The following is a 144,179-nucleotide window of genomic DNA, read 5'->3' as shown; positions in this document are numbered from 1 at the left end:
ATCTTGGTCCTTTCAAAATCTTGTGCCAAATTAATCCTGTCTCTTACAAACTTCTTCTTCCTCCTTCTCTTCGTATTCCTAATGCCTTTCATGTCTCTCTTCTTAAACCACTCATCATCAACCGTTTCTCTCCCAAACTTATTTCTCCTACTCCTGTCTCCGGTTCTTCAGACATCTTCACCGTAAAGGAGATACTGGCCTCCAAAAAGGTCAGAGGAAAAACTTTTTTTTTAGTGGACTGGGAGGGCTGTGGTCCTGAAGAGAGATCCTGGGAACCTGAGGACAATATCCTAGATAAAAGTCTGGTCCTCAGGTTCTCAGGCTCTAAGAAGAGGGGGAGACCCAAGGGGGGGGGGGTACTGTTACGCCGAGCGCTCCGGGTCCCCGCTCCTCCCCGGAGGGCTCGCAACATCCTCGCTACGGCAGCGCCCCGGTCAGATCCACTGACCGGGTGCGCTGCGATACCGCCTCCAGCCGGGATGCGATTCGCGATGCGGGTGGCGCCCGCTCGCGATGCGCACCCCGGCTTCCGTACCTGACTCGCTCTCCCTCGGTCCTGTCCCGGCGCGCGCGGCCCCGCTCCCTAGGGCGCGCGCGCGCCGGGTCTCTGCGATTTAAAGGGCCACTGCGCCACTGATTGGCGCAGTGGTTCCAATTAGTGTCTTCACCTGTGCACTCCCTATGTATACCTCACTTCCCCTGCACTCCCTCGCCGGATCTTGTTGCCCTTGTGCCTAGTGAAAGCGTTCCCTTGTGTGTTCCTAGCCTGTGTTCCAGACCTCCTGCCGTTGCCCCTGACTACGATCCTTGCTGCCTGCCCAGACCTTCTGCTACGTCCGACCTTGCTTTTGTCTACTCCCTTGTACCGCGCCTATCTTCAGCAGTCAGAGAGGTTGAGCCGTTGCTAGTGGATACGACCTGGTTACTACCGCCGCAGCAAGACCATCCCGCTTTGCGGCGGGCTCTGGTGAACACCAGTAGTAACTTAGAACCGGTCCACTAGCACGGTCCACGCCAATCCCTCTCTGGCACAGAGGATCCACCTCCTGCCAGCCGGCATCGTGACAACAGTGTCCATTTAAAAAAAATAAAAAATAAAAAACAGGCCCTCATTTGAGTCTGGATGTGTGGATAGAAACATAACAGAGTTTTGTCTCTTAGTAGGGGAGGAGGAAAGAATGAAACAACAATAATATAAAATTGCTGTGTCCTCAAGGCCAAAATGAGATGTGTCCTTAAAGGGGTTATCCAGGAAAAAACTTTTTTATATATATCAACTGACTCCAGAAAGTTAAACAGATTTGTAAATTACTTCTATTAAAAAATCTTAATCTTTCAGTACTTATGAGCTTCTGAAGTTAAGGTTGTTCTTTTCTGTCTAAGTGCTCTCTGATGACACGTGTCTTGGGAAACGCCCAGTTTAGATGCAAATCCCCATAGCAAATCTCTTCTAAACTGGGCGATTCCCGAGACACGTGTCATCAGAGAGCACTTAGACAGAAAAGAACAACCTTAACTTCAGAAGCTCATAAGTACTGAAAGGATTAAGATTTTTTAATAGAAGTAATTTACAAATCTGTTTAACTTTCTGGACACAGTTGATATATATAAAAAAGGTTTTTCCTGGATAACCCCTTTAAGGGTTTAAGACTCTATTGTGTTTAGGTCCAAACTTCTGCTTATTAATATCATAACGGATCTTTATCGCATTCAGTTTTTTGTTTCTAGAAATACAAAGTCCAAATCCAATAGATTAGATTAGGAGCGTAACACGTACTGTTTTATTTTGGACATAAAGGTTTTCGCACAGTGCAGTAAGCTTCCTCTAGTAGCAGCTGTAGCAAGGCAGTATATATATATACAGTGATCCCTCAACTTACAATGGCCTCAACATACAATAGTTTCAACATACAATATTTTTTTCTGGACCATCGTAACTTGAAACCAGACTCAACATACAATGCTTCAAACCGTCCAGATCTGTGATACCTGTCACAACTAGAGGAACTGACCAATCAGAATGGGCATTTTACTGGTAAATCACCTGTATTACTGAAGTACAAGCACTGACTGGTGTCTGGTAGCGCCCCCTACAGTACAGGGAGGAACTACATGTTCTGTACTACTCCTTACCTGTGCCAGGGTTAGCTGCTCCTTTGGACACCAAGTAAGGACGGCTCCATTTAGGACACTGTGTGTACTGTATAGGACCCTGAAGAAGTTCCTGTCCGCTACATAAGCCATTGTTTCCCAACCAGGGTGCCTCCAGCTGTTGCAAAACGACAACTTCCAGCATGCCCGGACAGCCGTTGGCTGTCCGGGCATGCTGGAAGTTGTTGTTTTGCAACAGCTGGAGGCACCCTGGTTGGGAAACACTGACATAGACAGTGATTTACAGCTCCCAGCAGATCTTTCTTACTTTTATATGTAAGGATTTGCTTTATCTATATTAGTTATCTACTTATTTTTCTTTAATCCTCACTTTTTCCTATTTTCGGATGACATTTTGGTGGCTTCAGAACCAATTACCAGGTTTCCATAGAGTTCTGGTCTCAACATACAATGGTTTCAACATACAATGGTCGTCCTGGAACCAATTAATATTGTAACTTGAGGGACCACTGTATATATATATATATATATATATATATATATATATATATATATGTGTGTGTATACAGCTATATATTTAAACTATATCTATGCAGAGGATATGGAACTTTGTATTAGAAAAACAAAACAACACTTGATATAAAGACAAATAAAAAAACATTTATCAGCTCAGAATTTAGACAAATTCTATTTAAGCACTGCTTAGGATCACTCCTGTAAGATTAAATGATATAGATGGTCAATATATGAACTATTGTCCTTGTAATTTTTATTATATAAGCAAAATGATACGATCCTTAAAGGGGTACTCTGCTGCTCAGCGTTTGGAACATCATAGCCCCGTCCCATCATGACGTCACGCTCCGCCCCCCTCAACGCAAGTCTATGGAAGGGGGCGTGACATCCATCACGCCCCCTCCCATAGACTTGCATTGAGGGGGTGGGGCATGACCTCATAAGGGGGCGGGGTTATGATGTCAAAAGCTCCAGGCGCCGGCTCCAGCATTCGGAACAGTTTGTTCCCAACGCTGAGCAGCGGAGTACCCCTTTAAAAAGAAGATTCTATGAGCACATGTCCTCCATTACTTTAGGTTGTGCAAGATTAATAAATAATATAGATAAACAGATTTGTAAATTACTTCTATTAAAAAATCTTAATCCTTCCAGTACTTATTAGCTGCTGAATACTGTAGAAGAAATTCTTTTCTTTTTGGAGCACAGAGCTCTCTGCTGACATCACGAGCACAGTGCTCTCTGCTGACATCTCTGTCCATTTTACGAACTGTCCAGAGTAGGAGAAAATCCCCATAGAAAACATAGGCTGCTCAGGACAGTTCCTAAAACGGACAGAGATGCCAGCAGAGAGCACTGTGGACATGATGTCAGCAGAGAGCACTGTGTTCCAAAAAGAAAATAATTTCCTTTGTAGTATTCAGCAGCTAATAAGTACTGGAAGGGTTAGGATTTTTTAATAGAAGTAATTTACAAATCTGTTTAACTTTCTGGCATCAGTTGATTAAAAAAAAATAATAAAATAAGTTTTCCACCGGAGTACCCCTATAAAGGGGTATTCCAGGAAAACACTTTTTTATATATATCAACTGGCTCCAGAAAGTTAAACAGATTTGTAAACGACTTCTATTAAAAAATCTTAATCCTTTCAGTACTTATGAGCCTCTGAAGTTAAGGTTGTTCTTTTTTGTCTAAATCTTCTCTGATGACACCTGTCTTGGGAACCGCCCAGTTTAGAAGAGGTTTGCTATGGGGATTTGCTTCTAAACTGGGCATTTCCCGAGACAGGTGTCATCAGAGAGGATTTAGACAGAAAAGAACAACCTTAACTTCAGAAGCTCATAAGTACTGAAAGGATTAAGATTTTTTAATAGAAGTCATTTACAAATCTGTTTAACTTTCTGGAGCCAGTTGATATATAAAAAAAAAAGTTTTTTCCTGGAATAACCCCTTTAATGTTATTATTAGTTAATGGGGCCTGTGTTTCCATAAATTCTACAGCTAAATAACCTAAACCTCCGTGATGACGCGTTGTCCTTTGTAGCCGTCATTTCTGATAGTAGACATGTCAGCATTACTCTTACCAGTCTCTTCCTTGGTCACACGTTTCCTATATAACCAGACACCAATAATTATTACTACAGCTCCACAGATTATGGCAAAGACAAGTCCAAGTATAAGTCCTATGGGGTTGTCATTTTTATCAATTATTGGATCTAGGAACAAAAAGAAAGAAAACTAGATAACATATTAGTAATAATGATGATAATAATAATAAAACTTAAGTCATCATAAATATCTATGTTTGTAGTATTGTTTTTAAAGAGGAACTTAATTTAAGCATTATCGTATTTTTCGCCCTATAGGACGCACCGGCATATAAGACGCACCCAATTTTAAAGGTGCAAAATCTAGAAAAAAAAGATTCTGAACACAACAGTGATCTTCAACCTGCGGACCTCCAGATGTTGCAAAACTACAACTCCCAGCATGCCCGGACAGCCAACGGCTGTCCGGGCATGCTGGGAGTTGTAGTTTTGCAACATCTGGAGGTCCGCAGGTTTAAGACCACTGGTATAGGAGGTAATACTCATGTGTCTCCGCCGCTCCGGACCCGTCACCGCTCGTCACCGCTGCCCTGGATGTCGCTCCATCGCTGTCGCCGCGTCCCCGACGCTCCGGACGTCTTCTTACCCGGGATCCACGCTCTCCGTCGCCGTCATCACGGCACTACGCGCGCCGCTCCTATTGGATGACGGGAAGGCGTGCGCGATGCCGCCCGATGCTTTAAACGAACGTTGGGTGCAGCAGGGAGATCGTCGGGGTCCCCTGCGGCGGGGTCCCCCACGATCAGACATCTTATCCCCTGTTCTTTATATAGGGGATAAGATGTCTAGTGGAGGAGTACCCCTTTAACAACTGTAATGCAGCCCTGTTGCAGCCATCTCCATCTGCAACTGATTCACCAAATCCTTTATAATCTTACCTGCAGTCACAGCCACATATATAGAGGAAGTAGTAGTGTGGAAAGTCACTGGGTTCCTCAGGAAGGGGTGAACAGAGCTGGGCGAACCTGGTTTCTTTAGGCTAACTTGGCTTGTGCAATGCCAGATGTGGCAAATCAGGCACAGTGCAAAAAGAAAGAAAGGCATAGCCAGGGTCCGAGTATAGGAACAAGGCCTAGTATCACTAGTTCATTAATGCCTGCTGTCCACCGGATACAACTACTACTAGTCCACCAATGCCTGCTGTCTACTGGTTTCAGCTACTACTAGTCCACTTATGTCTGCTATCCACTGGTACCAGCTACTACTAGTCCACAATGCCTGCTGCCCGCTGGCTACAGCAACTACTAGTTCACCAATGCCTGCTGTCTGCTGGTGCCAGCTACTACTAGTTCACCAATGCCTGCTGTCTGCTGGTGCCAGCTACTACTAGTTCACCGATGCCTGCTGTCCGCTGGTGCCAGCTACTACTAGTTCACCAATGCCTGCTGTCTGCTGGTGCCAGCTACTACTAGTTCACCAATGCCTGCTGTCTGCTGGTGCCAGCTACTACTAGTTTACCAATGCCTGCTGTCTGCTGGTGCCAGCTACTACTAGTTCACCAATGCCTGCTGTCTGCTGGTGCCAGCTACTACTAGTTCACCAATGCCTGCTGTCTGCTGATGCCAGCTACTACTAGTTCACCAATGCCTGCTGTCCGCTGGTGCCAGCTACTACTAGTTCACCGATACCTGCTGTCCGCTGGCTACAATTAACCATAAATCCCCAGAGGATCTCAGGGACAATAACAATTTTTCAATACTCCTTTAAGGATTGACCCCTCATGGTAAACCCTAAACCAAAGGGTTTACCTGAGGGGTCAATCCCTGTAGGAGTGTTGAAAAAAAAGTCAGCTGGCTACAGCTACTACTAGTCCACCAAAGTCTTCTGTCCGCTGGCTACAGCTACTACTAGTCCCCCAATGCCTGCTGACAGCTGGCTACATCTACTGCTCCACCAATGCCTGCTGACAGCTGGCTACATCTACTGCTCCACCAATGCCTGCTGACAGCTGGCTACATCTACTGCTCCACCAATGCCTGCTGTCAGCTGGCTACATCTACTGCTCCACCAATGCCTGCTGTCAGCTGGCTACATCTACTGCTCCACCAATGCCTGCTGACAGCTGGCTACATCTACTGCTCCACCAATGCCTGCTGTCAGCTGGCTACATCTACTGCTCCACCAATGCCTGCTGTCAGCTGGCTACATCTACTGCTCCACCAATGCCTGCTGACAGCTGGCTACATCTACTGCTCCACCAATGCCTGCTGACACTGAATGGCATATTGGGCGTATGAGGAAAAGAGATGAGTACCGGATAGCCACACTCTAAGACCCTCGGTATAAAGCCCAAATGGCTACATTTTCTTTTCACCTTCCGAGAAGGAGGCTAAATCAGATTTTAATAGGGACAAGCTACGCAGCCAGCTTACCCCGGCATTCCTACGGCAAACACCTGCAGAACAGGGGTCCTGTCTTCCCCACCCAGCTGAGTCAATGTCGGAGTGCATGATGATTATATCGTTTTAACTTAATTTAAAAAAGCAATGTCTTTACTGTATAAAGGTTCTTCAATATCCTGTTGCAATTCTGCATTATTTTTTACAATTTTCAAAATATACAAAAGCATTTTTTTTCCACTGTTGACAGTTTCTTCACTATTTTGAGACACCGTCACCAATCTTGCTGCAACTCCGAAAAGGGATCATTTTTGGAACGTCTTCTGATTTGACAGTACTACCACCTCCGCTGTCTACTGCAACTCCCACCACCCTTGCTGATACCGCTACTTCCACCTAGGCCTACACATACATAACTCATGATCCTCCAAAAAAGGAATATTTTTGGGGGGCTTTTCATGCAGAAGCAATTTTTTCTTCTATATTTTGGGACACCAATCCTGTTGCAAATCCCAAGTTGCGTCTTTTGATACCTCTGTTTTCATTTTAACCCCTTAACGACGCAGGACGTAAATGTACGTCCTGTGAGGTGGTACTTAACGCACCAGGACGTACATTTACGACCTATACATAACCACAGGCATTGGAGCGATGCCCGGATCATGTGCGGCAGGTCCCGGCTGCTTATCAAAGCCAGGGACCCGCCGGTAATAACGGACACCTGCGATCGCGTGGATGTCCGCCATTAATCCCTCAGATGCCGTGATCAATACAGATTACGGCATCTGCAGCATTGCGGACACAATCGGATCGGATGGCCCGCATCGTTGCCGCGGCGATCTGATCATCCAGCACGACAGACAGAGATCCCCCTCACCTGCCTCCGCTGCCTTCCGGGCGTCTTCTGCTCTGATCTGCCTTCCCGCAGACCAGAGCAGAAGATGACCGTTAATACTGATCAGTGCTATGTCCTATACATAGCACTGAACAGTATTAGCAATCGAGTGATTGCTATAAATAGTCTCCTATGGGGACTATAAAAGTGTAAAAATAAAAGTAAAAAAAGTAAAAAAATTTGAAACCCCCCCAATAAAAACGTAAATTGTCCCATTTTCCCTATTTCACCCCCAAAAAGTGTAAAAAAATCATTTTATATACATTTATTTGGTATTTCCGCGTGCGTAGATGTCCAAACTATTAAAATAAATTGTTAATGATACCGTACGGTGAACGGCGTGAACGTAAAAAAAAAAAGTCCAAAATAGCTGTTTTTTATAACATTTTATTTAAAAAAAATTCATTAAAAATGTAATAAAAGTTTTATATAAGCAAATATGGTATTAATAAAAAGTATAGATCACCGTGCAAAAAAATTAGCCCTCATACCGCCACTTATACGGAAAAATGCTAAAGTTATAGGTCTTCAAAATAGGGGGATTTTAAACATACTAATTTGGTTAAAAAGTTAGCGATTTTTTTTAAGCGCAACAGTATTAGAAAAGTGTATAATCATGGTCTCCGGCCTCCGGCTCCCAGCCTTCTGAACTAAATGTTCAGAACACTGGAGCACCAGATTACCCCTTTAATGCAATTTTTTCTTGCTGTTAGTTACCATGGGTTACCACATGTTGTCATAACTTTGACATTAACCAATTTAACCAACCAGAATAAACGACCTATCAGGGTTGTAGAGCTTCTAGGCCGTATTATACACATGTTTGGCGGTTCACAGAGAACTTGTTTGCCGCAAACTAAAAATTTTCTGAAAATTCAACGAGCCCGGCGAACGCAACTTTTCAATAGTCGCTCATCTCTAGTTATTATGCAATAAATATGTATGTGGTTGTGATAAGGACAACATTTCTATGCGATTGCACATACATAAGGCTCAATGTGAGCTTGTAACATATGGGAAGGTGGAAAGGTTCACTCACCGGTATTGGTCACCATTTCCTCCGTTGTATCAGTATTATCCCAGTAGTCAGATCCAGTAGTTACATCAAACAGAGTGGTCACCTGATCAGTAGTATCACTCATTGTGAGGCAGAAAAAGAACTACAGGAAAAGAAGAAAAAAAAACACAAATCAGTCTCTTTTTATTTATTTTTTATTTTTATTTTTTACAAATTAAAATCTTTGAGATAATCTATACAATCATTAAAGGGGTACTCACCAGGAAAACATTTTGTTGTTTTATTTTATTTTTATATCAACTGATGCTAGAAAATTTAAACAGATTTGTAAAAATCTTCATCCTTGCAGTACTTATCAGCTGCTGTATGTTCCACAGTTCTTTTCTTTTTGAATTTCCTTTCTGTCTGACCACAGTGCTCTGTGCTGACACCTCTGTCCATTTTAGGAACTGTCCAGAGCAGGAGAGCTTTGCTATGGGGATTTGCTCCTACTCTGGACAGTTCCTAAAATGGACAGAGGTGTCAGCAGAGAGCAATGGTCAGAAAGAAAGAAAATTCAAAAAGAAAAGAACTTCCTGTGGAACATACAGCAGATGATAAGTACTGGAAGAAATAAGATTATTTAATAGAAGTCATTTACAAATCTGTTTAACTTTCGGGCACCAGTTGATTTAAAAAAAAAAAAAAAAGGTTTTCCAGTGGAGTACCCCTTTAACAATAGTCATTTGCAGAGGTATGGTATAAGATATATTTCTAAAGAAACCACCAGTAATTGCTACTTTATGAAAAACAGTTGAGTACATTGAAATGTATACCATGAAATTGTATTACGGGGGTCATTTGTGTTGCGCAAAGTAGTTGACTACTCCATACACAAGGCTGGTGCAAGGATTTTTGCCATCCTAGGCAAAAGCTAATTTTGCATTGACTCCTCCCATTAACACGCCCCACCTTACTACTGGGATGACACAATGTAACAAAATTTTCTCATGTAATCTCCTTACTTCTGGGGTAATACACTGTGACAAACCCCCTCTGGATGTGATCACCTTACTACTGGGGTGACACACTGTAACAAACCTCCTCCTCATGTAATCTCCTTACTACTGGGGTGACACACAGTAACAAACCCCCTCCTCATGTAATCTCCTTACTACTGGGGTGACACACTGTAACAAACCTCCTCCTGATGTAATCACCTTACTACTGGGGTGGCACACTGTAACAAACCTCCTCCTCATTTAATCTCCTTACTACTGGGGTGAAACACTGTAACAAACCTCATCCTGATGTAATCTCCTTACTACTGGGGTGACACACTGTTCAAACCTCCTCCTCATGTAATCTCCTTACTACTGGGGTGAAACACTGTAACAAACCCCCTCCTCATGTAATCTCCTTACTACTGGGGTGACACACTGTAACAAACCTCCTCCTCATGTAATCTCCTTACTACTGGGGTGACACACTGTAACAAACCTCATCCTGATGTAATCTCCTTACTACTGGGCTGACACACTGTAACAAATCTCCTCCTCATGTAACCTCCTTACTACCGGGGTGAAACACTGTAACAAACCTCCTCCTCATGTAATCTCCTTACTACTGGGGTGACACACTGTAACAAACCTCCTCCTCATGTAATCTCCTTACTACTGGGGTGACACACTGTAACAATCCTCCTCCTCATGTAATCTCCTTACTACTGGGGTGACAGTTTTGCATCTGTCAGGACCTACGATGGCCCCGACATACGATCATTTCCCCATATGATGGCCTCTCAGAGTCCATCGCATGTTGGAGGCAGCATCAACATACGAGGCTTTTGTATGTCGGGGCCATCGCATAAACGGCTATCCGGCAGCGCAGACTGCTTCAGCTGCCACCAGATAGCCGTTTCCGGTGCCCCGTGTGGTCCACTGACGATCACTTACCTGTCCTCGGGGCTCCGGCGCGTCCTCTTCAGGATCCCCTGCATCGTCGGCGCTCTCCATCGTCGTCATCACGTCGCTGCGCACGCCGTCCTGTCATCCAATAGGAGCGGCGTGCGTAGCGACGTGATGGCAGCGATGGAGAGCGAAGATGCCGGGGAAGCAGAGGCCTTGCCTGAGCGACGGGGACACCCGGGGGACGCGGCGACAGCGATGGAAGGCGACATCCAGGGCAGCGGTGACGAGCGGTGACGGTCCGGAGCGGCGAGGACAGGTGAGTACAACTTCCTATACCTGTGGTCTTCAACCTGCGGACCTCCAGATGTTGCAAAACTACAACTCCCAGCATGCCCGGACAGCCAACGGCTGTCCGGGCATGCTGGGTGTTGTAGTTTTGCAACATCTGGAGGTCCGCAGGTTGTAGACCACTGTCCTATACTTTACATTGCACGGATCCCTCAACATACGATGGTTTCAACAAACGATGGTCCATTTGGAACGGATTACCATCGTATGTTGAGGGACCACTTGTATTCATTTTTTCCCGCATATTTGCATATTCCTTCTTTTCACTTTTGGGCCAATTAGAATGATGCAAATACACTTGTCAGAGGTTATCAACAACATCCCTAGCAACCAATAGTAAAGTTGCCCTCCCCCTCACTGTTTTCTTCCGTGAATATGCGAATATGCAAATATAACAAATACACGAAATTCGCGAAAATAGGACGAATATTCGTCTATATATTCGCGAAATATCACAAATTTGAATATGGCCAATGCCGCTCATCACTATTTTTTAAGTTAATAGGTGCATCTCATAGCCTCAAAAATACAAGAACTGCGCAAAGAAGGTTGCGCATTTTCCACGTCACATGTCCTGTATGATATCATCCTGCTCTCATGTTATGGGGGACCATTCTATGCAACATATATGTACAGTGAAACCTCTTTAAGATGACCACCAAAAAGTGCACAAAAAAGTCCTTTACGGTGGTGGTCTTATTAAATAAAGCACAATAATTGGTGGAACTGAAAATCCCCCACAGGAAATCTCGTCTGGATACGGGGATGGTCTTCTCAAAATGGTGATTTTACTGAATCTGATGTACTATATACTATATATTGTACCATGGGCTACTCAATAGCATTCACCATATTGCTGTTCTTACCCCAATATTGTATAAATGACCATATTTTTCGCCGTATAAGACGCACTTTTTCTTCCCCAAAACTGGGGGGGGGAAAAGTTGGTGCGTCTTATACGGCCAATACCTGCGGCCATCAATGGCTGGGACCCGCCGCTAATAGAGGACATCACCGATCGCGGTGATGCCCTGTATTAACCCTTCAGACGCGGCGATCAAAGCTGACCGCCGTGTCTGAAGCGAAAATAGCACTAACCCGGCTGCTCAGTCGGGCTGTTCGGGACCGCGGCGGTGAAATCCCGAACAGCTTACAGGACACTGGGAGGGACCTTACCTGCCTCCTCGGTGTCTGCTCCGTGCCGGGATCCCCTGCGCTCTCCTTCGACGTCATCACGTCGTCGCACACGCTGTCATCCAATAGGAGCGGCGTGCGTAGCGGCGTGATGACGGCGACGTGATGACGGCGACGGAGAGCGTGGATCCTGGGGAAGAAGAAGTCCGGAGCGTCGGGGACACCACTGGGACGCGGCGACACCGATGGAGCGACATCCAGGGCAGCGGTGACGGGTCTGGAGCGGCGCGGACAGGTGAGTATTACATCCTATCCAGTGGTCTTCAACCTGCGGACCTCCAGATGTTGCAAAACTACAACTCCCAGCATGCCCGGAAAGCCAATGGCTGTCCGGGCATGCTGGGAGTTGTAGTTTTGCAATATCTGGAGGTCCGCAGGTTGAAGATCACTGTTGGGTGCAGAATCTTTTATTTCTAGATTTTGCACCTTTAAAATAGGGTGCGTCTTATATGCCGGTGCGTCCTATAGGGCGAAAAATACGGTATTGTGTATCTGCACAGACCATCACTGTGTTAGGGGATGTAAGTGTGATGTCCCAGTACAGGTACACGGTCCTGTACTACCTGTAGGCCCTGTCAGGTTGAGTCCCTTAGTGACCTAGGGGCTCCCCTGCAGGGTCTTCCCCTGTTGTCTCTGTGGTGTCCCGGTACCGTATTGAATACCGTACCTTGTATGGTGGTCCCCAAAGTCAGATTTACTATGTTCAGGTAGGGTCCCCCAGGTGGGACAGCCCCTAGTCGCCTCCTTCTATTCTAGTTTTGTAATGTTTAAATGTATATATTTAATACAATGTATATTAGTATACTTACCTTGGTAGCGTCGCCTTCAGTCATGTGACTATGTTAATTCCTCTGTGTTATGTTGGAGGACCTTTGGAGGTCCTTGGGTCACATGATTACCCATAACTCTTTGTACAGATAATTAACAGAAGTATTGGACCAATCAGCTTAAGGCCAGCCCCTGCCCATATAAGGGAGCTGCAGCCAATGATCGGTCTCTTGGGTTCCGGACTATCAGAGAGGACAGATCCGTGCAACTTGCAAAGACAACCCTAGGCCTGAAGCCTGAACTCAAAACGTGAGTCTTAAACTGAATCCCCGCTAAAGCTAGCGTGACTGCTGGACCCCAACTAAATCCCCTAAATCCAGCGGAACAGCGCATATCAGTCTACGGACTCTAAAACGCTTAAGGTCCCAACCACTGTCAATATCTAAGAGACTTTGCTTGTACAGAGACTGTTGCGTTAATAAAGCTTGCATAAAATCTTCAGTAAAAAAGTTCTGACTGTTTTCAGCAAACTCTCTGGTTGTGGACATTCAATTATTTCATACCTCCCTATCGCTTTTGGGAAGGGTGGCGGAAGGACAAGCATTACAGAGGAGCCCACACCCTGGCCTCACAAGTAGAAAGGGTTAAACAGACCCCATTACATTACCGCACAGACCCCATTACAGTACCGCACAGCTACACCCCTTATACCCTACATCCCCAAGCTACCACATCTCCACCTGTTGTCTCCCTGTGGTTTCATATGGTGTGTGTATCACTTTAATGCTTAGACAGGATCCCTATGTATAGTTAGTATAAAGGACCTGTGGGAGGTCTCAAGGACCTGTGTGTAAGTTGTCACATGTTATATTATGCAGTTACATGATTTATTGTCACATGTTCTCCCAGAGAGCACCAGCTTAACCTATGACCCGCAGCTTGACCAATGTGGTGGCCATTACTCTTCTGTTTCTTAGCACTTACCACCAGATACCTTACTGAGCTCAGCTGCCAGAGATCTCAGGACAAGTGATCAGCATCTGGAAGGCCCAAAAGCTTTAGTCTCTCCAGTAAGTCTACAAGTCTATGTCGGCTGTCACTGAAACTAGTCAAGTCCTGCACATAGTCAAGTCTAACTACAAGTCAAGATTATTACAAGTATTGGTCCAGCAAGCTGCGAGATCCGCTGGGTCCTGGTCACCTCTCTGGGATTCTGGCCTTAGCTGTGAAGATAATTCCATCTGTCATCTACTCAGTAAAGCCTCCGTTTACCCATAACTGGTTGTGGGCTCTCACTACTAGCAACTGGGATAGCGGAGAATCTGGGCGTGTGGTGTTCCGGAACCCTAAAACCCCACTGGCGTCACGAACACATAGGGGTTAATACCATCCGACCCAAGGGGTTAATAACATCAGATCCCACCAACCTACACCACCACACCCGTGGTCCCGCCATTCACCCAGTGGGTCACCACATATAAAATATGGTACATGTTGTGAATGCAAAAGTACTAATTATAGTGGGAGGGGGGGGGGGGGGTATACTGTATTCTGGGTAGTAGCATTCATAAAGTAGGCAGCAGGTACATGTGTTGTGTAAACTCGGCCAAGATAAATTTTGGCCACAGACTGTGTGGCCCAAAAAGAGAAGTACTAGAAAGGAGAACAACTACAGTGAGAGACGATGTCCAGCATGAGTCAATAGATATGTTTGTTCTCCCTTTGATGGTGTCTGCTGCATACTATGTTGTATTTGTCAGGTCTGCTGCAAGGAAGAACTCTGCAAAGTGACTGCACAGAGATAGGAAGCCCGGTAATGGTGAGAATCAGAGTGTAGGGGCACATGACCGGGGGGAGATGAGCAGGCAGGTTAGGATGGTCAAGGGGAGCTCAGGGGTGAGTAAGGGGAGGAGCAAGAAAGGAGAGGGGTATAAAAAGTGGGGGGGGGTGGAGAAAGAAGGGGCAGTTGGCACGTGGCCATAGGAGAAGTCCTGACCGCTCTTTATTTGGTTGTTTTCTTCGTTGTCACAGCAGAGGTAACAGGGGAGGTATTAGGAGGCACGAGGGGACATTGTGACTGCAGAGAAGGGGCTTTCGAGGTGGGCTGGGTATGGCACCCAGCCTGGTGGTGAATTCCCTGCAGGCCCGGAGGGGCCCGGGGGGGGGGGGGATGTCATTCTGAAGCTGGTGCTCCTGGACCTGGTGACATACGTCTAGGGGTCAAATAGGAGGCCCCTGGTTATAGCTGTGCCTTCAAGTCCTTCTCCTGGCAGGTGTAAAATATTATGACTAGTTTGGATAATTGGTTATTTGGGTGTATGATGTTCATACAGGGGGTTTTATTGTGACAATGTTTTAAATTGTTAATGTTCAATAAAATTGGTCTGCTGTGGCCTTGTACGATCAATAAGTGTGAGTTGTTTTTCTGGGGAAAGGTGGTGGATCATGTATGTATGTAACCTCAGAACTTGTATGTAACCTCAATGTGATGTCCCAGTACAGGTACAGGTCCTGTACTACCTGTAGGCCCTGTCAGGTTGAGTCCCTCGGTGACCTGGGGTCTCCCCTGCAGGGTCTCCCTTTATTCTCCTGTTTGTTTAATAAATGTGGTGTATGTTCCTTTATTCCTTAGACAGGATCCCTATGTCTAGATGATATAGAGGACCTGTGGGAGGTCTCAAGGACCTGTGTGTAAGTTGTCACATGTTATGTTATGCAGTCACATGATTTGTTGTCACATGTTCTCCCAGAGAGCACCAGCTTAACCTATGACCCGCAGCTTGACCAATGGGCTTTAGTCCAGACCCCCACTATAAAAAGGGGTGGCCATTTGCAATTCACTCTCTCTTAGATCCTACCATCTGCTCTAAGAACACGTCTTTGCTGAGGCAGCAGCTACCAGAGATCTCAGGACAAGTGATCAGCATCTGGAAGGCCCAAAAGCTACAGTCTCTCCAGTAAGTCTCAAGTCTATGTCTGCTGTCACTGAAACTAGTCAAGTCCTGCACATAGTCAAGTCAAGTCTAATTTCAAGTCAAGTTAACTACAAGTATATTGGTCCAGCAAGCTGTGAGGTCCTCTGGGTACTGGCCACCTCTCTGGGAATTCTGACCTTAGCTGTGAAGATAATTCCATCTGTCTTCTATTCAGTAAAGCCTCCGTTTACCCATAACTGGTTGTGGACTCTCATTCACTACTAGCAATTGGGATAGCGGAAAGTCCGGGCGTGTGGTGTTTTGGAACCCTAAAACCACACTGGCATCACAAACACATAGAGGTTAATACCATCCAGCCCCCTGGGTTAATTAATACCACCAGATCCCACCAACCTACACCGCCACACCCGTGGTCCCACCATTCACCCGGTGGTGCACCACATCAACATGTCTCAGCCCTTGACAAAGCCGGTGTTGTCCGGTGAAACTTCGGGGAGGTTCACAGTTTTGTTGTTTTTAGCAGCAGAATGTATGGCTAAATAATAAATTAGAGGGAATTTTTTAATTCTACCCAGGTCTATTTTGGGATTCCAATAATTCAGATTAATACTAGACTGTACATTCAGTGTTTTTAAAAACATTTATAGGAGCACCTTTTGATTTTTTAAATGAATATAATAAAGTATATACTTTTTGATAGAGGGTTCCTAAGTTGAATAGAGAATTAATTCCTTCAGGGCCGGCTTGCCTCCTTGGGTTTTTTACTTCAATGGGCACTGTCTGATAAAAAAAAAAAAAATTTTATATGTTGTACATCTCAGCATGTATCGGGGAGCGGAGTCTAAGGTGCCGCTGGTCTTCACCAGAGCCCACCGCAAGGCAGGATGGGCTTACTGCGGCAGGCGACACCAAGGTCACTACCCCCCGATACAACTCGACCACACAGGTAGCTGGGCAAAATGAGGTACAGGTGGATGAGGCAAAGGCATAGTCGGACTTAGAAGAAGGTCAAGGCAGTCGGCAAAGGTGCATAGTCAAATAAAGTAGCAGAAGGGTCAAATATACGGGTAAGGCAAACAGACAATTGGGAACGCTTAATCTCAGGCTAGGGGCACTGAAGATCCAGCAGGGAAGAGGGGGAGGAGCCGGCTTAAATAACATATGGGAAGGAACAGGCACCAATTAGTGGTGCACTGGCCCTTTAAATCTGGAAAAGCCAGCGCGCCCTAGGAGGCGGGAGCATGCACGCAGGGAACCAGTACGTCGGGCCGCAGCAGGTAACAAACAGGCCGCGATTCGCAATGGGGCACATCTCGTGACGCAAATCGCAGTCCCTCCAGGGGAAGGAGGCGGCGAACGCTCACGGTCAGTGTGCCGGACCGGAGCGCTCGCGGTGACAAGCTGTAGCACAGTTTGGGACTAGCACTCCTCTGTGCTTACTCCTGTCCTATCAGACTGCAGAATGAAAACAGAAAGAGGTGGGAAGGTTTACAGAGCAGCCTGCAGTTGTTGGATGAGGAGACCCAGCACAGCACAGCAAACTCAGGGAATAAGTGAATGCATAGTGAGTGAGGGCGGGCTCAGTGCTTACCTCAGACACACCCCTTCCTGAGAAGTGGACTGTGTTGGATTTGTTGCAAGTTTTCCATTTTGCATTGAAAAGGGGGAAATATACATTCATAGCGAATACATATCCAGTCTGGGCCATAAAATTACAGCAAATGTGAATCTACCACATCTACCTTTTTGGCATATTTTTGGCTTATAAAAGGGGGGTTTATTTTGTACTTTTTCCCTATGGTTCAATCCACATAATGTTTCAGGGCTCCGCCACCGATATATATTTGGAAAACCATCAAAAAGCTATTCAAATGTAAACCGCCGCATAGCCAAAAGTAATAACAGACCAGCATAGTCTGATTTGGTCATTTGGTCTGTTTTATGGTTAACTCCTTAAGGACGCAGCTCATTTTCACCATAAGGACGCAGCCCTTTTTTGCAATTCTGACCACCGTCACTTTAAGCATCAATAACTCGAAGATGCTTTTACCGATTATTCTGATTCTGAGACTGTTTTTTCATGACATATTCTACTTTATTTTGGTGGTAAATTTTCGTCGTTACTTGCATCTTTTCTTGGTGAAAAATCCCATAATTTCATGAAAATTTTGAAAATTGTTCAATTTTCTAACTTTGAAGCTCTCTGCTTGTAAGGAAAATGGATATTCCAAATACATTTTATATTGATTCACAAATACAATATGTCTACTATATGTTGGCATCATAAAATGGACATATTTTTACTTTTTGAAATAATTAGAGGGCTTCAAAGTAGAGCAGCAATTTTAAAAATTTTCATGAAAATTGCAAAATCTGAAGTGACAGATGTTACAGAACTACAACTCCCAGCATTGCCTGGGCAGTCTTGACATGCTGAGAGTTGTAGTTTGGCAACATCTGGAGGGCTACCATTTGGGCACCACTGTAATAGTGGTCTCCAAACTGTGACCCTCCAGATGTTGCAAAAACTACAACTCCCAGCATGCCCAGACAGCCTTTGGCTGTCTGGGCATGCTGGGAGTTGCAGTTTGGCAACTACTAGAAGGGCAGCAGTAAATATCGCTTTACTGCAACCTTTTCTTACCCCCCCCCCCCCCCCTACCCCCCACCATCGCCTCCCTACCTGCACCGCTGATCTCCGCTGTCTCCACCAATGATCGGCGGTCCCCACGGCATCTTGTCCTCAGGTATCGGCCTCCATTTTCTTCCCCCATTCTGCCCGACATCCAGGGGTGGGCAGAGCGGAGGGTTTCCATGGCAACCCCCTGTCCTGCGCTGCCATTGGTCAGAATTCATTTCTGACTAATGGCAGGGGATAGGAGGAGATCGCAGCACTGCAACCTCGCTCCTATCCCTCAGGATGATCGGGGCTGTCACTGACAGCTCCTATCATCCCTATTTTCCGGGCGATCCGTTCACCAGAGACCCGATCAGCCCGGAATAGCAGAAAATCGCATGTCTGAATTGATATGTGATTTCTTGCGATCGCCGACATGGGGGGGGGGGGGGGGGTCTCAGGACCCACCTCGGCGATGTGCTGGGATGCCTGCTGAATGATTTCAGCAGGCATCCCGGTCCGGTCCCCAACCGGCTAGCGGCGGGGACCGAAATTCTCACGGGCGTATCCATACGCCCTACATCCTTAAGGACTCAGGATGCAGGGCGTATGCATACGCCCTGCGTCCTGAACAGGTTAAGATACATTTTACAAATAAAAAACTGTGTCATATAAAACATCATTTGTACACACACTAGAGCAAGTGGACTCAGCTATAATAAAACCACAAAGCTTTCTAGGGATGCTACTATTGTGTATCAATGGACTGACACTACACCACAAAAAGAAGGAAAGGGATACACAATACAGCGCACACCGAAGGATAAATGTATCAAAGTTCACTACAAAATATCAAAAATTACACAGCAGACAAAAACATTTAAAAACATCTAAAAGGCCCAAAAGGCCACTGCACAAACACTTAATTACTTAATCCTTAATCCTTTCAATACTTATGAGCTGCTGAAATTGAGTTGTTCTTTTCTGTCTAAGTGCTCTCTGATGACGCCTGTCTCGGGAACTGTCCAGAGTAGAAACAAATCCCCATAGCAAACCTCTTCTACTTTGTGCAGTTCCCGAGACAAGCAGAGATGTCAGCAGAGAGCACTGTTGCCAGACAGAAAAGAACAACTCAACTTCAGCAGCTGATAATTATTGGAAGGATTAAGATTTTTTTTATAGAAGTAATTTAAAAATCTGTTTAACTTTCTGGAGCCAGTTGATATGGAAAAAAAAAATTTTTTTTTCCTGGAATACCCCTTTAAGCCATGTGTGTTTCATGTAAAATAAAACATATACATATATGAGCTATGTTTGTAATATAATATAGTGAGGAGTAATATTCAGAATACCTCGTTTTATTTTTAATAATCAATAAAACTCAATTCTGCCTATTTTATTGATTCATTAAAGGGGGTTGTGCTGTATTTCCTCAATACATTGTATAAATTACTGTTCTGTCAAACAGGTATGCAGACATATACTGTGGCGACTGCCTGCAGGCCCATTCATGGGCCTGAACATACTCAACTTGAGACCCAATATACACCAGTGGTCTCAAACTGTGGCCCTCCAGATGTTGCAAAGCTTCAACTGCCAGCATGCCCGGACAGCCAACGGCTGTCCGGGCATGCTGGAAGTTGAAGTTTTGCAACATCTGGAGGGCCACAGTTTGAGACCACGGATATAGACCATTTGCTCACTTTACTTTACAGGAAATTTTGAAATTTTTCAAGAAAATTAAGTATTTCTACCAGAAAAGTATTGCAGTAACACATGTTTTGCTATATACATGTTTATTCCCTTTGTGTGTATTGGAACTAAACCAAAAAAGGGAGAAAAAAAAACAAACAAATTGGACATAATGTCACCAAACTCCAAAAATGGGCAGGGCAAAATTATTGACACCCTTTCAAAATTGTGGAAAAATAAGATTGTGTCAAGCATGTGATGCTCCTTTAAACTCACCTGGGGCAAGTAACAGGTGTGGGCAATATAAAAATCACACCTGAAAGCAGATAAAAAGGAGAGAAGTTCACTTAGTCTTGGCATTGTGTGTTAGTGTTTGCCACACTAAGCATGGGCAACAGAAAGAGGAGAAGAGAACTGTCTGAGGACTTGAGAACCAGAATTGTGGAAAAATATCAACAATCTCAGGGTTACAAGTCCATCTCCAGAGATCTAGATTTGCCCTTGTTCACAGTGCGCAACTTTATCAAGAAGTTTGCAACCCATGGCACTGCAGCTAATCTCCCTGGGCGTGGATGGAAGAGAAACATTGATGAAAGGTGTCAACACAGGATAGTCCAGATGGTGGATAAGCAGCCCCAAACAAGTTCCAAAGATATTCAAGTTGTCCTGCAGGCTCAGGGAGCATCAGTGTCAGCGCGAACTATCCGTCGACATTTAAATGAAATGAAACGCTATGGAGGAGACCCAGGAGGACCCCACTGCTGACACAGAGACATAAAAAAGCAAGACTACATTTTGCCAAAATGAACTTGAGTAACCAAAATCCTTCTGGGAAAACGTCTTGTGGGCAGATGAGACCAAGATAGAGCTTTTTGGTAAAGCGCATCATTCTACTGTTTACTGAAAAACAGAATGAGGCCTACAAAGAAAAGAACACAGTACCTACAGTGAAATATGGTGGAGGTTCAATGTTTTGGGGTTGTTCTGCTGCCTCTGGCCCTGGATGCCTTGAATGTGTACAAGGCATCATGAAATCTGAGGATTACCAATGGATTTTGGGTCGCACTGTACAGCCCAGTGTCAGAAAGCTGGGTTTGTGTCCGAGATCTTGGGTCTTCCAGCAGGACAATGACCCCAAATATACATCAAAAAGCCCCCAGAAATGGATGGCAACAAAGCGCTGGAGAGTTCTGAAGTGGCAGCAATGAGTCCAGATCTAAATCCCATTGATCACCTGTGGAGAGATCTTAAAATTGCTGTTGGGAAAAGGCGCCTTCCAATAAGAGAGACCTGGAGTTTGCAAAGGAAGAGTGGTCCAACATTCCGGCTGAGAGGTGTAAGAAGCTTATTGATGGTTATAGGAAGCCACTGATTTCAGTTATTTTTTCCAAAGGGTGTGCAACCAAAAATTAAGTTAAGGGTGCCAATAATTTTGTCCAGACCATTTTTGGAGTTTGGTGACATTGTGTCCAATTTGCTTTTTTTTCTCCCATTTTTGGTTTAGTTCCAATAAACACACTGTATATATCAATACACACACTGAGGGGCATTTATCATTGTCTTTAGAGCTGTTTTTGTGTGCAGATTGGTCTCACATTTAGCGCAGCGCTGCACGTCAGGCAATTTCAAAAATTTTTGCAATTTTTGCACCTTTTTGATTTACACTTTTTTTTTTTTAGAAAAGGGGGAAATAGATCAGCTGTTAAAGGACATCTATAGTGCAAAATAACTTATCCCCTATCCGAAGGATAGGGAATAAGTTATAGATCGCGGGGGGTCCGAGCGCTGGGGCCCCCCGCGATCGTCGGTACGGGGCCGCAGCAATATACAGGAAAGGGGGCGTTCCGTCCCCGCATGACGCGGCGGCCGACACGCCCCCTCCATGAATCCCATAGAGATACATGGAGGGGCAGTGTCTGCTGCGGCTTTCTGCTGGGGATGAAACTTCACTTCCGGCAGACTGCCGCAGCCCCGTACAGGAGATCCCAGGGGGCCCCAGCGCTTGGACCCCCGGCGATCTATAACTTGTCCCCTATCCTTTGGATAGGGGGTGAGTTATTTTGCGCTGTAGTACTCCTTTAAGGTTAGTGTTATACAGTGGTAATGAATTTATCAACTGAGACTTTTTTTTTTGAAAAGGCACAAATCCACAAAAAAGTCTCTAAACTACACTAGCCCAGACTCACCTTTTTGCTTTTTGGTCTATATGAAGAGCGACATTTCAGAAAATGTGTACATCCACAAAAAGGTGTAGAAAAATGCTTCACTTACACCTACAATTAGAGATGAGCGAACTTACAGTAAATTTGATTCGTCACGAACTTCTCGGCTCGGCAGTTGATAACTTATCCTGCGTAAATTAGTTCAGCCTTCAGGTGCTCCGGTGGGCTGGAAAAGGTGGATACAGTCCTAGGAAAGAGTCTCCTAGGACTGTATCCACCTTTTCCAGCCCACGGGAGCACCTGAAAGCTGAACTAATCTATGCAGGAAAAGTTATCAACTGCCGAGCTGAGAAGTTTGTGACGAATCGAATTTACTGTAAGTTCGCTCATCTCTACCTACAATAATACATTCCCCCCCACTGTATATACTAGTGGTCTCCAACCTTCGGACCACCAGATGTTGCAAAACTACAACTCCCAGCATGCCCGGACAGCCAACGGTTGTCCGGGCATGCTGGGAGTTGTAGTTTTGCAACATCTGGAGGTCCGCAGGTTGGAGACCACTGGTATATACCATGTATATACACTGGACAAGTTACTCAGGTCTCCCCTTAGCCTTTACTTACCTCCTCGCTGTAGTTCCTCTGTAGTGTCAGCAGCTTTTCTCTCCACAGCAGTGCAGTGTGGCAGTGTGGGAGGGCACAGAGATGGTTCAGGATATGGGCATCTTACTGATGCCTCCTAGGAACACTCCCTCCACTGGCAGGGTGCAGGAAAAAGCCTGCAGCTATTCAGGGCAATAAACAGTCTTAAAGGGGTACTCCGGTGGAAAACGTTTTTTTTTTTTTTTTTAAATCAACTGGTGCTGGAAAGTTAAACAGATTTGTAAATTACTTCTATTAAAAAATATTGATCCTTCCAGTACTTATTAGCTGCTGAATACTACAGAGGAAATTATTTTCTTTTTGGAACACAGAGCTTTCTGCTGACATCATGACCACAGTGCTCTCTGCTGACACCTCTGTCCATTTTAAGAGCTGTCCAGAGTAGGCGAGAATCCCCATAGAAAACATATGCTGCTCTGGACAGTTCCTAAAATGGACAGAGGTGTCAGCAGAGAGCACTGTGGTCATGATGTCAGCAGAGAGCTCTGTGTTCCAAAAAGAAAAGAATTTCCTCTGTAGTATTCAGCAGCTAATAAGTACTGGAAGGATTAAGATTTTTTAATAGAAGTAACTTACAAATCTATTTAACGTTCTGGCACCAGTTGATTTAAATAAAAAAAAAAGTTTTCCACCAGAGTACCCCTTTAAGGAAGGATTAACCCCTTAAGGACTCAGCCCATTTTGGCCTTAAGGACTCAGACAATTTAATTTTTACGTTTTCATTTTTTCCTCCTCGCCTTCTAAAAATCATAACTCTTTTATATTTTCATCCACAGACTAGTATGAGGGCTTGTTTTTTGCGCGACCAGTTGTCCTTTGCAATGACATCACTCATTATATCATAAAATGTATGGCGCAACCAAAAAACACTATTTTTGTGGGGAAATTAAAACAAAAAACACAATTTTGCTAATTTTGGAAGGTTTCGTTTTCACGCCGTACAATTTATGGTAAAAATGAAGTGTGTTCTTTATTCTGAGGGTCAATACGATTAAAATGATACCCATTATTATATACTTTTATATTATTGTTGCGCTTAAAAAAAATCACAAACTTTTTAACCAAATTAGTACGTTTATAATCCCTTTATTTTGATGACCTCTAACTTTTTTATTTTTCCGTATAAGCGGCGGTATGGGGGCTCATTTTTTGCGCCATGATCTGTACTTTTTTTTGATACCACATTTGCATAACAAAAACTTTTAATACATTTTTTATAATTTTATTTTTTATAAAATGTATTTAAAAAGTAGGAATTTTGGACTTTTTTTTTTTTTTCGTTCACGCCGTTCACCGTACGGGATCATTAACATATTATTTTAATATTTCGGACATTTACGCACGCGGCGATACCAAATATGTCTATAAAAAATGTTTTTTACGCTTTTTGGGGGTAAAATAGGAAAAAAAGGACGTTTTACTTTTTATTGGGGGAGGGGATTTTTCACTTTTTTTTTTCTTTTACTTTTACATTTTTTTACATTTTTTTTTTTACACTTGAATAGTCCCCATAGGGGACTATTCATAGCAATACCATGATTGCTAATACTGATCTGTTCTATGTATAGGACATAGAACAGATCAGTATTATCGGTCATCTCCTGCTCTGGTCTGCTCGATCACAGACCAGAGCAGGAGACGCCGGGAGCCGCACGGAGGAAGGTGAGGGGACCTCCGTGCGGCGTTATGAATGATCGGATCCCCGCAGCAGCGCTGCGGGCGATCCGATCGTTCATTTAAATCGCGCACTGCCGCAGATGCCGGGATCTGCATTGATCCCGGCACCTGAGGGGTTATCAGCAGCCGGGATCAGCCGCGCGTGACACGGGCATCGCTCCGATGCCCGCGGTTATGCACAGGACGTAAATGTACGTCCTGGTGCGTTAAGTACCACCTCACCAGGACGTACATTTACGTCCTGCGTCCTTAAGGGGTTAAAGAGAGGTGCACAGCCGTGGCTGAAGCTGTACAATATAACTTTCTCTCCGCTCCTGGCAAAAGATTTAGGGCTGTGAAGATTCTTGACTGGAGAGACGTTAGACCCGCCCCCTTCCCACTAAAATCCCTTACAAACCCATCACCCATTTCCCCACCCATCATTCTCCCCATAGAAAACCAGGAACATGTTGCGGTGAAAATGGGTCGGTCAGGCCCATGTATTGACAATATTTACATATACATAACAGTATTACATAAACCACCATTTATACAAAATGTGTTCTTCACCAGCCTAGGCACTAACAATTTACCCCTGGCCGCATTCACCTGACCCAGGGGCACCCAAAAGCGTTAGGGCCTGCTCCCAACAACTCCTGGGGCCCCGACACACCACCAGGAGGCCCATTCAGCTGTGTCCCCAACAGCTGTCAACACCATTCCTCTAAACCAAACTCTGCCATTGTCATTAATTAATCCCACCAAGGACCCCCTTTTACCTGCCCAAACCCAGGATGTCAACGACAAACCCAGGACAACTAGGGTGGGCGGGACCTCGCGCTTCACTTTCTCCCGCCGGAGTGAGCTCTCCTCACTCCCGGCCAATGGCTAGCACTTCAGGCTCCTCCCCTTAAACTCCTCCTGACCCCTATGCCCCTCATGTCACCGATGTACATCTTCCACCCCCCAACCCTTTAAAGGGCCAGCTGCTCACAAAACTCCCTATGCTTCCTAACCCAAACTAGGCGAAGGGGGCTCTAACGCCCCATCACGCCACTGCTCCGCTATCGGGTGCCCCTTCGCTCCCAATCTAGAGCACAGACCACAAAGGTTAAAGCCTATTGTCAGGCCTTTTATCCAAGTCAAAATGAACCAGAGAGATGTGAGTCTTCATTTTGCCTCCGGCGGCCATCTTTAAGCAGGTTAATGCAAAGTTTGACTCTAAATTCTGAAATAATACATTTTATTTAATTGAATATTAAAGGGGCACTCCGGCCCTAAGACATCTTATCCCCTAAGTCCTGCCGCTGGGGAATCCCCGCAATCTTGCATTCGGCACCCACCTCTTTGAGCTGCACGCCGCGCTGCCAGATCACAAACTGCCGGGTGCCGACCACGGGGCCGGAGTATCGTGACTCCACGACTCTGCCCCCCGAGTGACGTCACGCCCCGCCCCCGCTATGCAAGTCTATGGGATGGTGACAAAGAGGTGGGTGCCGAATGCAAGATTGCAGGGGTCCCCAGCGGTCAAACATCTTCTCCCCTATCCTTTGGATAGGGGATAAGATGTCTTAGGGCCGGAGTGCCCCTTTAAATAGTCCAAACGCATGTGAATATATAGTCCCAATAATGAAACGGACCAGACATTCTATTCTAACATTTCATGACGTTTCAGAATAACATGATAGTGTTATTATTGGACCATAAATATGAGTTGTGATTGGGATAGTATAAGGGCATCCATGCTGAGTGGATCTTCCGAAATATTTCCACATATTTAGCTAGTTGAATGTAGCTGTAACACAATAACATGTTGCGCAGAAACTTTCATTGCTTCACAACAAGGTCATAATAGTGAGTTCCCAGCAGTTACTTTTGTATAAGAAAGAGCACATCATAACAACTGCCCCAGCATCCGGAACATTTAGAGGGTGTGGGCTGCGGGGTTGTGATGTCACGGCCACGCCCCCTCAATGCAAGTCTATGGGAGGGGGCGTACGCCCCCTCCCATAGACTTGCATTGAGGGGGCGTGGCATGATGTCACAAGCGGGTATGGCTGTGATGTCACGACCCCTGCAGCCCGCACCCAGCTTTTGGAACGGAATGTTCTGAAGGCTGGGGCAGTGGAGAACCCCTTTAAAGAGTGCCACCTAAAAGAATTGGTAGATACTCTGCAGGGGGGGGGGGGGGGGGACTGTCTGTATCCCTATCGGTTAAAAGTTTCATGCCAGGGGGGGCGTAGTTGACAGATAGGCCCTGTGGGGGCATCATGGGATAGTCATCATTAGTGTTGAGCGGCATAGGCCATATTCGAATTCGCGATATTTCGCGAATATATGGACGAATATCCGTCATATATTCGCTAAAATTGCACATTCGTGATATTCGCGTTATATTTTCGCATATGCGAAACTTGGGGCATGCGAAAATTAGCACATGTGAAAATTAGCATATACAAAAATTAGCATAAGCGAAAATTCGCATATGCGAAAATTACCATATGCAAATTCGCACGCCGGTCTCACACAGTAGTATTACAGCCTTCTTTACACCACACAAGCTGGAAGCAGAGAGGGGTGATCACTGTGATGTGTACTGTAAAAAAAAAAAAAAAATTAAAAATATTCGTAATTACGAATATATATTGCTATATTCGCGAATTCGCGAATAAAATTCGCATTGCGAATATTCGCGAGCAACACTAGTCATCATATCAGGACCCAAACTTCTTGAAAGGAGAAATCTCTACACTCCTAGAAGTTACCTGAGGGACGACGCCATGCGGCCATGTATCGGATACGATTGCACAGTAAAAAGAAAATGGCTACCGATGACAACCCTTCTTCCCCTCTCTCCCATGTGCAGAAGTTATATCTGACATGTATCTGGTAATGTACAAATGGTTCTTATTTGATTAAGATAATATTCAAATGTGGATGAAATGATGTCAGTTGACGGTGAATAGATCTTTCCTGTTATCTCTGGGTTGAGATTGTAAATTTTTAGCGTATGGATCACTTCTCATTTTTCGGTAGAGAACCGAGCGCGTTCTATGCATATCGATGCGTTCACATGATGCATAACGCATTGTCTATGGGGGAGATTTATCAAAACCTGTGCAAAGGAAAAGTTGCCCAGTTGCCCATAGCAACCAATAAGATGGCTTCTTTCATTTTGCACAGGCCTTGTTAAAAATGAAAGAAGCAAGCTGATTGGTTGCCATGGGCAACTGGGCAACTTTTCCTCTGGACTGGTTTTGATAAATCTCCCCCTATGTTTTTATCCTTTGCCCTCTATTTCATATAAATAATATTCACATCAGAGAAGAAAAGGAATACCGGCAACTCACCAACTTCTTTAAATCCAACTTCTTTATTGAAGCATGTACTTCCGTTTCTTCATAGGGAGGGGACATAAGAAAGGGGGGGGGGGGGGGAACCACAGGCGACAAGCTCCATTTCGTACTGCACTAGTACTTCATCCGGCCATATCACCGTGTTCAGGTAAGTGCACTATATACCCAGGTGTAACCAACCAGTGACCACCCTCACACACGTGATTTACAACGTCCGGACCGGAGGCGGAGTCGATCGCAGGTACACTGCTGTATCAGTTTTTTTCATTTAACCCTAAAGGGCCCGTTGCATTGGAGCGTGGTATCCAACGCAACTCCCTTTTTAACAACGTTTATACCTATATTTTCTCCCGCTTTTGATACGACTTTTTCAAGTCCAACAAAATGGAGAATTTCAGGATTATTCCCTTGTGACTCTTTCACATGGGATATTAGACGGGCAGCCCCTTTTCTGTTAGTCCGAATGGAATAAAAATGTTCCCTTATTCGGACGAACAGTTGGCGGCGCGTCTTCCCAATGTAGAAGAAGCCACAGGGGCACAGAATTGCGTACACTATATTCTTTGACTTGCACGTTATCAATTCATTAACTGTATGGTGGATAGATCCTATCCTATAGTGTCTCAAGGCCATATTAAACTTGCAGAAGTTGCAGTTTCTGCACCTCTGATTACCTTTAGGTGACACCTCTCCTAACCATGTTTCCTTTCTCTTCCAAAAAAACTGATACAGCAGTGTACCTGCGATCGACTGCGCCTCCGCCTCCGGTCCGGAAGTTGTAAATCACGTGTGTGAGGGTGGTCACTGGTTGGTTACACCTGGGTATATAGTGCACTTACCTGAACACGGTGATATGGCCGGATGATGTACTAGTGCAGTACGAAACGGAGAAGGTCGCCTGTGGTCCCCCCCTGTCTTATGTCCCCTCCCTATGAAGAAATGTGAGTACATGCTTCAATAAAGAAGTTGGATTTATTTAAAGAAGTTGGTGAGTTGCCGGTATTCCTTTTCTTCTCTGATGGGAATTTTGCACCGCTATATCTACCTGAGCACCACCACTTATTCACAGTCAGCAGTGTATCCACTCCCACCACCAGTCTCCATCAACAATCCTCGCAGTGCCGAACGACTCTGACACATATCATATAAATAATATTCCTACAAGGAAACGTATTTTATATATTTTTTCAAATTTAGAGTATCCAAAGGATAGGGGATGAGATGTCTGATTGCGGGGTTCCCGCCACTGGGGTCCCCCGCAATCTAGCATTAAGTACTCACCTGTGAGCACTGCAGGAAGTGCTGGAGACTCCAAGTCTTATGCCTCCCGACCACGGGGACAGAGTATCGTGATGTCACGACTCCGCCCCGTGGGACGTCACGCCCGCCCCCTCAATGCAAGTCTATGGAAGGGGGCATGATGGCACACGGGGGCAGAGTCGTGATGTCCCGATACTCATTCCCCGTGGTCCGGAGGCATAAGACTTGGAGTCTCCAGCACTTCCTGCAGTGCTCACAGGTGGATTGCGGGGGGTCCCCAGCAGCAGAACCCCCGCGATCAGACATCTTATCCCCTATCCTTTGGATAGGGGATAAGATGTCTGAGGGCCGGAGTACCCCTTTAACTTATATGAAGGATAGTCTTATGCTTATCCCATGCACGTTTAACCTCTTTTGTTGCATTTGCAGTTACCACTTCTGCAGTAAGACTATTCCATGCATCCACTACTCTCTCAGTAAAGTAATACTTCCAGACATTACTGCAGAAACCTTTCCCCTCTAATATAAAACTATGTCCTCTTGTAGTAGTTGTTCTTATTTTAAATCTCCTCTCCTCCTTTACCGTGTTCATTTCCTTTATGTACATACAGGTTTCTATCAAATCCCCTCTTTTTTGTCTTCTTCTATTCGTGTTAAGGTCCTTTTAATTTTTAATCCCTGTACTGGTTTAGTGTCTTCTCTGAACTCTCTCCAATGTATCTATAGCCTTTAGGAGATACGGTCTCCAATACTCCTAGTGAGGCCTCACCAGTTCTCTGTACAGTGGCATGAGCACTTCTTTTTCTACTGATGATACCTCTCCCTATACACCTATGAGCACTTTCCTCTTTCCATTGCTAATACTTCTCCCTATACACGCATGAACACTTCCCTTTTTCTACTGCTAATACCTCTATCTATACACTCATGAGCACTTCCCTCTCCACTGCTAATACTTCTCCCCATCCACCTATGAGCACTTCCCTCTCTACTGCTCATACTTCTCCCTATACACCCATGAGCACCTCCCTCTTTACTGCTAATACCTCTCCCTATACACCCAAGAACACTTCCCTCTCAGCAGCTGATAAGTACTGGAAGGATTAAGATTTTTAAATAGACAACATAATTTACAGATGTGTGTCATTTTCTGAAGAGTACCCCTATCATGTTCAGGGTCTTTGTTGATCTGGATTAGTAAAAATGTTAACAGTAAGGTAGGTAGAAGTAAATAGATTTGTAAATTACTTCTCTTTAAAAATCTTAATCCTTCCAGTACTTATCAGCTACTGTATGATTCAGAGGAAGTTGTATAGTTATTTTCTGCCTGACCACAGTCCTCTCTGCTGCCACCTCTGTCCATATCAGGGACTGTCCAGATCAGGATAGGTTTGCTATGGAGATTTGTTCCTGCTCCGGACAGTTCCTGACATGGACAGAGGTGTCAGCAGAGAGCACTGTGGTCAGGCAGCAAAGAACTACACAACTTCCTCTGTAGTATACAGCAGCTGATAAGTACTGGGAGGATTAAAATTTTTAAAGAGATTTTTAAGAGTACCCTTATAATGTAAAGGGAAAATGCTAACAGTAATGTCGCTGTCACACACATAAACATACGTGCCATAGAGACTGCTGCTTGCATTGTATATATCGGATCTTACCTGTTACTATAAACCCCCTCACTGCAGACGACTCTCCTACAGATCAATAATAGAATAAGGAAGTTGCATGTGACAGACAAGCTGGGACACTCTCTTGTGTAAGTCTAACTAAGCAATTAGGAAATGCCATGTTGTTTAAATGTGCTGTCTGAAATGTATAGTAGCCGGAGTCTAAATCTTGCAGGCGTAAGGGGTTTTCCAAGATTTGTACACAATATCGTATTTTGGATGTATGAGCAGAGCACGTGCCAACCCAAAGTCCCTATAAACCAAGAGAAAAAAAGGCTGTGGCACTCACCAGTTCACCATATCCCCTTCAATACAGTATATAACTTTATGTTACAGCAAAATCCACACCAATGTGACTGCACTTTATAAGCTCACAGTTGTTGCTAATTTACTTATATGAATGTTTAAAATATTATATAGAAGTATATATGTGTGTTTATCAGAAAATCCACATTCATGTATCCTTTAAAGGGGTACTCCGCTGCTCAGCGTTCGGAACAAACTGTTCCGAACGCTGGAGCCGGGAGCTCGTGATGTCATAGCCCCGCCCCCTCAGGCCGTCACACCCCGCCCCCTCAATGCAAGTCTATGGGAGGGGGCGTCACGCCCCCTCCCATAGACTTGCATTGAGGGGGTGGGGCGTGATGTCATGAGGGGCCGGATCTATGACGTCACAAGCTTCCGGCGCCGGCTCCAGCATTCGGAACAGTTTGTTCCAAATGCTAACGGCGGAGTACCCCTTTAAGGACATTGTACATTATAAAGGAGAATCCACTGTTCTGGACACCTCTGTACTAGACGGATCAGAGAACCAGAGTAAAAATGGTTCCTGCTTTTGAGAAGTCAGCTTGGCCAGATATTACATTGTCACCCACTCTTTTGAATAGTTACTGTGTAATACTTCCAGCTGCAGTGATACAACAAAAACTTTTATCCCAATCACTCAACTCTTTGAGAACTTTGTTTGGGCCCCATTAAAGGGGTATTTCGGCTTCATACATCTTATCCCCTATCCAAAGGATAGGGGATAAGATGTATGATAGCAGGAGTCCCACGGCTGAGGACTCCCAGGATCTAGGTGCAGTCCCCAGCATTCTTTGCTGAGCGCTGCCTCCGAGACAGGGGAGGTGACATCACAGCCACACCCCCTAGTGACATCACGCCACACCCCCTCCATTCATGTCTACAGGAGGGGGCGTGACGGCCCATTCAGGAACAGGTTAGCTTTACATTAGCTCCATAAACTTTAGCTGACATTTATCAAAAGTTGCAGACCTTCATGATGAATCCCTACATGCTGATCTCGACGCACACTAGTCGTATGTGTTAAAGGGGTATTCCAGAAAAAAAAACTTTGATTTTTTTTTTTACTTTTTATTTTCATTTTTCACAATACATTATATTTCATACATAAAAAAAAAAAAAGAACTAAAGAAGAAAAAAAGGGCAAAAAGAAGAAAAAAGAGAGGAGACTAGAAATAAGAAACTGTTTGCGTTATATACGTCTGTAGGTCAACCACTTATCCCATGTTTGATAAAACCTTAATGTTTGATTTGTAGAAATAACAATAAACCGTTCCATATTGTAGTTGTATTCCATTATATTCAACAAATTCGATATTTCTGGTACCTCTCTGGATTTCCATCTAGCCGCTATTGTTGTTTTAGCTGCCGTCAGTAAGTGTACAGCTATAGTAATATCCAACATAGAATTTTCAGTGAGGCCTAAGTGGAGAAGTCCTACCTGCGGACCCCGTGGAAAGTGATTAGCCACTATCTGAATTAGCAGGAGATAAACCTCATTCCAAAACGTATTAATAGGCGCACATTCCCACCATATATGGAACATAGTACCTATATGGTTGTTACACCTCCAGCATCTATTACAGCATGTGGGATTCGTTTTTGATATTTAATAAGGAGTTAAGTACCACCGCTAAACAATCTTCCTAGCTGTTTCCAAGTGTAGGACATTGTGTGATACCTTAGAGCTTATACTAAAGGCATGTAACCATGCTGCCTCCTCAAATACCCTACCTAGGTCCTCTTCCCATTTCCCACATCCAGCCGGGAGCTCATAAGCTAAGAAAAGTGATTTGTATGCACTAGCGATACCCCCTTTATCGGAATCCTTGTTAGAAAAAAAATTTGTTTATAAAGTTTGTGTCTGTGAATATTGAATTTTTATTGAGTTTATAAAATGTCTTAGCTGGAGATATCTATAGAATTCAAACTTGGGTAGGGAAATTTTTTAGCTATTGCTTGAAATGGCAATATTCCTGTTTCCTCTGCAATATCTGAGTATATAGCGACACCACATCTTTTCCAAGAGGTAAAAGTGGTGTCTGGAATTTGTGTCTGAAGGGCCTCCAGAGGCATGTTCTTAAGGGCAAGTGGTACTGTGTGGTCTTTCATAGTAGGGTGGGACCATATATAAAATGCCGCCTTCATAGTTGGGCTATTGCATCGTGGTGTTTTGCCTGATAGGCGGGATGCCCACATCTCTAAAAATAGAGAGCCAGATGTTATCAGCGAGCTTTCTAACTCTACCCATAGTTTAGAAGTATCTCCTGTCCACCAAGACTTTAACTGGTTAAGTAGAGAAGAGCGATTATATCTTTTTAAATCGGGGCACCCCAAACCACCCTTTTCAACAGGCATGCAGAGATACCGTTGTGCCACTGAGCTTTCTGATCCTTCCAAATAAACTGCATTAAAATCTGTTGTAAGGATTGAATTCTAGAATTAGGGATTTGGATAGGCAGGTTCCTGAAATAATACAGGATCTTTGGGAGTAAAAACATTTTAGTGGCCGCTATTCTTCCCACCCACGAAGTGGGACATTTTGAGTAGTTAGTAATATCCTTAGCTATTGCTGTATTTCATTTAGTGTAATTTACCTGTATCAGATTACTCAAAGGGGACGTCAGTGTTATACCCAGATACGGGATTTGGCCATCACTCCATTTATATGGGTATTGGTTTTGAAGTTTTTTTTTAAGTTTTAGTGCGATTCCTATATCTAAGATCAGAGATTTAGACGCATTTACTTTATAGTAGCTTATGCCGCTAAATTTGTTCAGGATACCTGATATTCCTGCCAGGGATTTTTCAGGTTTTGTAATGCTAAGAATTACGTCGTCTGCGTATAGGCCTATTCGATGATCTTTCCCCTCTATCTCCACTCCTGAAATTTCCTGTGAGTTCCGAATGCTCTGGGCCAAAGGCTCCATACTTAAAACAAAAATTAGTGGAGACAGGGGGCATCCCTGACGTGTGCCATTCGAGATGAAGAAATCCTTCGATAGCGTAACTGAGGCATATATCCTGGCTGAAGGGGCAGAGTACAGAGCCATTATCGCCTTCCCAATGTTGTCCACCAGCCCAAATTTGGTTAGAACTCTGGATAAGTATCCCCAATGTACTCGGTCGAACGCCTTCTCCGCGTCCAGAGTTAGAAGCAGAGAAGGCGTTTGTCGGCTTTCCAAAACATGAATTATGTCCAGGAATCTCCGTGTACCATTTGCAGTTTGTCGCCCTTTTACAAAGCCCACCTGGTCATTTTTCACTAAACTGGGTAAAATGTTTTTTAATCTGTGTGCAATTATTGCTGCATATATTTTTAGGTCTGTGTTTAATAGGGCTATAGGTCTTAAGTTAGAGGGCTCAATTGGAGGTTTACCTGTCTTTGGAATTGTTATAAATTGTTGCCCAAAGCATTTCGGCTGGGAATATGCCACTTAGTATAGCCCCGTTGTATATGGTGCCAGGCAAATATGGTGCCAGGCAATTTTGGTGTAATTTATAATACACATTAGATAATCCATCTGGTCCCGGTGATTTATTATTTTTTAAGAGTTGTATTGCTATTTTAACCTCTGAAATGGAGATAGGGGCTGATATGTTCTCAAGTTGCATTTCCGTCACTTTCGGGAGCTAAATTTTACTAAAAAATTCATCAATCTCTGCTAAGTTTGGTTGAATAGTATTTAGGTCTTCCTTTAGGTTATATAATGTCTCGTAATAATCTGCCAAAACATTAACAATTCTCTTAGGGTCTATAATCTTTTCCCTGTTTGTATTGAGCATATAAGGGATTTGTGTTTTGGCCTGTTGGAATTTTAATTGCTTAGCCAGTAGTGCTCCTGGGTGCCTCCTTGCCAATAGTGAGTTAACCTCAGCTTACGCAGTGTTGCCTCAAATTTGTAGCTCTGAATCACATATAGTTGATTGGTTAGGTCTGTTACTTCCTTGGATCTTAATGGATCAATACTAATTTTGTTTAATTTATGTAAAAGTGCTGGTTTTAGTTGAATATTTGTTACTGTCTGTGTATTTGTTTTTTTAAAGTATGACGATTGTTTAATAAACTGTCCTCTAATGGTGGCTTTGTGGGCACACCAAAGAGTACAGTCAGAAACCGACCCGTTGTCATTTATCTTAAAATATGATTCTAATGTATCTACTATATCTGGTAAATATTCCTCGTGATGTAGCATAAACTCATTAAGGCGCCATAGCGACTCTTGTGGGTGTCGAGTCTGTTCTTTTATAACTATTGTGATAGGACTATGGTCGCTCCATGTTATTGTACCTATATTAGTAGTTTCTACAAGATGCGAATTGCAACGTTCTGTCAGGATATAATCTATTCTGGAGTATATCTGGTGTCTAGGTGAATAATATGTAAAATCTCGTTCTCCGGGATGTTGCATTCTCCATGCATCTATTAGAAGATATGAGTTCAATGTATCAACATAAGATGTAGGTTCTAATTCCTGTCTTGTAGTGGTTGAGTTCATAGATGGCCACTGTACCTTATTGAAATCTCCCAAGATAAGAAGTACACCCTGTTTCACTTGGGCAACAATTTTTAACAATTTTTTTTTAAATCTATGCTGTTTGTTGTTTGGGCTGTAAACTGCCACTATAGTGTATCTTACGTTATTGATCAAGCAGATGGCAATCACATATCGGCCCTCACTGTCTATAATCTGGTTTTCAATACTGACTGTTATCTTATCATTAAATAGGACAGATACCCCACCTTTCCTTCCCACTGCATGGGAGGAGATAATTGTTGAGTATATCTTAAATTTAAGTCTGTGTAGGTCTCCCGTATTTAAAGGTGTCTCCTAGATGCAGCAGATATCTGGTTTTTGCAAACTTAGTTCTTTAGAAGGATCTTTTATATGGAGAGTTCCAACCCCTCACATTTAAAGATATCAATTTTAGTACCATTTAAAAGGAAAAACATTATTCAATTGTGTTGGGGTTTGAAAAGACCCTCTAGTGGGTCCATAAAGGTAGAACAGCAGAAACCCAATGGTAATGAAATCAAAACATGTACTATAGGAAATCCAGAGAGACAACAGTTTATGACTATGCATTCTAAATTTATCATACTATCTATTCTTATATGCTTCATTTTAAATATCACCCGCTTTGGGGACAGCTTATAACAGGAGATTTAAACATGAAACAGTGGAATAAGCAGATCAAGAGGAATCAGATTCAAGAGAAAAAAAATTACAAAATCTAAAAAATTACAAGAAAGGAAAAATAAAAATTCTTTAGGTATATCCTTTTTATGCCCTATGGGAGCTACTCAGGGTTAAATACCCCTGCAAAAACCAATGGCTACACCAGCCACTTTTTCCTGAAAGAGAGAGGGAAAGGAGGAAGGGAGGGAGTTTTTTTGAATTTTTTATATCAACTGGCTCCAGAAAGTTAAACCGATTTGTAAATTACTTCTATTAAAAAATCGTAATCCTTTCAATAATTATCAGCTGCTGAAGTTGAGTTGTTCTTTTTTGTCTGGCAACAGTGCTCTCTGCTGACATCTCTGCTTGTCTCTGGAACTGCACAGAGTAGAAGAGGTTTGCTATGGGGATTTGCTTCTAAACTGGGCAGTTCCCGAGACAGGTGTCATCAGAGAGCACTAAGACAGAAAAGAAGAACTCAGCTTCAGCAGCTCATAAGTACTGAAAGGATTAAGATTTTTTAATAGAAGTAATTGACAAATCTGTTTAACTTTCTGGAGCCAGTTGATATATATATATATATATATATATATATATATATATATATATATATATATAAGTTTTTTCCTGGATAACCCTTTTAATTACTGACCCCTAAGAATCTGATCTTACCTGCGAGGGAAGGGAAAGGGTGGGGGCATAAACAGAAATAGACAAGAAAAAGGTAGACTCATTGGTGTATATAAATATATAATAGTATTTTGATAAGCAGAGCACAAACTTTTGACTATAGAAAACAGATAAACTAAAAGTAATTAACAATTAATTAATGTTGGCCATACAAATGTATATTATATATTCAGAAAGTATCTGATATATATGTATTATACTTCTGTAGACTGAGCTGGTGGCACCTAAAAGTAGCTAAGAGAGTCCAAGAATTCAGGAATTTGTGTCTAGAAAGAGACTTCAAGTGTGAGAATTCCTCAAATGGATAGTTTTGGTTCATTATCAAAGTAATTGTCAAATGGAAGAAAAGAATAAGGAAGAAATGGAAATGGGAAGCACCTGTATCAAGTATATAAGACGTGGTATAATCAGAGATTTTACTATGTTCTATTTTCAAACCACAATATGTATGGAACTTCCAGGGGTCAAGTCCTTGGAAAGAAGTGTGGGAACTCAAGGGAAGGACATCTATTAATGGGAATGGTGTTAGTGCTGTGGAAAAAGTGCAGGAACTCAGTTCCTATGCGTTCCAGCAGGACTTGTGCCCTGGGTATCTCCATTTCCTTGGTAATAGTAGACATAAAGAGAAGTGTAGATCAATGATATCAATTACAGAAGATACTGATATATGGGCAGTATCCTAGTCGCACAGTAAGGTACCGCGACTCGCTCTTCTTGAAGCTCAAAGATTTATCCAGTCTAATCCACCACATCTTTACCAGACAGTTTTGACTTTCATAATTCCAGCTAAATGTAAAACGTTGTAAAGTTATATCTCATCCTCATTCTTAGTCAGTATCAGAAAAGCTGCTGGTTTCCTTGCTCCTATATGTTTGACTTGAGTATCTGGGTTTGGTTGCCGGTCAGTATCTGGGTTTGGTTGCCGGTCAGTATCTGGGTTTGGTTGCCGGTCAGTATCTGGGTTTGGTTGCCGGTCAGTATCTGGGTTTGGTTGCCGGTCAGTATCTGGGTTTGGTTGCCGGTCAGTATCTGGGTTGTGTTGGAGCGGTCATTGTCTTCTAAGGAATATAGATGTTTATTTGATACAGACGTCTCATTTTTTTTACTTTTTGTACATGTCCTCATATCTGAACTGCAAATCCTGCAAGATAAATATGTAGAAATTATTTATAAATTAAGAGGTCGACCCTTTCTGCTCTCTGGACAACCTCTTTAAACTTATATCTTTGGTTGTCTTACCCCCAACTGGATCCCCCACAATCACTTCTCTGACATGTTTAAAGGGGTACTCCACCCCTAGACATTGTATCCCCTATCCAAAGGATATTTGATAAGATGTGTGATCACAGCTCGGCCACACCACACTTGTGACGTTACGGGCGGCCACGCCCCTTCAATGCAAGTCTATGGGAGGGGGCTTGTATTGACTTGAATGGAGGGGACGTGGCTGAGACATGACGGAAAGGCGTGGCCGTGAAATCACGAGCTTCCGCCCCACATCGCCAGTCATCCGGCATGGAGTGAGATTTGCTCCACGCATCAGATGACCGAGGTGATGCAGCTGAGATCGTGGGGGTCCCCGGCGGCGGGACCCCCCACGATCAGACATCTTATCCCCTATCCTTTGCAGTCTGACTATGCACTGAGAACTTCAAGGCCAAAGCTTCTCTACGTACTGTATATAGAGATTCTTCATTTCTTTGTTCTGCAAATGGAAAGAAGAGTAGTTATAGATCAATATTGATAGTGGTATTTAAACATTAAAGCCCGCACATCCCCGGTGTCTAGTGGCCCTATTGCCCCTTTTCCCATTTTCCAAATAAAACACTGTAAAAAACTGTAAAAATGACATATTTGGTATTACTATATGTGTAATTGTCAGAACTATGAAATGATTACATGGAACAGCTCCTGTCTATTGTTATCTATACTCAGAAGTCCTGCTGTAAAGCAAATCGCTAAATGTAGTTAAAAGCAGCTCCGGCAAAATGGCAGCCCCCATAATATTGTACTAAAAAAAATGTATTAAAAAAATTACAATCATAATCAAAATAGAAACCTCTTAGAACAAAAGAACGTTTCAGTATCGGCCTCTTATCAGGAACCTTTGAAATTTTTATATAATTCTGTTCCTATGAAATCTTTGCGGTGTGCATTTGTCAGGACATCTTCACGTACCTTTGTATTTTCATAAACAGAGATGTGTTCCTGTCTGTTCTCCAATGACCCTGGGGATAAATCACAAGAAACCAAAGACAATCATAAATAACCATAAATAAAATGAGCTATTATTTATTTATATACTATTGCTATGTTACAATGTTCTGAGGCACACGTACGGTATAGGACCAAAAAGTCTGCCCTATCCCCCACCTCCCCCAGAAGAGCGGAGGGGTCGCATGACTGGATCTGTATAAGGATAATTAGATACTAGTTGGGAGATAAGGGATTAAGTATAGGCAGTGAGGTCAGAAGTAGTGGTGGGAATAAGAGGCTTGTAATGGTCTTACCATAAATGGCTGAGAGGTGGATCCGCTGTCCTGTGTGGACAATAACTGAACCGTACCAGGGAGAAAATTCCAAGGTGCCGCTGGTTTTCACCAGAGCCCGCCGCAAAGCGGGATGGACTTGCAGCGGCAGGTGGCACCCAGGTCGCTACCCCTGGCATGATCTGTCCACACAGGTTGACCAGATGAAGCTTGGCACAGAAGATAAGGAGTAGTCAGACGAAGCACGGGTCAGAAGGCAGGCAGCAAAGTAGCGTAGTCAGGTCACAGGCACAAGGTCAGAAGGCAGGCGGCAAAGTAGCAAGGTCAGGTCACAAGTGAGAGGTCAGGAACACAATAAGGCACACACAATAAGACGCTTTCTTAAAGGCACTAAAACCAGAGGCACCGGAGTACCCTTTTAACAACTTATGCCCTATTCATAGGGGATCTGGGCGCTCTTGTTTGTGGTGGCTACATCAGTTTAATGGGCTCAGTGTGGGACAGTATGCATGTACATGTTGTATCATACAATGACAGTGTAAATTATAGTTTGGAAGAGTGAGGGCTTACAATTTTGGATGAGCTATATGAAATTACTTTTACATACAATAATATTTATTTACAATCCACATTAGTATATAAATTATTTGAAATGCTTTTATTATTTAGTTACTGGAGTAAAGTAGGAATAATGTTATGTGTCACGCTACACTACAGGCACCTGCACATAAAGCTTTGCAGTCCAGGTAGGGAACAAATTGTTTAAAATTTGAGTCCCACCCCTGCGTATTGTTAGATATACAGTGGAGGATGGACCATGACTATTGGTGCTGATTACTAAGTTAGAAAAGAATTGGAAATTACAGAATATGGCGGCAACAGGAAGCAGCTTAAGGACCATTCACCATATGATAGTAATGTTACATGGCTACTGATTTGTAAGATTAGTGTGTACTAGAGTGATTATTAATATTAGTGTGTACTAGTGCGATTATTACTATTAGTGTGTGCTAGAGGGATTATTACTATTAGTGTGTACTAGAGGGATTATTACTATTAGTGTGTACTAGAGTGATTATTAATATTAGTGTGTACTAGTGCTATTATTACTATTAGTGTGTGCTAGAGGGATTATTACTATTAGTGTGTACTAGAGGGATTATTACTATTAGTGTGTACTAGAGTGATTATTAATATTAGTGTGTACTAGTGCGATTATTACTATTAGTGTGTGCTAGAGGGATTATTACTATTAGTGTGTACTAGAGGGATTATTAATATAAGTGTGTACTAGAGTGATTATTACTATTAGTGTGTACTAGAGTGATTATTACTATTAGTGTGTGCTAGAGGGATTATTAATATTAGTGTGTACTAGTGCGATTATTACTATTAGTGTGTACTAGAGGGATTATTACTATTAGTGTGTACTAGAGGGATTATTACTATTAGTGTGTACTAGAGTGATTATTACTATTAGTGTGTACTAGAGTGATTATTACTATTAGTGTGTACTAGAGTGATTATTACTATTAGTGTGTACTAGAGTGATTATTACTATTAGTGTGTACTAGAGGGATTATTACTATTAGTGTGTACTAGAGGGATTATTAATATAAGTGTGTACTAGAGGGATTATTACTATTAGTGTGTACTAGAGGGATTATTACTATTAGTGTGTACTAGAGGGATTATTAATATAAGTGTGTACTAGAGGGATTATTAATATTAGTGTGTACTAGAGTGATTATTAATATTAGTGTGTACTAGAGTGATTATTACTATTAGTGTGTACTAGAGGGATTATTAATATTAGTGTGTACTAGAGTGATTATTAATATTAGTGTGTACTAGTGCGATTATTACTATTAGTGTGTGCTAGAGGGATTATTACTATTAGTGTGTACTAGAGGGATTATTAATATTAGTGTGTACTAGAGTGATTATTACTATTAGTGTGTACTAGAGGGATTATTACTATTAGTGTGTACTAGAGGGATTATTAATATAAGTGTGTACTAGAGGGATTATTAATATTAGTGTGTACTAGAGTGATTATTAATATTAGTGTGTACTAGAGTGATTATTACTATTAGTGTGTACTAGAGTGATTATTACTATTAGTGTGTACTAGAGGGATTATTACTATTAGTGTGTACTAGAGGGATTATTAATATAAGTGTGTACTAGAGGGATTATTACTATTAGTGTGTACTAGAGGGATTATTAATATAAGTGTGTACTAGAGTGATTATTACTAGTAGTGTGTACTAGAGGGATTATTACTATTAGTGTGTACTAGAGGGATTATTACCATTAGTGTGTACTAGAGGGATTATTACTATTAGTGTGTACTAGAGGGATTATTACTATTAGTGTGTACTAGAGGGATTATTACTATTAGTGTGTACTAGAGGGATTATTACTATTAGTGTGTACTAGAGTGATTATTACTATTAGTGTGTACTAGTGGGATTATTACTATTAGTGTGTACTAGAGGGATTATTACTATTAGTGTGTACTAGAGGGATTATTACTATTAGTGTGTACTAGAGGGATTATTACTATTAGTGTATACTAGAGGGATTATTACTATTAGTGTGTACTAGAGTGATTATTACTATTAGTGTGTACTAGAGTGATTATTACTATTAGTGTGTACTAGAGTGATTATTACTATTAGTGTGTACTAGAGGGATTATTACTATTAGTGTGTACTAGAGGGATTATTACTATTAGTGTGTACTAGAGTGATTATTACTATTAGTGTGTACTAGAGGGATTATTACTATTAGTGTGTACTAGAGGGATTATTACTATTAGTGTGTACTAGAGGGATTATTAATATAAGTGTGTACTAGAGGGATTATTACTATTAGTGTGTACTAGAGGGATTATTAATATAAGTGTGTACTAGAGTGATTATTACTAGTAGTGTGTACTAGAGGGATTATTACTATTAGTGTGTACTAGAGGGATTATTACTATTAGTGTGTACTAGAGGGATTATTACTATTAGTGTGTACTAGAGGGATTATTACTATTAGTGTGTACTAGAGGGATTATTACTATTAGTGTGTACTAGAGGGATTATTACTATTAGTGTGTACTAGAGTGATTATTACTATTAGTGTGTACTAGAGGGATTATTACTATTAGTGTGTACTAGAGGGATTATTACTATTAGTGTGTACTAGAGTGATTATTACTATTAGTGTGTACTAGAGGAATTATTACTATTAGTGTGTACTAGAGGGATTATTACTATTAGTGTGTACTAGAGGGATTATTACTATTAGTGTGTACTAGAGTGATTATTACTATTAGTGTGTACTAGAGGGATTATTACTATTAGTGTGTACTAGAGGGATTATTACTATTAGTGTGTACTAGAGTGATTATTACTATTAGTGTGTACTAGAGGGATTATTACTATTAGTGTGTACTAGAGGGATTATTACTATTAGTGTGTACTAGAGTGATTATTACTATTAGTGTGTACTAGAGGGATTATTACTATTAGTGTGTACTAGAGGGATTATTACTATTAGTGTGTACTAGAGGGATTATTACTATTAGTGTGTACTAGAGGGATTATTAATATAAGTGTGTACTAGAGGGATTATTACTATTAGTGTGTACTAGAGGGATTATTACTATTAGTGTGTACTAGAGGGATTATTACTATTAGTGTGTACACAATGGGAGAGATTTATCAAAACCTGTGCAGAGGCAAAGTGGCCCAGTTGCCCATAGCAACCAATCAGCTTTCTTCTTACTTTCTTAACAAGGCCTCTGCAAAATGAAAGAAGCGATCTGATTGGTTGCTATGGGCAACTGGGCAAGTTTTACTCTTCACAGGTTTTGATAAATCTCCCCTAATGTATTTTCATTGTAAATTCTACTGCCAAATAAAAAAAGTCGGAGATGTCTAGTAGTCCTTTGCAGATGTTAGTAGACATGTCAGTTTCCCTCTTACCATTGATCCTCTTGTTCACACATTTCTTATAAAACCAGACACTTCCAATAATAATAAGGACAACGCCAAATATTATGGCAAAGACAAGTCCAAGTATTGAAATGATGGATTCTAGGGGGAAAAAAAAATAATAATTACCGTACATGTCTAACCTTTTGTTTTGGGCCAATTTAGCTTTTTTCTTCTGCTGCTGGTTAAACAGATACAAAAAATGTTTTGTTTGTGCCATTACAGTAATGTTTAAGACAGATAGGGCTTTATTATAATTACTATTTATATACATGTAGGCTATATATCAGTTTACTAGAAGAACAAAAAAAGAGAAAAGAGAACAGATACAGGTGCTCCTTGGTGACCTGACGAAGATGAGGGGATACTCCTCGAAACGTGTTGTCTGCATGTATATTACCAATAAATAGTCTTTTAAATATACCAGTGGTGTTTGCTAGGTCACCGCCACATAGTGGCATAGTGCCCACAGTTAGTTCCCTTTTCGCCTGGTTCTTCTGGGGAGGTCCATCGACACGTATATCAGTTTTCTGGCATGCAAATTTTTGTATAAGCCCTATTTGTGTGCACACATTTTTAAAATTTTTGCCTTTCTGCCCCACCTATAATACTTCTGTACTTCTTTAATATCTGTTGAGGCAGCAGCCCAGTAGACTTATCTACCTACACCAGAAGTTGGCATAAAGTCAGAAATCTACTCCAGCTCATAGCTAGCATGGGTTTCCATGTCCAGTGCATGGGCCCAGGTATTAAAATACATGTGCCTTTTAAGTCTGTGCCTAATAAATGTAGCATATCTGGACAGTCTGTGTTGCTTTGGTAAGAGGAGAAATGGTTCTGCAGAAAGTGCCACGCAAGGCCAATCCTGGGCATGAGCCTCTTTGAATAATCTGGCATATTCTTAGATTATCTAGTTTACATTGTCTAAGAATGATACAATTTTTGTAAATTTAGGTCCTTCTGTCACACATAGGTATTTATAGGTAAATGATATTCAGTTCAGTAGAACCCCAGAGATAGAAGGCGGTGGCTCTAATTCGGACATGTGTCTAAAAATGGCACATAGACTCATAAATAAACCATCGATAGACGAGTACTTTATATCCTTACCGGCAGACACGGTCACATACACAGAGGCCGTAGAAGTGCGGCTCGTCACAGGGTTCTTCACCATACAAAGGTATAATCCTTGATCCTCAGTTTTAGCATTATTAATGTGATACGTGTCTGTCTTTTCCTCTGAGGCAGCATAATTGACTTCCCATTGATATTCAGGGGGTGGGAAAGAATCAGCAGAACATGATAATGTGATGGGGGAACCAGATCTCACCACTAATGGGCCTTCTATGTGAGCCTTATGTGGGCCATCTACAAATAGAAGAGAAGTGGGTACAATAAGTAAAGTGCCCATAGACATGAGATAATTCATGGCAGAAGGTAATGATTCAGCATAATGTACCTACCGCCTGTTACATGCTGAACAAAAACATATGGGGGGGGGGGGGATTACTGGCACTTCACTCGGTGGTCTTTGGTAAACTCCTGCCTCCATTGGATATAGCAGATTCATTAAAGGAGATATCCAGTGCTGAAAAAAGTTTCAGATCGGGGGGGGGCGACCGGAGGGGCCCCCCGCAATCTCCTGTATGGGGCCCCAGCAGCCTGCGGGAAGGGGGCGTGCTGACCACCACACGAAGCGGCGGCTGACACGCCCCCTCAATTCAAATCTATGGCAAAGCTGGAGCGCTGCCTTCGGCAATCTCCGGCTCGGCCATAGCGATGTATTGAGGGGGCGTGTCGGCCGCAGCTTTGTGCGGTGGTCGACACCCGTTATCTGGCCAGTGAGCTGGGGCCCCGTACAGGAGATCATGGGGGGCCCCCACAGTCGGACCCCCTGCGATCTGAAACTTTTCCCTTATCCTTAGGATAGGGGATACGTTTTTCAGTACTGAACTACCCCTTTAAGAGGTGCAAATGTCATCAGCATGTAAGTACAGTGTCGCGCATTTTATACAAATCAGCTTTACACAAAAATGTGTGACTTTTGTACACAAAAACAGATGAATAAACAATAACTTTCCCCCATATTCTCCTGAAATTGTCAGCTTTTATTTTGCCTTTTTTCCACTCATTAGTCTGAAGTTTATGGTATGTTTTACTGCTTGTAGTCAATCTGGTCTGGTATAGCAAAGTTTTTTACATCTGTTATTCTGCGACAGGTGGCGGCATTTATAAAACCTCTGTCTATTAATATTGGTAAGGTTTGTGGCAGCTTCAGTTATTGGATCTTCATATATCATCATATGTTAATTCCAGTCATAATATCAAGGACACATACTGGATAAACAGTCTATAATGGTCACACCAGTACAAGTATTATGGTTACTCACAGGCCACAGTGACTTTGTAGGGATCACTGGAATCCTTACTGACAAGGTTCTGAGCCTCACACTGGTATTCTCCTGCGTCTTCCCGTTTTATACCGGAGAAGGTCAGAGTCTTGTTATCTCCAGATAACTTGGTGTTGGTGGAGATGCTGCCACCACGTCTGCTCCATCTTATCATAATGGCCTGTGAGGTGTCACAGGTTAGGGTTAATGTTTCATTTTTCTTGGGTTGGATGGAGGACGCTGTAATTTTAGGTTTAGTGACCGGCTCTGAAAAGAGAAAACCAAGAGGAGAATTTATTGAAATTTCTATTTAAAATATAAGTAGAATTTTACTAATAAAGTTATTAAAAGCTAATGTGCCTCAGAATTAAAGGGGTATTTTGGAGGAAGAAAAATATGTTTAAATCAACTAGAGCCAGAAAGTTATACAGATTTATTAATTACTTCTATTTAAAAATCTTAACCCTTCCAGTATTTATCAGCTGCTGTATGCTCCAGAGGAAGTTGTGTAGTTCTTTCTAGTCTGACTACATTGCTCTCTGCTGACACCTCTGTCTGTGTCAGGAACTATCCGGAGATGGGAATCTGTTTCTGCTCTGGACAGTTCCTGACACAGACAGAGGTGTCAGCAGAGATCACTGTGGCCAGACTGGAAAGAACTACACAACTTCCTCTGAAGCATACAGCAGCTGATAAGTACTGGAAGGGTTAAGATTTTAAATAGATATCATTTGAACTTTCTGGCACCAGTCGATTTAAGTACCAAATTAGCCACAGTACCAAAAGTCCCACAGCCAGGCCCTTTATCTAAAATCCAAAATAATTAGGGTATATAAGGAACATCTCTCACCTGGCATTCCAGGACTTGCTGCCAGATTCTTCCAACAGTTCCCACTGATTGATGGGGTCCTGGCAGCCTGTGATCAGTTTATTATCAGGGATCTAAGAGCAATAACATTACATTTTCCATTCTAGGTATTATGTTTAAGACTTCATTGTGAATGGTTATATAAGGCTGTTGTTTGATAAGTGGCCATGATATGGGCTCTTTCTTAGAAGACATATTTATACCCCATCAGCACTTCTGCTCTCGTGTTAGAATACTAGCACAATGGCCGCCACTTTATGGTAATCAGGTTTCTTTCTTCACTGTGCTCATATGAAGACATTACGTTTTTTGAGAACCCTGGGTGAGTACGGGAGAGGTATGTAAACAAAGGCAAGAATGCAACCTAAGTTCTCCAACTTCCCATACAAAAAAATAAATCTTCCTTCATCTATTTTTTTTTAGTCATATATATCCCATTTAGTGTTTCTATGCACCATTACCGATACTCTCCTGGAATATGATGTGTGAAATGAATGATTAAATTTGAGAAGCTGAAGCTGGGCTACTTCTGCCTAGTTTCGAGTGACAAACAGAAGATCAAGGATCACTGTTCTTGGTAGCCCTTGCTTTGGTAGCCAGAGAACATAGGGGGGATGATGCTTTAAAACCAACCATGAGGTTATATTCTTATGATAGAAAAAGTCAATAGCGCTGGTTAGGACTGCTGCTAGGTATGAAAATGGGTCAGGAAGTGTTAGCCCACCCTGCAGCTTCCTCCGCGTTTAAATGTGTGTTGACCAGAGGTGTGGAGTGTCTAGCCTATATGAAGGACCTAAATGTGGTGTCGGGTGAGGGTAATGTGCAAATTAACCTTTTTGTGACGCCAGGGCGTGGTTAGCCTATACACCACCCGAGGTTGAGCCAGCTTCTCCTGGGCCAGGCACGAGGCAATAAATACTCAGATATGGAAAAGCTGGCTTTACTGAGGCAGGATAGATGATAAAATCCCTTACAGCTCAGATTGGTATAAAGGGAGGTGCAGGTGAACCTTGGAAGCTTATCGGCTTGGCTTGACATTCACCTGGGTGCAGGGGTTATCCTTTAGCAGATGCGTGGTTGCAGGATTAGACTTGAGGCCTCCTCAGAACACCTCGCAGACTCACTTCAGACTTTACCTCAGCTTAATCTGAACTCTGAACTCCTACCACACTATATAAGGGGCAGATTTGGAGCATCCCTATTGGGCAGATAAGTCACATGGTTCACCTCATGCACACTCCCCTAACAACAAGGTTCCTAAGGTTGAACAGGCTTAAAGGAAAACTGTCAGCTTGCTCTCCCCGCACTAATCCCAGTGCGGGGGATTCTGATCAGTTTGATGCTTACTGTGCCCGGATCCGCCCGGCTTCATTTTTCCCTATGTGCTAATGAAGCGCTAACTGGCACAGGCGGGATTACTGGCACTCTGCCAGCCGCAGCGCCACCCAGTTTGTCAATATTTCTCCCCTCCCAGGGAGAGGTGGAGGGAGATGAGGAATATTGATGAGCTGGGCAGCGCTGTGGCCGGCGGCGATGACGTCAGAGTGGCAATTACCCCGCCTGTGCCAGTTAGGACTTAATTAGCATATAGAGAAAAAGAAGCTATCGGCAGAACGGCCGGGCAGATCCGGGCAGGGTAGGCATCAAAATCATCAGCGTCACCCGCATCAGCCAGTACCGTGCACAAAGAATGCAGTCTATTGCTAAGCCCTTCTCCGACAGGAGAGAGGCCCCCAACAAACCTACCCTTCACCTCCGGGCCAAAAGGCACCTGCAAGGATCCAGGTTCGATGCGCCTTTTCCCCGAAGCTACTAAGGGGCCGCAAATGCCCCTGGCTTCAACCTAGGCGTTAACCAAGGTATCAGCCGAGGAGCCATATACTGATGGCATCTTGACCAAAGACAAGATGCCCAGGGGTTGAAGGGAGGTGAGGAACCGAATGGCCACACACACCTCCCCTAGACCGCCAGGAGGGACACCCAGAAGGGCAACTGCATCCTGACAATCCTGTGTACAAAGAAAAACACGAACGTGGCACAGTGACATACAAAAATAATAAATAAGTGAATGAGTTCAGATATACTACCTGGTCATCTATAAAAATTTCCCTGATCCTAGCCAGAAGGCCGGGATACCAAGGGTGAAGAGTATATGGTGCAGTGCGTTCACTCAGTGAGTTAGAACACCCAGTGAGTTTCGGCACCTCAGGGTCACCACTCCCCAAGGCACAGAAGTACCTCGGCTCTACACTCCCCAACCTCATGGCGAGACCCGGAGGAAACCGGTTACATCAGGGCAGCCGTTGAGCTGATTCCTCTGAACCAGCCCTGGAATGCCCCGGAACACCTGCCCCATGCAGCACCCATCCCCACCAGCCCAAAACCGGCGTAACTTGCCACCTGCATGAAACTGATCAGAACAGATACTACACTTGATCTTAGCCAAAAGGCCGAGAAGCGACCATAACATAACTGTAGCAGATATAGAGTCCTGAGTGGTGTGGGTCCAAGACGGACACTGAAGGCAACATCTGCCACACAGGGCGGGCAGGATGCTACATTATGTACTGGGTAACCACATAAAGGCCTTTTTCAGTTTAGCGTCAAAAAGTCAGGGAATGAGGATGGGCATTGTGTGGATGCAATAGACAAGAGTTTGTTTCAGATGCTGTTTAGAGACAAGTAAAAAATGTACTCAGCACCATATTTATCACATGCCCCGCACCATGAAATAAATTAAGTGCAGTATACAGGTTTCCACCACACAAATTAATGGAGTAAGAAAACATGCACCTACACCACTCTTGATTTAAAAAAAATAAAAATAAAACATGAGGCCTATGTGCACAGAAGTGAGAAGGTGCTGGTGTTGAAATAAAATAATTAATCCTACTGTATCTGGTGCAAGGATAGGAAAAAAAAGTAAGTTGTGGTCCTAGGGATGTAATAGGCACCAAATATCACCAGAGTGTAACGTCTTTCAAAGCAAACCAAGCTTGTGAGGGAGAAGAGCGAGAGGACTCATCACAAAGATTTTGGAGGTTGAATTAAAGTCCCCACAGAGAAGGAAAAAGCCCTACAAAAGGTAAATCCTCTAAGGCCTTAAGAAGAGAGGGAATATGGTGATCGTCTGGGGTAAATATGCTTGCCCTCTTATCATCTGATCCAAACTTTTGCACTTAACAAACATATAAAGCACCTGCGAGTCACAATAGGGTATCTTATAGTTTAAGGGGCAAAAAACACATCCCCTATCCTCCCTGTCTCGTCTTTCTTCCAAGCTATACATGTTACGGTAGGTAGTTTACCTCAGATATGTAGGTCCCATCTGTAGGTATTTTTTCCTAGCAGGTAGGTGTTACGCCTAGCGCTCCGGGTCCCCGCTCCTCCCCGGAGCGCTCACGGCGTCTTTCTCCCTGCAGCTCCCCGGTCAGCGCTGACCGGGAGCGCTGCTCTGCCATGGCCGTTGGGGATGCGATTCGCACAGCGGGACGCGCCCGCTCGCGAATCGCATCCCAGGTCACTTACCCGTTCCCGTCTCCTGCAGTCATGTGCTGGCGCGCGCGGCTCCGCTCTCTAGGGCGCGCGCGCGCCAGCTCCCTGAGACTTAAAGGGCCAGTGCACCAATGATTGGTGCCTGGCCCAATTAGCTTAATTGGTTCCCACCTGTTCCCTGGCTATATCTAGTCTCCTCCCTTGCACTCCCTTGCCGGATCTTGTTGCCTTAGTGCCAGTGAAAGCGTTCCTTGTGTGTTTAATAGCCTGTGTACCAGTACCTTTGCTATCTCCCCTGACTACGAACCTTGCCGCCTGCCCCCGACCTTCTGCTACGTCCGACCTTGCTACTGCCTACTCCCTTGTACCTCGCCTTTCTTCAGTATCTTCAGCAGCCAGAGAGGTGAGCCGTTGCTAGTGGATACGACCTGGTCACTACCGCCGCAGCAAGACCATCCCGCTTTGCGGCGGGCTCTGGTGAAAACCTGTAGTGGCTTAGAACCGGTCCACTAGCGCGGTCCTCGCCAATCCCTCTCTGGCACAGAGGATCCACCTCCTGCCAGCCGGCATCGTGACAGTAGATCCGGCCATGGATCCCGCTGAAGTTCCTCTGCCAGCTGCCGCCGACCTCCCTACATTGGTCGCCCGACAAGAGCACCAGCTGTCGTACTTGACCACCATGCTACAGCAGCTCCAGTCACAGCAACAGCAGCAACAGTCACAGCTACAGCAAGTTCAGTCTCAGCTACAGCAGCAACAACCATCTCCTCCGCCAGCTCCTGCACCCCTTCCGCAGCGACTGGCCACTCCTAGCCTCCGCCTGTCTTTGCCAGACAAATTTAATGGGGACTCTAAGTTTTGCCGTGGCTTCCTTTCGCAATGTTCTCTGCACTTGGAGATGATGTCGGACCTGTTTCCTACTGAAAGGTCTAAGGTGGCTTTCGTAGTCAGCCTTCTCTCTGGAAAAGCCCTGTCATGGGCCACACCGCTCTGGGACTGCAATGACCCCGTCACTGCCTCTGTTCACTCCTTCTTCTCGGAAATTCGAAGTGTCTTTGAGGAACCTGCCCGAGCCTCTTCTGCTGAGACTGCCCTGCTGAACCTGGTCCAGGGTAATTCCTCCGTTGGCGAGTACGCCATACAATTCCGTACTCTTGCTTCTGAACTATCCTGGAATAATGAGGCTCTCTGCGCGACCTTTAAAAAAGGCCTATCCAGCAACATTAAAGATGTTCTGGCCGCACGAGAGACTCCTGCTAGCCTGCATGAACTCATTTATCTAGCCACTCGCATTGACATGCGTTTTTCTGAGAGGCATCAAGAGCTCCGCCAGGAAAAAGACTTAGATCTCTGGCCACCTCTCCCACAGTCTCCACTGCAATCTGCGCCTAGGCCTCCCGCCGAGGAGGCCATGCAAGTGGATCGGTCTCGCCTGACCCTGGAAGAGAGGAATCGCCGTAAGGAAGAGAATCTTTGTCTGTACTGTGCCAGTACTGAACATTTTCTGGTGGATTGCCCAATCCGTCCTCCACGTCTGGGAAACGCACGCTCGCACTCTGCTCTCGTGGGTGTGGCGTCTCTTGATGCCAAGTCGGCTTCTCCACGTCTCACGGTACCTGTTCGGATTTCCACTTCAGCCAGCTCTCCCCTCTCAGCCGTGGCCTGCCTGGACTCTGGAGCTTCTGGGAATTTTATTCGGGACTCCTTTGTGAATAAATTCCGTATTCCGGTGACCCGTCTTGTCAAGCCACTCCGCATTTCCGCGGTCAACGGAGCCAGGTTGGACTGTACCATACGTTTCCGCACGGAGCCCCTTCTTATGAGCATCGGATCTCATCACGAGAGGATTGAACTTTTGGTCCTCCCCAATTGCACCTCGGAGATTCTCCTTGGACTTCCCTGGCTTCAACTTCATTCCCCAACCCTGGATTGGTCCACTGGGGAGATCAAGAGTTGGGGGTCCTCTTGTTCCAAGAACTGTCTAAAACCGGTTCCCAGTAACCCTTGCCGTAACTCTGTGGTTCCTCCTGTATCCGGTCCCCCTAAGGTCATTAAGGACTCTGCCTGCCACAGGAAATGCCCTTCCCCCCCTCCCAGTTCCATCAGGCAAGCTTCTGTGTCCCCTCATGGCCCTCGTCCTGGTGTCACACTGCCCCGTGCCAGGTCTCGCCCTCCGCCCTCTCTCCCCATTCCTACTCCTGCGGTTCTGCCTGCCGTTGAGGAATCCCTCCATCCTTTCCCGGTGTCCTCATCCCAGGGGAGGCAGTTACCCGATAAAGAGAAGGGGAGACCTAAGGGGGGGGGTACTGTTACGCCTAGCGCTCCGGGTCCCCGCTCCTCCCCGGAGCGCTCACGGCGTCTTTCTCCCTGCAGCTCCCCGGTCAGCGCTGACCGGGAGCGCTGCTCTGCCATGGCCGTTGGGGATGCGATTCGCACAGCGGGACGCGCCCGCTCGCGAATCGCATCCCAGGTCACTTACCCGTTCCCGTCTCCTGCAGTCATGTGCTGGCGCGCGCGGCTCCGCTCTCTAGGGCGCGCGCGCGCCAGCTCCCTGAGACTTAAAGGGCCAGTGCACCAATGATTGGTGCCTGGCCCAATTAGCTTAATTGGTTCCCACCTGTTCCCTGGCTATATCTAGTCTCCTCCCTTGCACTCCCTTGCCGGATCTTGTTGCCTTAGTGCCAGTGAAAGCGTTCCTTGTGTGTTTAATAGCCTGTGTACCAGTACCTTTGCTATCTCCCCTGACTACGAACCTTGCCGCCTGCCCCCGACCTTCTGCTACGTCCGACCTTGCTACTGCCTACTCCCTTGTACCTCGCCTTTCTTCAGTATCTTCAGCAGCCAGAGAGGTGAGCCGTTGCTAGTGGATACGACCTGGTCACTACCGCCGCAGCAAGACCATCCCGCTTTGCGGCGGGCTCTGGTGAAAACCTGTAGTGGCTTAGAACCGGTCCACTAGCGCGGTCCTCGCCAATCCCTCTCTGGCACAGAGGATCCACCTCCTGCCAGCCGGCATCGTGACAGTAGGTTCCCTCTGTAGGTAGTTTGCCTCAGGTAGGTAGGTGGCCCCTACCTACCTTAGGCAAAATAAAAAAACAACATACTCACCTTTCCTGTGGCTCTAAGCTTCTGCCTCCTGTGACGTCCTTCCTCCCAAGAGGTTTTAGCTGCAGACTGGAGCTCCACTCTAGACAAGAAACATGTGACTTTCTAACTCTACTTCTCACTCTCCTACCACTGAGCTCTGCTCCACTCATGTCACATAAACATCATCACAAGTCCTTCAGTCACAGTTTCTTCTACACTGCTGAGCTCCGCCCACTCACAGGTCCTGTAGACACAATCTCTGCTATTCTGTTGAGCTCCGCCCTGTGGTGGCGCCACTGCACTAGGGCAAATCTGCAATTTTTTTCAGCACTGTATGCTAACATTATAGTTTATTCTAAGACAGTATTAGGGTAGAGGAACATCCTGATTTGAATTATATAAAAATCTCTAATACACACATTGGTTAGGGCCCAATGGTCTTAAACTGTGGCCCTCTATATGGTTCCAAACTTCAACTCCCAGCATGCTCAGACAGCTGTTGTTTGTCAACCCCGTCGGAGATTTCACTCTAAATCAGGGCTCTAGGTCTTCCCCAGGTAATTATAGATCGGTAAAGTGCATTGTGGGAAAATAGCTTGAAGGACTCATAAGGGACTACATACAGGAATACTTAGGGGATAATAGTATTATAAGTGAATTTTGGTTTGTAATTGGATTGAAAACTGGCTTAAGGACCGTACCCAGAGAGTGGTGGTCAATGATTCACCCCGGTTATTAGTGGTGTACCCCAAGGTTCAGTACTGGGCCCACTCTTGTTTAATTTATTCATTAAGGATATAGAGGATGGGATTAACAGCTTTGTTTCTATCTTTGCAGATGACACCAAGCTTTGTAGCATGGTACAATCTATAGAGCAGGGGTCCTCAAACTTTTTAAACAGGGGGCCAGTTCACTGTCCCTCAGACCGTTGGAGGGCCGGACTATAGTTAAAAAAAAACTATGAATAAATTCCTATGCACACATATATCTTATTAGTAGACTACCCCTTTAAGTACGCAGCACAGTTCCCCCCCCCCCCCCCACATTAGGAAGGCAGCATAGTCCCCCCCCATTAGGTTGGCAGTACAGATCCCCACATTAGGTTGTAGTTCCCCCACATTAGGTTGGCAGTATAGTTCCCCACATTTAGTTGGCAGTATAGTCCCCCCCCCCCACATTAGGTTGTAGTTCCCCCACATTGGGTTGGCAGTATAGTCCCCCACATTAGGTTGTAGATCCCCCACATTAGGTTGGCAGTATAGTTTCCCCCACATTAGGTTGTAGTTGCCCCACATTTGGTTGGCAGTATAGTTCCCCCACATTTAGTTAGCAGTATAGTTACCCCACATTAGGCTGGCAGTATAGTTCCCCCCACATTAGGTTGTAGTTCCCCCACATTAGGTTGGCAGTATAGTCCCCCCCACATAAGGTTGTAGTTCCCCCACATTAGGCTGGCAGCATAGTTCCCCCCATATTTAGTTGGCAGTATAGTTCCCCCACATTTAGTTGGCAGTATAGTTCCCCCCACATTAGGCTGGCAGCATGTTCCCCCATATTAGGTTGTAGTTCCCCCACATTTAGTTGGCAGTATAGTTCCCCCACATTAGGCTGGCAGTATGTTCCCCCCCATTAGGTTGTAGTTCCCCCACATTTAGTTGGCAGCATAGTTCCCCCACATTAGGCTGGCAGTATAGTTCCCCCCACATTAGGTTGTAGTTCCCCCACATTTGGTTGGCAGTATAGTTCCCCCCATTTAGTTAGCAGTATAGTTCCCCCACATTTAGTTAGCAGTATAGTTCCCCCACATTAGGCTGGCAGTATAGTTCCCCCACATTAGGCTGGCAGTATAGTTCCCCCCATATTTAGTTGGCAGTATAGTTCCCCCACATTTAGTTGGCAGTATAGTTCCCCCCACATTAGGCTGGCAGCATGTTCCCCCATATTAGGTTGTAGTTCCCCCACATTTAGTTGGCAGTATGGTTCCCCCACATTAGGCTGGCAGTATGTTCCCCCCCATTAGGTTGTTGTTCCCCCACATTTAGTTGGCAGTATAGTTCCCCCACATTAGGTTGGCAGTTTAGTTCCCCCACATTAGTTTGGCATTATAGTTCCCCCACATTAGGTTGGCAGTATAGTTCCCCCACATTAGGCTGGCAGTATAGTTCCCCCACATTAGGTTGGCAGTATAGTTCCCCCACATTTAGTTGGCAGTATAGTTCCCCCCACATTAGGCTGACAGTATGTTCCCCCCTACTGACATATAGCCTCCAGCCATATACAGTGTATGGCTGGACACTGTATGCCAGTGTACTGCCCCACTTCAGTGCTCCCACCACTGCTCCTCCGGTCCGGCCATAGCAGTAGGTCCCGGGACCGGTGGTTGGAGCACCGAAACTGACGTGCCGCTGGTAACACTTTCCAAGCTGGCCACTGCACGTCCTGCTCGCTGAGCGGCGCTCCGTTGCTATAGGCGCACGCATGGGAAGTCAGTGATGTCACGGCGTTCTCTTACTCCCGACGGTCCTTGCATTTTTTAAGTAAACGCAGGGCCACAGACAGTTAACAGGGGCATCCCTGTGTCCAGAAAACATCTTTCGGAACACAGGGATGTCCTTAGGCAGCGGCGGTGGCAAAAACACCTGGCGGGCCAGATACTTGACCTCGGCGGGCCACATGTGGCCCGCTGGCCGTAGTTTGAGCACCCCTAGTCCAAGACCCCTAGATAGTATAGAGGATGTGCAGAAGTTACAAGATGACTTGGATAAACTAAGTGTCTGGGCATCCACTTGGCAAATGAGGTTCAATGTGGATAAATGTAAAGTTATGCATCTGGGTACTAATAACCTGCAGCATCCTATGTCTTAGGGGGGGTTAAACTGGAAGAGTCACTGGTAGAGAAGGATCTGGGTGTACTTGTAGATCATAGACTACAGAATAGCAAAATGTCAGGCAGCTGCTTCTAAGGCCAGCAGGATATTGTCATGTATCAGAAGAGGCATGGACTCGAGGGATAGGGAGATAATACTCCCCCTTTAGAGACGTTTAAGGGGGAATATGATCAACGTATATAAGTATATAAATGGCCCATACAAAATATGGGGAAAAACTGTTCCAGGTTAAACCCCCTCTCAAAGTAGTGATGAGCGTCAGGGGCCATATTCTAATTTGCAATATTTCATGAATATATGGACGAATATTCATCCTATGTTCGTGAATTTCGCATATTTGCTATGTTCGTTAATTTTTTTTTTCCAAGGGAAAATAGTTATAAAATTCGTATAGTGCACATGCACGATTATAACTAACTAACACTCTACCCTACACTAGGACCTATTTGCTAAACTAACCTACCCTATCTATAGCTAAAAGAAGGGAGGGATCAGTGTCCTCTGGAAGTGCCGATATTCGTAAATATTTGCATATTCGCATATATGAAATATTCGCGCTCCACACCGACTCACACAGTAAATAATATTGGAGCCTTCTTTGGACCACAGGGAGGAAGCAGGGAGGGATGATCAATTTTTTTTTACACAGTGCACGTCATTGTTGTGATGTGTACTGTGAAAAAAAAAAAGAATATTCGTAATTTTAAATATATAGCACTATATTGTAAGTATTCCTGAAATCGTGAAGTCACGATATTCACAGTAAAAATTTGCATTTAGAATATTTGCGCTCAACACTACCTCAAAGGACAAGGGGGCACTCCCTCCATCTGGAGAACAAAAGGTTTGGTCTCAAGGGGTGACACGCCTTCTTTACTATAAGAACTGTACATTTATGGAACTGTTCCTACTGTGACCAGTTCCTGAGGAACTACCTCAGGAACTGGTCACAGCAGGAACAGTTGAGAGCTTCAAAACAGGGTTAGATACATTTTATAACAAAATTAACCCTTAGTTTGTCGTGACGCCAGGGTGCGGTTGTTTTAAATTTCCATGACCAATAATACTGGTATACAAGGAGAGAATGTATACCACCACACAATAACTGGATAATACCGCCATACTATACTGAATAAAACCACTATACACAGACCGGTATACTATCTGTATACTATATAAGTGATTATATACAGGACCATATACCGGTAGATACCAGATGTACAGAGATCTGTATACAATATAAGTGATTATATACAGGACCATATGGAGGTAGATTTCAGCTGTACACAGGATCTGTACCATATAAGTGATTACAGTTACATTATAGAACTCACAATTACGTCTTTTCTGATCGGCGGCGTCCTCTTTCCTTTTCTTCTCCATCCGAATCAGACCGCCATGTCAATCACTCAACATCTGCAGGACAAACATGTTAGACTCCATATTTTTTCAGTGTCCTCCCCTCCTCTACAAAATCTGCCCATCTATTGGCCCACAAATTGTAATAATGTCCTGTTTGGTGTCCTGCACAGTAACAGGGCAGGCAGATAGGTAGCCAGGTAAATAGGTAACTAGGTAGGTAGATCAGGAAGCCAGATGTGTAGGTAGGTAACGAGCCAGGTAGGTAGGGGGCTAGCTAGGTAGTTAGGTAGAGGTGCGAATGAAAAACCCTTTGGTGTCCGCGCTGCTGGTTTCCAACGTGCAAGAAGGCAATCAGACCAGATAAGTCTTGTGAACATAGGATGGACCAATTTATTAAGGTCACAACAAGTATACACAGGATAACGTATTTCGGAGAACAGCGCCCCCTTCTTCAGATCAGTGATATAGACATGGCACACAGACAATATATACAGTAAAAAAATGGTGTGCAAAAAAAACAGGGAGGGGCCAGGGTGTAATACAGAAATGGGCAGAAGTATTTCAAAATGAAGAAAAAAAGCATAAAGTAACAATACATATAGTAACACAGAGCAAATCAGGACCATGGTGTGTAAAAACTAGTGGAAATGGTGAAGAAACAGAATCTTGTAAGGTACCGGGCGATAGTCGGAGTCCCCGGACTGTTGCCGCAACCGGAAATGGAGGCGGCGTCCTTACCCTGACGAGTCACTATGTTAGGAGTGGGCATGTCCCAGAGTGGAGACTTGTTGCCATGGAGGCGCGTCTAGCACCGGGAGCATATGTGCACTATAGTGCGAGAGCACAGAGACGAGATGGAGCACACCACTCACACACTGCCCATGCTGTGTACACTGCCCATGCTGTGTGTTCACAGGTTACATTCTATCATTTAATTCAGGCCACAGGGAACCAATGTCTGTAATGAATGAATCCAGTAGTTTTCCCTGCGCCTTAATGTGCTGTACCTGTGGGAAACTTCTTTACTGATTAGTTCGATGGGAGTGGCCTTGATGAAGGATGAATCCTGACTGAGTTTCTTGGCGAAATGTATTTACAGCACAAAGGAACCGCTATGGGGTCAAAGGTGGCTCCAAGTTTTGCCAATCTTTTTGTGGGTAGGTTTGAAGAACTACACATCTACACTCACCATCTGTTTAGCAACTGTCTGTACTACTGTAGATATATAGATGACATCTTTTTCATCTGGCAGAGGGACAAGGCATCTCTTGATGAATTCCTTACACATCTCAATAACAACCTGGTCACTCCAATTCACCCAAACCATCTTCAGTGACAATGCCAAGTTCCTGGATGTTACGGTCTCACATAACAATGGCAACTCCCTGTCAACCAAAACTTACTTTAAACAAGTAGATAGCAACTGCTACCTCAACTTCGACAGTGGGCACTACAAAAAATGGCTTTGTGACATCCCCTACAGCCAATTCAAAAGGATCAGGAGAAACTGCACTAGTGAAGGGGACTTCATAGACCAAAGTAAGATCCTGAAAGCGAGATTTAAAGCGAAGGGCCATCCCAGAACCCTAGTCCAGTCCTCCTTTGACAGGGCACACATCCTCACACAAAATGACTGCCTGTTGCCCAAACCTACAACTGAGAGCAACACCTCAGACAGATCCCTTAATTTCATCACCACTTATTCCCGTGACCATGCCGCCATTAGGAAAATTCTGCTCAACCACTGGCCGATCCTTCTGAAAGATCAATATCTGGGCCCAGTCCTACCCACCAGATCTTCACTAACCTTTAGAAGGGTTCGCACCATATGTAACATGGTAGCACCCAGAAAACTCAAATCCAAAACCACACAGGCCACCTCCTCCAATTTTCTTGCTGTCAAAGGTAGCTACAGATACGGGCTCCCCAGATGCAAATGTTGTGCTTTCATCAACCACAAATGCAGGTCTTTCACCTCCACTACCACCAAAGCATCAAATCTTTGCTTAATTGCGGTTCCCAATATGTGGTCTATCTCCTTCAATGTCCCTTTGGGCTCCACTATGTGGGGAGAACCATACAGTGTTTTAGAGAGCGCATCAATAAACAATGGAGCAACACCATCAATGGCTTCCTACTGCACAGCGAATCTCGCCACATGACAAAGGTCCATTCAGGAGATTTTAGCCTCATCAAGGCCACTCCCATTGATCAGTAAAGAAGTTTCCCACAGATACAGCACATTAAGGTGGAGGGAAAATTACTGGATTCATTCATTTACCAATCAAATAGCAAAACCCAAGGGAGTCATTTATTACGATATAGAAATAGAATTTTTATTGATATGCATTAAAATCAAACACACATATAAAACTAAACAATACATAAAAAAAATGCGGCAACACCAGGTACCCTGCAACCACGATGGCAATCAAGGGGTATATCATATAAAATAAGGTAACATAAAGAAATGTAAACACAAACACCAATCTACATATAAAGGATATACTCACTGAGTATAGCAAGTATATAAACAAATTTTGGAAAGTGCTAGGTAAACAGTATATAAGGTGCTGTGTATTAATATATAAGCTCTATATAAGAACTAAAGTGCATAGTACAACACAAGTATATTATATAATACCCTCAGGAGACCAGGATGGTCACAGAAAAGCTGCAGGGACTGGGATGCCGCCACTCCAATGCGCGTTTCGGCACGCTGACCTTCATCCGGGAGTGGCGACATCCTCAGCCATCAGACCATTTCTACATGGAGTGACCCAATAGAATTTTAGACAGCTGACTGATAACTCAATATAATACAGCTGTATAATCTCACTGTGTAGCTGTAAATGGCACACGCCACGCCACCGACACCATCCCCGGCTTCTGGAAGGCCGCGTCACATGATCCGGGCACGCAAAAAAAAATCATCACATGACCCGGACCACTAAGACGCGACCTCCCGAACTCCCACGAGTGGCCGTAGCGAAGCACGCGCACCAGCAACACAGTGAGTGTAGGGAGTTAGTGACATCTAGTTTATTGCGGGTAAAAATAACATAGAAGGATTTCATGATCGGAATAAACAAATCAATATACAGAGACATAAAAAGATATGGTGAATCAACATCTATAAGGCCAAAACAAACAAAATTAATAATGTGGAAAAATAGTGAATAGAAGATATATATATATTAAAGTGATAATTGGATCAATAAATAAATAAATAGACAGACCGAAAAAAAATTCATAAAGTGAGACAAAATTAGTAATAAAAAGTAAAAATAATAATAAAAAAGCAATAAAAATAGATATGAATAAAAAACTATTGAAAGAAAATAATTAATAAATATAATTATAAAGAAAGCAATAAATAGAAAATGCATATATATCATCATTATTATAAATTGATCAAAAAGTATATATATATATATATATATATATATATATATATATATATATATATATATAAATGATAGAATAGAAAATATATATAGAGCTGGGCTGAAATCCAAATTGCAAAAACTATATATAAATACATATAGAAATAGTTTTTTTCTATATATAAAAAGGGTGAAAAAGTGAAATATGATGTACATAAATACATGCATGCCAGTCCACATGCATGTATATATGTACATACATTATAAAGTTATAATGAATGTGAAAAGTGACAACAAAGTTGAAAAATTGTGTCAGCACACCTAAAAATATCTAAAATAAAGTGACAAAGTGCAGGGGAGAAATAATAATGATTGATAATAGATTGAAGTAAGCAAAGGCAAGTGAAGGTGCATGATGAAAAGAGGTAGTGAGAACTTATATAGTCAGCCCACTATGTTATAATAAAATCACATATACTGAGATCATTAAATATATGTGGAGATTAATATGAAAAATAAATAGTGTATATATGCTTAATAACGTGAACAACGTGTTGATGTATATTACTTGTGTCCATGTCTATAAGAATAATATATATGTGTAGATAATAATAAAATTCCAACAAATACTTGTGCATTTGTGAATTACACAGTATCCACCTGATATAAAAAAAAAAAAAAAGCACCAGATCCAAACTAAAAATCACTCCTCGTGCCGACATAGTGAGTCCTTAGATATAAAAAGATATTTATAGGTAAAAAGAACATGGCCCTAAATGTCATCACATATCAGACCATTATATCATTATGTAGCATGTTTTGATGAGTGTTGAATGTTCTAAAGTGAACATGTAGCTTACACCAAATTTGTATATGTTAATAAAGGTAGGAGAAGTAAGGTGTAATAACAAAATAATTGATTAAAAATAAGATAAGTGACATAACATCAAACATCAAATATATTTATATAAGACAATAACATACATTGCCAATGGTCCAAAAAAGTTTTTTTTTATATACAAATACAGATATCAATCAAAAAAGACTAGAAGATCCCGAATCACGAAAATCCAAACGGAGATAACTTGGCCAATTCAACATTAGTACACAACCAGATAACAAGGGTCACTAACGAGAGAAAATAAAATTATTGTGTTAATATAGATAAAAAAAAGCTAAAACATGAAACACTGCATATAGGCCGGATGGATAAAGAACACCATCTAGGCTCCAACGAGTCAGAGAAATGGGGCATAGCTGAGGACTTTGTTCATACCAGCCGGATAGAGTGTATGGAGTCTCCAAATCCAGCTGGATTCACATTGAGCTAAACGTTTCGCCATGTCCCCCCCCCCCCCCCCCCCCTAATGCTAGGGTAAATGCAGTCAATCACCCGTACCTTAACCCCTTCAGGACGGAGCCCATTTTGGCCTTAAGGACCGGAGCGTTTTTTGCACATCTGACCACTGTCACTTTAAACATTAATAACTCTGGAATGCTTTTAGTTATCATTCTGATTCCAAGATTGTTTTTTCGTGACATATTCTACTTTAACATAGTGGTAAATTTTTGTCGATACTTGCATCATTTCTTGGTGAAAAATCCGTAAATTTGATGAAAAATTTGAAAATTTTGCATTTTTCTAACTTTGAAGCTCTCTGCTTGTAAGGAAAATGGATATTACGAATACATTTTTTTTTGGTTCACATATACAATATGTCTACTTTATGTTTGCATCATAAAATTGATGTGTTTTTACTTTTGGAAGGCACCAGAGGGCTTCAACGGTCAGCAGCAATTTTCCGATTTTTCACAAAATTTTCAAACTCAGTATTTTTCAGGGACCAGTTCAGGTTTGAAGTGGATTTGAAGGGTCTTCATATTAGAAATACCCCATAAATGACCCCATTATAAAAACTACACCCCCAAAAGTATTCAAAATGACATTCAGTCAGCGTTTTAACCCTTTAGGTGTTTCACAGGAATAGAAGCAAAGTGAAGGAGAAAATTCACAATCTTCATTTTTTACACTCACATGTTCTTGCAGACCCAATTTTTGAATTTTTACAAGGGGTAAAAGGACAAATTTTTACTTGTATTTGTAGCCCAATTTCTCTCGAGTAAGCACATACCTCATATGTCTATGTAAAGTGTTCGGCGGGCGCAGTAGAGGGCTCAGAAGGGAAGGAGCGACAAGGGGATTTTGGAGAGTACGTTTTTCTGAAATGGTTTTTGGGGGCATGTTACCTTTAGGAAGCCCTTATGGTGCCAGAACAACAAAAAAAAAACACATGGCATACCATTTTGGAAACTAGACCCCTCGGGGAATGTAACATGGGATAAAGTGAACCTTAATACCCCACAGGTGTTTCACGACTTTTGCAAATGTAAAAAAAAAAAATAATTTTTTACCTAAAATGCTTGTTTTCCCAAAAATTTTTTATTTTTAAAAAGGGTAATAGCAGAAAATACCCCTAAAAATTTGAAGCCCAATTTCTCCCGATTCAGAAAACACCCCATATGGGGGTGAAAAGTGCTCTGCTGGCGCACTACAGGTCTCGGAAGAGAAGGAGTCACATTTGGCTTTTTGAACGCAAATTTTTCTCTGGGGGCATGCCGCATTTAGGAAGCCCCTATGGTGCCAGGACAGCAAAAAACCCCCCACATGGCATACCATTTTGGAAACTAGACCCCTCGGGGAACGTAACAAGGGGTTAAGTGAACCTTTATACCCCACAGGTGTTTCACGACTTTTGCATATGTAAAAAAAAAAAAAAAATTTTTTACCTAAAATGCTTGTTTTCCCAAAAATTTAACATTTTTAAAAAGGGTAAAAGCAGAAAATACCCCCCAAAATTTGTAACACAATTTCTCCCGAGTACGGCGATACCCCATATGTGGCCCTAAACTGTTGCCTTGAAATACGACAGGGCTCCAAAGTGAGAGCGCCATGCGCATTTGAGGCCTAAATTAGGGATTGCATAGGGGTGGACATAGGGGTATTCTACGCCAGTGATTCCCAAACAGGGTGCCTCCAGCTGTTGCAAAACTCCCAGCATGCTTAGACAGTCAACGGCTGTCCGACAATACTGGGAGTTGTTTTGCAACAGCTGGAGGCTCCGTTCTGGAAACAGTGGCGTACCAGACGTTTTTCATTTTTATTGGGGAGGGGGGCTGTGTAGGGGTATGTGTATATGTAGTGTTTTTTACTTTTTATTTTATTTTTTGTGTTAGTGTAGTGTAGTGTTTTTAGGGTACAGTCACACGGGCGGGGGTTCACAGTAGTTTCTCGCTGGCAATTTGAGCTGCAGCAGAAAGTTTGCGGCAGCTCAAATTTGCAGCCAGATACTTACTGTAATCCTCCGCCCATGTGAGTGTACCCTGTACGTTCACATTGGGGGGGACATCCAGCTGTTGCATAACTACAACTCCCAGCATGCCCGTTGGCTGTCGGTGACTGCTGAGAGTTGCAGTTTTGCAACAGCTGTAGGCACACTGGTTATGTATCACTGAGTTTGTGACCTAACTCAGTGTTTCACAACCAGTGTGCCTCCAGCTGTTGCAAAACTACAACTCCCAGCATGTACGGTGCATGGTGTACGGTGACTGCTGAGAGTTGTAGTTTGCAACAGCTGGAGGCACACCGGTCGTGAAACACTGAGTTAGGTAAAAAAAAACTCTGAGTTTCACAACCAGTGTGCCTTCAGCTGTTGCATAACTACAACTCTCAGCAGTCACCGACAGCCAACGGGCATGCTGGAAGTTGTAGTTATGCAACCAGCAGATGCACCACTACAACTCCCAGCATGCACTTTAGCTGTTTGTGCAAGCTGGGAGTTGTAGTTAGACAACAGCTGAAGGTACACTTTTCCATAGAAAGAATGTGCCTCCAGCTGTTGCAAAACCATAAGTCCCAGCATGCCCATAAGGGAATGCTGGGAGTTGTGGTGGTCTGCCTCCTGCTGTTGCATAACTACAGCTCCCAGCATGCCCTTTTTGTATGCTGGGATCTGTTGCTAAGCAACAGCAGGAGGCTGTCACTCACCTCCAACGATCCTCGCCGCACAGGTCAGTCCCTCGTCGTCTCCGCCGCCGCAGCTGCTCCTGGGGCCCCGATCCCAACAGGGGCGCCGTGGATCGGGGTCCCCAGCACCCGGGGTGCACGTCCCGCACCCGCTCACGTCCTCCGGAAGAGGGGCGGAGCGGGTGCGGGAGTGACACCCGCAGCAGGCGCCCTGATTGGTCGGCCGGTAATCCGGCCGACGAATCAGGGCGATCGTGAGGTGGCACCAGTGCCACCTCACCCCTGCAGGCTCTGGCTGTTCGGGGCCGTCAGAGACGGCCCCGAACAGCCAGTAATTCCGGGTCACCGGGTCACTGGAGACCCGATTGACCCGGAATCGCCGCAGATCGCTGGACTGAATTGTCCAGCGATCTGCGGCGATCGCCGACATGGGGGGACATAATGACCCCCCTGGGCGATATGCCGGGATGCCTGCTGAACGATTTCAGCAGGCATCCGGCTCCGGTCCCCAACCGGCTAGCGGTGGGGGCCGGAATTCCCACGGGCGTATGGATACGCCCTCGGTCCTTAAGGATTCGGCATGCAGGGCGTATCCATACGCCCTATGTCCTGAAGAGGTTAAATATTGATGGATCACAGGCATGTTTGTGCTTGAAATGTCTGGGACAGGTTTTAGTGGAAAAAGGAAAAAGGTGTTCCTCAATGAAGGCGCTAGTCCATCGGTAGATATGATAATTTTATTTAGACATATAGAGCAACGCGTTTCGACCCCGGACAGGGGTCTTCATCAGGCTGCCTGATGAAGACCCCTGTCCGGGGTCGAAACGCGTTGCTCTATATGTCTAAATAAAATTATCATATGTATTGATGGACTAGCGCCTTCATTGAGGAACACCTTTTTCCTTTTTCCACTGTTTCATTACCGGTGAGACTGACATCATTCCGGGAAGTTCCTTGTGGCAGCTGTCCTGGCTCTCCTCTATCCCAGACGCTACTGTAGGTGTTGTGCTCTTAGCGTAACACCCAAGGGTAAGGACCCATCGTTTCTTGCACCCTGATTTAGCTCTCCATACGGTCCTCACCTAGGGGCGCACCTCTTGCTGTGTTTTTTTCTTTTGCATTTGGGACAGGTTTTAGTTCCTCCAAGTTGGTCACATTGATAGCGACTTTAATATCCCGGACATGTTCCCTTATCCGGACCTTGAGAGGTTGTGGGGTGAGACCGATATAGATCCTGGGACAAGAGCAAATGGCATAATAGACCACAAATCTTGTAGCACAAGAAATTTGGTGTTTAATCTTAAATGTTTGTTGACCAGTAGAATCCATAAAAGTTGTGGCCCACTCTACATTGGGACAGGCCACACATTGGCCGCATGGGGTACAACCCCATCTTGGACCCCTAGATCCAAAAGCATTCAGTGTCTGTGGTCAATACTCACTTTGGATCAATATATTTAAGTTTATAAGTTTTTAGCTCGTCTGGCCGTCACTGAAGGTTTAGATGGAATATAGTGTTGTAAATTTGGGTCCACTGTAAGTATTGGCCAGTACGTCTCCAGACATCCACAGGGGGAGGAGGGTGTTACAGTGGTCTTGTTTGTATACCACACACTTATTATCTCTGGTTCTGTTCTGTTTTTCTATATCTTTATGGATTCATTCATTACAGACATTGGTTCCCCGTGGCCTTAAATGGGCACTGTCAGTTATAAAAACTTTTGATATGTTGTAAAGCATGCATAACCAATAGGTTTTGCAATTGCTTTCATTAGAACTTTTTCAGTATTTCATACTGAAAAACCCAGTCAAAGACCCCCACCCCCTTCTGGAATGCATTCAGTCGTTCTGTGCACACTGCTTCGTCCAGTACATTTTGGAGGGGGGGGAGGGGCTGTACACACTGCAGACTCGTGTGAAGAGAAGGGGAGGGGCAGGAAGACTGCTGCCGGGCTCTCACTGATGTCTGCTGTGTGAGAGAAACACATTGCATTGCAGACGAAAAAGTAAGTGTACCAGCATGTATGTGTGTGGATATATGTGTATGTGTGTATATCAGTGTGTCTATTTAATGTGTATGTGTAAGAATATATGAAGCCAGTGTGTGTGTGTAATAAAGGGGGACTACAATCATATTCCTCCAGCTGTTGCAAAACTAAAACTCCCAGCATGCCTGCACAGCCAAATGATGTGTGGGCATGCTGTGAGCTGTAGTTTTGCAACAGCTGGAGGCACCCTTGTTGGGAGGCACTGGACAGAGGTGAGGGAGGGGGAGTGGTTATCACAGTGAGTACCCGCCCTACTGCTTCTGGTGGACAAAATTAAGGTATTTCAGAAATTAAGCTAATTCTGAGAGAAATGTAGGTCATAGACACATAAAAAAGTACATGTACATGATCAGGATGAGATACTGGTTGGACCCAACTATCACCCGGTACCCTACAAGATTCTGTTTATTCACTGGTTTGCTCTGTGTTACTATGTGTTTTGTTACTTTATGCTTTTTTCTTCATTTTTAAATATTTCTGCCTGTTTCTGTATTACCTCCTGGCCCCTCCCTGATGTTTTGGGCGCCATTTTTTACAGTATATTTTGTCTTTCTGTGTGCCATGTCTGTATCACTGATCAGAAGAAGGGGGCGCTGTCCTCTGTAATGCGTTATCCTGTGTATACTTGTTTTGACCTCAATAAATTGGTCTATCCTATGTTCACAAGACTCATCTGGTCTGATTGCCTTCTTGCACGTTGGAAATCAGCAGCGCTGACTCCAAAGGTTTTTCTTTCTTCGCACCTCTACCTGACTTCATCCAGGATTTGCCAGCCATCTCCTGCACCCTGGGTACAGCAGAGGTTTCCATCATTGTAACCCCGTTTTGAGGGTTGATATGCGAGTTTATTGCTCGCTCCAGGTGAGCACCCACTACCTATGGGCTTTCTGCACCCTCATGCATGCCTTTTTTGTTTCCCATAGTAATGCACTAGGCGCTTTCCTGCCGGTCTTTCCTTTTCTTTTACTTACAGAGCTAGGTAGTTAGGCAGCCATGTATGAAGGCCAGGTATGTACATAGTTAGGTAGCCAGGAATGTAGGTAGTTAGATAGCCTGGTATATAGGTAAGTAGTAAGGTATCAGGTATAAAGTTAGGTAGCCCCCCCTTCCCTGTAGGTACAGGCAGCAGAGTTAACCCCCCCTTCTCTGTAGGTATAGACAGCAAAGTTAACCCATCTTCCCCATAGGTATAGGCAACATAGTTAACCCCCCACCCTTCCCTATAGGTATAGGCAACAGAGTTAACTCCCACCCCCACCCTTCCCCATAGGTATAGGCAGCAGAATTAGTGCCCCCTCCCAGTAGGTATACGAACAGAGTTAACCTCCCCTTTCCATGTAGGTATAAGCATCAGAGTTCCCCCCCCCCTTTCCCCGTAGGTGTAGGTAGCAGAGTTAACCCCCCCTTCCCTGTAGGTATAGGCAGCATGGTTAACCCCCCTTCTGCATAGGTATAGGCAGCAGAGTTACCCCCCTTCCCTGTAGGTATAGGCAGCAGAGTTAACCCCCTCTCCTTCCCTGTAGGTATAAGCAGCAGGATTAACCCCCTCACCTGTAGATATAGGAACAGAGTTAACCCCCCCCCCCATAGGTATAGGCAGCAGAGTTAAAACCCCACCCTTACTTTTCCCTGTCAGTATAGGCAGAAGTTAACCCCTCCTTTCCCCATAGGTATAGGCAGCAGTCAACTCCCTCCCCATTCCCCATAGGTACAGGCAGCAGTTAACTCTCTACTTCTCCATAGGTATAGGCATCAGTTATCCCCCCCCCCACCTCATTCCCCATAGGTATAGGCTGCAGTTAACTCCCTCTTTACCCAAAGGTATGGGCAGCAGTTAACCCCCCCTTTCCCCATAGGTATAGGCACCAGTTACCAGCCCCCTTTATCCATAGGTATAGGTATCAGATAACCCGCCCCTTTCCCCATAGGTATGGGCAGCAGTTACCCCCGCAGCAGTTAACCGCCCCTTTCTCCATAGGTATAGGCAGCAGTTAACCTCCCTTTTTCCATAGGTATAGGCAGCAGTTAACTCCCCCCTTCCCCATTGGTATAGGCACCAGTTAACCCCCCCCCCATTTCTCCATAGGTATAGGCAGCAGTTAACCACCCCTCCTTTTCCTATAGGTATAGGCAGCAGTTAACAGGTATAGGCAGCAGTTAGCCCCCCCTTTCCCCATAGGTATAAGCAGCAGTTAACTCCCCCCCTTTCCCCATAGGTATAGGCAGCAGTTACCCCCCCGTTCCCCATAGGTATAAGCAGCAGTTAACTCCCCCCCTTTCCCCATAGGTATAGGCAGCAGTTAACCCCCCCCCTTCCCCATGGGTATAAGCAGCAGTTAACTCCCCCCCTTTCCCCATAGGTATAGGCAGCAGTTAACCCTCCCCCCTTTCCCCATAGTTATAGGCAGCAGTGAAACCCCCTTCGTTTCCCCATAGGTATAGGCAGCAGTTAACACCCCCCCTTTTCCCCCTTAGGTATAGGCAGCAGTTAACCCCCTCTTTCCCCAAAGGTATAGGCAGCAGTTAACACCCCCCCCTTTCCCCATAGGTTTAGGCAGCAATTAACCCCCTCTTTCCCCAAAGATATAGGCAGCAGTTAACCCCCCTTTTCCCCATAGATATAGGCAGCAGTTACCCCCCCCCCTTTCCCCATAGGTATAGGCAGCAGTTAACACCCCCCTTTCCCCCTAGGTATAGGCAGCAGTTAATACCCCCCTTTCCCCATAGGTATAGGCAGCAGTTAACCCCTCTTTCCCCAAAGGTATAGGCAGCAGTTAAACCCCCCTTTCCCCATAGGTATAGGCACCAGTTACCCCCCTTTCTCCATAGGTATAGGCGGCAGTTAACCTCCCCCTTTCCCAATAGGCATAGGCAGCAGTTAACCACCCCTTCTCCATAGGTATGGGCAGCAGTTAACCTCCCTTTTCCCATAGGTATAGGCAGCAGTTAACCCCCCTTCTTTCCCCATAGGTATAGGCAGCCGTTAACCCCCCCTCCTTTCCTCATAGGCATAGGCAGCAGTTAACCCCCCCCCCTTTCCCCATGGGTATAGGCAGCAGTTAACATCCCCCTTTTCCCCAAAGGTATAGGCAGCAGTTAGCCCCCCCTTTCCCCATAGGTATAAGCAGCAGTAAACTTCCCCCCTTTCCCCATAGGTATCTGCAGCAGTTAACCCTCCCCTTTTACCCATAGTTATAGGCAGCAGTTAAACCCCCTTCGTTTCCACATAGGTATATTTAGCAGTTAACACCCCCCCTTCCCCATAGGTGTAGGCAGCAGTTAATTCCCCCCCCCCCCCCTTCCCCATAGGTATAGGCAGCAGTTAATCCCCCCCCCTTTTCCCATAGGTATAGGCAGCAGTTAACCCCCCCCCTTTCCCCATAGGTATAGATGGCAGTTAATCCCCCCCCCCTCCTTCCCCATAGGTATAGGCAGCAGTTTAAAAAAAAAAAAAAAAGATGTCACATCTCTCCCCATGTCACATCTCTCCCCCATGTCACATCTCCCCCCCATGTCACATCTCCCCCCCATGTCACATCTCCTCCATGTCACATCTCCCCCCGTGTCACATCTCCCCCATGTCACATCTCCCCCATGTCACATCTCCCCCATGTCACATCTCCCCCACCATGTCTCATCTCCCCCCCATGTCACATCTCCTCCATGTCACATCTCTCCCCATGTCACATCTCCTCATGTCACATCTCCCCCATGTCACATCTCCCCCATGTCACATCACTCCCCCATGTCACAACTCCCCCCATGTCACATCTCCCCCCCATGTCACATTTCCTCCATGTCACATCTCCCCCCCATGTCACATCTCCCCCGGTGTCACATCTCCCCCCATGTCACATCTCCCTCCATGTCACATCTCCCCCCATATAACATCTCTCCCATGTCACATCTCCCCCAATGTCACATCTTCCCCATGTCACTTCTCCCCCCATATCACATCTCCCCCCCATGTCACATCTCCCCCATGTCACATCTCCCCCCCCCATGTGACATGTCACATCTCCCCCCATATCACATCTCCCTCCATGTCACATCTCCCTCCATGTCACATCTCCCCCATGTCACATCTCTACCCCCATGTCACATCTCCCTCCATGTCACATCTCCCCCCCATGTCACATCTCCCCCTATGTCAAATCTCCCCCCATGTCACATCTCCTCCATGTCACATCTCCCCCCATGTCGCATCTCCCCCATGTCACATCTCCCCCATATCACATCTCACCCTACGTCACATCTCCCCCATGTCACATCTTCCCCATGTCACATCCCTCCCATGTCACATCTCCCCCATGTCACATCTCCCTCATGTCACATCTCCCCATGTCAAATCTCCCCCATGTCACATCTCTCCCCAGGTCACATCTCTCCCCATGTCACATCTCCCCCATGTCACATCTCCCCATGTCACATCTCTCCCCCCATGTAACATCTCCCCCCCATGTCACATCTCCCCCCCATGTCACATCTCCTCCATGTCACATCTCCCCCCCCATGTCACATCTCCCCCCGTGTCACATCTCCCCCCGTGTCACATCTCCCCCATGTCACATTCCCCCCATGTCACATCTCCCCCACATGTCTCATCTCCCCCCCATGTCACTTCTCCCCCCATGTCACATCTCCTCCATGTCACATCTCCCCCATGTCACTTCTCCCCCCATATCACATCTCCCCCCATGTCACATCTCCCCCCATGTCACATCTCCCCCCATGTGACATGTCACATCTCCCCCATGTCACATCCCCCCATGTGACATGTCACATCTCCCCCTATGTCAAATCTCCCCCCATGTCAAATCTCCCCCCATGTCACATCTCCTCCATGTCACATCTCCCCCCATGTTGCATCTCCCCCATGTCACATCTCCCCCATGTCACATCTCATCCTACGTCACATCTCACCCCATGTCACATCTCCCCCATGTCACATCCCCCCATGTCACATCTCCCTCATGTCAAATCTCCCCCATGTCACATCTCTCCCCATGTCACATCTCCCCTATGTCACATCTCTCCCCCATGTCACATCTCTCCCCCATGTCACATCTCCTCCATGTCACATCTCCCCCCCATATCACATCTCCCCCCGTGTCACATCTCCCCCGTGTCAAATCTCCCCCATGTAACATTCCCCCCATGTCTCATCTCCCCCCCATGTCACTTCTCCCCCCATGTCACATCTCCCTCATGTCACATCTCCCCCCATGTCACATCTCCCCCCCATGTCACATCTCCTCCATGTCACATCTCCCCCCCATGTCACATCTCCCCCCATATCACATCTCCCCCCCATGTCACATCTCCCCCCATGTCACATCTCCCCCCCATGTGACATGTCACATCTCCCCCATGTCACATCTCCCTCCATGTCACATCTCCCCCTATGTCAAATCTCCCCCCATGTCAAATCTCCCCCCATGTCACATCTCCTCCATGTCACATCTCCCCCCATGTTGCATCTCCCCCATGTCACATCTCCCCCATGTCACATTTCATCCTACGTCACATCTCACCCCATGTCACATCTCCCCCATGTCACATCCCCCCATGTCACATCCCCCCATGTCACATCTCCCCCATGTCATATCTCCCTCATGTCAAATCTCTCCCCATGTCACATCTCCCCTATGTCACATCTCTCCCCCATGTCACATCTCTCCCCCATGTCACATCTCTCCCCCATGTCACATATCCCCCCCCATGTCACATCTCCTCCATGTCACATCTCCCCCCATGTCACATCTCCCCCCGTGTCACATCTCCCCCATGTCACATCTCCCCCATGTCACTCCCCCATGTCACATCTCCCCCCATGTCACTCCCCCCATGTCACATCTCCCCCCATGTCACATCTCCCCCCATGTCACTCCCCCATGTCACATCTCCCCCCATGTCACTCCCCCATGTCACATCTCCCCCCATGTCACTCCCCCATGTCACATCTCCCCCCATGTCACTCCCCCCATGTCACATCTACCCCCCCCCCCCCCATGTCACATCTCCCCCATTAATGTCATGGGGTCGGGAAAACCTGATGCTTACCTAAACCTGTCCCCCGTTGGTCTGTCGTACATCCAGTTCTCCTCCATGCAGTCCGGTGTCTTATGGGACTTACAGAATCGTTCTGCTCAGCCAAACACTGACCTGACAAGTGACACTGCTGCGGCTACTGATTGGCTGAGTAGAAAAGGTCCTGGAACCAGCTCATTGTCAGGAGCCTCAAAAAAGTAATGGGACCGCATGGAGGAGAACGGGAACTGCAACAGACATAACAAGGACCGGAGTGTCAGGTTTCCCTGTGCTCTTATTATTGCTTAAGACAGGGTTTCCCAACCAGGGTGCCTCCAGCTATTGCAAAACTACAACTCTAGCATAGTTTTGCAACAGCTGAAGGCCCCCTCATTGGAAAAGACTGACTTAGGATTTGAATTTATGTCCAGATCAAGACCCTGTGTGCTTGATATGGTGCTGGGCCACCACTGCAGGTAATCACAATATGTATGGGGCATATCGAAATATCACAATTCACAAAAATCGTGATGTGATTGGGATATATCGTGCAGCCCTATTTTATATTGGCTCAAAACTTTGGTCATCAAATTAGGAATTTGGAATTTGCAGTGTATGTCTGAGGTATTCATGCTGTCCGACACATATTTCCTATAGAAACCATTGATGATATGTGGTATACAGTGACATATGCTGCTCATTGATTTCCATGAGATAAAAATGTATACCATGTATATATAATACCTCATACTCCGAAATACCTTTATTAAAACTGGATCGGGACAACTGTCATTCATGCATTTTCATTTTTCCTTCCCCGTCTTCTAAAAGCCATAACTTATTTATTTTCTATCTACAAAGCCGTATGGAGCTTGTTGTTGTGGGAGAAATTGAAAAACTGAAAAAAAAAACATTTGTAGGATGAAAATGATAAACAAAAATGGGAAGGGAGGGATCGTTTTTATGCGATTCTTTGTGCAGTAATACTGACATGTTATCTTTATTCCATGGGTCAGTGTGATAACAATCTATGTTGTTTTGTTATCTTTTATAATAAAAAAAAAAAACTTTAAAAAAAACCTGATCCCTATTATTTTCCCATTTACGGAGCTGTGTGAGGGTTTTAAATGGTACCATTTTGGCATAGATGAGAGTTTTTGAAAGTTTTTATTTCCTTTTTTGTGAACAGTGAAAGTGATGGGAACAAACATCGATAAAGACAAACATCTTTTAAACTAGAGTTTTGTGTTAGCATTTTTACTGATTTCAACCTACTGTATGCAGATCAATGGTTTTCACTTTAGTTGTCAACCTGAATGTAGTCTTATAATTTAAATCCAATGCAGATACACGAGAGAATGGAGCACTCACCGGGCCTTGGCGTATGATAAAACTTCTTTATTGTATCCTGACATGCTTAGCATAGCATTCCATGCGGGGGAGCGGACAGGAACAGGTGGAGTGGAGGAGTGGGATGGACGTCGGTCTGTATCGCGCAATCAGCGATTCGTCAGGCCCCTCAGAGGGGCCTGACGAAGCGCTGATTGCGCGATACGGACCATCGCCCATCCCCCTCCATCCGTTCCTGTCTGCTCCCCCGCATGGAATGTTATGCTAAGCATGTCAGGATACCATAAAGAAGTTTTATCACACACCAAGACCCGGTGAGTGCTCCATTCTCTCGTTTATCTGCATTGGATTTATCTTCTATCTTCTATGTGAGGACCGGAATATTAGCCAGAGGAATACAGCTATATATTTATTTGTGAAGTAGCAGTGCCGGGTATACCTTTATGAGGACTAGTCTTATAATTTAATTATCAGTTGGAAATGCATTAGTGTCATCCTTATCCCCCTTAGATACTTCTGTAAAATAAATAATTTATTTCAGGATCTTCTGCAGAATAGATTTAATACGGTTACTCCACCGCTTTCCAACTTGACGCTCATACTATGCAGGAAGGTTAGAGAAAAGAGGGCCTCAAGGGTCGATCCTACATCTTATACTCTTGTTATGTACTGCGCTCCGGCCGGACAAACCGACCGTGAGCACACCTCCCCCTGTATGACTGCCACCGGCGGGGCTTGGATTCGCATCGCGGGAAGTGCCCGCATGCAAGTCCCAGCCTGTCACTCACCTCTGTCCCCGGTCTCTGTTCCTCAGCTCCAGCGCATGTGCCCCCACCTCCTATGGCGCGCGCCGGAGCTTTGAAATTTAAAGGGCCAGTGCGCCCGTAATTAGTTACACACCTTTTATAAGTTCCAGCTCCTCCCTATTGCCCTTGCCGGATCTTTGTTTGCCCTAGCGCAAACAGTATTTCATGTTCCTTGCCATGTACCAGACCTTGCATTCTGTGACCTGACAGTGTTCCTAGCCGCCTGCCTATTGACCTTCTGCTACCCTACTGACTACGCTCCTGTGCCGCCTGCCTAGACCTCTTGGTAGCCTGACTATGTCCTGTCTATTTCCTTTTGTGCCATGCTTCACCTCAGCTGCCTGTGTGGTGGAGTCGTGCCAGGGGTAGCGAGCTGGGTGCCGCCTGCCGCAGCAAGTCCATCCCGCTTTGCGGTGGGCTCTGGTGAAAACCAGCGGCACCTTAGACTCCGCTCCCTGGCACGGCCCGCATCATCTACCACACAGGTCCAGCGGATCCACTACATCTCCTGTTCCAGACCACCGTGGTATTGCAGATCTACTACCTCCTGAGTTCCAGACTACTGAGTCTTACAACTCTTTTGTGGAATATTCCTTGGTTACCTCATCTCTTTTTCAGTTCAGTACTTGGCAACAAAAAGGTATCTGTAAAAAGCAATGGAAGTAGACCTGATGTACTACAGAACTGTTTTTGCTTCGGGGTATACACGGGAGCAGAGTCAAAGTACTCACCAGGTCTTCACCCTATACCTCACTTTAGAATGTAGAAGCTGGACTTCTCCTTCAAATGGGTGCTAGTTGCTCAACAAGTGTGGTTCCAGTGTTGATGGTGGCTGGCCCAACAGACTAGCTGTTACTGGTGCCTGATATCAGGAATACAGGCAAAAGGCGTAGTTAGCAGACTGGGTCGTTCACCATAGAAACAGGATGGAACAAGTAGTGAGGCAAGGGCATAGTCTAGGGCAGGCAGAAGGTCAAGGGAGGAAGCAAAGGTTTAGGTAAGAAATCCAGGTCAACAACAGGAGAGTCAGTATAGTACAAAAGGGGTCAGGCAGAATCAGAGTCTTAGAAGCACGCACAGGTCTGGACACAGGTCATACCAGAACAGGAATAGCACATCTTCGCTAGGAACATTTAACAACACCAACAACTCTGAGGCAGGAATGGGTGGCACTGCTTTATATACACTTAAAAGGGGTACTCCGCCCCTAGACATCTTATCCCCAATCCAAAGGATAGGGGATAAGATGTCAGATTGCCGGGGTCCCGCTGCTGGGGACCCCCGGGATCTACCATGCAGCACCCACCTTTAGCGGCTTCTGGAACTGCTGGAGGTCCTCAGGCGGAGTCCATCTCGACCACCAGTACATAAGATCGTGACGTCACGACTCCACCCCCGCGTGACGTCACACCCCGCTCCTCAATGCAAGTCTATGGGAGGGGGCGTGATGCCGACAGCTCTGTGACGTCTTCGTCCCCAGGAAGTTTGCACTGCTGGACCGTGAGGCCAGTACCGGGGGGACGTAGGAAGGTATGTTAAAGTTTATTTTGTTTATTTTTGCAGTCCGGGCACTGCAATATATAAAAGTCTTGCACTACAGTTGTCCTTTAATTGGACCTTAGCAGAACCCAAGTGGATGAAAAGCACCATAAGCACCAGCATGCATCCCTTCTATTCTTCTCCATACTGTGAGTGTTGTACCATCTACACCTGCCTCAGTAAAAGACAGTTATCCGTAACCCTGAGTCGGTGTGTTTATGTGCCTGGCCCGGGAGAGGCTGTCTCCTCCTCAGACCGTGTATAGGTTAAAGGTGCCCTGGCGTCACGACCTGACAAGTTTACCTTGCAACAACCATGTCACCACATGGAGATCTTAACAATTGCCAGGAATTGATTCAGAGTTACAATAAATAGTTACATTGTAATCTGATATCTTGTTACAAACATTTTGTGATGTCATTTTACGTTCTGTATGCAGCTTCCAAAAATAGTTCCTATTTCATTTCCTTTGCACTAAATTTCAGTGAATGGAAAGATTTATGTACAATCAGCAGATTAAAAATTCAACTTCCCCAAATCCTGCTCAGGACAGATCATTGCAGTGTATCAGTTTTCTCTTTTCTAATTCTTTCAGCTGAGAACTGTGAACATAATCCAGAAAGGTGTAGTGTGGGTTTACAGTACTCAGGGCAAGGTACCCCCTGAGGTGAGTGGTGTTACATAAAGTGTGTGAATTGCTGTTCAGTACTGTACAGGAGCAGGGAGTCTTTTGATAGTCCGAAGTCCCCGCTCCTGTATATACTTTCTGTGGTATGCTTTGCCAAAAGCTAAGTGTCCAAACAGATTGCAATGCTGAGCAGTCACTTTACATAACCTACGCTATGTGCAAAAACAACCGGTTGGTGAAAGTACACTCACTGTATGCATCGCTGCTCACTTCACATTTGTTGGGTTAGGGGGAAACGTTTTATTGCTCCTAAGGATTTTACACTAGAGGCAGCTGCTCGTGTCTCCCCTTCCCCTATGCTGCTGACTAGACATGTGCACAACTAAAAAAAAATTGCCTTGTTTAGCTTCTTTTCATTAAGCGCATTTCTTCATTTGGTTGTTTTTGTTTTTAAACACTACAGAAAAATGTTAAGTTTAGTTTCTATTCATTAAGCATTTTTTCGTCCCTTCCCTTTTCTTTTCAACCTCGTTATTCTATTGTCATTTGTTATTCTGGAGAAAAATGATTGTTGCGGTCCGATACGGGCTTCGTAACTGCGTTCTTTCTGTAAAGTTACAATGGGAAAGATTTATTAAAACCTGTACAGAGTAAAAGTGTAGCAGATTCCCATAGCAACCAACCAATTTTCATAAAAAAAAAAAAAAGGCCTCTCAAAATGAAAGAAGCGATCTGATTGGTTGCTATGGGCACCTGTTTAACTTTTCCCCTGCGCAGGTTTCGATAAATCTCCCCCAACTTCTCTGTCAATCAAAAGATCTGCTTCTCATCCTCCTAAAACACTAACAACCCCCCTTCCCCTGTCTGCGGTCTGACTCCACAGAAACACAAGAGGGGTAAGCTGATTGGCAGAAGAAGATACAAATGACAGTAACGCCGCCTATCCAAAAACAGTTTTCGTCATTTTAGTCTTCTGCACCATTCATATTTTTGTCATTTCGTTCTTCTTATTCATATTGGGGGAGATTTATCAAAACCTGTGCAAAGGAAAAGTTGCCCAGTTGCCCATAGCAACCAATCAGATCGCTTCTTTCATTTTGCAGAGGCCTTGTTAAAAATGAAAGAAGTGATCTGATTGGTCGTTAGGGGCAACTCAGCAACTTTCCCTCTGCACAGGTTTTGATAAATCTCCCCCATTGTCTATTCGGATTATCTGTTTTATCCGAATATATAAGTTTGGTTTTTCTTGTACTCCCGAATGGATCTGAATTTACAAAAATTAACTAAAAATCAGTTTGTTACTAAACAAATTGCTTATGTCTACTGCTGACTAAGAGTATTCAGTAAACTGAGAAATTCATACAAAATGTATATTACAATGTTATATTAAAATATGGTTAAGTTATATTAATGTAAGAACGAAAAATTCCTTCAATTCTCCATGGGGGAAATTTATCAAAACCTGTCCAGGGAAAAAGTTGACCAGTTGCCCATAGCAACCAATCAGATTGCTTTTGAAAAGGCCTCTGAAAGATGAAAGAAGCGATCTGATTGGTTGCTATGGACAGGTTTTGATAAATTTCCCCTATGTATATACTAATGTGTTGGACTGTGTACATTATGGTAATAACCTCTTTATATCGGCCCCTATGAACATTTTGTGTACATAGAGGTTACTGTATCCCTTCAGAACAAACTTCTGTTCAGTCCTGGAGCAGTGATCCCCAAAATCTCAGGATCCTGTTCATCATGAATATCAGTTACATAATATACAGTAAATGATAGGACAAGGCGAGGACAATACACATGTGACTTCTGTCACCAAGACATTTCCCTTGCTGGGTATACAGCTCTATCATTACATTATCAGCATGTGCAGGGTCCTGTAGATAGGACGCCTTATTATTCCTAGGACAGATATATAACTAATGGCAGAATAGTCACTATTTATCACTGATATATAAATGTATTATTGTATGTATAGGAATCTTACCTGTTATTATAAATCCCCTCATTGCAGATGACGGTCCGTTGTGTGATTATCCTGGAGATCTATCATAGAATAAGAAAGTTGTCCGGGGCCGACACATATCAGCAATCTCCTGTGTAAGTCTTTTCAAGCAATGAGTAAATGTTATGTTGTTAAAGGGGTACTCTGGCCCTGAGACGTCTTATCCCCTATCCAAAGGATAGGGGATAAGATGTGTCACCGCGGGGGTCCCGCCGCTGGGGACCCCCGCAATCTTGTATTCACCACCCACCTGTTTGAGCTGCACTCCGCGGTGCCAGCTCACAAACAGCCGGGTGGCGACCACGGGGCCGGAGTATCGTGACGTCACGACTCCGCCCCAGTGTGACGTCACCCCCTGCCCCCGCTATGCAAGTCTATGGGAGGGGGCGTGATGGCCGTCACGCCCCCTCCCATAGACTCGCATAGCGGGGGCGGGGGGTGACGTCACACTGGGGCGCAGTCGTGACGTGCAGCTCAAACAGGTGGGTGGCAGATACAGGATTGTGGGGATCCCCAGCGGCGGGATCCCCGTGGTGAGACATCTTATATCCTATCCTTTGGATAGGGGATAAGATGTCTCAGGGCCAGAGTACCCCTTTAAGTCTCTTGAATGTGCTGTCTGACAAATAAATCTAGAATAAAACTTCCTCATTCTGAAATATGTATTTATAGCTATTCTATCTTTAACCAAACTAATATTTTCAATATCTAAAAACACATCTTCAGCTCCTTAGAACTATCTTCAGTATATAGATATACCTGTGTGGTTGAGTTGTATCGGGGGTAGTGACCTTGGTGTCGCCTGCCGCAGCAAGCCCGTCCTGCCTTGAGGTGGGCTCTGGTGAAGACCAGCGGCACCTTAGACTCCGCTCCCTGATACATGCTGAGATGTACAACATATAAACATTTTTTTTTTTTTTATCAGACAGTGCACATTGAAGCAAAAAACCCAAGGAGGCCAGCCGGCCCTGAAGGAACTAATTCCCTATTCAACTTAGGAACCCTCTATCAAAAAGTATATACTTTATTATATTCATTTAAAAAATCAAAAGGTGCTCCTATAAATGTGTTTTAAAAACACTGAATGTACAGTCTAGTATTAATCTGGATTATCGGAATCCCAAAATAGACCTGAGTAGAATTCAAAAATTCCCTCTAATTTATTATTTAGCCATACATTCTGCTGTTAAAAACAACAAAACTGTGAACCTCCCCGAAGTTTCACCAGACAACACCGGCTTTGTCAAGGGCTGAGACATGTTGATGTGGTGCACCACAGGGTGAATGGTGGGACCACGGGTGTTGCGGCGTAGGTTGGTGGGATCTGGTGGTATTAACCCGGAGGGCTGGATGGTATTAACCCCTATGTGTTCGTGACACCAGTGTGGTTTTAGAGTTCCAAAACACCACACGCCCGGATTTTCTGCTGTCCCAATTGCTAGTAGTGAATGAGAGTCCACAACCAGTTATGGGTAAACGGAGGCTTTACTCAGTAGAAGACAGATGGAATTATCTTCACAGCTAAGGTCAGAATTCCCAGAGAGGTGGCCAGGACCCAGAGGACATCACAGCTTGCTGGACCAATATACTTGTAGTTAACTTGACTTGAAATTAGACTTGACTATGTGCAGGACGTGACTAGTTTCAGTGACAGCAGACATAGACTTGAGACTTACTGGAGAGACTAAAGCTTTTGGGCCTTCCAGATGCTGATCACTTGTCCTGACATCTCTGGTAGCTGCTGTCTCAGCAAAGACGTGTTCTTAGAGCAGATGGTAGGATCTAAGAGTGAGTGAATTGCAAATGGCCACCCCTTTTTATAGTGGGGATCTGGACTAAAGCCCATTAGTCAAGCTGCGGGTCATAGGTTAAGCTGGTGCTCTCTGGGAGAACATGTGACAACAAATCATGTGACTGAATAACATAACATGTGACAACTTACACACAGGTCCTTGAGACCTCCCACAGGTCCTCTATATCATCTAGACATAGGGATCCTGTCTAAGCAATAAAGGAACATACACCACATTTATTAAACAAACAGGAGAATAAAGGGGGACCATGCAGGGCAGACCCCAGGTCACCGAGGGACTCAACCTGACAGGGCCTACAGGTAGTACAGGACCATGTACCTGTACTGGGACATCACATTGAGGTTACATACAAGTTCTGAGGTTACATACATGACTAGGGGATATCCTATTGCTAGGCTTTGACCACCAACCACCTTTTCCCAGAAAAACAACTCACACTTATTGATCGTACAAGGCCACAGCAGACCAATTTTATTGAACATTAACAATTTAAAAAATTGTCACAATAAAACCCCCTGTATGAACATCATACACCCAAATAACCAATTATCCAAACTAGTCATAATATTTTACACCTGCCAGGAGAAGGACTTGAAGGCACAGCTATAACCAGGGGCCTCCTATTTGACCCCTAGACGTATGTCACCAGGTCCAGGAGCACCAGCTTCAGAATGCCACCCCCCCCCCCCAGGGCCCCCCGTGCCTCACCCCTGAGCTCCCCTTGACCATCCTAACCTGCCTGCTCATCTCCCCCCGGTCATGTGCCCCTACACTCTGATTCTCGCCATTACCGGGCTTCCTATCTCTGTGCAGTCACTTTGCAGAGTTCTTCCTTGCAGCAGACCTGACAAATACAACATAGTATGCAGCCAGACACCATCAAAGGGAGAACAAACATATCTATTGACTCATGCTGGACATCGTCTCTCACTGTAGTTGTTCTCCTTTCTAGTACTTCTCTTTTTGGGCCACACAGTCTCTGACCAAAATGGATCTTGGCCGAGTTTACACAACACATGTACCTGCTGCCTACTTTATGAATGCTTCTACCCAGAATACAGTATACACCCCCCCCCCCTCCTCCCACTATAATTAGTACTTTTGCATTAACAACATGTACCATATTTTATATGTGGTGACCCACTGGGTGAATGGCGGGACCACGGGTGTGGTGGTGTAGGTTGGTGGAATCTGAATCTGAACCCCGGGGTTCGGATGGTATTAACCCCTATGTGTTCGTGACGTGTGGTTTTAGGGTTCCGGAACACTATATGCCCAGATTCTCCACTATCCCAGTTGCTAGTAGTGAGAGTCCACAACCAGTTATGGGTAAACGGAGGCTTTACTGAGTATAAGACAGTTGGAATTATCTTCGCAGCTAAGGCCAGAATTCCCAGAGAGGTGGCCAGTACCCAGAGGACCTCGCAGCTTGCTGGACCAATATACTTGTAATTAACTTGACTTGTAATTAGACTTGACTCAACTATGTGCAGGACTTGACTAATAGCTGGTATCTACCTCTGTGTGGTGAATGTATTTGGAAATATGGTCTTTTGTATAGTTTATTTTAATCAGTAACAAATAGTGTTATTAGTCAGTGGTAATGGTGGTGGTCCATGTATGGCGGTATTCTTTGTTCCTACTGGTAACACGCAAAACTAGCAGTGTGTACCTGTGCACCTGTGCACGTGTTTCATTTGTTTGGAGATGCTGAGAATTTTTGTATTTTGTACTGGTATTATTGGTAATATTGGTCTTAGTTTTGGTTAGATATGGTCACTAACAATATGGCAGTAATATGTATGCTGATAATTATTTTTGTATACTGGTAATCTGTGTGCGATTTGATGTGAATGAGGGTGTGCATAGGGGTCTGACTGGGGTGTGTTTAGGGGCGTGACTGGGGTATGGTTAGGGGCATAACTGGGGTGTGGTTAGGGGGCATGGCTTGGGCTATGGGATCTAGCCCCCGGTCTTTTGCAGATCAGGGATAGCAATATTACACACTAATTGTCTGTTTTTTCCCACAGCAACCAATCACAGCTCAGCCTTCACTTTACAAGAGCTGTTAATATATGAAAGCTGAGCTGTGATTGGTTGTTATAGGAAAAACAGACAATTAGTGTTTCAGGCTGATTGATATATATGGGTCAGTGTCCTTATGGGAACATAAAAATTGTAAAAAATAAAAATAAAAAAATAAAATAAAAAAACAATGTCCCCTTGTTCTCATTTTCCCCCAAAAAGCATTTTTTTTTTTAAATTAACCCCTTAAGAGTACAGTGTTTTTTCATTTTTTCATTTTGTAACTTTTGGGGCCTTCCAATTCTACACAGTGCACTTTTCAGTAAAAATTCAACCTTAATTGTATTCTTTAGGTCCATCTGATTAATAAAAAAAAATATGGATATGGATTGCTTTGATGGGACTTTTTGATCGCTTTTTACACATTTTTGTAGGGTATACAAAGTGAGAAAAAATACGCAGTTCTGGACTTTGGTATTTTTTTACTTATATGCCATTGGCAGTGCGGTTAAATTAACAATATATTTTTATTGTTCGGACATTTACGTGTGCTGCGATACTACATATGTTTATGTTTATTTTTGTTTATTTTTATGTGGGGAAAGGGTTAAATAACAATTATTAACTGTTTTTTTACACAATTTGTAAGTCCACATAGGGGACTATTACATTTAATGCTTAGATAGCCTACATTGTTCAATGCTATGCCATAGCACATCATTGATCAGTGTTATCATTGCTCCACTGCTCCTAGCCTGCCATGGCTGACTGGAGCTTTGAAGAACCGATCGGACTGCGACGAGGCAGGTAAGGGCCCTCCCGCCATCCTCTCTCAAGATTTCCCTGCGACGATCCAGATCAGCTCCACTGAGCTGCTAGGAGTGTAATTTCAGCATTTTAGGGGCCATGATCAACTTTGATCGCGGGCATCGGCCCGATCCCCAATGTCAAGCATTAGCCACGAGTCCTGGCTGCTGATAGTAGCCAGGACCAAACAGATATGAAGCGAGTTCAGCTCCAGAGATCACTTAATAGACCTGCCACACGACCGTGCCGTACATATACGGTGCCGGTCATTAAGGAGTAAACAAACATATTTGCTATCAGCCCATGCGTAAATGTCTAAACTAGCAAAATACAATGTTAATGTTAATTGTATGGTAAATGACAAACGTAAAAAAAAAGCTGCTTTTTTGTCACATCACATTAGTGGTGGTACAAGCAGTCACAATAACTTGAAGCCACTTGTCCCCTGAGTTCGTAAAGCAGCAGCTCACACATCATCCACATCACCATGCATTCTCTATGGGACTTCAGAGCAATACTAAGCACTGATCTTGGCTGTGTTCACATGTCTCATAGAGATTGAATGAAGCTGTGGTCAAGCATACATGCTGCTGTTCCATTTACTCAGGGAACAAGGGTTTCTTCTCTAGTGATCAGTGAGGGTCCCAGACGTTGGACTCCCATCAATATTTACCTTTTATCCTCTGATAGGTGATTTTAGATCCAAAAACTTTTTATATGTTCTTACTAAAGAAAATTAAAGACCTCTTGTAATCTGGTTGTTTAAAATCTTTTAAACATTTAATAAAGAAAACCCCTGAAAATCCCACCACTAGGGGGTCCCTATACTTACTGGGACATTAACCAGTCCTACAGCAGCATCAGGCTTGTCTATGAAGCATGGACAAGAGATGACTAGACAAGAGGTGGCATGAGCAGACACACCAATCACCTCCCACCACCACAAGGAATGATACGCCCTCTCCCACCACACACCAATCACCTCCCACCACCACAAGGAGGAACATGCCCCCTCCCACCACACACCAATCACCTCCCACCACCACAAGGAAGGACACACCCTCTCCCACCACACACCAATCACCTCCCACCACCACAAGGAGGAACATGCCCCCTCCCACCACACACCAATCACTTCCCACAACCACAAGGAGGGACACGCCCCCTCCCACCACCACAAGGAGGGACATGCCCCCTCCCACCACACACCAATCACCTCCCACCACCACAAGGAGGGACACGCCCCCTCCCACCACCACAAGTAGGGACACACCCCTTCCCCTGAGAGGATTTCTAACACTGTGAGCTAATGAAAAGAGGGATTTTTTATATAATAAATATAGGTGATAGAGGCGTAAAAACCAGATGTACACGGTCAGGATTAGATACTGAGTAACATATTTAATTTTTTTGTGGGATCTGACAGGTACGCTTTAAGTCTTGGGAAAACCTATTTCAGGCATCTTTCCAATTAATAGAGGATCGGATCTAGACAGAAGAGACAGGAAAAAAATTCCTAAATTTCTAAATTTTTATTAAAAAAATAAAAGAGGTATTATACAATAGAACATAAGGAGACGGGAAACAAAGACATATGTGACTATAAATTCAGCAGTGACTAGATGACCAGGGACAGTTTCCACAGCGTCCACAATGGCTGCCTATGGCTGTCAGTCTGTACATTGAGGAGCACATGTCCTGTATATTAGTGATTTGTTTCTCCTTAGATTTGCTTAAATTTTTACTGTAAGCATTTCCCTAAAATATCCATTTACAAGAGAAGAGGAGAATCCTGGACATCACAATCTGATACACGGTTCAGTCTCCTTGGAGCTCATAGATATTTCCATCTTGTTCTAAACCATGAACATCAGGTTATAAAATGCTTCTTCCTCTTAGTGATGATAGGAAGGGAATGAGATCTTCATCAGACGGATCTGAATTTCATAAATCCATAATAAATCATGAAGTTACAGCTCATCCTCCTACCACATCAGTATCACCAGAGTTTGGGAAGCGGAGATGCAGGATGCAGTTGTGTGTGGTCCTCTGCTTTTGTGTTCACCTGCGGCCTCCCTGTCCCTTCACTCCCGCTCTGTATACACAAGGACTGCTCCAGTGAATACATCTTGGTTTCCCAGACCAAAAGTATGACCTGAGAAGAAGATGGAGGTTATGGTGACTTCAGTCAGTCTTGGGGGTTGGGCGTCGCTGTCATTGACTTCTAATGTGTACAGAGATTCTCGTGTGATAGTGATCACCGTCTCTTATTTCTTCAGTTCTGTGTATGTGTCCTCATGTCTGAACTGCAAACCCTGCAAGATAAAAATTTTAACAGGACACGTATGTAGTAAAAATGTTACATATCTTTGCTTCTAGTTATATTCTATATAATGAGATTACTCCTCAGTGATTAGTTAATGATCCTTGAAGGGGTACTATCCAAAGGTTAGAGAATAAGATGTCTGATTGCTGGGGTCCCGGACTCTCACAGCACCGGGCGTTTGTAATAACCACAGAGTTCCTGCAGCAGTGATCATGACATCACACCACACCCCTCATAGTGTCACACCACACCCCTCAGTGTCACACCACGCCCCTTCATTCATGTCTATGGGAGGGGTCATGTCGACCTGATTATAGACATGCATGAAGGGCGCGTGGTGTGATACTATGAGGGGCGTGGCCGTGATGTCATGATCACGGCCACAGGCTCCGAGCATTCTGAACAAAATGTTCAGAATGCTGGAGCACCAGAGTATCCATTTAAAGGGGTACTCCCATGGAAAACTATACTAAAGAGAAATCCAAAAAAGAAATGCATTTCCTCTGATGTCATGACCATAGTGCTCTCTGCTGACCTCTGCTGTCCATTTTAGGAACTGTCCAGAGCAAGAAAAATCCCCATAGCAAACATATGCTGCTCTGGACAGTTCCTCAAATGGACAGCAGAGGTCAGCAGAGAGCACTGTGGTCATGACATCAGAGGAAATGCATTTCTTTTTTGGATTTCTCTTTAGTATACAGTCCCTAAAAAGTACTGGAAGGATTAAGATTTTTTAATAGAAGTAATTTACAAATCTGTTTAACTTTCTGGCACCAGTTCATAAAAAATAAAAAATAAAAAAAGAAGCTTTCCACAGGAGTACCTCTTTAATGGTCACTAAAATGATTTAGCCTATTTTATTGGAACATTATTGACTAGTAGATGGAATAAAAATTGTGTAGACTCTTAAAAAGCGTTTATAGCGGGACTGCTTGTAATGCTGGGCACCGAGGATGTTGCCGGTCATGTACATCATTGGATAAGGGGCCATTATGTGAATGTCAGCCATATCTACTGGTGTTTTCAGGACTGGCCGACCATGTAATATGTATTGGGGATTCGACAGGGATGATAAGGGAAATGAAGGATCGAATATGTCTTATTGTTTTGTTATTAAGAGAGATAAGTCAATGCTGGAAGAGTCTGGCATCATCTGACCTCTCCTTCTCTATTCCGAACACATGCATGCTCACCCAAGCCAAGATTTAAAAGAAATCTGTCACCAGTGTCACCTGCACTAACCTGTCAGGACTGACAGCTAGTGCAGGTGACACTGATGACAACAGTAGTCACCTTGTCCCATTTCGTGGTGGGGATCTCCGGTAATCTTGTGTGTTAGCTCCAGCTCCGGGCACCTGGCTTGGGGCATGGGTGGAGCTTAGTGACGTGACAGCGGGACCCAGCAGGGAGCAGCAGCGGTGACAACACTAAGCTCCACCCATGCCCCAAGCCAGTGCTGCTCTCTGCTGGGCCTCGCAGTAGCAGTGAAGTCACTAAGCTCCACCCATGCCACAAGCCGGGTGCCCAGTGGGGGAGCTAACGGACAAGATATCTGGAGATCCTCGCCACTGAATGGTGAAATAAAAAAAACACAAACGGATGCGCTCCGTAGTGTAACACCAAAGGTGAGTTGGTAACGCTAAGTGTGAATTGCGCTTACCACATGAAGTTGTACTCCAACCAAGTACAACAATGGAACAGGGTGTATCATCAAAGGGTCTCTGCAGCTTCGTCCCGCTGAAATAGAATCACGATAAAAACAAGCAATCTCCAGGAAGCAGAGCGGGATCAATGGAAGCGCTGAGACCAGATAAAAAGTTAAAAGGATTTATTTCCCATAATGCAACGCGTTTCACGGTCACCCGCTTCCTCAGGCGGAGGAAGCGGGTGACCGTGAAACGCGTTGCATTATGGGAAATAAATCCTTTTAACTTTTTATCTGGTCTCAGCGCTTCCATTGATCCCGCTCTGCTACCTGGAGATTGCTTGTTTTTATCACGCCACTGAATGGGACAAGGTACAGGGGTGCTCAACTACTTTTATCAAGGGTCCGCTTATCAAGGTCTGCCATCGGGTGAAGGTCTAAACTGAACTCTAAGCCCTAGTTCACCTTTGGTACCGACAGGTTATTACAGGTGACACTGGTGACAGATTTCTTTTAATGCATATGGGGGGGTTGGAAGGAATTGATGTCGACTGAACCAGTCATCTTAGATAAATATATGGCCAGTAAGACTCTGTTCACATCGGCACCAGGGAGAATGTAGTAGGTTTAGATAGTGGTCCCTAATTTTTTTTTATCACATAACAGAGTGATGTTAACCCATTGTTCTTAAATAAAGCTGTTCCCACATGTAAAGCCTAGGAATGTGACCTCTGAAGCCAGGGGTTCAGCTCACACTAGTTAATGCTGATACACAGCACTGAGGGACGGGAGGGAGCAGAGCAGGGAGATAACCAAACACCCTCTCAGTAAACAGGTCCAAACTTCTGATTGTTAGGATCAAAGAAATTAGGATACCAGGGTTTGTTTGCAAAATTGATGAGACAGAGACCCCTAGTAGCCGTTTAAAAAAAAATATGATTAATATTTAGCAGTCAAATTTTTTTATGAAGTTCATTAGGAAAATGCTTAGGTTTTAAGAAAGTATTAAATTAAAAAAGTTGTTTCTAATGACAGTAACACCTTAAATGTTATATAGGTGGACTCAGCATGGTCAAATTAGAGGCCAAAGTTTTTTTACCCATACTCACCGTATATAAGGATTCTTCCTTTGGTTGCGCTGCCTGCAAAAGTAGAGTAGAAATATAAATAATATGATGATATAAAATTATATTGGTGAGAATCTAACACACATCACATACTCTGAATGGACACTTTATTGTAGACCCCCATCTAGAAGCGCATTGATTCTCCTTTGGTCTCCACAGCAATTTCCAGAGGCAAAGACTCCACTAGGTGATGAAATTGTCCTGCAGGACTGGATCGCTTTTCATAGTTGCCGCATATTAGATGGAGGTCCTGACCAAACAGACCATTATACCTCATCCCAGAGATGTATAACAGGGGTGCTCCACTACTTTTATAGAGGGTCCGCTTATCAAGGTCTGCCATCGGGTGAAGGTCTAAACTGAACTCTAAGGCTGGTTCAAACCTGGCGGCTGACCTGCCACGCATTAAAGAGGTACTGTCTATTGTGAAAAATGATTATTACCCTAGTATTAAAGGAGTAGTCTAGTACAGACTACTCCTTTTCCATCCTGCCCGGGCTGCAAAAAAAAATAGAAAATAAACATTCACTTACCTTCCTGCGTTCCCCCGGAGCTCCGCTACAGCTGATGGGTCAGTCGGGCTGTCTTCTTCCTACTTCCTTCTGTGCACGAATCATCACACGGCGCTTCAACCTATCACCGGCCGAGGCGGGACATCGTTGTGGCCGGTGATAGGCTGAAGGGAGGTGTGACGATTCCTGCACACAGAAGTAGGAAGAAGACAGCCCGGCCAACCGATTATTAGCTCTGGTATTCTATTCCTGGACAGTCCCTTTAAGACATCTTTACATACCTTCACATTTTCATACACAGGGATGTCTTCCCTTCTATTCTCCGATGACTCTGGGGATGGATCACAAAATATCATAAGAAACTATCATTTATCTGTGTAAATAACATTAACCCCTTAGTGACCAGGCCTTTTAAGGCCTAAGGGTCTGATCACACAATTGGAAAATACCTGTTATAATAATCACGGCAGGCGGCTTATATATGTGGATTTGGCCTTCAGTGGGACAAACTGAGACCAGGCTAATATAATTTTTAGCTAACTTTTTCTTTATTGAGGTGGATTTTTTTATATTACATTTTACTACTTTTGCACAATAAACCATGTTTTTTTTTGTGGGGAAAAAGTTTTTGTGTTTCCACATTTTGAGATAAATAACTTTTAATATTTTGAGTTGTAGCATTTTCTTGGTTATATTCTTGGGTACCTGCAATTTATGAAATAATAAGTTGTATTTATTCTAGGGGACATTACAACAAAATAATTTTTTGTGGGTTTCATCCCTCATTTTCAGGTGGGTGAGGGATGAAATCTTTATCTTTGCCCCTCTAGGGGGCTTGAAGTCTTAGATCCCTTGTATAATGCAAAGCATAGAGAGTATCTCAAAGCATTAATACCTTATATCTTACAATGACAGACAACCTATTAGGCATAACCAAAAAGGCAGATACAAAAGGCAACTTTGAGTCTTTTGCACCCTGCAGTTAAGTAGTAGAATGCCAATGATCAGACAGAAGGAGTCCTCTCCCTTTTTGAAACTCTTTATATGCTGAGGTTGCTGTTGATCCTGGCATCTAAGGAGTAAAACTGCTGAATCAGAATCCCAGCTGTGTTTTACATCCAGGCCCCTGTAGTAATTGTTTTTTCACTATACTGTCTGTTTTTAATAATCTATATATATATAAAACTCAACGTGTGTGTGTATGTATGTATGTATGTGTGTATGTTTCAGCATCACGTCCAAACGGCTAAAGATATTAACATGAAACTTGGCCACATGTTACTTATATGTCAACAACAAACATAGGATAGGTGATTTAACCCTTACTCACCCCCATTTGCCAGGGGCCGGGTTTATGTTTAAAGTCCCATACAAGTCAATGGGAAATATATGTTACTGTATAACTTCTAAACGGCTTGATATATTTTGATAATACTTGGTCACATGTTACTTATATATCCACTTAAAATATAGGATAGTTAATTTAACCCTTAACTACCCCCATTTGTGAGGGTCGGGGTTTTTGTTTAACGTCCCATACAAATCAATGGGAAATGTATGTTCTCACATAACTTCCGTACGGCTGGAGATATTTCAATAACTGGTACACATATTACGGGTTGGGATAGGAGGTCGACATAAGAGGTCGGGATAGGAGGTCGGGATAGGAGGATGGGATAGGAGGATGGGTTAGTAGGACGGGATAGGAGGACGGGATTGGAGGTCGGGATAGGAGGACCGGGATAGGAGGATGGGATAGGAGGTCGGGATAGGAGGTCGGGATAGGAGGTCGAGATAGGAGGACGGGATAGGAGGTCGAGATAGGAGGACGGGATAGGAGGTCGTGATAGGAGGACGGGATAGGAGGTCGAGATAGGAGAACGTGATAGGAGGTCGTGATAGGAGGACGGGATAGGAGGACGGGATAGGAGGACGGGATAGGAGGAAGGGATAGGAGGTTGGGATAGGAGGTCGGTATAGGAGGACAGGATAGGAGGACGGCATAGGAGGACTGGATAGATGGAAAGGATAGGAGGACGGGATAGAAGGACGGGATAGGAGGACGGGAAAGGAGGACAGGAAAGGAGGTCGAGATATGAGGACGGGAAAGGAGGATGGGATAGGAGGACGGGATAGGAGGACGGGATAGATGGACGGGATAGGAGGACGGGATAGGAGGATGGGATAGGAGGATGGGATAGGAGGACGGGATAGGAGGATGGGAAAGGAGGACGGGAAAGGAGGTCGAGATAGGAGGACGGGAAAGGAGGTTGAGACGGGACGGGATATGAAGTCAAGAGCTTCTTCCTTTGTTTATTTTCCTCCCCAACAAGGATTAGGAAGGAAAAACCGGGCAACGCCGGGTACTCAGCTAGTGTCATAAAAAAAGTGGGAATTGAAGTGTTACTGGATCATGAATCCTTTTATCACAGGAATCCTGAAACTTTTGTCTCTTTGAAAATCCATCACATCTGTCCACAATACACAAAAATAATAAACTTTGTTTAGTTAGCATTACATGATTATACACTGATAGCAGAGTAAGGTGTACTTTACTTTGGGGCATGTGATTCCCTAAATTCTACTGCTAAGTGTCCTTTGTAGCCATCATTTCTGATAGTAGACCTGTCAATATTCCTCTTACCATTCATCCTCTTGGTCACACGTTTCCTGTATAACCAGACACTTCCAATAATTATTAATAGAGCTCCAAATATTATGGCAAAGGCAAGTCCAAGTATAAGTCCCATGGGATTACCATCAGTCACATTCACGTATATAGAGACAGAAGCCGTGCGGGCAGTCACTGTGTTCTTCACTATACACCAGTACAGGCCTTCATTCTCATTTATAGCACTACTAATACTATATTTGTTAGTTTTTTCCTCTAGGACAGTGTTATTGTGTTTCCACTGATATTCAGGAGTTGGGAAAGAATCAGCCGAACATGATAAAGTGATGGAAGAACCCGGCCTCACATAGGACGACCCTTCTATTTTCACATAGTCTGGGCCATCTACAAAGAGAAGAGAAGAAGATCCAACAAGTGAAGCTTCCTATAGACAAGAGATAATTCATGGCAGAAAGTAATGGTTATAACTTTATTCACAGCCAGTGACATCTCAGGTGCTGAACAAAGACGGATATTCTCCAGAAAATTGTATTTGTTGGATTAGATGATTTTAACAACATGTTCAGATGTAAAGTTTAATGTGATTTATACACAACTGTAGGCAACCTGATAGAGTTTGTAATAGAGTCTTCTCTACCTATTTTCCAGCCATTAATGGAAACATATTATAATTTTTTTAAACTTCCATCTATTATTATTTGTAAGGTTTCTGGCAACTCCAGTGATCAGATCATCGTATATGTAATGTCAGGACCAGTTATAATACAGAAGATACAGTCTATAATGGTCACACCAGTACAAGTATTATGGTTACTCACAGGCCACAGTGACTTTGTAGGGATCACTGGAATCCTTACTGACAAGGTTCTGAGCCTCACACTGGTATTCTCCTGCGTCTTCTCGTTTTAAATAAAAGAAGAGCAGAGTCTTGTTATCTCCATATAACGTGGTGATGGGGGAGATGCTGCCACCACGTCTGCTCCATCTTATCGTATTGGCCTGTGAGGTGTCGCAGGTTAGGGCGAATCTTTCAAATTCTTTGGGTTGGTTGGAGGGTGCTGTAATTTTAGGTTTAGTGACCGGCTCTGTAAATTGAGAAACAACGAGGGGACAAGTGTTATATAATGACATTTCTATTTAGATCAAAAGTAAAATGTATCTTGTAAAGTTAGCAATAGATAATGTGCATCAGAATTGAGTACCGTATAAGAGTCTCTTATCCAGGACCTTTATCTAAAAGTTAAATGGGCACTGTCATTAAAGCTAATTTTTGCTATTGCACTCCTTATGGTAAATAAAAATCTTTCTAATGTACTTTATTTTTTTATGAACTTTTCTATGTTTTATTTGTGCTTAAAAAAGCTGCCACTAGGTGTCTCCCTACTTGTCCAGAGCCCATTTCCCCCTATCTCTTACATAGACTTTGGACTCCTGCTGGCCTGACAGAAGTCCAAAATTGGGAAATGCAGTCTGGAGTGCTGAGGGGTGTGTGCAGCCTTAGCCAATCAGAGCTCAACCCTCAATGAACTGCTCTGGGCTGTGTGTAGCAGAGTGAGGGAGGAAGTTCTCCCCTGTATGGCTTCAGATGATGTCACGCCTACTGGGGAACGCCCCTTCCCAGTCTGTGAATCTGACTGAGACTGAGCAGAAAATACAGAGCAATATCAAGGTAGAAAACTAAAAAATAATAAAAATAAAGGCAGGGGGTTATCATGATGGGGCAGTGAACTGGGAGGATTATAACATTAAAAAAGATCATGACAGGAACTATTTAAAGCTAAGAGGGTCTACAGGGAATTGTTCTCACTCTGTGGTGGTGTTGCAGGGAGATTACCTCGATCTCCTGGGCAGCACAACTCAATAGTCTTGGTGCTCGTGTGTTATGGTGCCAACCTCTTTACCACCAGAATTTGTGCAAAGTATCCAGGAAAGGATGAGCACAGCAGATGAGGTTTATGCTTCATCAGGTCAGTCTTCCTTAATGTCAGCATATGAAAACCGTGTTCAAAGACGCATAATTTGTTGGTGAAGATTTTTAGTAATGTTTTGGCTTGAGCCTTTTATCGAGCTGTTTATAATCCGATGTCCATAGGGAGTATATGCTGATGCAGGAGTCCACAAATCAAGGTGAGATTTATGAAGAATGATCCATCCTGTATGTAACTGTGGGGACCCTAGAGACTGCACGGGACCTTTGGAGCATGGTGTTTGCTGATCCTTTCCTGGATATGTTGCAGGGAGATTGAACATTTGCAGCCAGTTTGCAAAGGAGTTGAGGTGCAACAACATAAGACCCCCCCCCCCCCCCCCCATTTTGGAAATACACCCTTAAATAAACTTATCTAGGGGGTAGTGAGCTTTTGATCCCTAACAGATATTTCAGAAAATGTATTAGAATTGGGTCATATGATGTAGTTACAGCTTACATTTTCTCATGTTTACAAAGAACATAGGGGCATAAGCACCCCAAAATTTGTAACTTAATTTCTGCTGAGTACATTAGTACCCCATATGTGGCCATTAGGTGTTATATGTTTATTTCCAAAAGATTCCCTTTTGGGAATCCAAAAAAATCCTAATTTCCCATATACTACTTAATTGTAAATTAAAACTCCCATAAGCTTTATTATATACTACACACTTTTATATTAAAATCAAACAGCGCTGTTTGCTCCATTTACTCTTTTAAGTATTGAATTCTCAATGCAGACTTCTCTGCTACTTTTGTACTTCTTGTTTATAAATGGACTATCCTGTATGCCTGCAGGTCACACAGGGTTAATTGATAGGAGTAGCAGCGCTATCGTAATTAAAATATCCACTCTGCCCCCTAACATGTTTCGCTACGACGTAGCGTTATCAAGAGGTAGCGTTATCAAGAGGTTATATGGGCACACAGCAGGGCTCAGAAGGAAAGGAGCCCCATTTTGGTGCAGATTTTGCTTTAACTGCTTTTGGGAAATATGAGAAATTTCAGTGCCCCCATGATACCAGTAGAATGGACACCTCCCCCAGAAGTGACCCCGTTTTGAAAGCTACATGCCTCAAAAAGTTCATGTAGGGGTCTAGCAAGCATTTGGACTCCCCAGTGGTCTAAGGAACGATTTTAGCCCTGGACCCTAGGAAGTGACCCTGTTTTTGAAACAACACTTCTCATCTAGGGATATAAATTAATTTAGGGGTGTAGTGAGGATACTTTGAAAATTAGTCATTTTTACAGCAACCAGAAAAACACAGCCTAAAAACTTCAAAACTTCACAAAACACCTCAATTGTGATTTTAGGTCAAATCACTTTCACCCGATGACAATATTTCTTTAAAAAACGCACTTTGAATATAAAGAGAAAAAACAATGAGTCCAATAAGTTCACAAGGGTGACCTCCAGTGATAGCGGTCTGATTAAATGACCAGATGTAGTAATCAAACACCACACCAAATCTCTGCACAGCCGGAGGATTCATGGGAATTTCAGTGATAGATTTTCAATCAGAAATAACTGAAAAATGTACCTGCCACCTCAGCTAAAACAGGTAAGCAGAAGGCACATACAAGAACTTCTACATTATTCTCTAATAATAGCCTAATCTGCACTATATAAGTGGAAAGGGTTTATCCCAAAACTACAACATGACACCCATTTACAGAATAGGTGATCAATGGGGGTTTGACTGCTGGAACCGATCACAAGAACAGGGTTCCTGCAGGTTGTGCACTGACACTCTATTCAAACTCTATGGGACTGACAACAAAAGCAGATGAGATGGTGGAAAACAGAGCTTGGGTATCTTGAGCCGTCCCATAGTGTGTGAATGAAGCCATGTCCATTATGTATACGGCTGCTCCAACCACAAAGAGGCACAAGACCCCCATTTTCCTGATCAGTCAGGATCACAGTGGTCGGGCCCCCACCATTCACTCTGTACCCACAATCTTTAGAATTCAGGGGCCACAGCACAGATTTTCCTGTACTAACTAGAGAAAATAGGGGGCCAATAATTTTTTTCAGCACTGTACACTAACATCTTATTCCAAGACAATGACATATTGAGTTGAGGAACATCTGGATTTTAGTTGTATAAATTACTCTATTGTAACCAGATCGCACTTAGGTCCTATTCTCAACATCGACCACTAAATAATTATATTTGGAATGTATCAGCCAGTGAGGATCGGCCTCAGAAGGGGATGTTCACTGTGGGAAATCATGGTAGACCCGGGGCCAGTATGACCTCCCTCTCATAGGAGCTTCTTCTGCTCAAATACCCAGTGACTTGATTCTATTGTATACAGGGGCAAATAATACTGAGGATTCAAATATTAGGGCAATGAATATGGTCACATTGGTCACTTCATCACTTTTAGTCTTTACGCTGAATATATTGGGATCAAGGAAGACATGAGGGTTCTTAGCTTTCTAGATGCCAAAGGACTTTACCAACTCTTTAGCACTAATGCTAATATTCATATGTAATATTGTGGTATAAAGACACGTGCAATCGCTATGACATGTGCAGGAACCGGCTGTTATAATGACATAGGGTCCAGGGACTACATACTGTAAATCATTCATAGTCAACATGGATCATAGCGTCTTCTACTGATTCAGAGCTAGAAAGTGTATATTTTTTCTGTAAAAGTAAAAACCATTCTAATGACAAATACTCAATAGAGACTTATGGGTGAAAATTGCCCCCAGCAGCCGATCAGAAAACATATCTCCAGTGCAGTTTACAAAATGGAAGCAGAACTCTGGTTGTAACGTGTAAGAGCAACAACTTCATACATGAGGTGCAGTGTGATCTTATAACATCCGGAAAGGAGAAAAATTATACTCACCATAGACAGTCAGGGTCACAGCTATGTCTTCTTGTGTCCCTGTCTGTATCCTCGCTATATAATTCCCTTGATCAGTGATAAGAAGATCTTTGATCTGTAATGAACCATTATTGAAAGCTGAGAACCTAGGACTGTACAGAGGTCCAGAAACTAATGAGGAAAAACTACCAGGAAAATATGCCAGGATCGAATACTGAGAAGATGGATTTGGTCCTTTAAACCAGGTGGCAACCTGAATGTCCCCAGTAATCCCAGTAACACTCATGGTGACGGATCCATTAATAATCGGATACTGAGGGATCAGCTGGATACGGCCCATTCCACTGGTCACATCCATTGTGAGGCCGAGGAGAACTACAAGAGAAAAGATCATCAGATTCTTTATATTTCTCAGATCAACTCAAAATATTTTAATTAAACTATGGTCATTAATTTAGGGGTTTCCCAGAGAAAACCAGCATAGAAGTCAACAGGAACACCACATAGAAGAAGCTACAATGAAGCTGTAGTATACTGTAGTTGCATAGCGATACAGCTCTTCCATTGACCCTACAAGGATATCAAGTGAATACAGCAGAATTACCCCAAGGACCAGACAGCACTAGTCTTGGAGTACGAGCCCTCTTTATTGAAGAGGAATGCATGGCTTTTTATATACCATGAGATCAAATAAAAGACATAATCCAACTAGCACAGACATTAAGTTCACAGAACACATGCAGTCCTCCTTCAGGTCTGACCAGTCACCCAAATTAGCATAGTGACAGGCAGGGGCGTAGCTAGAAACCACAGGGCCCTGGTGCGAAAAATTGCCCTGGGCCCCCCTACCACCTGACGACCCCCTTCCCCAATTCCGGACGACCCCTTACTTGGCCGCACAAAGATATTAGTGACTACAGCACTGATGAGACACAACAATATAAGTGACTAACAGGCAGGGCCAGACAGACACAACATAGGCTATTCTATTGCCGTCATCACTCTATATTTTCAATTTCTCATTTGTACTTATTCCTCTATTGACATTCTTCAGATCATTATTTCATTATATCTTACCTGTCCGGCATCTCAGCTCGTCCCTTTTACCATCTGCCACTGTTGGAACCTTCCCGACACGCCGTCCTCCCTTCATCTTCTTTTTTACCTGCGTCATCACCGCCATCTTCTGCCTGCACTCCGCGGGTCTCGCGATATCTCACAGCAGAGTGGTTATCACCTGCTGTGTCTCGGCGGGAATCCTGTCAGTCAGAACCGCCTGTCAGTGACACAGCACAGTACCTCCTCCTATACTCCTGTACTCGGTGAATTAACTACATATTTGCTAATTTCCTAATTGTTACCTTAATAATTTTATTCATTTCCTATCCTGTGCTACCATCTAGTGGCCAATTTTAATAACTGCTTTAATAAAAGCAAAAAAAATTCAGTCTTGCCACTTTATTTCAGGTACTTGATATATGCTTAGTATATATATATATATATATATATATATATATATATATATATATATTATCTACCAGTATATGTATATATATATATATATATATATTATTCATTTATTCTAAATATATTTTATTTATTGCTTATTTAATACTTCCCATATGGAAATGCCTGAAGAATCCACAAATCTCTCCAGAGAGATGCGTCCCCAACCTTTAAGCTCAGAGATTGATAATCATGAGCATCTTCAAAATATGGCGAATTATTCCGTGGCCCACTCTGTTCAATCTGCAGTCAAATCTGCAGTCACAGTACTGCAAAACAGTATATCCAAATCTGTCTCCATAGCTCACGTTCTTCTAATGTGAACCTTAAAATCCCTTCTGACCAATATTTGTCTCCAGAGACCTCAGTCTCTAAGTTAGCAAAAGGTTTTAATGTCCCCAAAAAAAGGTATTGCTAAGAGACATCATACCGCTGAGGGCAATGTTCCCCTGAAGAAACTCTCAAAAGGGGTTCGCCAAGACATTCTAATAGATGACAGACCTAATGTTGGTCACTCTGACTGTGTTACTCAAACACACATTTTACACTCTGCCCAAGAGGAAGGACACTATAAACGGGCTCAGAAAACCGCTAAGAGGTCAAAACCCAATTCTTTTATTGAACCTGATTCAGATTAATCTATGGATTCAAAGGAGGAGGATGTCATCGGTGACCATGAATATCTCTCACAAGAGAGTGGAGAAAATGTAATTTCAGATTTGGATCCTTCTTCTTTCGATCCGTCATTCATCCACCACCCTAGATCTGGAGAATGGCTCCCTAATCCTTTATTGGTCAAATTTTTATCAATCTGGATAAATAAAGGTCTGGACAAGAGTACCCGCAATAAATTGAAAGCAGAATGTCCCAGACCTACCCTTCCGTATAGTTCCTCATTGACTCCGGAACTTGATCCTATTTTAAACAAATTTCTTATGAAAACAGGCAAGAATCCAAAAAAGGGGATTGACAGAAGCTTCAAAGCCTGTCAAGATTAACTGCGAGATGTTCTATCAAAAATTCTCGACTTAGTCGAAGATTCCTCTACCTCCTCCAAACCCGTTGACATGGAAATTTTAAGGGTCTGGGCACAATGTGCCATATGTTTTCTTGGCAACGCCAATACAGCCTTATCTATCGATCAGAAACGTGCTATTCTAATGAAAATTGCCCAACAACTTACAAATCTTGCCTCTAATGACCCTACTCGCCCCACTGAAGGCATGTTATTTGGGGAAGATTTTTTTCATGAAATGGGGAAATATGTAGGACTTTTCTCCTTCATCAATAAAGCTCAGACCTCCTTGAAGAAGGTCTTTTCCAACCGTGTTTTTGGTCGAGCCGGAAAAGGGAGGAGCCGCTTTTCTGGATGCTATCTCCCCAGAGAACAAACCCGAAGCTCCTATCAACAATATCAACAGTATCAACAACCAAACTACACGGACCAAGCTCCAAATCGTCCAAAATACTTCCCCTACCGAGCCAGGACTTGGTGCCCTAGAGGACAGCGAGGAGTTCCACATGCAAAATCATCTACAGGTAAGTCTTCCACTTTCTTCCATGCAATGTGCCATTTAATTGGACTATGATTACTTCAGACTCTTGGATTCTGAACACTTTATCAGGTTTCCTAATAGAATTTGTGTCCCCGCCCATCCAATACACTCTTCCTCATCCTATTCAGTTTTCAATAACAGACCAAAATCTGATCAAATCAGAAGTAGAAGATCTTATCGCAAAGAAAGCCATCATACCCGTCCCATAAAAATTTCCAGGCTTTCTCAGCAATCTCTTTCTTGTAAAAAAAGAAAGATGGAGGTAACAGACCTGTTATCAATCTGAGACTACTCAACAATTTTGTTGTGTACAGACACTTCAAGATGGAGGGCATTCATCTCCTAAGAGATATATTACTGAAAGACTATTGGTTAATCAAGATAGATCTGAAGGATGCTTACTTAACCATTCCAATTTATCCTTCCCCCCAAATATTTCTTTACAAAACTGAAGCCAATTGTTGCACTGCTCAGAAGCCGAGGAGTACGTCTTATTATTTACCTCGACGATATTCTCATCATGGCCCAATCCGTATCTCTTCTTCTCATTCACAGAGATTGGACTTTATCTCTCCTCTCCAACCTAGGCTTTCTTACCAACCACAAAAAAATCCATTCTACTTCCATCTCAAGAAGTAGAATTCCTAGGTTTTATGATCAACACTCGATCAACCACTCTGAGCCTTCCCCCCAGGAAACTGAAGACTATTCGGAAGGAAATTTGCCAAATCTTTCGCAAAGATCTTATTTCTCTGAGAACTCGGATTTTGGGTCTTCTTTCAGCCTCCATTCAAGCTGTTTTTCCAGCTCCCCTCCATTATCGAGCCATACAACGGTTAAATATCCGACACCTAAGAGAAGGTCTGGGATATTTAGACGAAGTTCATCTATTTTCAGATGCCAAAGAAGAACTTCTTTGGTGGCTTTCCCATATCCAAGTTTGGTATGGCAAAACCATTTTCCATCCGAATCCATACATTATCATAGAATTGGATGCAAGTCTATCGGGATGGAGAGCTTGCTGCGGTTCCCTCTCTACTGGAGGGAAATGGTCTTCTTCAGAATCCCATTACACATCAATTGCTTAGAACTTTTGGCTGGGTCCTTCGCTCTAAAGAGTTTTGTGAAGGATTCCTCACATTGTTGTGTTTTACTTCGCATGGACAACATATCTGCGGTCCAATATATAAATCATCTTGGTGGAATGACATCAAAAGCCCTTGCAGACATTGCGAAAGATTTCTGGCATTTTTGTCTAGACAGACATATAACCTTGAAGGCAGAATATCTTCCAGGCATCTCCAATTCGATTGCAGATTGGAACTCGTGCTTCCTTACAGATTTCAGTGATTGGAAACTCCATCCTTCAATATTCCAACAAATCAACCAATTATGGGGTCCTCTACATCTAGACATGTTCGCTTCTCATCTGAACTGTCAAATTCCTCAGTTCTTCAGCAGGAGACCAGACCCAGATGCTTTGGGAATGGACGTTTTCCTCCAATTCTGGCCTCAAGAAACGCTCTATGCATTTCCTCCTTTCAATCTAATCCCTCAGGTTCTTCAGCAAACCTCACTTCGGAAATTGACTATGGTTCTCATCACTCCTTGGTGGTCAACTCAACCATGGTTCCCTTAATTACTTCACCTCTTAATAGATTATCCTCACATTCTTCCTTTCTTTCCGGATCTCCTCCAGGACCCTCTTGGCAACTTTCATCCATTAATTATATCAGATCAACTAGTTCTAATTGCTTGTTTAATCTTGGGAATTCCAGACCAACCTCTCCACTTTATCTTACAACTAGAGAACTCCTCTCAGACGCTTGGGCTCCAGGCACCAGATCTGCTTACAGATTAGCCTGGAAAATTTGGCTTCATTGGTGCTCTCAACGGGACTTGGATCCCTTACAAACATCTATTTCTAACATCCTAAATTTTCTTTCAGCATCCTTTGACGCTGGTAGAGCTTATAGAACCATCAACTTATATTGCTCCGCTATTTCTGCTAGACATTCTCTTATTGATTCCATTCCGGTTGGTACACATCCTCTCGTATGCAAACTTTTAAAAGGCATATGTTTCCGACATCCTCCTATATACAATTCTACCTGGGATGTCAATATTCTTTTACATATTTTCCTTTCTTGGGAAGACAATGATCCCTGGTCCCTACAGTTACTTTCATTCAAACTTACTGTTCTTCTATGTCTCATATCTATAAAAAGTGTCTCTGATGTTAGAGCTCTTGATATAACTAGAAGACTATACTCCCCTGAAGGAGTTATTTTTACAGTTTATCATCGCACAAAAACTATCTTACATTTCCGTATTTTACCTAACCTTTCCTCACCAACACAAACTTTGCGTTGCACGCTGTTTACGCTCTTATGAGTCTAAAATGGAATCTCTATGCTCCCCTTCTTCCTCTCAACTTCTGATTTCCTTTTGTAAGCCTCACAAACCTGTTTCTTCCAGCATTTTAGCCCGCTGGGTTTAATTAACTATGGCTATGGCTGGCATCGACATCTCTAAATTTGGCGCTCATTCTACTAGAGGAGCTGTATCTACAAAACTATTTTAATCTGGCACTTCTCTTTCTGATATTATTAAGGCCGCAAATTGGTCATCTGATTCGATTCAACTTTCAAAACATTCTATATCAAACCTGATTCTCATGTTTCTATGGTACTTTTGTAATATCTTATAATGATTGATGATTGAGATATATATATATATATATATATATATATGTGTGTGTGTGTGTGTGTCTTTCTATTTATGTTCATGCTTAGCTTTAAACTAGCATAATAGGAGTGTCTTGTATTTCAATAAAATTGAAGATTTTCATACCCTTGGTGAAGGAAAATATAGATTTTATTAAAGACAGGACGCCAGTATTATCCTACCCAATGAACCCTATGATTCTTTACTTTACTTTCATTTCTTCAGCCACTTAAGATGGTCATCTCCAAAAAGATCTACACACTTCTACTGAAGTTTCTTTCCTGTTGAAGACTCTTCTTGTTCTGGTTCTACTTTACTTGAATTGATTTCCTGTTACAAACTATTTACCTTTGCTCAAAAGAAGAAGGAAGATATGATACCAACTGTCACTCATATATCATATACTGTATTCTGATTGATTTACATTGCATGGTAGCATGTTTGGCTTCACCATGCTTACGTTTTTTTTCAAGTTTTTTCTGATAGAAACATTTATATATATTCTTTTGCTGCTGATATAGTAAAAGAGGTTTTAAGCATAATACTCGAGTCTTGTCTTTAATAAAATCTCTATTTTCCTTCACCAAGGGTAGGAAAATCTTCAATTTATGTGCAGGTTGTTCAGTAACAGACTGTGTTTTATTTGATCTATTTCTGTGTACCCTGAACATATGGGGGAAATGTGATGTGACTACAAGCAGTGGTGTATTTAGGTTTTCTGTTGTCCTGGCCCTGACTAAAGTCATGCACCAACGTAATCTAAATCTTCCCGGCTCTTCTTGTGGAGACAACACCTTTTCCTGTTTAAGAGCCACCCTTTCCACTGCAAACTCCACCCCTTCCTCTTTTGGCCCCACCTTCTCTTTTTAAACTCCACCTTTTCCTCTTTTTTCTATAAACATAGAGCATCTGTTTGTATATATTGTTGATGGGGTGTGTCCCAAGTTGGCGGCAGCAGCTAAAGATTTAAGGAAAAAAAATTATTGTCCCCAGCTACTGCCTTCCAATAAGGTGCCACCCTAGGCCTGAGTCTTGTTGGTGTAGTTAAATATACAGGGCTGAATACAATCTCATTGTTACACCTCCAGTGTTTCAGTCCTGTATGCACAGGGAAATATAACAGAGAACTGGTGCAGTGCGAACAAAGTCTTTGAGACCGGAGTAAGAGGTTCGGATTATAGAAGATGTTAGTGTTAGATTATTAGCAGATCCGAGAGGATGTGTAGGATGGTAGAGATGAGGGAGGAGATGTAGGGAGGTGTAGCACTGGGGAGAGCTTTGTGGGTGAAACTGAGAATTCTGGACTGTATTCTGGACTTAATGGGACCAGTGTAGTGACTGACTTGGGGGAGGAATCGGTGTAACGGCTAGAGAGAAGGACAAGTCTGGCTGTATCATTTTGGATGGACTAGAGAGGATTGAAGACGGAGCATGGATTGGAAAAAAGGAAAACATTGTGTGATTACATTTTTTGGAGACACTTTAGAAATACTTTGGGGCGGATTTATTATTGTTTATACACCAGTGTTTGGCATAAAAAAAAGTCACAAATCTAATTCACAAAAATTTGAGACTTTCTGACTGGTTTGTACCACTCTTGCCACTGTAGTAGCAGGGTGTGATGAGGGCAGATGTTGTTACCCTAGGGCACATGGCATTAACCCCTTGTATTCATGACACCAGGGCGTGGTTTAGCCTAATACCACCCGAAGGTATACACTGGATCCTGGGCCAGGCACGGGGGCAATAAAGACTCCAACGCCAAGTTACGGACAACGGTAGCTTTACTGAGGGTAGACAGATAGTAAAGTCTATACAGTTCAGCCAGGGCCCAAAGAGGGGACCAGTGACGCAGAGACCTTAAGGGCTTGCTGGGACTTGTACATTTGAATGCAGACCACGCAGACTTGACAGATGACAGGGACTGACTTGACTTGACTCTTAAAACTGTGACTTTATCTTACTTGACTTGATGGTGGCTGCAGGACTGGACTTTGAGGTCTCCAACACTCTGGACACTCACACTAGGCGACTGCACATGACCTCAGCAGGAAGAGAGAGAAGAGAGAGAAGCTCCATCCAGGGCTTATATGGGGGAGACTAGCAGGGAGCCCATACGTGTCTCTTGGGATCACCTGGTCACTGGTACCTCCTGGGTAACAATCACATGACATAACTCTTAAAGATACAACACATTTTATTATACAATACACTGCAGAACATATGTACAGGGAAAATCATGTGCAAGGGGCCCTGGGGACACTGAAGGAGGCTGCCTGACAGGACAGCAAGGGTACGGGGAAACAACTCCTGTACTGGGCCACCACACCACATTCAGAAAATGGTGTGGGACTACATGTGAAAGATGGTGGGCCTCAATTACCTGGCAGACTTACTATAGTTTACACTGGTAAATGATAGATAGAATAGAATGGTAGATTTCTGCATGAAGGGCTCAGGCAGCAACTGAATTGCCAGATCCATTTTGAATTGAACTTTGCAGTGGGATTTTACTTTAAGGGGTACTCCGGTGGGGAAAAAAAATTTAATTTTTATTTTATTAACTGGTGCCAGAAAGTTAAACAGATTAGTAAATTACTTCTATTAAAAAATCTTAATGCTTCCAGTACTTATTAGCTTCTGAATACTACAGAGGAAATTCTTTTATTTTTGGAACACAGTGCTCTCTGCTGACATCTCTGTCCATTTTAGGAACTGTCCAGAGCAGCATATGTTTTCTATGGGGATTTTCTCCTACTCTGGACAGTTCTTAAAATGGACAGAGGTGTCAGCAGAGAGCACTGTGGTCATGATGTTATAAAGTGCATAGTATAATAGTCACTGATACAATGATTATTCTTTGTTGTAGTCAATCACATTGTCTGTGAATATTTGTAATCCGAAACACAGGTTTGGCTCTTTATGCAGGGAGTCCGCTGCTAGAGACTATGCCGTCTCAATAATGGGCAGCGATGTTGAAATGAACTTTAAACAATGTTAGTAGACAAGAGTTATACTGTTTGCATACAATTGTAAGAAGGGCTTGATTCTCCTGAGCGGAGACCCACTGCTAGAGATTATGCGGTCTCAGATATGTGCAGTGGGATTAGTGGGAAAGTAAAACGGGCTTCAATAATACAGCATAGCTGTATACATAGTACCTGGTGTGGCGCTGGCGGTCCCGGCTTTGTGTATATGGTCGTTGCTGTTAGAGATTTTTAGTCTATTTAGTCTATTGCAGTATCCAACACTGTGGGTATAGGTGTAATTTGAGTTGCTCGGGTCTCAGGACACTAGTTGATAAGAGCCTCACCTATATTTTGTACATTTCAATTGTCAATTTACATTTAAAAAAATTACAATCTTTTAGTCTACAATTTAAATTCATCAAAACAATATAAAACCTGCACTTATGATCTTGTTGAGTCTAAAATATTAATATATTCTCATTGTTGTGTCCTGTACCTAGTAAGCTAGTAACTTTGTTTTAAGATGCTGTGTATAACTTCTTAATATCGGCCCCTATGAACGTTTTTTTGGACATCCATAGTGCAATATAACTTATCCTTCGGGTAGGGGATAGGTTATAGATCTCGAGGGGGCCAACCGCTGGGATACATTGAGGGGGCGTGTCAGCCGACTCATCAGTCGAGGACAGAACATCCCCTTCCAGCATACTGCTGCAGTCCTGGAGATCTTGGGGGTCGCAGCAGTCAGGCCCCCTTCAGATAGGGGATAAGTTCTAAGTCTCGGGGGGTCTGACCGCTGGGATACATGGGGTCATGTCGGCCGACACATCATGCAGGGACAGAACATCCCCTTCCAGTATACTGCTGCAGTCCAGGAGATCGCGGGGGTCCCAGCAGTCAGACCCCCTTCGGATAGGGGATACATTATATTGCACTACAGTTCTCCTTTAATACAAACTTCTGTTCAGTCCTGGAACAGTGATCCCCGAAATCTCAGGATCCTGTTCATCATGAATATCAGTTACATAATATACAGTAAATGATAGGACAAGGCGAAGACAAAACACATGTGACTTCTGTCACCAAGACATTTCCCCTGCTGGGTATACAGCCCTATCATTACATTATCAGCATGTGCAGGGTCCTGTAGATAGGACGCCTTATTATTCCTAGGACAGATATATAACTAATGGCAGAATAGTCACTATTTATCACTGATATATAAATGTATTATTGTATGTATAGAAATCTTACCTGTTATTATAAATCCCCTCATTGTAGATGACGGTCCGTTGTGTGACTCTCCTGGAGATCTATCATAGAATAAGGAAGTTGTCCGGGGCCGACACGTATCAGCAATCTCCTGTGTAAATCTAATCTTGCATTAAATAAATGTCCGGTTGTTAAGTTTCCTGAATGTGCTGCTTGACTAATATAGAATGGAACTTCTTTATTCTAAAAAATGTTATAAATAATTATTTTTAAAACACCTCTTTGCCCCCTTAGCACTATCTACAGTATACAGATATATCCATCACCTACATGAGCACGGAGGTGCACCCTCATTGTACTGCAATCTGGCCCTTATTTTTTTATTTAATGAATATTTTTTAAATCAATTATAAAAAAAAAATGTTTTTTAACAAATAAAAAAAATAATAAAAAAAAATAAAACAGGTACAAAATAGTACACTATTTAGATGTAGGTATGTGGTATGCACTTATGAGGGCAGAAAAATGCACTACACTACGCTTAAAAAAAATGTTTATTGCACAACACCAGCAGTACACAACAGTGCTGCAGCACACAGTCGCTGTGTACTAAACCCAAAATTGCACTGTCTCAAAGACTATTAGGAATGGACTGCTGGGTATTATACCGTCTACAGACTAGTATAACCAGCAGACCATTTGTTGTGGAACAAAGTCACAGAGTTGCGCTGAAAAATTATTCCTCCATCCTCTGCTAAGGTTTATGAAGTTGATGCAGCTTGTTCAAATGTATGAGGCAACACACAGCTCTCTGCCCCTCTCTTTAATACACTGCTGTAGAAAGTGACTGGGAGGTTAATGGATGCCGTAAAAATTATTTTCTGTGAAAAATGCACTGCTCTCGTTGACGTGACTAGGAGGTGAAACGCTGCTGGAAAAAGCTTGTCTGTGTAACACACAAAGCGCTGTCTTTTGTATCTCTCTGCAGTAAAAGGCTGAAGTGACTGGCTGGAATATGGCTGCCGATTATATAGGGCTGTGACATCACGGGGGTGACTGGCTGCTGATAGGCTGCATCCTGCATGTGATTCATTGTTCCCGCCTTCCCAGAGTTCCTTGCCCCATGTCCTCACATGTGGATCCGCCATTTTAGATGCCCTGGAGCCTGGACCGCACTAAATGGAGTTTAATGAAGCGATATGTGCTTCTCTAATGTCCATGTATTATATGGACAGTCCTTTAAAGGGGTACTCTGCTGCTCAGCGTTTGGAACAAACTGTTCCGAATGGTGGAGCCGGCACTGGGAGCTTGTCCGCTGAGCAGCGGAGTACCCCTTTAAAGCGGTACTCTGTGGATTTATTTATTTTTAATCAACTGGTGCCAGAAAGTTAAACAGATGTGTAAATTACTTCCATATAAAAATTTTAATCCTTCCAGTACTTATTAGCTGCTGTATAGTACAGAGGAAATTCTTTTCTGTCTGACCACATTGCTCTCTGCCTATACCTTTGTCCATGTCAGAAACTGACGAGAGTAGGAGCAAATCCCCATAGCAAACCTATTCTACTCTGGACAGTTCCTGACATGGGCAAAGGTGTCAGCAGAGAGCACTGTGATTAGAGATGAGCGAACTTACAGTAAATTCGATTCGTCACGAACTTCTCGGCTCGGCAGTTGATGACTTATCCTGCGTAAATTAGTTCAGCCTTCAGGTGCTCCGGTGGGCTGTAAAAGGTGGATACAGTCCTAGGAAAGAGTCTCCTAGGACTGTATCCACCTTTTACAGCCCACCGGAGCACCGGAAAGCTGAACTAATTTATGCAGGATAAGTCATCAACTGCCGAGCCGAGAAGTTCGTGACAAATCAAATTTACTGTAAGTTCGCTCATCTCTAACTGTGATCAGACAGAAAAAATATTTAAAAAGAAAAGAACTTCCTCTGTAGTATACAGCAGCTGATAAGTACTGAAAGAATTAAGATTTTTTTAATGGAAGTAATTTACAAATCTGTTTAACTTTCTGGAGCCAGTTGATATGAAAAAAATGTTTTCCACTGGAGTACCCCTTTAAGTTCAATGAAAACTGTGTAATGCTTCATATGTCTTGGGTTGGACTATAGTCAAAAAATCAAACACTTGCTGACAGGTTTCTCCTCAGATCGCTGCTGATTTCTGGGGTATCTAGAGGAGTCAACTTTTTTGGAGGGGCTTTTCTAGGAAACAGTGATTTCTATCTAAAGTAAAATAACATTGAAGAATAAAAAAAGTTTGTCAACTGTTTTGTTAGAATTTTACCAAGATTCTCTCAAGTTCAGGTAAAACAAAATTGCTATAAAGTTATTCAGTTCTTTCCAGTTCTTTCCATCGCTCCACTATACAGTGGTCCCTAAACATGCGATGGAAATTTGTTCCAAACGAGCCATCGTTTGTCGAATCCATCGTATGTTGAGGGATTCGTGCAATATAAAGTATAGGAAGCTGTACTCACCTGTCCCCGCCGCTCCGGACCACGTCCCGCCGCTCCCGATGGTGACCCCGGGCCTCCGCTGGGCTCTCCTGGTCTTCTCCGGTCCTCTGCTGGGCTCTCCTGGTCTTCTCCGGTCCTCCGCTATCTTCCGCAAGGCCTTACTGGGCCTGCGTAGCGACGTCATTACGCCGCTGCGTACGCCGTTCCTATTGGATGACGTGCGCAACAGCGTATTGATGTCACCGGAGAGGGCCGAGAAGACACCGGAGGACCAGCGCTGGACCAGAAGGGCACCCCGGAGCATCGTGGAGGGGTAAGAAAAACTCACCGCACCACACGGGGAACATTAAGCTGCTATCCGGCAGCAGCTTAAGCATTTTGCGCTGCCGGATAGCACTTAATGCGATGGCCCCGACATAATAAAGCATTGTATGTCGATGCTGACATCAACATGCGATGGCCTCTGAGAGGCCATCGTATGTCGATTTGATCATATGTCGGGGCCATCGTAGGTCGGGGGGTCACTGTAATGTTGATAACCAGATCATTTGGAATAAGCCTCTAGAGTTTAGTGAACTTACAGTAAATTGGCTCGTAGTGAACCTCAAAGCTCGGCTGTTGATTACTTTAGTCTGCATAAATTAGTTCAGCTTTCCAAGGGCTCCAGTTGCCTGGAAAAGGTGGATACAAACCTAGGAAACCTAAGACTGTCATCCCAGTCATTTCCAGTCAACCAGAGCCCTTGGAAAGCTGAACTAATTTACGCAGCCTAAAGTAATCAACAGCTGAGCTGCGAGGTTCGCTACGAGCCAATTTACTGGAAGTTCGCTCAACTCTATAAGCCTCATTGTACACAGTTATACTGTATATAGTTCACACATCACTTTATTTAAAGGGTCATCAGATGTCAACAATAGGTTATACAATGTTAATATATGTACATGAAAGATTAATAAGAAATTCATAATAACAATTGTAAAATACAAATAGCAGTATACGGACCTCTAGGCTCTAAGTTGTCTGATTGCGGGGGTCCTGCTGCTGGGGCTGTCTGCGATCTCCCGCAGCACCTGGCGTTCTTAACACCACGCCCCTTCCATTCATGTCAATGGGAGGGGGCGTGTCGTCCGACACGCCCCCTCCCATAGACATGATTGGAAGGGCGTGGCGTGACATCACAATAGGCGTGGCCATGACATCATGATCATGGCCTCCGGCTCCGAGTGTTGGAGCACTGGAGTACCCCTTTAAATTTAATTTCTACCAAAGTATACAGTGTGAAAACCAAGCCCTTGAAAATTAGCTACATTTAAGTTTTCTTTTTTTTTCAATAGAAATTTTATTGAAAATTGTACAAGTAAAAAACATGTCAGTGAACAATATATGATACTTAGGTTTTCTTTTTAATTTCCCCAAACACACACATATATATATATATATATATATATATATATATATATATATATATATATATATATATTTATAGCTCTGCATAGGTTTCCTCAGGCTTGAAGTGCAAACCCTGCAAAAAAAAATCAAAAACATTTTGTTTATTATTAATACAAATCAAATAAATAATAGATGTTATATAGTTAAAAAATTATTTTAAAAAATCCCTGAAAATATCAATATCTCCCGTAATGGACTGATAGAAATATAATATTTTTTGGTCTCTTCCCATACACTCCACAGATATAAATATATAGTTATATGATAAGATAACCTTCAGAAAGGAAATATTTTGCAGGCGGTGGTCACAGACAATTACTCCCTCCGTATCCTTCCTATCTGATGTTTCTCTAGTTTTGAATTGTGCATGTGATCTTGTTACTACTGTTATATGTAGCTCATTTAGGTTGCACAGGTAGTCCACCTCCTCTAGGATGGCACAACCATACATTTTCTGTACTTTTCTGTGACTCCCAGCACATGAACTTAAATGGGCACTGTCATTAAACATGATTTTTAATATTTGATTCCTTATGCCAGATAAATAACTTTTGTAATTGGCTTCCATTAAAAAATAAATAAATAAATGTTTTATGTTAGTTTTTCTGCTGTATACTTCTGGCCACCAGGGGTCTCCCTTCTTGGCCAGAACACATTCCGTCTGGTCAAAATCTCAGATTACAAGCAGGAGACCAAACTCAGGAAGTGTTTCTCTGCACTAAGCTTGATTGGCAGCTGCACAGAGCCACACTGAAAGCTGCACACACTGAAAGCTGCACAGACTAAAAGCTGCAAAGAGCCTCACTGAAAGCAGCTGCACAAGACCAAGCTGCACAGACTAGAAGCTGAACAGAACCTCACTAAAAGCAGCACAGACTGAAAGTTACTGCACAGAGCTTGAGGTCTTCTATTCATCACAGCACTGCAAAGATGTGAGGGCGGAAGTGGTCCCCCAGCAGACTTCAGTGATGTCATGCCTGGTGGGAAACGCCCACTTTCTTCTGCTGGAAGATTTCACTATGTGAGCAAGAAGGAAGATAAGATACAGAGCTTTTTAAAGCTCTGACATTTTTTTTTATGGGTGGGAGGGGTGTTAGAAGTAGTTAGGAAACATAGCCTGAGTTAGTTTAGAAAAGTTTATTTAGTGACAGGTACTCTTTAAAGGGGTACTCCGCTGGAAAACATCGTATCACCTATACAAAGGATAGGGAGATAAGACGTCTAATCACAGGGGTCCCGCCGTTGGGGACCCCCGTGATCTCCGGGCGGCACTCTTTATTCTTTAATCTTTATTTTACATAAATAACTAAATAAACTTAAATAACTATTGAGTATAACCCAGAGAACATACAAAGATATCATTAAAAAATTATCAGAATGGGCCTATCTTACACTTAAAGCATGTACTATTTTTATTAAAGTTATCATTCATCAGTTCATGAGATATCTTGGATCTCTAAACCGTTTTCTTCCCTTCACACAGTCACCAAGGGCAGCTCACTGCATATAGATTTCTACAGCTGGTACAGAGCTCAATGGGAAATGTAAATCTTTTTTGCAGCAAGCTCCCCCTAGTGGCCTCTTCAGGAAAATGCTTTGTGCAATGTCAATCAGGAGAAGCAGTTTTGTGTCCGTCCTATAGCAGCTGTGTGGTCTAGTTTCTTGGTAGGTACGCCATTGCACTAACCATGTATGAGGATTCTTCCTTTGGTTGCTCGGCCTGCGTGGTAAATAGAAAAAGAAATAGCTGTTATAAGATAACCTATGTTGACTGGCAGCTTGGTAGTGGGAATGGACATTCCCTTCCTGGCCAGTCACGGTTTTGAGTGTGGCCCAAATCAGCACAGGTGCTGAACACAGCTGATTACTGGGATTATAAAAAAAAAGTGTAACTCAGACTCCAAGCTGAGACTGTGAGAACCTTGAGTGTCTGATGGAAGTTAGAATCCTGAGTTTGTCAGCCTCAAAAGGGGACATTTTGACCTGTGTAAATAACCCATTTCATGACTATTGTGTTGAGTGGCTAGTAGTAAGCCCCCTGTATAGCTAGGGAACATATTGTAAGTGCTTAGACAATGAATGTAAAGGCTTGTTATGCTAGAAAAAAAAACAGCTGTTTGCTGTTATTTGCCAGGCTCTACAGAGCTAATCTCTCACACCATACATATACATATAGGAAGGTAAATCCATTATGGGGATTTGTGACCATATTGAAAGTTGTTATTCAGAAAAATATTTACAAAAAAAAAATCATAAAATGTAATATTGTTTCAAGGTACTAAAATATTCCATGTTCCATATGACATTACCAGTTGTCTCTTGCTATCTTTACCATGTCAGGTGCTTGCTAATGTAAATGTAAAAGACATCTTCACATACCGTTTCCTTGTCCCACATATTTTCATAAACAGGGTTTTCTCCTTGTGTATTCTCTGTTGCCTCTGGAGATGGAAAACAAAACATTAAGAGCACCATAATTTATACAAATCCAATAATGAAGAAAGAATGGGCCACATTCACCAGGTTTAAAGTGCAAACAGTGTTGATTCCTTATTTCAGAGGTGCATCACATCAAATGGCAGGACAATTCACAAGAGCTTCCACATGAAAAAATGGGTGACAGCTGTTGCGCGTGCGCATGCACGCTTCATCAGACCCTCTGAGGGTCTTTACCCTGTTTACCCCCAGTATTTTACCTAGAGGGCTCCATGAATGTCAATATGGCTCTATTTATGCCAAACAAACACTGAACGTCTATGGATCCTCTTGGTAAGGTAGATTAAGAGGCTTTGCCATTGACTTAACTAATTCACCAATCAGTTAGTTATATCAATAGAACCTTGTGCACATAATGAAGACTACTATAAATACCCACACCTCTCCTGAGAGTCAAGGTGGCCCAACACCTGCTATAGCTGATGACCAAATGCCCATTTAGCCAAGCCAAGACTTAGCCAAGTGTGCATTTTTAGTGGTAATAAGCCATGTCTAGTGTTGGATTTCACCTGACATCTGCTATCAGCAAAATGTTAGGCTACACCCATAGACATCAGAACTTTATTTTACCTATAGCAGTCACTTTTACTGGGTCTTAATTGTGGCCCTCAGTAATCCAATAGCCCTAGAAATTACTGTAGAGTTGAATAGTATGACAAGCTAAAAGTCACATGAATAAATATATGAAATAAATTATCAAGGCTGTCAGGTAACAAAAATAGCAACTCACCAATAGTTGACAAGAACCAAATGGATGATGGCACAAACAAATGATGAGAATAGCATTCAGGAATGAAAGAGAAGATTAGGGACAGGAATAATTACAAAAGACTAAACCTAGTAAGCTATCTTTAATATTCTCATCGATCTTTCATAGAAAAAGTGTTACAGCAATAATAACATAACCCCTCTCCATAGGATAGGGAATAAGTGTCTAATCATGGGCGGGTCCAGTCTTTTGGAACAACCTGACATCACGAGAACGGAGCCCTGCCTGTCATGAAGGGGCAGGGAGTAAGTAAGGCCCTAAACTTACCTGCAACCCTTGTTCCTTCCTATTGCATATCCACCCTAAATGACAGATCTACAACTACGAAGACGATCCCTACACTGTGCTAATGTACTGGGGCTTCAGAGTCAAAAATAATAAATGTACAGTACAAGGTCGGAGTATACATCGAGAACACAAACGTTTAACACAATAAGCAACAAACAGGAATACTAAGGCAAGAAATAGCATACTGACTTTGAATTTAGAAACCAGATACAAGATAAATGACAGATATGAAAAGATGAACAGGACTGAATAACAGGGTAAACATAACACAAACTAAACAGAACCAGGATATGCAGGGGATGAACGGGATAACTGATGTCAGACACCATACAGATCAGGATTACTAGAACACAATTCACACTAGACAGATACAAGAAAAACTTCATGGGGGAATAAGGGAACTTTAAAAGCCAAACTCCATAGTATGGAGGAATAGGGGTCAAGATTCTAAACAGCAATATTAAATATCGAACACAGGACTAAGAACCAGATGAGTATAAACAGACTCCAAGAAAAACTTCAAAGCCAAACTCCAAAACATGGAGGAATACAGATTAAGATTCTAAACAGGAATACTGAATACCAAACACTAGACTAAGAACAAGAACTATCCAGGACTGGTACAAGAACTAAACATGATTGATAACAAAATACAATGTGAACACAGGTCTAACCATGGTACACTGAAATATGTGCAAAGCATAACACTAAAACCCTGTACAAAGTACCAACACAACAAGGCTAAAATCTAGTAAGACAAATACAGGATAAAAAGCCATGGCAGAACTCAGGATACATATGAACAGACACAGACTAAGGTGCTATCTAAAACAAGGTGCATACATAATTTAGCCTTCAGGAATCCCAGCAGAGCTGATGTCTAAATAACCCTACCCGGGAGCCCATAGGCTTGAAACATTAACATTATCCTGACTAAAGCACACATTAACACTATCCTGACTAAAGCACACAACATGCAAAAACTGGTCAGGCATTAGAAGCAGGTGTGAATACACACCAACAAAGAAAAACACAGAATACAGATATTACCCCACTACTCCATGCTGATGCAAATAGGCCAAGCACATGTTCTGTGCAGGTAGTGACCAAAGAGGCTTACTACTATGCCACCCCATGATTACCATTAAAACTATATATATTGCTGAGTAGAGTTGAGCGAGCTTTCTAAAAGTTCAGCCCGTCAGGTTCGTCGAACTTTCGTAACGTGTTCGCTTTATGATGAACAAGTGAAAGGATTTGCTGGTTTACTGTGACAAAAGAGTTAAGCTGTACAACGCAAATTAACTCTTTTGTCACTAGTGAATCCGAGCCAGCATGGAAGAAGTTAATTAACCCAGCTGAACAGCTTTAGTTAACTCCTTTGGGCTGTATACATTAAACAGCCATCTATATGGCTGCATAATGTATACAGTGAAGAGAGTGATGCTTACCATTTTGTTGCTGGTCCGGACCTCTTCTTGTGCAACTCTGCCTCTAGCGATGACATCACAAGGGGAGGAGCTACACAAGAAGAGGCCCGGACCAGCAACGAGATGGTGAATATTACTCTTTTCACTGTATACGTTATGCAGCCATGTAGATAGCTATCTAAGCTATACAACCCCCCCCCCCTCCAAGGAGTTAACTAGTGCAAATTAACTCTTTCCTTGCTGGGCTGAGCTCTTCTTGTGGCTGTCAGCAGTTGCCAGGCAGTGTTCCCCCTGATGTTCGGTTTCAGCTCTCTCAACTCTATTGCTGAGTAAAATACATCTTATAATTTTTCAAAGCTGGTTGAAATAAATATTAGTACATACTTACCATCCCTTCTCCTTGTCCTCAATTTTTTGCAGAGGAAGAAACCACCAATAATACTAGCAACACCCAAGACAACAACAGAAACAAGGGAGAGTCCAGCTTTAAACGCAGCTATAATTAAATCCTCATAAGTTTGGAGTTCTACAAAAAAAACAAATACAATCATTTCAATCATTTCCCCATGTAAACAATTTGTCATAATAAAATAATAACTATATATCACACTGTAAACCTCATTCATAATATTTAGCATTAAGAACGCTCCTTATAAACTTACCTGAAGTCACATTCACATATACAGAGGCAGTGGCATTTCGGGCAGTCACTGGGTTCCTCACCACACACATGTACAGCCCTTGATTCTCAGTCGTAGTATTATTAACATTAAGTTTGTTGTTACTTTCATTCAAATCAGTATCATTGACTTTCCATTGGTATTCAGGAGATGGGAAAGAATCAGCAGAACATGTCAATGTGATGGGAGACCCAGGCCTCACAAATAACGGGCCTTCTATTTGGGCCTCATGTGGGCCATCTACAAAACAGAAGAGAAAATGGTGCAATACGTAAAGCTGCCAATACACATGACATAAAGATCAGTCAGAATATGAGCAAATACATATTCAGTTTATGATGGTCACTTCGGTTTGGTTACTCACAGGCCACCGTAATGGCGTAGGGATCACTGGAAGCCTTACTGACAAGGTTCTGAGCCTCACACTGGTATTCTCCAGAGTCCTCTCGTCTAATATTGGAGAAGGTCAGAGTCTTGTTATCTCCAGATAACTCTGCTTCATAGTTGATGCTGGTCCCACGCCTGGTCCATGTTACCATCAAAGCATGTAAGGTGGCACAAGTTAGGTTGAACGGGTCATTTTCCTTGGGCTGGGGGGAAGACGCTGTGATCTTGGGCCAAATGACTGGTTCTGTGAATAAAGGAACATATCAAAAATGATTTATTTATTTTAGTTATTCCATTGTATAATTGCATAATACCTTCCAAATGCTGTAGTAAAACCTGGTGACTCTCATTGTTATCATTATCCCTAATAAGTTGTTATATGGTCCTGATGTTTCAGTAGTAAAGAAAATATTTAAGTTGAAGTTTAGAAAAACAGGTCAGATTAGCATTAGATCGCTCAAACCTTTACCATTTTTAGTGGCAGTGTTTATCTGGAGTCCCATGTATCAACTAGGAGACATTTTTCTGAGGAAAATCTGTCATAGGAACCTCTGCCTATTTTGCCTTTATAATACTAGTGTTATTCTACGTGATAGAGGGGCCTGTGAGCCCCCTTCAACCCAGAAGCCAGTAAAATCTTGCATCCTCTATAGATTCTTTCTTGATTTCGGTCCACCTTCACCTGCACAGAGCATGTGCATATCTATTTTTAAATGCATTATAATCTTTGGTTTTACCTCTGTATATATTACAAATTAACCTTTTCGTGACGCCAGGGCATGGTTAACCTATACACCACCTGAGGTTGAGTCAGCTTCTCCTGGGCCAGGCACAGAGCAATAAGTACTCCGATTCAAGGTTACGTAAAGGCTTGCTGGGACTTATAGTTGATTGTGCTGTGTATGACTGACTTGCTGTATGACAACCTATGCTTAACTTTAGTGATTTGTTTGAGTGACTTGACTGACTTGAATCCCCGGGACTTTAGTGCTTACCACTAGGCTTGATATTCACCTGGGGACAGGGGTTATCCTTTAGCAGATGTGTGGTTGTACGGTTAAACTTGAGGCCTCCTCAGAACTCCTCACAGACTCACTTCAGAATTCTCCAAACTACTTCAGCTAAGAACTCTCTCCTCTCCGGAACTGAACTCTGAACTCCTACCGCACTATAGGTAGTGAGTCAAGGATTTGTTCTTTATAGCAATATTTTTATAGTTTTTGTTATATGTTTATGGCAATAGATCAAATGTGCAAAAATGCATAAATTAATAAAGAAAAATGGCATATTTTATCCATTAGACAGCTTTGGTTTGGCAGTTCAGAGGTCAGGTAGAAATTGCAGACAATTTTTGGTAGATTCATTTTAGCTCATAGAGGATGTTTAAAGGGGTACTCCACCCCTAGACATCTTTTCCCCTATCCAAAGGATAGGGGACAAGATGTCTGATCAAGGGGATCCTGCCGTTTGGGGCCTCCGTGATCTTGGCTGCGGCGCCCCAGTCATTGGGTGCACAGAACAAACTTCGCTCCGTGCTGGATGAATGGTGATGCAGGGACGAGGCTTGTGACGTCTCGGTTGCGCCCCCTCAATGCAAGTGTATAGGAGGACACCCCCTCCTATGGCCATCAAACCCTCTCCCATAGACTTGCTCCGAGGGGGCATGGCCATGACGTCACGAGCCTCTCGCGCTGCACCTGATGCTCCTAACGAATGTCGGGTGCAGCACGGAGATCTTGGGGGTCCCCAGCGGCGGGATCCCCATGATCAGACATCTTATCCCTTATCCTTTGGATAGGGGATAAGACGTCTAGGGGCGAAGTACCCCTTTACCTTATGGTGGTAAACAGCCTGAGCCTGGGCAGTGGCCAGCCTAAGGATGTCATAATAGTAATGCCATCAAGGGTGGGCACACTGGTTAAGCACAAAACCGAAGATCTTCGGTAGGGTCATTGGTCAGGGCCGGCCTTTGGGGTATACGAACTGTGCGGTCGCACAGGGCACCATAGCAACAGGGGCGCCGGGCGGGCGACACAGCTCGCAGTTAGGGATGTCCCGATACAGGTATAGGTATCAGGGCCGATAGAATCCATTTGCATGGTTTTGGGGACTCGTTTAATGTTCCTGATACAATGTCCGAAACCTGATGCCGCTCTGCTGCCCCGTTCTCCCATCTTCGCGTCCGCATCATAGTGTTCCCGCTCTCCCATCTTCCCGTCCGCATCATATCGTTCCATGGAGGAGCATGTGACACACACGTCACTCCACCTCCTCCCCTGCGCCCAGCGTAATGCTACGGAGGAAGCAGAGTGACGTATATGTCACATGCTACTCCATAGGACGCCATGATGCGGATGGGAGAACGGGGCAGTGGAGCGGCAGCACCCGACGGAGGACAGCCACAGGTGAGCTGTCTTCAAGGAGGGGGCTGCTACTAATGTCTACAGGGGGGCCGGCTGCTGTCGAAACGGGGGGCCCTGCTGCTGTCTAAAGGGGGGGCCCTGCTACTGTCTAAAGGGGGGCCTGCTGCTGTTTAAATGGGGGCCCACTGTCTAAAGGGGGCTGCGGTCTACAGGAAGGCTGCTACTAATGTCTACAAAGGGGGCCTGCAGTCTATAGGGGGGCTGCTGTCTACAGGGGGACTGCTGTCTACAAGGGGGGCTGCTACTAATGACTGCCGGGGGGCTGCTGCTAATGTCTGCAAGGGGATACTTCCTACTAATAAAGACAATCTTACAGCAGAGTCACCTGCACTGACTTGAATTTATAGGTAGTGCAGGTGCCGGTTTCTACCGCTGCTCACCATGTGGTCATTGGTCTCACCACCAATGCAGATTCCCTGTTCTGCCCAATGGAGAAGAGAGAAATCTTGGCTCATACTACAGCAGCCGCCTCCATTATACACAACAAGGAACCTACATATCATACGGTAAACAGCGCCAGAAACCGGGTCACCCTGCTGTTAGATTCCCTTTAAAATATAAGTACTCGTACTTGGTATCGGCGAGTACTACAATTAAAGTATCGGTACTCATACTCGGTCTTAAAAAATGGTATCATTACATCCCTACTCACAGTGTAACAGGCCGGCCGAAGATGGGGAGAAGCGAGCTGCAGCTGCTTTGAAGGAGGAAGCAAGGTTCGGAGCATGGAGGAGGAGCTTGGGGGCGCGGGCAGCGTCCAAGTGCTGCGCGCACCTTTACAGAGAGCCACGGAAGGATCCCTGTGTGCAGTGTGAAGGCGGTGGCCGGTGCTCTGCAAGCTGATTCCAGGGAGCAGCGCAGTAGCCTTCAAAAGTAAGTACCTGGCTGTTCTAAATAATTGTTTTATTTTGTGCTTTTTTAATTTATTTATTTTTTAAACAGGGCATAGGATATGTGAAGGGGGGCAGGGTCCGTCCGTCTAATTATGGAATAAAGAGAGAGGGTCTGATTAATGGGGACAGCGAAGTGGACTGGTGAAGGGGGGGGGGAGGGTCTGATTAAGGGGTGAAGGGGGTGATGGTCTGATTATGAGTGACAGGGGACTGAGTAATAAGAACATGGGACTGGTGAAAGGGGTCTGAGTCTTCTTAAGGGGGACTGGTGAAGGGGGTGGGCCTGATTAAGGGGGTGTGCATCTGATTAAGGGGGCAGGGGACTGGTGAAGGGGGACATGGGACAGATTATGGGGGCAGGGGACTGATTATGGGGGCAGGGGACTGATTAAGGGGGACAGGGGACTGATTAAGAGATAATATCATCTCAGTTAGCATTTTTTTCTGTATTTAATGTGTTTGATATACATGATTGTTACCAGTCAATCCAGTTATTTATTATTCTACTTGTTTGCACTTGCACTTAAATTATCTGTAATAAAAAAAATATATTTGTTACAAAGATTATTTTCCTCTTTGTGTATGTTTATGGGGTAATGGGGGGGGGGGGGGCACAAGGTTAGCTCGCACAGGGCACCTGAATACCTAAGGCTATGTCATTGGTGCCTTTATAGTGTACTGGCTCTGCTAGAATGGCAAGCTGGAGTGCACCACCCTTCTGTATGTCAGGTTCTGTATGTTATCATTAAATATCAAACTAGAGCTTACTCACCCCTTCAGTCTACTCAGTCAGCGCTCCAGTCCATCCCTTTCCTTCTTCACACTTATCCTAATGACATGCTCTACAGATGATGTTCTGAACATATTCCAGCCAATATCTGGCCTCCAGAACATCATCAGAAGACCAGGGGATGTACCATTGGGGTGAGTAAGCAGAAGAACGGGGCGGACCAGAGTGGTGACAGTGGCCGGGGAGAGATAAGTATGCTCTAGTTTGTTATTTGAAAGCCTATATAGATGCACCAAACTGACACAATATTATGAGTAAATATAAATCTTTATTATAATCAAATAGGATAAAACATGATAAAAAATCAGCAGCAGTTAGAAAGAAAACGACTCCGAACACAGATATTAAATAATGTCCAATAGGTACATGGAATGGCACATAAATATAGGTATACAATACTTAATGAAAAGTGGACTAAAAACAAGCCACAATACATGTATATATATAAAGAATACACCTAGAAGTGCCTAAGTAGACCCAGTACACTAATGTAAACAAGAAGGACATATGAAGAAGTATAGCTAGTATAGTATCATTTGCCCAGTGCTATCGGCAGTATGAATACAGGGAGACAAGGATGTTGCCCATACATATCTGAGGGGAAACAAACCACCTCAGTAAAAGTTGGAGCATCGGTTGTCCCTGAAAAAAGTTAGATTAAACATATAAGACTGTCCATGCACCTAGCCAACTGACACCCAGCTATACTTACACAGGGAGGAAGCGAGTGAGCGAAACGACGTAGGGGTAGGCTCCCGACCTGTGTAAGTATAGCTGGGTGTCAGTTGGCTAGGTGCATGGACAGTCTTATATGTTTAATCTAACTTTTTTCAGGGACAACCGATGCTCCAACTTTTACTGAGGTGGTTTGTTTCCCCTCAGATATGTATGGGCAACATCCTTGTCTCCCTGTATTCATACTGCCGATAGCACTGGGCAAATGATACTATACTAGCTATACTTCTTCATATGTCCTTCTTGTTTACATTAGTGTACTGGGTTTACTTAGGCACTTCTAGGTGTATTCTTTATATATATACATGTATTGTGGCTTGTTTTTAGTCCACTTTTCATTAAGTATTGTATACCTATATTTATGTGCCATTCCATGTACCTATTGGACATTATTTAATATCTGTGTTCGGAGTCGTTTTCTTTCTAACTGCTGCTGATTTTTTATCATGTTTTATCCTATTTGATTATAATAAAGATTTATATTTACTCATAATATTGTGTCAGTTTGGTGCATCTATATAGGCTTTCTAGTATTTCTGGGCACCGAACAGTGGTTTATACCTTGTTTGTTTTTGGCCTCAATTTATTGGTTTATCTAGTTTGTTATTTGCAAACCTAGCACACTGTAGTTGCATTTTTTTACATCTGTATTCTCCTTTTATAGCTTATCACCTATTAAAAAAAAAATACAAAGGATACCGAGATGATACAGTATTGACCTCTGGGGTATGTGCAATATGTTTTAAAAAAAACTGCAGAAGTAGCATGTGTTTGTGGTGGCCCAGTACAGGATGGTGTGTCCCCGTGCTTCTCCTGCCCTGTCAGGCAGAGTCTCTCCATGTCCCCAGGGCCCCCTTTATGTGTTATCCCCTATGTACATAAGTTGTATAATAAAATGTACTGTTCCTTTTATGGCTGTTACCATGTGATTGTTACCCAGGAGACACTAGTGACCAGTAGTGTTGGGCACAAATATTCGCATTTTGAATTTTTATCACGAATATTGCAAATTCGTGAATATTGCGAATATATTAACTATATATTCGAAATAACGAATATTCACTTTTTTCCGCATATTCGCATATGTGAATGTTCGCCTATTCCTTCTTTTCACTTGTGAGCCAATTAGAACAATACAAATACACTTGTCAGAGGTTATCAACAACATCCCTAGCAACCAATAGTAAAGTTTTTTTTTAAATACGTTTTATTGAAGATTAAACAAACATCAGACAAATCGCCTCACAGAGCAAAATGGTATAAAGTGGAGTACACAATTAAAAAAAAGGCACTGAGAACATATACAAGTAAGCAGGATGTAAACGACATAATATCATATGAAGATCCGGCAGTAATCAGTGCAGTGAGGGCACAATCTGAGGGAGACCAAGAACAACCAGTTGAGAAACCTTAACACAAAAAGAGGGTGAACAAGGTGAACGAAAAAAAGGAAAAGAAAAGAAAAGGGGGATGGTATGTAATATAAAATCGGCAAAATAATATTGAATAGAGGCCGTAGTGTAGAATTCAGCAGATATCGCCACATCTAGTCACGAGTGCCAAGCATAACGTTTCTAATGTTAAAGCAGACCCATGCGTCCACAGAGGGGAGGGAGCACACACATCCAGCACAACATCTTAACACACATAAATCAAAGGGGTACATACAACCACATCTAGAAAGGGAAGGGCAGTCATGACCTTAAGTCCCCTCAGGGGATGCAGAGTATGAACATTGGGTCAATGGTGAGGAGCACCAGGGACCCCACACAGAAAGAAATTTACCAGGGCATTTTCTATTCTTATAAACAAGATGGGAGAAGGGTATCATAGCATTAACCAAAGCTTTCCACTGAGACAGGGAAGGCGGGCCAGGGTCCATCCATTTGAGGGCAATCGCCTTCCTAGCAAAAAATAAGGATTCTCGCAGTAAAGTGCGCACGTAATGTGGCCACACTTCCTCATCCAGAACTCCAAATAAACAAATCAGAGGGTCACACCCCGGGGAAGGTTGGATAATTGTGGCAAGAAGACCAAGGACATCCTGCCAGAAGGATCTTATATCAGGGCAAGCCCAGATAAGATGCCAGAAATCAGCTTTAGCCGCACCACATCGATGGCAGGCGTCCGAGTCAGAACGACCCATTCTATGCAAACGAACGGGGGTGATGTAACTATAATGTATAATATTTAATTGAATCAGTTTATTATTAGCAGAAGGAGACACCACCATATGTGAGGAAAGCATCTCCTCCCAATCATCTTTAGTCAAATTGGGAATATGAGATTCCCAGTGTCGGACAGCCGGCAACCGGGAACGGGAGTTCTTGGCCTGAATGAGGTGCGTATATAGGATGGACACCAGTCCCCTAGGACCCTGCGATTTTAAAACACCAATAAGAGGGAATGCCGATATGGGTGCACGTCCAGCAGGGAACTGTGTTGACAATGCATGACGGAGCTGTAGGTATTTAAAGAAGCAGTGTCGGGGTAAATCATATTCTGATTGCAATTGCTCGAAGGAACACAAAACATTATCCCTATACACATCGCCCAGAGTGAGCACACCAGCATTCATCCAAAAAACAGAGTCTAGAGTCTCACCCACATGGATGAGAAAGGGGTTGTGCCATAGAGGGGTATCAGACGGGATATCAGCATATCCATATACTGACTTAGCGGCCCGCCACACCTTTACAGCCAGCTTATGTGAAGGTAGGTAAGCACAACCCCCTAGAGTAGGGCTTTCTAAGAGCATCCGGGGAGACACTGAGGGGACGAACCTATCCAGGCATTGTTCAGAGTCGGGCATGGAGTCTCCCAGAACCCAATGTCTAATATATCTCAACTGCCACGCCAGGTAATACAAATAAAAATCAGGAAGGGACATACCCGCCTCCAGCTTGGGACGCTGGAGAGTGGTGAGACTAATCTTAGGTCTGCTAGGTCCCCAGATAAACGGAGACAGAAGGGAATGTACAGAATCAAAAAAGGATTTAGGGACAGGAACAGAAGCATGTTCTAGGGTATACAAGCATTTGGGGAGAATAATAAGTTTGATAAGATTGATACGTCCAGAGATGGACAGTGGCAGCTGGGCCCATATCCTAAACTTAGATTTAATGTAGGGCAGGAGGGAGAGAACATTGACCTCAAGATCCAGCATGGGATCCCTATTGATATACACCCCCAAATATTTAAATGTAGTGACAACCGGGAGACCACCCAACGTCAGGGGCCCTGCCCTAGGCAGTAGAGGCATGACCGCCGATTTGGACCAATTAATGAACAGTCCCGAAAAAAATCTGAAACGATCCATCAGGTCGATCGCATAGGGGATCGATCATTGTAGTGGGGTCGGACACAAAGAGAACCATGTCATCGGCATAAAGGCCTATGCGGTCCTCCCTACCTCCCACAGACATGCCCCGGAAACCAGGATCCTGACGTATACGCAAAGCAAGGGGCTCCACCGCCACCGCAAACAGAAGCGGGGACAGGGGGCACCCCTGACGCGTACCACGACCTAGGTGAAATAGGGGAGAACACACACCATTCACCAGGACCTGGACCCGCGGACACCTGTAGAGGAGGGAGACCCAGGACCTAAAATTGTGACCAAAGCCAAACCTACAAAGCACTTCTAAGAGGTATCCCCACTCAATCGAGTCAAAGGCCTTAGCTGCATCAAGTGACGCCACGGCCCAGTCCCCTCCCATAACACCACCCACCTGGACGGCAGTTTGGACACGACGGATATTATCTGAAGTGGATTTGCCTGGCATAAAACCGGATTGATCATGATGCACAAGCGACAATACAACCCGATTCAGTCTACTGGCCAGGGCTTTAGTTAGTAGTTTATAATCAAGGTTCAATAAGGAGATAGGCCTGTAGGAACCGCACTCCATAGGGTCTTTATCAGGCTTTAGGAGGACAACAATCGTCGCCTCATATAAGGAATCAGGCAGGACCCCATCAGTAAAGGCTCTGTTATACATAGCTAGCAGAGGAGGCAGGAGTACGTCACTGTACTTCAAGTAAACCTCCAAAGGGAGGCCGTCAGGGCCCGGAGACTTACCCCTGGCCATGTCTGCCAAAGCTTCTTGCAGCTCCAATAAAGTGAGAGGAGCATCTAAAAAGTCCCTATCTTCAGCCGATAATTTAGGAAAATCAATGCCGTCCAGGTAGGCAGCCAACTCAGCAACACCATACTGCACCTGCGAAGTATATAAAGTAGAATAAAACGTAGAGAAACATTGTAACAGCTCATCATTACCCAACATGACGGACCCATCCGAGGCCCGGAGTTTAAGAATAGGAGCAACAGAGGAGTTTTGTCTGACTATATGAGCCAGTAACTTACTAGATTGGTTCCCGTGCTCAAAATAATACTGTTTGGTGAAGAATAATTTCCTATTGGCCTTTTCGTGGAGGTGCAACATATATTGTCGCCCCTCCCGTAGCCACAAGATCTCATTAGCCTCCGACGGGTCCGCCACATAACGAGCCTCCAATTGTGCACAACTCTGTGCCAATTCCTCCTCCCTCCTAACTGTAGATCTCTTGATGAATGAAATAGTAGAGCGTAAGCACCCCCTCAGATAGGCTTTCAACGTTTCCCACACCAGTGCCGGGGACCCCTCGGGGGTATTAGCCTCAAGAAATACCTGAAGTTGATCAGGGATTCTATCATTAGGGCCAATCTGATCCAACCAAAAGGGGTGGATCTTCCATCTACGCGGTGTGCCAGAACCGAGACATCAAGCATTAGGGGAGAATGGTCAGATATAGCACGCGGCTCGTAGGAGATCGCGGTGACCTGAGACATAAGTAGCGAGTTACCACACGCCAGGTCGATTCTGGACAGCGCATGACGTCCCAATGTGTGACACGAGTACTGTCTAGTATGTGGGAACCTTTCACGGTATATGTCCACCCACCCCACCTCCCCCAAAAATGAGGAAAGGGAATCCCCGCTAGTAGCCAGGACAGTACCTCTAGCGCTATGACGGTCCAGTGTGGGGTCTAACACCATATTAAAATCGCCCATACAGAGGACCCGTGCTGAGGGATATGCAGCAGCAAAAGTGACAGCCTTATGCAATATTTCCATAGAGGCAGGGGGAGGATTATAGATGAAAAGAAACACATACGGGACATTGTTCAAGTAAGCATGTACAAAGATGTAACGACCCTGAGGATCCCTACGGACCGCGACTGGATCCCATCTCACCAATCTACTAACCAATATTGAAACCCCTCTAGAATAGGACGAATGGAAGGAATGATGAGACCATTGGACCCAAGGCCTAGACAAAAGGTGGGCTCTATCAGGCGTTAAATGGGTCTCCTGAAGAGTAACTATATGAGGGCGGTGTCTTCTAATATGCGCAAATATCAGGGCACGCTTGCGCGGTGTACGCACACCCCTAACGTTCCATGACATCACTCTAAGACTCGCCATAGTAGAGCATTGCACGGGCATACACATACAACAGCCACACACCAGACAAGATAAGACAAGGACGCACGGGTCTGCTGACACATGACAGATAAGCAATCAATGGCCGAACACATTCACCAGATAGCATCTGAGGTAGAGTATATATACAAAGCAACATCCCCCTAACAATTATATAACCAGTTAACCAAAGAGAACATAGAACAATGTATACTTGAAGCCAATCAGGCATCAGAAGAGCAACAGCTCCATCTAGTGGGGAGAACCTGCTTACATATGCAAAAATAGAGAAATTGACCTATACAATATATGCATAGATAGTAACCCAGAGGTAGGGACAGAAAAGAATGTAAGTCGAGGGCAGACCAGGAGGGAGCCCCTAGAGAAAGGAAAAAGTCCAAGCATCAGAGATGAAGATAAGAGAGACGAGGGAGAGATTTAGAATGAAGAATGGCTAAGGGAGGAAGGGCAAGGGCAGCTGGGAAGGCATAAAAAAGGGGGGAAAGGAGAAGAGGACCCAGAGGCCATTGGGAGAAAGCAGACGAATAAAAGATAAAGTAGCATCAAATCCCGCTCGGGGAAGGGCACAAGAATATATACAAGTCAAATTGCACATATGCGGGGGGAGAGGGGGGGAAGGGAGGAAAGGAAGAGAAAAGGAAGGGAAAGGCGGACATGGATTGGGAAAGGGGTAGGAGAGCCCAATAAAAGGAAGGGAGGTGTGGGGAAAAGGGAGGGAGGAGGGGGGGGGGAAAGGGGGAAGGGAGGAGGGGGGGGGGGAAGGGAGGAGGGGGGGGGGAGGAAGAAGGGGGGGACGGTGTAGGTGAGAGCAAATATGCCAGGGTACATCCCGACCAGCAGCTATCAGAGGGGACGTGTATATTGCGTAGGGTGGAGAGTCCAGGGAGATAAGACACAGAAAAATAAAAACAAAAACATTTCGGCACCGACATCCTGATATTATCCACAGTATGGGTTATAAAGGTAGTCCAGGACAAAATTCACTGCATGCCCCTGAGCGGACATGCCAGAGTGTCAGGGAGCTGGAACCTAGCAAAGGCGCAGCAGAGCGTCCGACATGGTGCCCAGAGCATAGTCCACGGTACAATCAGGCGGTCAGATAGTAACATAGGTCTGCCACAAAGACCAGTCCCATGGATCAGGAGGGGGGGGGGGTGGAATATATCATCAGGGCCTGGGGGAAAAGGTGGAAGTCCAGGGGACCAGTTGGGAAGGGGGCATCCAGGTATGGGAAAGGGGCACAGTACCTGTTCCGTGGCCTAGAGGTCCTGAGCTGCAGCCATTCATGAAGAGGGAGAAGAAATAGAAGAAAAGGGCCCTCAGAGCTATCCCAGTCCTAGTGCAAGATAGCAGGTCACAAGTCCACAACGGGAGGTCCCGGATCAGCGCCGCCCGCGCAGCCAGTCGTCCGCCTCGACCGGGGAGGAGAAAAAGATGGCTCGATCTCCGTCCACCACCCGGAGGCGTGCAGGGTAAGCCATGGCCTACGTCCACCCGTACCTCCTCCAATTTGCCGGTAAGAGATGTCCTACAGGTCTGTATGGCCATGAGAAGGGTGTCACTAACCTCCCGCAGAGTCGGTTCAGGAGAGTCTGGGAGATCAGGCTGCAGAGCGCGCTCCGGCCTGTCCAGCACCATCTTGTTTTTCAGCACGGGCATAATCTCTGAGCTTCTCAACCGCCGTGCGGTCTTTTTGTTTAGCTTGATCCGGTTGAGGAGGCATATTACGGGTCCTCAGTCGGGTTCGTGGGGTCAAAGTCTCCAGGATTCAGTCCAGGATAATGAAATTGCAGGTCCTGAGCGGGAGCACTTACTCCATGCGACCGCTCATCTCAACCGCCAAGCCACGCCCCCCAACCAATAGTAAAGTTGCCCACCCCCTCACTGTTTTCTTCTTCGAATACGCGAATATGCAATTATAACGAATACGCGAAATTTGCGAATATAGGATGAATATTCATCTATATATTAGTGAAATATCGCGAATTCAAATATGGCCAATGCCGTTCATCACCAGTGACCAGGTGACCTCCCAAGTGACCTATGGGCTCCTTGCACAGCCCCCCTATAAAACCAGGGGTGGGGCTACAATCTCTCTCTTCCAGCATTCTTGCTCCTGCTGAGGTCCAGTGCAGTCGTCTCAGTGTCTGTGTCCAGATCATTGGAGGCCTCAAGCCTAAAATCTACAGGCACAAAGTCACCTCAAGTAAGGTCAAAGTCATCTTCATGTCCATTGTCAAGTCAGTCAAGTCAAGTCTTCTATATAGTCACCGTGGCCTGCACTAAAGTGTCCTACAAACTGCAAGTCCCAGGAAGCCCGTGAGGTCCCCCTGTGTCACTGGTCACCTCCTTGGGATATTGGCTGTACTGCATAGACTGTATCATCTGTCTACCCTCAGAAAAGCTACCGTTGTCTGTAACTTGGCGTCGGTGTCTTCATTGCCCCCCGTGCCTAGCCCAGGACCAGCGGTATTACCTTCGGGTGGTTAAGGCTTAACCACACCCTGGCGTCACGACAAGAAAGGGTTAATAACATCTGCCCCCAGGGTTACAACATCTTTCCTACACTGCTTCCCCGCTGACACCACATGTTCTATGTCCCATGTTTTCTTAGGAACCCCTGAGCTTTACCGTATTTTTCGTCCTATAGGACGCACCCAATTTTTAGGGGCAAAATCTAAAAAAATAAAGATTTTGAACCCAATAGTGGTCTTCAACCTGCGGACCTCCAGATGTTGCAAAACTACAACTCCCAGCATGCCCGGACAGCCGTTGGCTGTCCGGGCATGCTGGGAGTTGTAGTTTTGCAACATCTGGAGGTCCGCAGATTAAAGACCACTGCATAGGAGGTAATACTCACGTGTCCCCGCCACTCCGGACCAGTCACCGCTGCCCTGGATGTCGCTCCATCGCTGTCGCCGTGTCCCCGTCGCTACGGAACGTCTCTGCTGCTGGCCGGGTATCCTCGCTCCTGTCGCCGCCATCACGTCGTTACGCACGCCGACGCATGTACGCGACGACGTGATGACGAGGAAGGAAAGCGCCGGCCATACAGGGGATCCCTGAACGGAGAAGACACCGAGGAGGCAGGTAAGGTCCCTCCCGGTGTCCTGTAAGCACTAACCCGGCTATTCAGTCGGGCTGTTCGGGACCGCCGCGGTGAAATTGCGGCGGTCCCAAATAGCCCGACTGAACAGCCGGGTTAGTGTCACTTTCCCTTCAGACACGGCGGTCAGTTTTGATCGCCGCGTCTGAAGGGTTAATACAGGGCATCACCACGATCGGTGATGTCCTGTATTAGCCGCGGGTTCCGGCCGTTGATGGCCGCAGGGACCGCTGCGATAGGGGCGTATTCGCCGTATAAGACGCACCGACTTTTTCCCCCCAGTTTTGGGGAAGAAAAAGTGCGTCTTATACGGCGAAAAATACGGTAATTGTTTTTATTTGTCTTCCGCTTGAGGCACAACATGAGCATTTTACATAGGAAAAAGTGAGACCAGTGATACTCACCATAGACAGCCAGGGTCACAGCCATCGTTTCTGCTGATTTCACGGTCTGTATCCTCACTTTATAGTTGCCCTCATCTGTGATCTGAAGATCTTTGACATGTAAAGATCCATTATTGAAGGCTGTGATCCTAGAGTTGTACGAACTTTCAGGACCTGCCATGTTACTACTGCCAGGTATATAGGTCAGGATGTGGTACTGAGGATCTGGTTTCGGTTCTTTATACCAGATGAAGCTTACAATGTCCTCAGTGATGCCGGTAACACTCAGGGTGACGGATCCATTAATAACTGGATACTGAGGGATCAGCTGGATACTGATCATTCCACTGGTCGCATCCATTGTCATTGAGGAGAGGACTATAGGGACGAAAGTTTCTATATCAAATGTGGGTCATAAAAAAAACACCCTAACTGGGCACGGGTTACAGTGTTCATATTTGGATACACTCACATCTGAGTCAAACATTGTGGAAAAGTCTTTTAAAACATAACCTTTAAAGGGGTACTCCGGCACTAAGACATCTTATCCCCTATCCTTTGGACGAAGGATAGGGGATAAGATGTCTGATCGCGGGAGTCCGTCCCCTTGTGACATCATGCCCACCCCCTCAATGCAAGTCTATGGGAGGGGGCGTGACGGCCGTCACGCCCCCTCCCATAGACTTGCATTGAGGGGGCGGGGCATGATGTCACACGGGGGCGGAGTCGTGACGTCATGATACTCCGTCCCCATGGTCTGGAGGGATAAGACTTGGAGCCTCCAGCGCTTCCTGCAGTGCTAACAGGTGGGTACTGCATGCTAGATTGAGGGGGTCCCCAGTGGCGGGACCCCCGCGATCGGACATCTTATCCTCTATCCTTTGGATAGGGGATAAGATGTCTTAGTGCCGAGGTACCCCTTTAAGTATTTAAAGGGGTATTCCAGGAAAAAACTTTTTTTATATATCTCAACTGGCTCCAGAAAGTTAAACAGATTTGTAAATTATTTCTATAAAAAAATCTTAATCCTTTCAGTACTTATGAGCTTCTGAAGTTACGGTTGTTCTTTTCTGTCTAAGTGCTCTCTGATTACACCTGTCTCGGGAAACGCCCAGTTTAGAAGAGGTTTGCTATGGGGATTTGCTTCTAAACTGGGCGTTTCCCGAGACAGGTGTCATCAGAGAGGACTTAGACAGAAAAGAACAACCTTAACTTCAGAAGCTCATAAGTACTGAAAGGATTAAGATTTTTTAATAGAAGTAATTTACAAATCTGTTTAACTTTCTGGAGCAAGTTGATATATATAAAAAAGTTTTTTCCTAAATAACCCCTTTAATATCTTAGATTTACCAGGATAATTTCCCAACTCCCAGTATGTTGCATGAAAAAGACGACCAAGTTTGCCCACGTGTAATGAGAGTAGCCGTATAGGAAGAATATGATATCCCAGAATGTATATTATTAAAGGGGTACTCCGGAGGAAAACTATTTTTTTTTTTAAATCAACTGGTGCAAGAAAGTAAAACAGATTTGTAAATTACTTCTATTAAAACATCTTTATCCTTCCAGTACTTATTAGCAGCTCTATGCTACAGGATATTCTTAGCTTTTTGAATTTCTTTGTTTGTCTTGTCCACAGTTCTCTCTGCTGACATTTGATGTCCGTATCAGGAACTGTCCAGAGCAGCATAGGTTTGCTATGTGGATTTTCTCCTGCTCTGAACAGTTCCTGATACGGGCATCAGGTGTCAGCAGAGAGCACTGTGGACAAGACAAAAAAAGAAATTCAAAAAGCAAAGAATTTCCTCTGTAGCATACAGCTGCTAAAAAGTACTGGAAGGATAAAGATTTTTGAATAGAAGTAATTTACAAATCTTTTTAACTTTCTGGCACCAGTTGATTTAAAAAAAAAAAAATTCCACCGGAGTTCCCCTTTAACTATTACCACCAGTTGTTGGTTGTGCCACTTTGGTGACATCACACCGCGCCCCCTCAATGCAAGACTTTGGATGGGTGCATGGTGGCTGTCCCAAGGGTCGTGACCGAGACATCACGACCCCGTCGCCCGCCCCAAGTGTTCGGATAGAAATGTTCCCAACGCTGGGGCAGCGGAGTACCCCTTGAATGTTTGTTGATGTACTTTTTTGCAGCCCCGACACAATGGGAGCAGAAAAAGTCCCACCACACTACTCTTTTAACAGCGTTTGCTATGGGTGGTTAAAGTGGTAAAAACTTTTTATTTTTAAATCAACTGGTGCCATAAAGTTAAACAGATTTGTAAATTACTTCTATTAAAAAATCTTAATCCTTCCAGTACTTATTAGCTGCTGAACACTACAGAGGAAATTCTTTTCTTTTTGGAACACAGAGCTCTCTGCTGACATCATGACCACAGTGCTCTCTGCTGACATCTCTGTCCATTTTAGGAACTGTCCAGAGCAGCATATGTTTTCTATGGGGATTTCCTCCTACTCTGGACAGTTCTTAAAATGGACAGAGGTGTCGGCAGAGAGCACTGTGGTCAAAGAATTTCCTCTGTTGTATTCAGCAGTTAATAAGTACTGTAAGGATTAAGATTTTTAAATAGAAGTAATTTACAAATCTGTTTAACTTTCTGGCACCAGTTGATTTAAAAAATAAAAAAAAATAATAAATAAAGTTTTCCACCGGAGTACCCCTTTAAGCCGTGTGGAGATCAAGTGACTTTTTTGACTGTACATACCTTACAATGTTTTTACTTTTCTACTTGCTGCTGATTTATAGATTTTGGTCCAGAGAATGAAATGGAAAAGTGAGTTTCTGAGTTTTCCGTGGCTCAGTTTGTGTAATCGGGTATTGGAATTGACTTATGGAAATAGGATAGTATCGGCAGATAGATAGAATTTTGGTTCCTAATAATAAAACAGTCCCTATTATTGTTACTTACAATACACATCCAGTCCATAGGGATCACTGATGTCCTCACTGACCAGGTTCTGAGCTTCACACTGGTATTCCCCTGAGTCTTCTTCTTTAATGTTGGGAAATACGAGAGTCTTGTTATCTGCAGATAAACTGGTTTCAGAGGAGATGTTGGTACCACGCCTGGTCCACTTTATGGTGGTAGCATGTGAGGTGTGACAAGTTAGGGTGAATATGTCATTTGCATGGGGTTGGGTGGTGGACGCTGTGATTTTCGTTTTAGTGACCGGCTCTGTGAATGAAGGAAAAGGACCAGCAGGGGACAACGGTTATATGTAGTATTAACAAGAAATGTTTCATAATAGTTTACTAAATATTCAAGATTATGAGCCAACATTATGTGCTGAACAGAGGCCACAGAGAATATTAAAACTAGGTGACAGCAAGCTGATCAGGGGAGGTCTGACTACTGAGACCAACACGGAATGAAGGTTAAAGGGTACCTCTCATCAAATAAACTTTTGATATATTTTAGATTAATGAATGTTGAATAACTTTCCAATAGCATGTTAATGAAAAATATGCTTCTTTCTATTGTATTTTTCCCCGATCAGTCCTGTCAGCAAGCATTTCTGACTCATGCTGGAGTCCTAAACACTCAGAGCTGCCAGCCTGCTTTGTTCACAGCCAAACAGGCTGTGAACAAAGCAGGCTGGCAGCTCTGAGTGTTCTCCTTTGTGAACAAAGCAGACTGGCAGCTCGTAGTGTTTAGGACTCCAGCATGAGTCTGAAATGCTTGCTGCCAGGACTGGTAGGGAGACCCCTAGTGGTCATTTCTTCAAAGTGGAAAATTAAATAGAAAGAAGCATATTTTTTAATAACATGCAATTGTAAAGTTATTCTGCATACATTAATCTATAATATATCAAAAGTTTTTTTGATGAGAGGTACCCTTTAAATGTCCCCCAGAATGATCACAATGTACTGTGCATGGGCCACCAGTGATCTATTCCTTCTCTATGGGGCTTTCGAACATTACCAAGGGCCCGTGATCACTAGGATTCCAGTGGTCAGAGGCCATTGCTTGACCCTAATAGACCCAGTAGAGCCCTAACAGTGACTTAAACAGTAAAAGAGGGCAGATTTTGCCTACTGCACAGCCCCAGTTGCCATCAAAGTATAGTGTGAACATATATATATATATATATATCAAAGCAAAAAATTGGCACAGCACTCCGGAAGATGCAAAAACAGCTGGTGCCAGAAAGTTAAACAGTTTTGTAAATTACTAAAGTTTGGAGTGACAGGAGCGCTACAATTATGGATATTGGGATTGTGTCCTTTTAAAGCTGCTAGACGGAACATATGTAATCCCGTAAAAAAAAAAAAAAAAAACGTGTTAAATATTAATGTTATAGTCAGCACTATATGGGACTTAGTGTAGTATTAAGTGTACAGGTAGCATACCTGAGTTAGATGGTGGTGGATGTGATGAAGATTGTATATCATTTGCTGGTGAACACATGTGCTATACTCTACTTACAAGCGACACCAGTCTTTGCGTTTCCGTTGCGGTTTTTCTGCGGTTGTCAGTTTCTGTTTCAGGTCCTGCACTAAGGATGCTTGTGTCTCAGATGATGAGTCTTGAAGGAAGCTGGTTATCAGGAATGTCTGTGAGTTAAGTCAGGAGAACGCCCCGACCGGTGGCGTCTCAACCGTGCAGTTAACTCTCACTTCACGGTCAATCCGGTGGTGTGGGATGTGAGTGGTGACGTCACTACTACTGCTGCGGAGGTCCACAATTCTCTACAACGCGTTTCGGAAACTGTCATGCTGTTTCCTTCATCGGGGATCCGATGCAGTTCTTTCCAGTGTGACCACAGTGCTCTCTGCTGACACCTCTGTCCATGTCCGGAACTGTCCAGAACAGGATAGGTTTGCTGTTGGGATTTGTTCCTGCTCTGGACAGTTCCTGACACATACAGAGGTGTCAGCAGAGAACACTGTGGTCAGACAGCAAAGAACTTCACAACTTCCTCTGGAGCATACAGCAGCTGATAAGTACTGAAAGGATTAATATTTTTAAATAGAAGTAATTTACAAATCTGTTTAACTTTCCGGCACCAGTTGATTTAAAAAAAAAAAAAAATTTGTTTTCCACCAGAGTACCCCTTTAAGCTGACGTGCTGTGCGGGCACTTAACCTATGGAAAGATGGAACAGAAGGGATACTCACCATAGACTCCGAGCATCACATTTATATCCTCTACCAATGTTACTGTCTGTATCGTCACTGTGTATTTTCCACCATCCGTAAGTTGAAGATTTTGGATCTGTAGTGATCCGTTCATGTACGGTGTGACCTGAGATCTATTCAGGGGTCCAGGAATCATGGTACTATTACCAGGAAAGTATGACAAGATTTCTTTCTTAGGAGCCTTGTCTGGTCCCTTATACCAGATGAAATTTGTGATTTCCTCAGTAATCCCAGTAACACTCAGGGTGACGGATCCATTAACAACTGGATGCTGAGGGATCGGCTGGATATTGCCCATTCCACCAGTTACATCCATATTGAGACTGAGAAGAACTAAAAGAGAAAACACATGCATGAAGGATTTTAAAGGGGTTATTAATCATAAGGTGTCTTAAGTAGTTACCTGGCAGACAGTAATGGACATGCTTAGGAAGGATCTGCGCTTGTCTTGGGGCTAAATTGCTGTGTTGTGAGATTACCATAACACTGTGGCTAGCTTTTTGTGAACTGGCTATTTTCTGTTGGAGTCCTCTCCCTCCAACTACAAGTCCCAGGATCCCTTGTTTGTAAGTGTGAGGTCACTTTTATCCCTCCCACACATCAGTCACCCCACCCATTGCAGCACAGTTATGCTCCCTTTCATGCTGTGCTTTAAACTATAATTCTCTGCAGCCCTATGGAGAATGATCTCCCACACAGCGGTCCCTCCACCCATTGAAGCTCAGACAGGCTCCCTTTTAACACCTGATTAGTGATGTAGTGTCTTGGGCCACACTGCAACTTGGGAAAAGCTGAGATGACATTCTGTATGCTGTTTAAAATGATCACAAAGATCACATAAAAATGTTAGACCAGCCAGACACTATATTATAAACTACACTAACTTTGCAGCCCTTGTAATACAGTCAAATAAAAAAAAAAATAAAATAAACTCCAGGATTACCTCTTTAATTGTCAAACCTTATTTACGTGGGCTCTGTCATTATAAAAATCTTTTGATACGTCATGGAGACAGATGAAAAATCTTAATCGATTGTGGTCTGAATCCCTTCTCTCATTTAGACTAAACAAGTCCTTCCACCATTTTTGTACCCCATCTATGGACCTGTTCTATATTTTTGTAGGCAAGGCCTCCACAACTGGACACAATATTCCATATGTGGAATACGTTCTGGCTCTATACACCACGTCGTCTCTCACCTCCAAAGAGATGGACTGTTGACAAAGGTCATTTGACCGAAACATCCGAGAACTTTCATAATTGCCTCCATGTTGGTTTCATAGCCATAAGTTCTATTTGAAGGAGTCTGAATTCTGTTACACATTTCTTATGAATAAAAAGACACTTCCGATTAGAGATGGGCGAACTTACAGTAAATTCGATTTGTCACGAACTTCTCGGCTCGGCAGTTGATAACTTTTCCTGCATAAATTAGTTCAGCTTTCCGGTGCTCCTGTGGGCTGGAAAAGGTGGATACAGTCCTAGGAGATTCTTTCCTAGGACTGTATCCACCTTTTCCAGACTACCGGAGCACCTGAAAGCTGAACTAATTTATGCAGGATAAGTCATCAACTGCCGAGCCGAGAAGTTCGTGACGAATCGAATTTACTGTAAGTTCGCTCATCTCTACTTCCGATAAAAGATTTAAAGGAAAACGGCCATCTAGACCCATATGAGGATGTGTTGTTTGCACGACTAAATGTATTTTGTAATAACTTTTTTTTTTTTACTGTAAAATGTATGTATGGCGCAACCAAAAAAATATTATTTCTGGTGGGAAATGCAAAAGAAAACCGCAATTTTGCAACTTTTAGAGGTTTTCATTTTCACTCTGTGCACTTTACGGTGAAACTGACCTTATCTTTATTCTGTGGGTAAATACCTTTACAATAACACACATCGTCTGGATGCCTCACAGAATGTACACGTACGTCCTAGTGCACCAAAACTAAGAGTCAACAATGTAAATATTGTAACATTTATCAAAGCATTTAGTAGGTTTTTTTTTTTGCTTAAAATTGTCGCAAAAAAGTCGCATGTGCAACGTGCAACTACTCTATTTTTTGTGCTACTTTTTGATTGCGCAGTGCCCTAAGCAAAGAAAACAAGAAAAAAGAAACTTGCTTACCAAAGCAAAAAGTGATTTTTGAGTTGCAGTAGTCAGAGATTTATCAAGTGTGAAAATCGCAAAAAAGTTGCATCGCATGAAAAAAAATTACAAAATTTACTCCAGCTCAAACATGCAGAAGAAAAAGCCGCTACCAAAGCAAGAAAAAAGAAAATTCTTACGTGAAAGAAATATATCAACAGGCTGAAACCAGTTGAAAAATAAGTCGCACGTAAGCAAAAAAAACTTGTAAGGAAAAACTTACTAACAAAAGGTGTGGTGTCCCGGTACCGTATTACATACCGTACCTAGTGTAGAGGTCCCCAAAGTCAGAGTAACTACAATCAGGTAGGGTTCCTCAGGTGGGACAGCCCTTAGTCGCCTCTCCTCTACTCTAATTCTCTAATATTAATACATGTATATATTTAATAATAATAATATGCATTTTATAATAATGTATAGTACTTACCTTGTTTAGCGTCGCAGGACATGTGACTATGTTAATATCCTCTATGGTATGTTGGAAGACCTTTGGAAGTCCTTGGGTCACATGTTACCCACAAGTCTTTGTAATGGTGATTGACATCAGTATTGGACCAATTAGCACTAGTCCAGCCCCTGCCCATATAAGGGAGCTGTAGCCAATGATCGCTCTCTTGGGTTGCTGCTCTCGTGGATGCCGGACTAACAGGACGGATCTGTGCAACATTCAAAAACACGCTAGGCCTAAAAACCTACCGGCCTCAGCTGAACCACAACCGTGAGTTCTAATCTAAACCCCCGCTAATGCTAGCGTGACTACTGGACCGCAATTAAATCCCCTAAATCCAGTGGAACAGTGCACAATACCTAAAGACTCTAAATGCTAAAGTCCCAACCTTTGTCAATCTCCAAGTAAAGTAGTTGTTATGCATAGAGACTGTTCTGTTATTGAAGCTTACAGAAAACCTTCAGTAAAAGTTAATACTGTTTCAGAAAACTCTCCGGTTGTGGACAATCTATTATTATATACCTCCCTATCGCTCTTGGGAAGGGCGGCGGTAGGAGAAGCGTTACTGAGGAGCCCTCACCCTGGCATCACGAATAGCAAGGGTTAACAAACACCCTTTGATTACCGCACAGCTACACTCCCCATACCCTACATCCCCCAGGCTATCACAAAGGAATACATAAGCCAACATTGATAAATGTCCCCCCGAGTCTTTGCATCAACCTGTTGTATTATATAAGCATCTAAACAAAAGATCTAAAAACATTGAAGCAGCAAACTTTGTAAAACCAAACTTGTGACATTCTCAAAACTTTTGGCTACAACTTTATTGTATAGATACGGTATGTTGGTGCCTCCACTTGAAATAAATACAACTAAATTCCTTGGGGGAAAAAATCCCCTCAGGAATAACCCTGACTAGAGGCACCCAAAATAATGTTTAAAACTTAACTTTTGTTTTTTCCAAATAATAATGAATTAGTGCTCTGTGGCCACAATGAGTATAAATAAGATATTTCTGAACAAAGAACTCTATTGTTACAATATTAGCATGTTGTGGGTCTTGTAGACAGGACATCATATTATTTATATGCACAAAACCCCAGGAAGCCTATTCAGCTTAGGACCCCCCTTATTTGTTTAAAGTTATATACTGGTACTTTATTATCTTCACTTAAAATCACAATTGCTCCAATAACTGTGTTTAAAACACAGACTGTATGGGCTAATATTATTTTACAACATGTACTGGGGTTGTGTATCACCACATATAGTCTCTGAATGGGTTGCCACTATCCAGAATAATGTGCTACAGCACTATGTTCTAACACTGGAAGCCAAAAATAAACCTAAATGTGGTTCAAAATATCCCCTTTTTATTCATTAGCCGTCATGCTGTTAAAAGGACAAAAACGATGAACTTCCCCGACGTTTCACCAGACCACACTGGCTTTGTCAAGGGCTATGGCGCAAAGCTTATTCATATTATTTATAACAGAGATACATAAATTATTGGCACAGCATAAATGTTATATATATATATATATATATATATATATATATATATATATATATATAGAAAACAAAGATGTCCAGCGGCACACCAGGATTAAAGGTAAATAGTGCTCTTTATTTAGCCAATGTGCATGTTGGATGCAACGTTTCGACGGCCTCTCGCCATCTTTCTCAAGCATCTATATATATATATATATATATAGTAATCTTTCTCAAGCATATATATATATATATATATATATATATATATATATATATTGTAATCTTACCTGTTATTATAAATCCCCTCATTGCAGTTGACGGACCGTTGTGTGACTCTCCAGTAGAGCTATCATAGAATAAGGAAGTCGCATATAATGGATCGAATGTCATTTGTTTTAGCCAAACAATGGGCAGTCTGACAAGTGTTGAGGCGAAAGTCAAAATTTACCTCCTTTTTTAATTTTTTTCTTGATAAAGGAGTCCTTAGGATTTATCAGAGTCCTGGTCAGATACCCATCAGTCAGACATCGGTCAGATATTCTATCAATAGGCCACCAATGTCTTTAATACAAAAACTCATTCACTCTTTTGAATATTTAAAACATTTTCCATAGAGGACTGTGTCTATTGTTGAATATTGTCCACGCCCTTAATAACTTATCCTTTAGGTCATAACAAACAAAAAAGACCAAAGTGGTAAATAAATTGATGATAGGAGGGCACACCCATTCACCATCCAGCAGCACCAATCAGGGATGCAAAGTTGTATAAAATAACAAAACTTTATTACCAGGACAACAAGTTTCTAGGGGTAGACTCCCCTCTTCCTCAGGTCCATAATACAAAAAGTAAGTACTGTATATAAATGGTAAATTTTTGTTCCTATGTTTCAAAACCCACAAGTGTGAACTTAAACCATAATAATTCAATAAAAATAAAAAAAATAACTTTCAGCACCTGTTAATTCAGCAGGCATTTTTGGGGTGGAGAGTGAGCATTTTATCCCGGTCATATTTTTTACGTTGGGATTTATTAAAGGGGTATTACAGGATTTTTTTTTATTTGACTATGCTACAGGGGCTGTAAAGTTAGTGTAGTTCATAATATAGTGTCTGTACCTGTGTGTGACGGTTTTCTCACAATTCTTCTGTGATTTTCATCCCAATATTTATTTTTATCAGCAAACAAAATGACTGTTGTCTCAGATTTTTCCCAGCTTGCAATGTGGTCGAGAGCCTGTCTGCTTCAATGGTTGGAGAGAGCAATCTGCAACTATTGCAACAGCTGGAGGCACCCTGATTGAAAACCACAGGTCTGCAGCTCATTTATGTTTCAATGGGTGGGGTAGCTGAGGTGTGGGAAGGAGGAAAATGGTATCATGGGATTTGTAGGCAAACAAGAAAACTGAAAACAGGAAATACAAGTTCACAGAAAGCTAGCCACAGTGTTCTGGTAATCTCACAACCTAGCCATTTAGCCCAAGACAAGCGCAGATCCTTCCTAAGCATGTCCATTACTGCCTGCCAGGTACGTACTAAAATCACCTTATGCTGGAGAACCCCTTTAAGTGCGACTTTTGAAATTATGTTCAAAAGACACACAATATTGCTCAAACCCTGCACGCACTACTCTAGGACTATACCGACTTCTACGTGTCCACCCTATTTATCCTCTGTGCACTCAGAGTGATAAATGTTACTGTATACTGTATGTATATGCATAGTGCATGTAATAACAAGAGTCCCTGCTCTGAGCGGGGCTGACCCGTGCCTGCGGCTATACAGCTGCAGGTACAGCTTGGGCTGGGCAGGATATATAAATTGTATACTGTTTTGGATGCATTTCAAGTGACCGCTTTAGGTTGATGTCCTGCTCCAAATACGTGCACGAAGAGAAAAAACTCACGCTGACACACTAGGTCAAGATAGTTCATTCTGATTTATTGAATTGTGTACACACAAGATATATCCTTCAGTAGGGCATAGCACATTGTATATGCATTCTAATTGGTTAGCAGACTACTTTATGTAGGCAAGTCACTGCTCTGAACTAACCCGCTGCCAGCTCAGAGCAGGGATTCTGGACAGCTCAGAGTCCAGGACCCAGTACACTATACAGTGCCATGAATAAGTGTGCTGTGTGTGCTGCACCCAACACATTTATCATGCTTACTCCAGGCCAATTGGATAGCCTGCAGTACAAAGTTGTGCACCGCAGAAGATACAGGACTCACTGTGTATGCATCAACCTGCATGTATGAAGAGCGGTGCCTGCTGTAATAATTGAGCGCAATTGTGATCTGACCAAAAGTCACAGCCCGTTATACATGACTCCCAATGTTTTTTTAATGGTGAATCCTCAGCCAACCACCTTACATTCTTGTGTCTATAAAGGAGTACTATTTTTATTTTGTGGTCACCCTGCTAGTATACATCTATAAAAAAAAAAAAAAAATAAAAACTTCAAGAACCCCTTGTGTTGTCTAGATACTCTTCATTGACTTTCAAACCCTCTGACTGTTTCAATGGATCTCCATAGAGTTCCAAATCATGGTTGACCAATGACCACCACTGACTTTTGATCATATGGACCATCTGGGACTATACAGCTCTAAGTTAACCTAATACACAATTTTCTGTGCTGAATGGATGTAGCCCAACCCATAATTCTTTCTAGACAATTATGTCTTTTAAAAAGCTAGAAATATTTGAGTACAACCTTATTGAAAGTCATGTAAACAGGAACGTAAGAATGGAAACGTTGTAGATGTGACAGGTCGTCTACAATTACTTCCAGGATTTGAATATCTTGGTTACAGAGTTAATCCGCTTCATCCGTCTGTTCATCCAAGGATCTATTGTACAGACAAGCTGCATAATGATCACCCTGGTTGACTTTCTAACAAAACAATTGGCCGGGTCAGAACTTTCTGGATGTGCAACCTTTAAGAAACTTTAGAAAAGTTTTGGTCCAACAGGTTTGCCAAATTCTGGCAAACCCAGACCTCAGAAATAAGTTTAATGTGAACCTAGAGCCTAAAACACAAAAATATCACTGTCCAAGACCCCTGCCTAACACTGCTAGGGTCAACTGGGAATGTATCGTTTTGAACTGTTTGTCAAAGTTGCTGTAAAGCATGAAAACTAACTGATCATTTAAATGCACATTGCACTAAGCACTAAGCACCACAGTGCTCTCTGCTGACCTCTGCTGCCCATTTTAGGAACTGTCCAGAGCAGCATATGTTTGCTATGGGGATATTCTCCTTCTCTGGACAGTTCCTAAAATGGGCAGCAGAGGTCAGCAGAGAGCACTGTGGTCATGACATCAGAGGAAATGCATTTCTTTTTTGGATTTCTATTTAGCATACAGCCCCTAAAAAGTACTGGAAGGATTAAGATTTTTTAATAGAAGTGATTTACGGTACAAATCTGTTTAACTTTCTGGCACCAGTGGATTAAAAAAAAAAGTTTTCCACGGGAGTACCCCTTTAAGTGCCACATTCTGACACGTCTCCTGGTCCACCTTCACCTCCAAGCCCCTCTTAGGCTGACATACAGAGAGCTCTGTCATTCACTTGAGGGGACACATTCCCTTAACAAAAAGACTAAAAGTATTTTAATGGGACTAAAATAAGTTTTAAATAAATTTTAACTAAATAAATTATAAAAAATAAATAAAAAATGACACAGTTTCTGAATAAATCAAATTTGTACACAATATTTTTCCCGGCAGTTATCTGTAAACTAAAAGCTGAGCTTTAAATGGTTGCTATGGGTAACAAAGATAGTTTCAGTTTTTCTTTAAGACAGCTTTTAGTTATTTTCCCCATTTTGTGTTTAGCAGTGTCCGTCATGCTCACCTGATGATGGCCCAGGACAAGTATACTCATCCGGGGATGTTAACCATGTGTGGAGCAGGCTCAGGGCTCAAGCCTAATCTATACCTGGCTGCCAAGGGCTGCCACTAAGAGCTGTCATGGAGGAATCTGCGCACATCTCAAAACTCTTATATATATATATACATACATGTATATATACACCGCATCATTAGTGTTTAGCAGGTCGGAACATGCAAAATGCGTGTGTGTGCATGTTGTATGAGTGTGCATATACTGTGTGTAAGTGTATGTAGATATGTAATGTGAGTACTGTGAGTACATACTGTGTTCGAGTGCATATAGTGGGAGGGTATATATTTCACCTTAGTGTAT

The 144,179-nt window shown here is 43.6% G+C and overlaps 1 protein-coding gene and 1 pseudogene across 1 annotated transcript; both read right to left on the bottom strand.

The window, feature by feature from the left end:
- Positions 1 to 48,904: 48,904 nt before the first annotated feature.
- LOC130294783 (U2 spliceosomal RNA) lies at positions 48,905 to 49,068 on the bottom strand (annotated as a pseudogene).
- Positions 49,069 to 85,362: 36,294 nt separating this feature from the next.
- Positions 85,363 to 143,893, bottom strand: LOC130294331 (carcinoembryonic antigen-related cell adhesion molecule 5-like). The gene is made up of 17 exons (XM_056543953.1): positions 143,829 to 143,893; positions 135,851 to 136,204; positions 133,641 to 133,907; positions 130,736 to 131,092; positions 116,877 to 117,143; positions 116,495 to 116,752; positions 116,221 to 116,358; positions 113,229 to 113,290; positions 112,537 to 112,569; positions 99,348 to 99,385; positions 98,042 to 98,169; positions 96,986 to 97,339; positions 92,967 to 93,233; positions 92,161 to 92,532; positions 89,798 to 89,847; positions 88,987 to 89,019; positions 85,363 to 86,221 (listed from the first exon to the last, which is right to left on the bottom strand). Exons 2-17 carry the CDS (start codon positions 136,185 to 136,187, stop codon positions 86,174 to 86,176), a joined length of 3,009 nt encoding a protein of 1,002 aa, XP_056399928.1. The 5' UTR covers positions 136,188 to 136,204; positions 143,829 to 143,893; the 3' UTR covers positions 85,363 to 86,173.
- Positions 143,894 to 144,179: the final 286 nt, after the last annotated feature.

The sequence above is a fragment of the Hyla sarda genome, chromosome 10, assembly GCF_029499605.1.
Source record: "Hyla sarda isolate aHylSar1 chromosome 10, aHylSar1.hap1, whole genome shotgun sequence".
NCBI classification, from domain to species: domain Eukaryota; kingdom Metazoa; phylum Chordata; class Amphibia; order Anura; family Hylidae; genus Hyla; species Hyla sarda.
This window is presented reverse-complemented; position numbering and strand designations above follow the sequence as displayed.

Excerpts from the sequence above, each read along its gene's own strand:
- LOC130294331 (XM_056543953.1), bottom strand. The coding sequence starts at position 136,187 with ATGGATGTAACTGGTGGAATGGGCAATATCCAGCCGATCCCTCAGCAT. Across the intron at positions 113,291-116,220 it reads GAGGACAAGGAGAAGGGATG|AGGCAACAGAGAATACACAA; the intron begins GTAAGTATGTAC and ends TTCCATCTCCAG. Across the intron at positions 92,533-92,966 it reads CTACAAAGTCACTGTGGCCT|ATGGCCCAGACTATGTGAAA; the intron begins GTGAGTAACCAT and ends TTCTCTTTGTAG.